General features: G+C 35.7%; 1 protein-coding gene and 2 long non-coding RNA genes across 5 annotated transcripts; 2 read left to right on the top strand and 1 right to left on the bottom strand.

Annotated features, from left to right (window-relative positions):
- The first annotated feature begins 16,772 nt into the window (after window positions 1-16,772).
- Window positions 16,773-111,189, top strand: LOC138700465 (glycine receptor subunit beta-type 4-like). 2 transcript variants are annotated; one of them, XM_069827078.1, is made up of 10 exons: window positions 16,773-16,960; window positions 50,810-50,874; window positions 57,648-57,712; window positions 75,246-75,448; window positions 81,173-81,255; window positions 91,868-91,999; window positions 97,152-97,280; window positions 97,416-97,510; window positions 102,050-102,154; window positions 110,930-111,189. In XM_069827078.1, the coding sequence occupies exons 1-10, from the start codon at window positions 16,881-16,883 to the stop codon at window positions 111,062-111,064; spliced, it is 1,092 nt and encodes a 363-aa protein (XP_069683179.1). In that variant the 5' UTR covers window positions 16,773-16,880; the 3' UTR covers window positions 111,065-111,189. The 2 variants fall into 2 exon arrangements, with proteins under 2 accessions (XP_069683179.1, XP_069683183.1); XM_069827082.1 differs by lacking the exons at window positions 16,773-16,960; window positions 50,810-50,874; window positions 57,648-57,712 and adding an exon at window positions 65,623-65,695.
- LOC138700454 (uncharacterized) lies at window positions 26,606-28,861 on the top strand. Of its 2 annotated transcripts, XR_011332350.1 has the most exons (4): window positions 26,606-26,979; window positions 27,832-28,022; window positions 28,230-28,288; window positions 28,437-28,861. It is a non-coding gene; the product is annotated as an uncharacterized lncRNA (long non-coding RNA). The 2 variants fall into 2 exon arrangements; XR_011332349.1 differs by having other exon boundaries at window positions 26,606-28,022.
- On the bottom strand, window positions 33,204-34,740 carry LOC138700446 (uncharacterized). The gene is made up of 2 exons (XR_011332348.1): window positions 34,316-34,740; window positions 33,204-33,559 (listed from the first exon to the last, which is right to left on the bottom strand). It is a non-coding gene; the product is annotated as an uncharacterized lncRNA (long non-coding RNA).
- Window positions 111,190-112,944: the final 1,755 nt, after the last annotated feature.

Genomic DNA, 112,944 nt, shown 5'->3' with positions numbered 1-112,944 from the left:
AAATATTATTTCTCTCCAATGAACACAGCTCCCTCTAGAGACATTTGAATGTCATTCTGCACAATGCTATTATACCAATCTAAAATACTTGATGCTTTGCATCTCAAATTGAAGATTTGTAGTTAAGTTCTTGTTCCAGAGAATGCCTTAATTTTAAGAATTTAATATCCATTAAGCCCATCTACAGGGCTTCTATTATATGTACTAAGTTGGCACAGTGTTTTGCTTCACAGCTGCAAGCAGCGCTCCCCCAGTATAAATATGCTGCGTTCTCTTGGGACAGTATACATTCGTTCACGAAGATGGTTAGACTGCTGACTCTAGAGGAACGCATTTTTATGTATAAAGTGCATTATAAATACGAATCAGGCCATCGTGTTCGTGTAGAATTTATTCAGATGTTCCCTGGTCAATGCAGAACTGCAATTCATAATATTGTGAACAGATATGAATCTACTGATTCAATGCAACAAAAAAAAAAACACACACACACACACACAAAATTGTAAAGTTCTAACAGAGGACAAATAATTAGACCAAATTGGTGCATATCTTGAATGGTCGCCAACAAAAACACTCCTAAAATTAGCACACATTGAAGTTTCAGTGTCTTCTGCACATAAAGCAACAAAATTGTTAAAACTAAAGCTTACAATTGTATAGTGTTCCTCGTTTACAACAAGGGGATCCAGTAGCACGAGTGCGTTATTGTGAGTGGTTTTTCCATCAGTGGCTGAAGATTTAGTCGACCCACAGCTCGGTTTTTTTTTTCAGATGAGGCATGATTCCACCTGACTGAACATGTAAACAATCAAAACACTAGCTATTAGTGTTCTGAAAATCCACATCGTGTACAAGAATGCCCTCTTCATGTTAGGAAAGTTGGAGTTTGGTATATTGTTAGCACAAGACAAATCGATCCGATTTTTTTATGACTAGAACACACTTTGTGTACTCTTCACTGTTCTTATATTGAGCATTTTAATTATTGTGAGGCTATTAATATCGTATATACCGGTAGAACAAATGAAATTATAAACATTAAAGTAGACGACCTTAATCATGTCAGTCAGAATGTGTTTTACTGATACAACATCTGTTTTTAGCCAAAGAAGGACATTTCCAGTATCTTCTATTAACAGGCCTGCACAAGGTTTGCGCTCTGTATAAGGGTGGACTGGAAGAAGGGGTGATCTCGTACAAAATATACACAAAAGGAAATACAGTACTAGTAAGAGTGTTTATGAAATGAATTCCCGTTCAGTGTTTGCAAAACTATCTTGCACTATTATTAATTAATAAAAAAATATTTATTTTACAGAAATAATAGAAATTCTATAGCTACTTAAATGTACAATATCATTTTGTTATATTTTTATTTATCAGTACATCAAAACGAGGTTTTATGCTGTTGGCAGCTGAAAGGAACAGTAGCCTACTGATCGTAATGAAACATCAGTTACAGATGTTCGATGCCTGCCTTTATAAAAGTTGATTATAGAAAACAGTTGCTCACAAATATAAATGTTGAGCCAAACATAGCAATCATTTTCACAGCCAGCCTGTGTAGTCGTGGATATTATTGCTAATGTTTAGTCTTGTAAAACTCGACCAAGCTAGTAGTATTATTTAAACGATCTTTAGCTCTTAGGTCACATTGAAGATTAGTAAGTTCGAGCTGTAAATCGTTAAGGGTGCTGTTTATAGACATTTCGCTAGCCCGCGCTACGAGCGTGCTGAAATAGCCCCGACTATCGACTGTTTACTTGTACAGGATTCATATCACATCGTATCGCTAACACTGGTTTATGAATACGAAAAACGTTAGTTCGCTGATCATCCACCGGAAGCCCGCGCTAAGAATGTCTATGAATACGGCGTTAAATGTTACGTTCCGTCTTTAGATTCCTCCATCCTGTACTGTAGCAGTAGGTAACCAACGTGAAACAGTTACTGAGAATAAGCCTACACACTGCACTCCACTAGATAACTGAGGGGTCGTTTCCCTCTCCTCTACCTATAGCAAGTCTAATGTCTTCTGACGTATCTTCCTCTCCGTTTCGGCGAGCGGTAAACACAGCTCGCGCGCGCTCGTTGAGCGCTGTTTGTGCAGGTATGTTCTATAACAGTGGTCGTCAACTCGATGCCCTGTGACGTCATCTCAGGCAGCTCTGAAGCCCGCTGCGCTCGTGTTTCGCTGCCGCGGGCAAAGCGGAGGCTTGCGATGGTGGCTGCTTTTTCGTGATAATAAATGTTTCTCATACTGATCAAATTAAACTTAAAGTAATGTGAATGCCTAATACTGGTATTTACATTTATGAAAGCAATTGGTTGATAAGTTAGGGACGAAATTAAAGCTGAATAAACTAAATACTATACTGCATTTTAATTTCTACTTTTTCTTTTCATTTTGTTAATGCATGACCATTAGTAAAAATATTTCCTGATCTTCTGTAATGCTAATTTTACGAGATTTTTTAGCCTCTTTATTGCGTACTCATTGCTCAATATTATGCACCATGATCTGAGCAGTGAACTCAGAAAATGTTGTAGATTGTAGTCAGATGAATTAGCTAGTTCTGTGGTGGGATTTACTTATTTTCATTAGAGAAAACAATGTTCGTATATGTATGTGGATCCGAACATGCACAGTCTGTCGAAAGCTGCTGATGAAGCCTGAGAAATCTGACTAATGGAAAATGTGAATAAAAATCACACAGACTTTTTCCTGCTTTTATACAGTAGTACATATATTATCTTCAGTTCATTATCACACTATCAGTCTGTCATTTCTAGCTGAAGCTAAGCAGGAGCACCATCTACATCCACAGTAGATGGATAGAGATAGAGATAGAGATAGGGAAAAATAACAACAGTACCGAGAAAATAACAGTTCCAAAGAAAGAAATATAGGTCAGAACACTCAGTTCCAAAATAACAGTAGGAGTTTCTGACAGAATCTTTCTCATAGGAACTGGCGTACTGTGTTACGTACCGTGCAACTATCTTGTCTGGAACACTCCAGATACTCTCTCAGAGACCATGACAGTTCCAGCCTAAATGTTCTCCTTGGGTGTACAGTAGTTCCTTCAGAATCGAGTATGTTGGAAGGAGAGCGACATTTTTTACTACAATAAATTTGCAGGGCGCGTTTCAATATTAAATAATCAATCTGATTGGCGAATCAACTTCAGTTACATTGTTTGCTATTAATATAGCAATAAGAATGAAAAGAAAGTCAAATTGTGAGATTGTGCCTATTATTATTATTATTATTATTATTATTATTACTATTACTATTACTATTACTATTTCAGTGTCACTTTTACTATATAAAATGAAAAAAAAAATACACAAATTTATATACCACTGTATTGGGTTATAAAATTTGTATATTGTAACATATCTGCCTTCTGATGGATACACTAGAAGGAATGGTGAACGGGAGAAGAGTTTGTGGCAGAAGAAGATATCAGATGGTAGATGGCATTAAGATATTATATGGATCGTATGCGGAGACTAAGAGGAAGGCAGAAAAAGAAAGACTGGAGAATGCTGGATTTGCAGTGAAATACCTGCCCTTGGGCAAAATACTATGAATGAATGACTACGGTAACAACAGTGTAAATGTAGCCCAACTAATCTCAATGTTTATTACAAATAAATTAAGAAGCTTCAATAGAGACTAATATCACGTAACTTAGTAGTAATATCCCTTATTTAACAGGAGGAATGATCAAATTATTGCGATGTTTTATGGTTTGTATAAATTACTGTTACACCTGACTGTAACAGCTGTCGTGGTTCGAATTGCATTATGGTCTAAGATTTTTGAAAACGGAACTAGTTCCGAAACAATATAAAATTTTGGTGATTATTACGTTATGTCAGACGCTTGCTGTTATTTCTGAACTGTTCTTTGAAACTAGTACTTTCTTGGAAACGAAACTCTTGGAAAAGTTCCCTACGCTAGGCTATGAAAATCTTGAAATCTGAAAATCTGACATCATACGTTCTACTCCTGAAACTGTGAATGAAATTCCTGACGACTGTTGAGACATAGTCTACTACTTCTATTCAACATTGCAGCTAGCTTCTGTCAAGAGCCGCTACTGAACGGGAGATAGGGTTGTATAATGCCGAGCTCGAGGTAATGCACGCTTGCGCTGCACGGAAGCAGTGCTTAGCGCCCATGCCCGTTTTCAGTCGAGATGACGATCACTGTTCTATAAGATATGATTTTATACACGCTTTAAGTAGCCGGGGTTAACATAAAAGTGCAGCTGGCTGCGACATGCCCAGCCACCAAGAAGCAAAACGTGCCAGCGGTGTAATAGAAGCCCTGTAGTAAATATATTATTATGTAACTATGATTATTACAAGTCTGAAATGTTGAGTGAACTCTAGCATTTAACTCATTGCATACTTGCTCATATGACACTGATTTGAAGACTGTAGAAAAGGAACCAAACATTGTGTATTTGCAGTATGCATTGTTAGCAATCTCTAGATTGTTAGTATGCATTGCAGGCGGAGGGAGCACATAAGCCACTAACGAGGATCCATTTTTCTACCTTCAGATTTGGACGTTGAGAAATGGATTATGAATTTTGCTTGGAACCTTCTCTTTAGGGACAGCTTCCTTTTACGTGTTCATCTGTGACACAAGACCCTCAACTTTACTTCCTGTCTTAAGTAAACCTCAATGTGTACCTTTAAAATTACATTTGTCAGTTGACTTGATTTAACTTGTGAACCCAGAATCTAATGGCACTGATATCGATATTCTAGTTATAATGCTCCATAAATCGAGCCAATTTTATTTGTATATATATATATATATACATGCTTTCAAAGTTTATTGTAGCCTATTTCATTAACGATTTTCGTATTGTTGCGTGACACTGCTGTTGGAGGGATACTGTGTTTGCTGCAACTTCCTACTGTTAAACATAAGCTCAAAATTTTAATGAAAACACAATTCAGAGTGATAAATAATATGATGATGATCGACAAAATTGTATTTTAAAGAAACAAAAAATTATCGAAGTAAAAGTTACCAGAAATAATTAGTTAGTTTACCAGTGTTTTCAATCATAGTGCAATGATCATGATTTATAAATTAGCATTTTGTACAGATTACCAAGTAATGAATGATACATCATTAAAGTCCATGTTCTAGTGTTTGAAATGTACTTACGCCTTTTATGGCAGTAATTTTAAAACTGTGGAGTATATCTCCAGGCACTGCAGGGTTGCTATTAAAATTGCATTCATGAAGGATTGCGGTAGATACAGAATTATCCGAATATAAGGTGATTAATAAGAATAGAAATTATATTAATTCGCTCTTTTATCATTTGCTGCTCAGTTTTTATAGAGAGTAAGCTAAGGATTAAATTTGCAAAGCAGTTAAAAATGTAACTAAATTCAAATTGGATATATAAATTAATTTAGATGGAAAATCGTCATTAAACATTATCATGGTGCTTTATATTATGTAGAAAATTTATTTATGGAAGTTTTAAGCAATGAAAAGGTTCGATATAGTGTGTCATATTGCAGATTTTGTAATGAAGAAAATAATTTTGTTATTGCGTGTGAGCATGAGGATATGATATGAAGATATAGGACTTTAACTAGTAGGTAATCTAATGTATTTTATGGACTTATTCACATCATTGAAGAGTTTGTCTACAGTAGTTTCTCCTGCACCAGCAACTGCATCTGCTGTCACTTCGCTGAGCTGCAACGTGGGTAAGTTCATAACAACAAGGATATCATACATGAATAATAAACTCTTCAGGATATTGTGAATGACTGAAGTGACACATTTACTTATTACACAAGTGTAGGAAACATTTACTTATTACACAAGTGTAGGAAACATGGATGCCTTCAGGGGGTCAGAGGAGGTCATTTGGCTCATCCTGTTTTTTTTTTTTTTTTTTTTTTTTTTTTCCCCCCACAGTGGGTTCCTGGGGAAAAGGGGAGACATAGAGATACAGAAGCATTATGCTTTTTCTGAGGTTGTTTTTGACGTTTCTCCGCGATATTGACAACAGCACGTGCTATTATATACAGGATGAACCGCATGTAATGGTATTAATTTTAAGTTTTTTTTTTTTAATATTTCAAACAAAAAAGTTTGATATAATTTTGCTCGTTTTTACTTCCTTTCGAGAAAAAAATTATTTTATATGAAACACTTCATAGCGTATTTTGTAAAAGCTATTGAATTAATTCCCGATATGCTCAGTTAATTTAGAGAGCAGGTATTATGATGATAAATGACTTAAAATTTGCAGAAATTTGATCCCAAATGTAACTTTTCGTTCTGCAAATGAATTTTAAAACTTTATGGACTCTGGCAACCCTGTCAAGGTTATTGCCTGCTGGAGAGATGCAGCCCGCGTAATGCGAGAGATGCATGAGAACGAGAAATGTAAACCTAACACACACACACACAAAATTGCTTTTAAGGGAAATTAATTTCTTGTATGTAAGTTTACAGGTTACTACTTTACAAATTAAAATGGGAGGGAACTGTTTCTATTTTTAATTATTAATTAGATTTGTGTAACATAAAATAAGCTTTTCTTATTGTCTGTGTTCACCGAATATTTAATTAAAATTACATGGAAGTGTTAAAAATAATATTTTTAATTTAGTTAGTTTAACGTAAAATAAGCGTATCTTAATTATATGTTTCCCTTTTAGAGTTTTAAATGTTTAAAATTTTGTTTTTATAACGTGACATAAGCATCATTATTGTTTGCGTCCTCTAGAATATTCACTTCAAATGGGAGAGTAGAAATATGTCTTAATTTTAATTTAGTTTGAAATGAGCGTATCTTATCTGTGTCTTCAGAACATTTAATTAAAATTAGGTTGTAGAGTTTATTTTAATTTTTTCAATATTTTATTTAACGTGAAATGAGCAGTGTTCATTCTCCGCTCTCTTAACACAGATTAAACACAAATTAAAAGTTATATAATGTGTCTTTTTTCTTAAGAGTTCAAAAACAATGTACGTGATAATGACCTTCAACTTCCTTGTTCGTAACAAGCCAGGTGAAAGGATTGTTCAGAGCAACACAGTCATATGTGCACTCTCTACTGATTACACAGCGTTGCACAATCTCGTAATTCATATACGGTATTTTAAAATGCACATTTTTCTGGACAGCTATTCAAAATACAGCAAATGGTATTTGAATTTTTTTTTTTGTTGGTCTCTACTAAAGGAATAATCCACCAGAATTAATGACATTACTTACGGTTCACTCTGTGTGAACTATATATATATATATATATATATATATATATATATGTCTTAATTTTAACATTGCTGTCCTCTTCCGATGTCCTTATAAAAAGTGTTTGTGAGTGTGTGTGTGTCTATATGTACAGTACATACATACACACACACACACACTCTTTATAAGGACATCGGAAGAGGACAGCAATGTGTGTGTGTGTATATATATATATATATATATATACATATATATATACATACAAACACACTTTTTATAAGGACATCGGAAGAGGACGGCAATGTTAGAATTAAGACATGAAAAACCAAACAAATGTATCTAAAAAGTCTGTAATTATGCAAATTTGATTTCATTACTTACCTATACAGTAGATGCCTTAGAAGGGAACAATTGAGGGGTTAGCTGGAAGAAGGGCGTAACTCAGAAAACATAGTTTTGAGATAATTAACAAAAATTATCTGTACCCTGCATCTCTTGCTGGAATATGACACTATTCATATATACTGTAGGGTAATACCACAGTCTACTATATACAGTCACGAAGCTTGAGTTTTGAGGGTGCTAGAAACAATAGACTGTGATGGTACTATTTTGCATTGCCTGTAATGAGGCGATATTAGCGATCCTGGTAGTGAGCAACTATCTAATGTTTGCATATTTACTACGTATTGAGCTTCTCGACTGTATATACTAGACTGTGATAATACGTTCTTTTCTGATTGCAATGAGTTCCATGGTTAATGTTCAAATATTGTACGAGAAAGAAAAATTCAATTTTTTTTAATTACGCCCTTCTTCCATAGAAAAGGGTTGAAAATACCGCAATACTGTTAACTTTTCTATATTTCTATAGTAAAGGCTAGATATAACGATCTAATAACCTAACATAAACAACATGCAGAATCTTGTGAGGCCTACTGAAGTGTTTGCCTCTCATATCTGTCATTACAGTATCGCCTAGTTTAACTAGGCCTATATTTTGTATAGTTATCACTCGTTTCTTAGATGTTTTAAACAATGACAGAATAAAGAACTTGCATAAAAATTCTTCTCAGTCATGATACTGTATACCCAAGAACATTCTCAGTGCTGAGGTTTTACAGTTGTTTGACGTTGCTTAATGGTCCTCCTCTCCAAATATCCCATAAGAAATGTATCCTGTTGGTTTTTGATTCCAGTTTCCCAACATCCTCAGTGGAAAATGGCTTGTTCCTCTGTAGACATCTCATATTTCTTCTGGCAGCAACTGGCTTAAATAGTTTGCTGCTGACTTGTCAGAAATATGGTCGTTCCTAAATGACTGACTGCTAGCCTGGATCTAACATTTTATAGCACTGCATACGCCTATATTATTAGTACCTTATATCCATTCTCCACTGACAAAAATAAATAGTAATATTGTATTTCTCTCACCATTTTTCCTGACCTACTTGTGTAAGGTTTGCCGTAATTTCGTCGTCGCTTGGTAGATTATTCTTTCATAGTTTGTTAAACCGTTTCCGTTTTCTACCTTTCCGTATGTAATTCATTTTCACTGATACTTTCAACATCAGAAATGTTATATTCGCTTCCAATAGGCGAAAGATAGGATAGATCAGAACATTCGTCAGACAACGCGAACACCCTTGCAGGTATCTTTGCCTGTCCTCGAACCACAGTAATGAGATGGAAGACGGACACAATTCAATAATACCTCTCTATTGCAATCTATTGGGAGTAGAGGCATAATATTGTGGTGGTTGGTAGAAATACCGCCAAAGAACGCATATAGCCATTTTACGGATAAACGCCGTAATTCGAATTTCACCCTTCTTCCAGCTAACCCCTCAATTGTGGCTTTTTAGTTGGTTATTTAACAACGTTTATCAACTACTCGGTTATTTAACGTCGATGAGATTGGTAATTGCTAGATGAGGCCGAGAATTTGTCATAGCTTACCTGATATTCGTCTTACAGTTGGGGAAAGCCTTGGAAGAAACTCAAGTAGGAATCGAACCCACGCCTGAGTGCAAGTTTGGATCGGCAGGCAAGCGCTTCAGCCGACTGAGCTACACCGATGGCTGACAATACTGTTAGAATTATAATACAGGAAGCCAACCTAAATTTAATTATATAAATGTCATTTTAGTTTTTTAAGTACCGTAAAACGAGGCTACTTCGCTGCAATATTTAACCATATTTAAAAGAAAACATAATAAATACAAAGTAAATAATTGTTTAAAAATTGAAGCTAACCTAAATTTAATAATATAAATGTCATTTTAGTTTTTTAAGTACCGTAAAACGAGGCTGCTTTGCTAGAATATTTAACCATATTTAAAAGAAAACATAATAAATACAAAGTAAATAATTGTTAAAAAATTTCACAAAGTGATCCATTGTTAAGTTTAGTCTACTACCTTAGGTACTAACTTTAATGACTTTCTTTCGATTTTGTAATTCAGAATTCTTTTACTGCCCTTTTAAAAAGTGGAGCAAAATAGCCCATACGGGAGGGTGACTTTGCTCCACTTTGAAAATCAGTGCTTTATAGAGCGAGAAATAACATGGAGCAAAGTCACATAATTTTCATTCATTGTAATAGTGATCTCAATAATATAAATTGCTAGTTTTAAGTGGACATTTTCAAGTTTGGGTATACATAAGATTCTACACAGGAGGTTAAGACTGAACACGATTCCACTATGTAACCTATATTTAGATATCGTAGTAATAGCGATGTATCTGATGATGTCGTAATAGGCGAAAACGTTCATATGTTCCTTTTATAATTAACATGTAGGCCTATTAGCAAATGTTAATATTTGTAATAATGATAAGTCATAAGATTGAAAAATTAAATTAAATATATTGTTTGTTCATAGTACTAAATGTATGATTGCTTCCCTTGTTCCGGAAGCCACGCTACGTCACTGACTACTACTTTTCTTAGGGTTTGAGTTAACTTAAGTGGCTTGACACATAGATGGCATTGAAAACATGCCAATAATGCCGCCATTGTTAACGACCATTTTATATTCAAGCACGAAAAATCATAATTTTCTATGAATCTCAAGGGGGGGGGGGATTACGTCAAGAAATAAATATTGTTTCAGAATAAGCCTAATTTAATTTCTAGATCAGGCTACGAACTATTCAACTCGTATGAATCAATGGCGATAATCTATGCAGGCTGGCCATATTGTTGGACAGTTCTGGAGGCGGTAATACAAAGTGTTTCATAAGTAACGAGTCTATCGAAAAATCAACTACGATATTTTGGATAATTTTTCGAAATGTTGTTCATCTTCACGAGAAAGAACCCTTCCCGGTGCCGTACAGTCGATTTGGAAACAAACATCCCCCCCCCCCGCAAAAGGAAGCTACTTATCCATGTGTAATGTGCATTTGATGCCAACTTAAAATGACCTGGAGCATGGCCTTCTATACGCCAAGGACTTAAAATAACATGGAGCATGACCTTCTATACGCCAACGATAATAGCACACGGCCTTGTCTATTCACATTGTTGTGATAGACTGGAATGATAAAATGTCACGCAGCCGCTTAACGTTATTGCAGAAGAGAAAAATTGCTACCTGGTTTGAACTTGGAAACAGTTTCGCTCAAATTAAGCTTTATTCCGTAGATGAAGTGTTTCGAGGCAGGTAGATCGGTCGCACAGGCCCAATTCGTTGGCTTGCACGATCTCCTGATTTGACTCCCATGGATTTCTTTTTCTGGAGATTCATCAAGGATGGTGTCTATGTGACTAAGCCGCGCACCATTCCTGAATTAGTGGAACGAATTGAACACGCCTGATACGCACACTAGAGTCCATGAAGAGTTGATATAGGCCTATCGCTTATATTTGTGCATTCAGCAGAACAGAAGACATTTTGAAAATTGTACACCATAATTTGTCAACAATTGAAACTGTTTTTACATTTATGTGTTTTAATAAAGGATTAAAACACTAACAATTCTTTCGTTTAATAGCTCTGGCGGCAAGGGGAGGGGGTGTTTGTTTCCAAATCGACTGTACGGCACCGGGAAGGGTTCTTTCTCATGAGGATGAACATAATTTAAAAATTATCCAAAATAGTTAATTTTTCGATAGACTCGTTACTTATGAAAGACCCTGTATACTGTATGAATCATAATGGCACTATAGTGGAATGAATTGGAGGAGAAACGGAAGTATATTCTAAGAAAACTTGTCCCAGAGCCGCTTTGTCCACCAAAAATTTCACTTGCACTGCCAGGAATCGAATCCGGATCACCTCAGTGAAACACCGTCATCTGATTAAACCATGGCTCTGCCTGATAATGTATATTACCACAAATATTCTTGTATTTCCATTTCAGCATTCTAGATCACTCATTTCGCACGTGACCAATACGTAAAATGGTTCTATGAGAAAAAGACTCAAGACCTTCCGGATACCAAAAGGAATCACACTACTCACAATCGTTTCTCAAGCTTTAAAATGCGTTTTCTTTAATTCGTATTTATTTCAAATAAAATATGTAATTTTTATAATAAGGACGAGTTCCATTAGTGTAAATTATTTGACCTCATTTTTTAGATGGAGAGTGGTGCCAATCACACCACCTCGTTCTAGGGCCGAGGTAATGAAAGCATGGATCTCTACCTCCATGCTCATATACTGTACATAAAGGGAATATATTTACCTACTTTTGTGTAGTAAGTAATAATGTATCGTTTTATTTTAATTAAAATTTTGTCCCACTACAATTTGGAATTTCTCGTTAGAGATTTTTTCCTTCTCCACTCTGTCCTAGAGTAGTGATCGACAGAATTTTTGTCACCACACTTCTCTAGCTGAAGAGGCGAATTGAAGCTGAAACAGAGAAAACGCAAAGCAACAAATAGAGTTTACACTCTTAAAATACAAGTTTGTGTTTTCACAGATCTTAGCCAAAGGTTTAATCCTTTGATTGCATTTGGTATTATCCTTTGCAATCTTTGGATTTTCCAAAGGCTTTGGCCTGTGATACACAAAATGGGACGATATTTTACCCAGTTTGCGAATCTCCGGTTTCGAACTATTCGGTTCTCATCAGCACGATGAAGAAGTCGTGGAACTGTAATCTTGTCAGAAACATTGCAAAAGCAAAGCAAAAACTTTTGTGATTATACATTAAAATCGCAATCTTTCAAAATTTGACATTGAACGTGCTTTTGTTCCGGTGTTAACACAGTTATACTAGTTCGATTAATTTAAATGTGTCTCAGTAAAACTTACAGCAGATTCCGTATAGGCCAGTTTCTATCTTATGTTTTTCCAATTCACTGCGGGCTAAAGCAAGGGGATGTACTATCACCTTTGCTTTTTAACTTTGCTCTGGAATATGCATTAGGAAAATTCAGGATAACAGAGAGGGTTTGGAATTGAACGGGTTACATCAACTTCTTGTCTATGCGGATGACGTGAATATGTTGGGAGAAAATCCACAAACGATTAGGGAAATACGGAAATTTCACTTGAAGCAAGTAAAGCGATAAGTTTGGAAGTGAACCCCGAAAAAAAATAAAGTATATGATTATGTCTCATGACCAGAATATTGTATGAAATGGAAATATAAAAATTGGAGATTTATCCTTCGAAGAGATGGAAAAATTCAAATATCTTGGAGCAACAGTAACAAATATAAATGACACTCGGGAGACGGGAGAAAATTAAACGCAGAATAAATGTGGGAAATGCCTGTTATTATTCGTTTGAGAAGTTTTGTCATCTAGTCTGCTGTTAAAAAATCTGAGAGTTAGAATTTATAAAACAGTTGTATTACCGGTTGTTCTGTATGGTTGTGAAACTTGGACTCTCACTTTGAGAGAGGAACAAAGATTAAGGGCATTTGAGAATAAAGTTCTTAGGAAAATATTTGGGGCTAAGAGGGATGAAGTTACAGGAGAATGGAGAAAGTTACACAACACAGAACTGCACGCATTGTATTCTTCACCTGACATAATTAGAAACATTAAATCCAGACATTTGAGATGAGCAGGGCATGTAGCACATATGGGCGAATTCAGAAATGCATATAGAGTGTTACTTGGGAGACCGGAGGGAAAAAGATCTTTGGGGAGACTGAGACGTAGATAGGAGAATAATATTAAAATGGATTTCAGGGAGGTGGGATATGATGATAGAGACTGGAGAAATCTTGCACAGGATAGGGACCTATGGCGGGCTTATGTGAGGGGGGCAATGAACCTCCGGGTTCCTTAAAAGCCATGAGTAAGTAAGTTAACAAAGTTATAACTAAGGTAATAATGTCATTTATACCACCCGATATGCAGTGATTTTAATAATAAAACTTATCTGCAATGCCCTAAGAAATGTAGCAATCACAATTTTGATTACAATCTCATAAGTTCCGTAAACAGTAGTCTAGTCTATTCTCTCTTATTGTTCATCGTCGTGCCAGCTATTCGTAGCGTTCTGAAGTGCGTGTTTTCTTTTTCTTTAACTGAAGATGATGATGTGAGCATGTTGTTATAACCATGATGGTGCACATTTTTATCGGGTGTTTACCAGTCGTATTTTCTCATAGGTAGAAAAAGGTACAAAGTACATTATTTTATCATGTTTAACAAGGCTCATCACTGTGGCAGTCTGGCTCTAACTCTGACGGTTCCGATTAGAGTCGCAAAGAGGAATACGTTGAATGTCCCTTCTCAGACGGGCACATATATTTAAAGATCAATTCGTTTTAATTGTCAAGTGATATGATACCGCAAATCAGTTCTTTACATTAGGCCATTTAGCAGAGCCACTAATGGCTCAGTTGCGCTGCGAACGCGCGTGTGAAGAGCTGCTTAATATACCAAATTTTTTGTAGATAATTGTTCAGTCTTCCAGTGAACATGGACGTAAAGGGAGATATTCTTTTGGCAACTTAGCTGATACGGAGAAAGAATAGACGTAAAAATAGAAGAAGAGTCTGGACCCATCCATTGGTTTTGGAAAGACAGAATCGAGGACTATTTCATACGTTATTTGATGATTTATATCACGAATATAAAAAGTCCCCCCTCCGAATGTTTAAGAAATCATTTCAAGAGCTTCTAGCAAGAATTACCAATGATATTCGAAAAAGAAAAAAAAAAACACACTGTGACACAATAGGCTATATACTGCCGTAGCGGTGTAAGGAATTGGTGGCCTAACATTCGTCCGTTAGCAGCGCCACGAACGCGCCACTAAAATACAGGCGTCGCTGTGACGCCGTGTTAAACCTGCAATTTAATTCTTGGTATCGCGACGAGGAGCGCCACTTTTAGTGGCAGGCACCAGCGGCGAAGCCAACCACGCTTTGATCGATAGGCCTATGTGCCAAAGTAGGGGGATCTTCTTTTCTGTAGACAAGTTCTGCGGTTGTAGTATTTAGGAGGTCCATGATCATTTTTCCAGGTTGGTTTACATTATTGTAGCCCCAAAGTTGGGAGTGGGCGTGAAAGTCACAAATTATGATAGTTTTAGGTTGTATATCAAACAAAGTTAGATGAAGGGGATTATTAGGCGGGTTATCGGCACTATACGTGTAGATTTTGAAATGTTGTTGATTTTTCCATACTTAAATTCTTGTTAGTTCTAGTTTGTCTTGCTTATCCATTTCTTTTATGATTTGAAAATTTGTCAAACCGTCTAGAGTCGACCGCTTTTTTTCGTACTTTTAACACTACTTCACAGACAATGCGATCTACTATTTCACTGAAAATGGTATGTTCTAGCGCACAACTCAGGGATTGTTTTCTGTTATTTTAATTTTATGAACTTTCACGGTCACTGAGGAAAATAAATTTTAAATGCCGGTCGACTCAACCCTGTACATGGTGTTAAGTTGACCACCATATTAGAAATACCTACATGTAAATGAATGTGTGCTCTCATTCCGGTCGATATCGATCTCCTTTTGAATGTTTTTGTTATTATTTACTTTATTATTTTTATTTTTAAAAGTTATTTGGGATAGGAAAACGCGAACTTTAATACAGTTATTTTAATCTGCATACATTAAATAGGTTAAGGCTCATAAATTTAATAGAAAATATTTAATTAATTAGCAGACATAAAATTACGTCAAACTACACACAACATTATCACATCATTAATGTACTAGGTGTAATTAATAAAATAGTCCTGAAATATACAGAAAATACAGTTTCCATCTCCTAATTAATATCATAACCCTGAAAATCAACACCAACACAGGAGCACTTAGTTTTCTTTCTACCTGAACATAGTCAATAAGACTCACATCCTCCACCTCAGTATATTTGAACTGGAATCCAGCACAATTCTAACAAAACGAAGTTCAAGTCCTTCTCCTGGAACCAGTTCCTCAATGCAACCGACATAAAATTTAATTGTATTTTTAGTTGGAAACTTCACTAAAAGCCGATCCCCTGGTTTAGGGTCATCGAAATTGTCATTATCATTGTTATCTTTCTCTTCAACCCACTCATCTGACGAATCTTTAGTGGAATGTCGTCCGTCTTCATCAGAATCACTGGACTCCTGGTATCCTCTCTGTTTTCTTTTCTTGGTGGTTTTCTTGGCTTCTCTTCTTCTTGTCTTTTTAGTTGAGACAGGACGAGAGATTTCTTCATTTGACTGAGATGTTCCGCCTTCAGTAGGCCTACTAATACTCGCAATACTTTTTCCTGGTTCAATTTCAATTTTCCTTTTCCTTTTCTTGGAAGCCAATTATTTTTCATATATCATGACCTGGAGCACTTTGATGACCGCTTCTCTCACAGTGCCGGTGAGTACTGAGATTCTGGAGACTCTGTCATACCAGATTATGGTAGTTCATTAAGGACTCTTTGTGGCTCGAATGGTTTAATTCCACAGGCCTTCATGGTCGACTCTGTACTGGAATACAACTTCAACTTCTGACATCTCTCAATAATACGGAAAAATATTTTTTGTTGTAATATGTTTTAAGCTTAAAATTCTGATTACAGAAATACAGTTATTTTGCATTGCATTACAGTTAAACAAGGCTAAATTGTTAAAAGTTAGACAGAGTACTTTTTTGTTACTATTTTTGCTATTGTCAACAATGAATTTTACATAATCAAGGACGCAAAATACGTTTGGCACTACCTTGCGAGATTGAAAGGGGAAGTGTTATCAGTCAGCTGGAAGCAAGCAGTGGTAGCTAGTGGGCAATTCTATTGGAACGTGCAATTAGAAAGTGTACACAGTGGTCGAATCTAGACCCCCAGGTCGACTCTAGACGGTTCCACGGAATTAATTTGTTGAAATGTAACATCACAAATGTTGCTTATGTAGCTAATTCAGTATTTGCGAAGTTTAAATCACTGTACCTCATATTGCGCCACATTTTTTCCACCCCTTGTAGCATACGTACACATAACCACATGTCCCTTAAACAGAGACGAATGCGACACTTCTTTTTTGCTCTATAGGTTTTGTCATGTGCTTCATATTGCTGTCTAGTATGAGAGTGTGTGAGAACAGCAGTTTTTGCTATTGTTAAGCAATTAACATGATGTCCATGAGCAATATTACCATCCTCTTCAGTAGTAGTCTATTTTGAATTCATGCAAAAACTTCCAGACATATGTTTAATGCAATTCTAGACAGTAGAGTGTCAAGCATGAAGTTGCAAGCAGTAGTGATATGTTTTCTTCTCGCAGAGAGGTAATGATATATTATATAAATAAGTACATTAATTGTAAATTATAGTTATTAACTTAGAACGGCCGGTAGCGGGCCCTGGCATCAATTATACCGGACTGTGTGATATTCTCCTGGAATTTCTCATTTCATTTTCTAAACATTTTACACGAATAAATATTTTATAGCGGAAATATTCTTAGGAGAATAATTTTCATGACTGTATCGAAAAGCACAGAACCAGGTCGTATCTATCTAAACTTACATGTATATCAATCAGATTTCTTCTTTGTTTTTCCACCACATATATTATTTGTGAAACTGCATTTTCTGCCATGGCTGTGCTTTTAAAACGAAACAGAGAAACCGCCTGCAACTTCCTGTCTTCGTTTGGCTATCACTTCAATTAATCACAGAATTAACAAGCTAACAAAGTCTCACTAGCCTCGCTATATCTTTAAAAATTCTTAGGTGTAATAAAAAATAAAAGAAACTAAACACAAAGGTTAACTTTATCAATAGCTTATAATTATTGCTGTGTTAATATGCTACATTTTAAAATTCATAACATTAACTAGTGTTGGAACTAGTGCTTAGAATTGAGATAGTCATTCATTTTTATACTCAAAATTACATACATTGCATGTAAAACATTCGTCGTATGTGTGTGTGATAAGTGTTTTGCCGACATATTGACATTCTTCTCCTGCTTCATCTACTCAGCTGACTTATGTGATGAGTTACAGCGCACAATAATTCTTTCCATCTACCTTTTCTTTTTCAAACAAACATAATTAAAATCAATTTAATAATACAATGTTCAATGTTATCTATTTTTTGTGTCAAATTTCTGGTGATGAGAAAGGGATAATATGTCGATGAAAATTAGCATAAATTAATTGATGATGTGGGATTGAAAAAACTACAACATGCTACAAAATTTTATTAGTCTAGTGATTGATAATGCATTAAATTATTTGTCAACATACTGTAACACACCGTTTTCATAGTGAACTGATACTCTTTAAGTCTTAAGATTATGCCATACTTAATTATTAATATTTTTGTTAATGACCACACTCCCTTTACAAAATTCGGTGTACGCCACTGGTGAGAATAGTTTCTCAAATCTGTACAAAGTACGTTTATCCCTTGTCGCAATTTCGCTACAGAGAGCTGCTTAAAACTAAGATCCGTTGATAAATCAGGTCTTCGCACGCCGCCGTATTTGAGCTATGTTGGGTTTGTTTCCGTTGCGCTATGGTTGAGTTATGGAAGGAATTTGGGTTTAATTTATATATTTCATAAAATTAGTTTCCAAAATGCATGGATGTGCTAACCCACATGAATTAAGTTGCCTATACTTTCGACACAAAAAATATAAGAATAGGAATAAAAGAGGCCAAAAGGGCAAAGTCTATATATATATAGTGATTAACTTCATTAATTGATCGGGTTGTTCTAAGGAATATATTAATAGCATTGGTTAGCAATGTTGTTAAGCAATATCAAGTAAATTAGATTATTTACATTAACAAAAATTAATTTAATCCAAAGAATGTGCCAGATGCTGAATTATTACGTTTTCAGAAAACTTATGAAAAATAACTTCAGAATATAATAATACAAACAATACCTTTTATTCAAGATGATGATAATAATAATAATAATAATAATAATAATAATAATAATAATAATATCTATTTGTCAGAAACCAGTGTACCAAGCCTGGATATTATATATGCCTATTCGCAAATAAAATAATCATACAAGCAGAAAACTATATTTAAAAAAAAATATTTCAAATAAAAAATGTTTCATGCCTTTTACTCTTAAAGTACCTAATGTACGATGAAAGAGTGATGGAACGGAGAAAAATTCTCTCCGGCGCCGGGATTTGAACCCGGGTTTTCAGCTCTACGTGCTGATGCTTTATCCACTAAGCCACGCCGGATACAACCCCGACGCCGGTTAGAATCGTCTCAGATTAAGCTCCATCTCTTGGGTTCCCTCTAGTGGCCGCCCTCTGCACTACGTCATAGATGTCTATGAACGCAGGACCGAAGTCCATACATGTGTTGAGGTGCACTCGAATAAGTGACTGGTTGGCCGGGATCCGACGGTATAGGCGCCGTCTTAAATCACAAAGTGATTTATTACGCATATCATATATATTTTGATGTACCGAGGTACATATGATATTTCCATGCAGATATTCTGCGTCATCATATGATGAAAGAGTGATGGAACGGAGAAAAATTCTCTCCTCAACACATGTATGGACTTCGGTCCTGCGTTCATAGACATCTATGACGTAGTGCAGAGGGCGGCCACTAGAGGGACCAAGAGATGGAGCTTAATCTGAGACGATTCTAACCGGCATCGGGGTTGTATCCAGCGTGGCTTAGTGGATAAAGCATCAGCACGTAGAGCTGAAAACCCGGGTTCAAATCCCGGCGCCGGAGAGAATTTTTCTCCGTTCCATCACTCTTTCATAATATGATGACGCAGAATATCTGCATGGAAATATCATATGTACCTCGGTACATCAAAATATATACCTAATGTACGCTTTTCGGTAGATTAAGTACAGAAATAGATTTACCCTGGACCGAAGAAAGAGTGCTTTCCCGCCTAGTACAATAAAATGGTGATACCATTGGGTTATGTGATGATTTCGTGTGAAAATGCCAGAAAAAATCATTGATTGGGTATGTATATAAAAAACGAAGATGTTTGAGTGTGTTTAAAGTGACATGCAACAATTTTGATGTTATTTTTAATGACGTAAGTAGGTTTTTCTTCTCCCGTTTGTTGTGCGTAGCGGGATTGAAGATTCATCATATTTTCGATTACAGTCTCTTAAAATTATACTGGATATGTTTGAAATACTTATCGAATCTCCAGTTCATTTTAAGTGATGTAGGCCTATTTTTAAAGTAGAAGAGATTGGTATATTGAGGCACCTGCCTCTACCCGAAATTTGCGTAAGTAACTGGAGCAAACCGTGGAAAACCCATGCAGGTTGCCCTGCCCGGAATTTGAACACGGGACCTTTTGAATAAAAGTCTCAAGGTACACTAAAGAATGGGTCACAAATTTTATAAGGCCAACCTGTTTTTTCTTTCATATTATATGAGATTTAGTTTGTAAAACAAGTAGGCCTATAAGCTGTTAGCTTCTTCGAATTTGGATATTAAAACTATCCCTTTATTAGTTTCGTGTTTAAATGACCATTTTTGACATTTTTGTGCGTTTTATGTCTGTCTATTTTAAATTAAAAGTCCCTACATCTTTTAGCTGTAATAGTTGCATTATATGAGACGTAGCCTAATATTTGAAATACGCTAAAGTTAGATAGCTTTCATACATTCTACATACAGGATTAGTTAAAAGTCCCGCACCACCTAAATAACTTTTGAAGCATGTGGTTCAGTGACATGAAACTTGGTGTGTGGGGATAACCATATACTAAGAACTCAATAATGGTATTACCGAGTTTTTTCTACTTCTGGTTTAACCGGAAGTAACTCCAACTCTCTTGTTTTAAATGGAACACCCAATATATATATATATATATATATATATATATATATATATATATATATATATAATTTCTTAATAGTGCTCATTCAGAGCTTTTCAAAAAGTACCCACACTTGATACTTCTGTACAAATTCAGTGTTGCTAAGTCAAGAAAACAGAAAAGTGTATCGAATATTAAAATAATAAAATACTCCTTCCTTAACAAAAACAAAGCTAGCTCAACTTCTAAATTCTGCGTTCAAACTGGTAGTCCTCAGCTGCTTGACAATGTGTCAGTCGATCATAGAAACCATTTAAGAAATGATTTAATCAGGCTTTAGGAATATCTTGCACCACTTCCATTATTCGATGCTCCAGATCTTCTAAGTTGTTGATATACTACTGACTTCAAATGGCCCAAAAAGAAGTCCAAAGGCAAAACATCTGGGGATCTAGCTGGCCACTCTATGTGACATCTCCTACCAATCCATCGTTGTGGAAAAACCTGGTCTAAATGCTCACGAACATTCTGTCCATAGTGAGCTGGAGTTCCATCTTGTTGGAAATAGACGGGGCTGGGCAAAATACTGACATCCAAGTATTTCAAATACAAATACAAAATACTTAAAAAAAATTGTATTTGAAATACAAATACAAAATACTTTTAAAACTTTAAGCAAAATACATTTGTATTTCAAATACTCAAAATACATTTGTATTTCAAATACTCGATACAATATGTAGGTCTAAAGCAGGCCTGCAGAACTCGCAAAGTAGGAGAACTATGGCGTCAGCTCACTCTACTTCTATTGGGGATGATCGACTTCCGCTCCGAGAATGAATGTTGATGCAGCCGAGCATAACTAGAACGCCGTGACCGCACAGGTAGAAAAGGTGGGTGGAGTAAAAGAGGGGAGGAAAACAGTCGCTCTCAAGAGCTACAGTTCTGCAGGCCTGGTCTAAAGAAATAAGAATATTGCTGAAAATCTAAAATATTATATTAACATTAAAAGTATTTTTATCTCGAAATTTTATATAAAAACTGTAACTGAACATACTTCTTTTCCCAGTCAGCAATGAAATTATGCTATATATGAATCATTACTGCTCCCTTTCAAAAAAACCAGTTTCTCAAGAAGTTTATCAGATAAGGATCCCCTTGCTGGTGAATGAATAAATCCTGCAAAACAGAACAGTCTTTCTACAGGCGCAGAGGAACACAAACTTGTAGTATACTTTATAAAGCTTGTTTCACTGTTGGGTAATTCTCTAGAGTGCATTGTCATTGCCATTGAAGAATTGTATGAGCTCATACTCCGCAGTAGATAAGTTCTTTTCTTTTTGCTTTTCAAAGTCTGTTGTACTTGAGTTGAAAACACAAAAATTGTTTTCATTGTCTGAACTGACCAAAGGTGTAGCAGAGAACTGCTCAGCTGATTTCACGCACATGTTCTGTATGCTCTTCTTATCATTTGGTGAGGCAGTGTCAGGTAGCCATCTCATCTTAAATGATGGGTGGAAGCAAGCTACCAAAATAGCTCAATTTGCTGCTGGGGTCAGATCAAACATCGCTTTAAATGTTGATGAAAGCAAACTCATTAGGATAGGAGTTACTTGGAATACATGGCGTAGATTGCTAAATAACAGAATATTTAATCTGTTTTTGAGGGAAATTAATGTGGACAAAGGTTGACCGTAATAGCAGGTCTTCTCGTTTTGCATTAAATCAAGGGCTACGACAATGGGTTTCAGAACTGCACAATATTCTTCAAGGTACTGAAACTCAACATCTTTGAAGGTTGGCAATCCCAGTTTTTCACATATACTGTTTATATCGTGTTTGAATTGCAATATTTGAGAGATTGAGTCATAAAGAGAATTCCATTGAGTTGGGCAAGGAAACTTTAATGAATATTTCAAGACATCTGATATAATTTCTGAGGATTTGGGTCTCCTAGACACATTCCATAATGCTGAACATTTAGCAAGTGTTGGGTGATGGATCCTTGATGCTGTTGGAGATTTCTTTATGGCATTAAGGAAATCAGTTGTGGCAAGAAAACTAAGTGTATGGCTAGCATATCTGAAATGGGCAGGCAAATAAGACAAAATTTCATTCTTCAAATCCAAATCCAAAACTTGAAGGACAAGAAGAAGAAAAGAGTATTTTAAGTATTTGTAATACAAAATACATCAATTTTATGTATTTAAATACAAAATACTTTCGAAAATACTTACAAATTACAAAATAAAAAAATATGAATTTATTTCAAAGAACCAATAATATGGCTACCAATCATACCAGCCCAAACATTAAGTTATTGCGTGTGGTTCTCCTTCATTCATTGTGGATTTACGTCTAACCAGTATCGGCAATTGTGTTTGTTGACAAATGCATTCAGGCAGAATGTGGCTTCATCTGAGAATACAATTTGTCTAAGAAAAGCCGGATTGTTGTTAATGCGCTCCATCGTTAATAAAATTCATAAAACTGCATTCTTCTGTCCTCGTCCTCTGAAAGTTCCTGCACAAGTTGCATTTTATAAGGATGTTGCTTAGCGCTTGTAAGGATTTTTATCTCGGAACTTTGGGTTATATTAGATTCTAACTCCAAATTTGTAGTAGGTACTTATGGATTTTCTTACATTCGGAGGAGAACGTCCAATGAAGTATTATCATCAGTTGCACTTTTCGGGCGACCTGATCTTGGTAAATCCTTTACACTTCAAGTTTCAGTGAATTTCATTGTCACTGTTATATGTGGAATTGGATTGCGATCCGGATGCATTCCATTAAATAAATTCGCCATACATTAGATCATTGTCTGTCTCCATAGCCAAAAATCATTAAAATTTGAATTCTTTCCCTTTCGCTCAACATCAGACAGAATTATTTAACCCACTAGAATGTTAGATTCAATTCCTTAAATAAGAAGTCTGTATCAATAAATATTTTTCCATAGATATAAAGAATGGACAATCAAATGACAGTAAGCAAAAGAAGCGTTTTGCCCATATTCCATGAATATAATCGAAGGACAGTCAAATCACAGTAAACAAAAGAAGCGTTTTGCTCGTATTATTCATCAGACCTACACTTTTCTGTTTTTTTTTTATTTAGCGACACTGAATTTGTACAGAAGTATCAAGTATGGGTACTTTTTAAAAAGGTCTTAATGAGCACTATTCAAAAATAAAAAATAAAAATATATTGGGTGTTCCATTTAAAATAAGAGAGTTGGAGTTACTTTCGGTTAAACCGGAAGTAGAAAAAACTCGGTAATACCATTATTGAGTTCTTAGAATATGGTTATCCCCACATACCAAGTTTCATGTCACTGAACCACATGCTTCAAAAGTTATTTAGGTGGTGCGGGACTTTTAACTGACCTTGTATATCACGTCATACAGACATTTGTTTAATAATGAAACATAAACAGCAATCGATGGCGCAAAGATGACGGATAAATACCAAAGAGTTTGTAATATATAACTAGAGACACCAACGGCGCTAGTTTCGAGTACAAAATTGAACCGCTGTTCGGCCGTCATTAAAGGGAGTTGATGCTTCGGCGGGAGTGCAAGCAGTTCATGCTTATTGAGGAGTACGGATAAATATAAGTACACTTGAAGGGAAATAATAAGAAAATGGTGAAATACTGCGCCGCAAATAATTGTTCGAACATAGCTACTATTGTAGGATGCCCAGGAAAGCATGCATATCTTAATATTTGGAAGAATGTTCCAAATGCAGTTCCTCCTTTGCTTGTGTTTACAGAATGTCGGAATATTTCTTGGATAAAGTTTTTCCAGAAACACATTAATCAGGTTTATAAGGTTGATTTCAACAATGTATGTAAGGGTTAGGTGCCATCACATTACAGTGGATTATAATAGCAGAGTGCATAAGAAAATCCGCAGACTATATCTGTCTAAAACTGTTTTGTTTCACAATAAATTAATTAATCATATAATTTCCGTTTTGTACAGCATGTACTTCTAGTTTCTGATTGTATTAAATGCAAAGAAATTAGTGAAAATATAGCTGATGGCCTAGCTAGGCCTATTATTACCACTACTACTAGGTCTACTATGACCACTACTACTAGGCCTACTATTACCACTACTACTAGTTCTATTATTACCACTCCAACTGACTAGGTCTCACTACTACTAGGCCTACTAATACCACCAAAACTAGGCCTACTATTACCACTACAACTAGGCCTACTATTACCACTACTACTAGGCCTACTATTACCACTACTACTAGGCCTACTATTACCACTACTATTAGTTCTATTATTACCACTCCCACTGACTAGGTCTCACTACTACTAGGCCTACTAATACCACCAAAACTAGGCCTACTATTACCACTACAACTAGGCCTATTATTACCACTACTACTAGGCCTACTATTACCACAAAAATTAAGCCTACTACTACCACTAATACTAGGCCTACTATTACCACTACTACTAGGCCTATTATTACCACTACTACTAGGTCTATTATTACCACTACTACTAAGCATATTATTATTACCACTACTACTAGGTCTACTATTACCACTACTACTAGGCCTACTATTATCACTACTACTAGTTCTATTATTACCACTCCCACTGACTAGGTGTCACTACTATTAGGCCTACTAATACCACCAAAACTAGGCCTACTATTACCACTACAACTAGGCCTATTATTACCACTACTACTAGGCCTACTATTACCACAAAAATTAAGCCTAATACTACCACTAATACTAGGCCTACTATTACCACTACTACTAGGCATATTATTACCACTACTACTAGGTCTACTACTACTAGTTCTATTATTACCACTACCACTGACTAGGTGTCACTACTATTAGGTCTACTAATACCACCAAAACTAGGCCTACTATTACCACTACAACTAGGCCTATTATTACCACTACTACTAGGCCTACTATTACCACAAAAATTAAGCCTAATACTACCACTAATACTAGGCCTACTATTACCACTACTACTAGGCCTATTATTACCACTACTACTAGGTCTACTATTACCACTACTACTAGGCCTACTATTGCCACTACTACTAGGCCTACTACTACTACCACCACTACTACAACACCTACTATTACCACTACTACTAGGCCTACTATTACCACTACTAATAGGCCTACTATTACCGTTACTACTACGCCTACTATTACCACTACTACTAGGCCTACTATTAACACTACTACTACGCCTACTAATACTACCAAAATTAGCTCTTCTATTACCATTACTACTAGGCCTATTACCACTACTACTAGGCCTACTATTACCACTACTACTAGGCCTACTAATACTACCAAAACTAGCCCTATTACCATTACTACTAGGTCTATTACCACTACTACAAGACCTATTATTACCACTACTACTAGGTCTATTATTACCACTACTACTAGGCCTATTATTACCATTACTACTAGGCCTACTATTACCACTACTACTAGGCCTACTATTACCACTACTCCTAGGCCTACTATTACCGCTACTAATTGTATTAAAAAGTCTGTACTGACCTCTAACTTGGTAGTCATCAACTACACAATGAATAGATTGTTTTATGATAACATTTATTCTCATTATATTTTAAATCAGTTTCCAGAATTTTTATGATCTCACATTTCACCACTAAATATTTTCTAAGCACCATATACCTTCCTCTTCCTTTGCATGAAAGGACAAATATAGATCATTTTAAATATTACAGTAAATATCCATTATTATGTCCTTAAAACAATAAAGTAATATTGAAAATTAATGTTGACATTGCCATTATTCAATATTTCACATACTTATCCAGAGCGTACAGTATATGGCGATTTAATTTATTTTTTAGAATATCACCAAAGATGAATCATTATAATACTTTAATAAATATAGCGCTCCTATGCCATTCATGTTTATTTCATCACGACTCATCCTTTGTAAAAGATGTTTAAAACGGTGTCTATCACCAGGCTACAACAATGTATTGTGGTACTGTTTTCGAATTTCGCGCCGCAAACACTCCCTTTAATGGCGGATGCTAGCCGATTCAATTTGTGACATTTTTCTTGCCTGCCACTCACGGGTATGTGTCTCTAGTAAGGGCCTGTACTACGATCGCCTGTTACAGCTCCAGATTCGTATACTCCAGTTTAGCAATCTGGAAGTTAAATATTTTGTTCTGTACTACCAGCGGATTTTAACTGCAGGATTGTTATCCGGAAGATATAGTAACATTTTTATTACGTTGGCAATGAAGTTACTGAAAATGTAGTGAAATTTATTGCGTTGGTATACCTTTCCCCGCGTATTTCATGTTTATGTTCCGTGTTTATATGGTACTATTTATTTTGAGGTTTTATTGTAAGCATTATTGTTATTATATTTTATTATAATGCTGAAGCTCCAGACAAGAAAATAACAGAGTGAAGAACAGAAACTTACACATACTGTATGAAGAAACTTTACATGGAAGCAAAAGGTAAGATTTTAAAGGTTATGTTTCTTTTCGAATAGTAATAATTCCTACAATATGATAATATTTTGGTTTTAATTAGTAGGCCTAAAGAGGACGGGTGCGGGTTCCAGCAAAAGTGCGTTTTTCTCCATAATCATTGTTTTATTCATGTGTAACTGCACAAGAAGTGTAGGTGGCAATTATTTTTGTATTGTAATTAATATTAAGTGTGCTTTCAGTTTGTTGTATAGCCTACATTATTAGTGAATAGGGCCTATTTCGGTAATTTTTTTAGAAATAATGTACTCACGGCTTCAAATCATGGGTCGAAGGCATAGTAACTCGTTTAAAAAGAAACGTTCACTGTTACTGATAATAATGAATGCTGTTTTTGGCCTGGGATTTCTAACCAACATTAGTACAGCAAGGTACACTGTTCCTAGCAAATTACCAATATTTCAGTATGTTAGGCCTACGTATTTTACTGTTAGTAAATGGGCGGATATTTTGTATTAGGCCTATAATACCATTCGATCACAGATAGGGCCTAACATTATTTTTTAAAAGAACAGCATGAGGTGGAGAGACGTTTCCACTAAAATGCAATATCTGTTGCTGCTACCAGTTCGACTATAATCACTCACTGTAATGCACATTCAACACCTCGTAAAATAACACAGAAACAGAAGATATTCAGTTTTTTCCAAAGTTTCTATGTACAGTATAGTCATGTTTGATATTGTACTGACAATCGTCCATTAAAAGCTCTTGCTTATTTAAGTATAGAAACTTAGATAAGGGAAAAAGAGAATTACAGTATATCTTCTAATGTTGTAGGTTGCATATGGAATTAACCTAGTTTTACTTCCTTTTTAGTAATATAGAATGAAGCATGGGAAGAATATAGTAACATCAGCACAAATACAAGGACCTGAAAACAGCTGAGAAGCAAATTTGAATTCTTGGAAAAGAACACAAAGAAAATTGCTGCTGCAGAGAGACAATGCAGGCTACAAACAATTGGAGCCCCTCCAACTGAAGCAAAACCAAATCCAAACTTAGCCAAGGTAAGTGATTTAATTCTCCTATCAATTGAGTGATTTCTCAGTGATTTTTATTAATATTCAATGCATAAGTTCACTTATATGTTAATTTATACAATTATTACATAATAAGCAGAGGAAATTGTATAACACAAGTTTGAATTCTTTTTATTTATTTATTTATTTATTCATTCATTCACTCATTTATTTATTTACTTACTTTTGTTACAGCCGAAGTAGTAACTAAACCAAGTTCCACTGATACCAGTGCAGCTAATAACACGAATGAGGTTAGTGTGTAAGGAATTAAGAGTCAGAAGAAGAGATGATGAGCTTTAGAGATAAAAGAAAATATTAGATTCTTGAAAGTTGTTATACAAATTTAATTTAATGTCGGTATTACTTTATAATACTATTATTTCTATTATTACCATTCAGGTTCACAGTGCAATTCTCTAGTTTTTGAAGTGAAACTGGACATCCCAACAATATCTCCAGGTAATTTGATTTATACTACAAAACATTCTTTCACATTCTACGTATGATCCTTTTCCAATCTGAAATAGCTGTAACATGTAAACACATTTTCAGCCAACATGTTGAAAATAAAACTAACACACATACTATATGAAATCTGCAGCAAGCAGTAGATAAATTAGATGCAAAAGTTAAAATATAAATTGTACATAATGATGAAATGGTCACAAGAAATGGATGTCATAAAAACTAAACATCATTGTATTATAATATTATGTGGGATTTGAGTGGGAATTTGAAATTTATAAATGTAGGCCTAAAAATAGAAAGTACACTAAACTGAAGAATTTATTTTGAGATTTCTCTGTAATGGGTTTGTAATTAGATTAGGCCACATTATGTTAAGTTGTATTTCAATTTTACCGTGAGGATTCTCATTTTGAAACTTGTGAATGATTTTTTGTGTACAGAAAAACTGAAAAATATCTTTTCATAAGGTAAAACAGAAACTGACTACACTCTATTTACAATAGAACTATTTGCTTGGTTTTCTCTCTCTCTCTTTTTTATTGCAGCTTCACTTTCTTATTGTTAAAAATGAGTTTGGATTAATAGCACGTTAGAAAATACAATACTGTTACAGCTGCTGACTTTGAAGTGTCCACACATTTATGATAAAACATCATCTTTCTCCAGAATTAAATATCTTATGAATTAATTCCACTCTTAAAATATTACAGAATCAGCTGGTGCAGCAGGTGAAGGTCTTCCACTGTACGGGTATTTACACAGTGTAATGAAAGTAAGTTTTAAGTGAAATTACTGGTTTATTCAGTGTAGGTAGTGTAGGCTAAACTCAGAAAGATCTGAATATAAGCATATATCCCTCTCTTAAATATTTCAGCTGATAATGGGATAATAGCTGATCGAGTTACACCCCAAGGATGCTTAAAAAAAAAAAAGAAAGAAAGAAAAAGCAAGCCCCTGAGGAATGCATTAGCCACATTGAAAAATCTTTCTCCATCTGTGAACTGTAAGTTTAATGTTGACTTACTTTTACTTGAGATGTTAGAAATTCATGAACTTCAGTACTATTACAGTGATTTCTTTAAAAAATACATTAGTTGAAAGTTGGAATCTAACATTATAACATAGAATGATTTGAAATAAAAGTAAGTCATATCCTCATGTTTGCAAAGAGATGGGGTTTGGAATATCAAAAGTAAGATTTGGAGTTTTTACATTACTTTTTCCTCCTCTTTAATGAATGGTCTATCTACAAAGACATCTTCAATTAGTGGCAGAAAGTAAATGCTACAATAATCACCCATTCTTTATGTTTTAACAAAAAATATGTTTAATTTTGTTGACCAGATTTGTTTGACCTGGATGACTGGGAGATTACTTCTTCTCATCCTTCTAATGGAGTGATAATCTCTTGCAGCTGTTCTTGATCTCTGTGGTCTCTGGCCTCTGCTTTATCTGCTAGTCTTCAGGATTAGGTTCGAGTCAGGTGATAATTATTAACTAATCTAAGGTTTCTGGTTGGGTTCGGGTCTGGTTCAGATCAGGCCGAGATGGGCCGGGCCTAAGAATTATGGCCCGTGCAGATCTCTAACAAATGGGGCTTATAGCTGAAGTTGGCTCTGCCACAGTTTTCCAAGTTTTGTGTATTTGCATATGTATTTGTGTTGTGTTTAATTACAGTTACTATGTACTCTTATGTATTAGCCTGTATATTATTAATTTGTAAATATGACATGTACCATAGCATATATAATGAGACAGTGGATGTAATACATGATTATGCTTATTGTGTCTCCTGAAAAATGTCGTGTTTTGTTCACACAAAATAAATAAATAAATTTTAAATTTAATTGCAGCTATAGTGCATCTCTCTTGTTTTCAGTACACATTCACAGAGTACCTGAATACAATTGAAGCGTCAGCTGGAACAACGTTGTAAGTTACAAAATTTTCATTCGGTGTGTTTCCGTGTAATAATGTTGTATGTCATGTTACCTTGCTATACTCCTTGGCTTGCAACTGTCCATCAATGCAGTACGTGAAATTTGTCCACTCAAAAGTTTGCTACCCTCATAAGAACAAAGTTGTACGCATATACACATTTTTGCAGCTCCTGTAAATTTTACCAAATATAATTTATAACGTTGTTCCAGCCGACGCTTCAATTAATGTGCCTCTTGAAAAATGTTGTTTTACCATATTTTGCTTATGTAAAATAAATTTGAATTGCAGATACAGTGCATTTTTATTGTTTTAAATAGCCTACAGTGTACCTGGTCATAATTTTTAAAATGTATTTATCAAACCTTTGTGTTTGAATCATCTTAGCCTGTTAAGACATCACTGTGAGGGATCCAAGCAATAAAATATATATAAAAAGTAACGATATGAATATGTTTGCATACATGAATCACTAGGCCTAGCGTGAATGAAACAGCTCCCTTGCAAAACATAAATGCCAATTCCAAAACTTTCAGGAAATGAAGAAAAACTGTCACGTCTAAAATTTAATAAACTGTTACAGTTTGTTAAATAATAATACTGTATATAGCAAGCATATCTTAAGTCTGATTAATGAAATATGTTAGGCCTACTCCTACTGGTGAGCGATATATGCAAGGAAGGAGAAGGGAACTTGGCACCCTACCACATTATCTCCTGACAGTTGTCTCATGAGCAGACATCGGATTCTAGGGCAAATGCCTATTTTGTTTCTTTAGGAGAAAAGTAAAAATAATTATTAATATTTGTGTTTCATGGAAATTGAAAGGTATTCAAAGAGTTTTATAGTGCCCTAAAATGTCCTAAAACGGTTATTAGAGCCTAATTTGTTAATATTCGCCTAAAAATGCCTAACTCACTGTAAAGTTTCGCATTTTACTCTTACTTTTTATAATTTATACATGCATTCACTGCGAAATTTAAGGCATTTAAAAAGTGGAAAGTTTGCTTCACACCGGCCATGAAACCATTGATAAAGGAAACAAAATGTTTTGAATCTCACGACACTCGCAATAGATTTCACCGAATTTAACATGTTTGGAGGCATAAATGCCGACAAAGAACCAACCTTAGTTTTGAAGCAGGCAACAATCACAACATGTGCTGCTACCGATTCAGAGATATTCTATATTATAAAAATGACTGTTTTCGGTCTGAAACCGATTAGCTGTACTGCCCTTCAGAGTGTCATAAAATCACAATTTTTGGAGAAAGAGTGTTTTTGAAATACTTATGAAAAGTCGTAAAACTGCGAATTAATAGGGTAAACCATTACAAAATATTTAAAAGAAAGGCCCTCCTAGTGTTAACACTACCAGGAAATGCAACAATAAGTGGAACTTTGTATTTTTGTCCAATTGAATCTCAATAACAACGGTTCATTTGAATGCTCGTTAACAGTTGCTCTTTCCCTCACCTTATTTGTGTTGAGAAGTTTTGAGCGGTAGGACGTTTTCCTGTGAAGTTTAACGCGATAATGCCGAAAAATATAAGTGCAAAATCTACATTGATCCGGCAATGGCTAACAGAATATTCAGAATTCACTTATGATGGAAAAATAATATTCTGCAAGATTTGTAGTAAACAGGTATGTAACAATAGTTGAAATATATAAATTCTATTAATTTTAATGAGTAGGCCTATAATATTTATACATTGACTGAGCTATCCTGAGGTATAATTCTTTTTAAGACCACTACACTTTAACCTTTTGAATTCTCCAGTCAAACGTATGTACTCATAATATTCAGATCTTCCTTACAACTTTGATAGCAATTGCCGGGATGATATTCTTATATTCTAATTGCTTAGCTGGCAGCTTTTCACGCTACTAATTTAGCTTCTTCTGCATGAAAGCGTGTGTGAAAGCAGTGAAAGATTGTCTGAATGACTCACGAGTGAAAAACGATATTGCCTACATAACATCAAACTTTTCTTTCATACCTGCAAGCATTGAACAATTAGAAAGTGAAAAACAATCTCTTTGTAGCCAAATAGCAATAGTAAAGGAAGCTCAAGTGAACATACATTCTGCTTTGGGCGAAACTGGGAAAAAAGTTAAAAATAAGAATGTAGGATTTTCATTGTTGGAAAAGGTATCAAGAGTGATATCGGGGGAAAGTGTAAATGTTCCAGTAAGTATTGATGTTTCTATTGTACCTAATTTAAAATTTGCGCCTCTCACATCAGTTTCGGTTGAAATAAGTTTTTCTGCTTTCAAAATGATTCTCAGTGACAAAAGGCAAAGGTTAACTGTGGAGTATTTAGAAAAAATTCTGGTGGTGTACTGTGCAGATAATTATAATAAAGTCTGAGCATGGAACTGAATTTCAATAACTTAAAATGAGTAATCTTGATATCAATAATCATTATTTCATTAGTTTCAATATATTAAATTTGTGCAGCTCTGTTTATAAATATAATATAGTATCCTTTTTTAATGTTTAAACATACTTTTTTGTGCGTATTTTAGTGTATAACTAAAAATTTCAGTGAAAGAAATAAGTATGATACCTTGATGTGCCTAAAATGCCTATTTTCATTAAAATAGAGCCTAATTTTACAAATTTTGAGCTTATTTTAGGCGCCTAAAACTGCAATTTTTAGTGCCTAAAAATCCGATGTCTACTCATGAGTGATGCCTTATTGGTATTCCAATCTATCTTCGGAGAGTTGACTAAACAACTAGCAGACACAAAATGAAACAGTTCTAGGAAAACTTTAATCAAGACCTATAATATATACATAAAACCTGTATTAAAATACTATTCAGAAGTATTCGTAACAGCATCAAAAAGAGACAGAATCCCTTAGGGGGGGGGGGGAATAAGCCTTGCACTTAATTACTGGAGCAAATAAAACTACTCCCAATGAAGCATTAAAAGTCATCACTTCAATTAAACCAAGCAGCAAATGCAGCACTAGCTCGATTGACAACAGTTCCTGCTGTAACTTCGTGGACCCCACAAAAATCTCCTACTGTTGTCAATGTTCTCCCAGTGGCATAGAATCTCAATACCAGTAGTAGTTGGTCCATTGGAGGTAAGGCATTATTTCTGGAAAAATGTATAAACAATGAGATTTGGTTACAACTTTACCGGTAAATCTTTACAATAGCGTTACCAAAAGAAGGCAAGGACTCCCTACAGGATAGCCTGGAAGAGAGAGGTTTGGATGTAGTTTTGACATTTTTTTTTAGACAATTGTAAATATATGCAAATCATACTAACCTGTCACTAACTCGATCTTACGAAAACTTGTCTTTTCCCTTTAATTAGTAAGAAAACACAGTAATGAAATGAATGTGTTGCCCTTCCCTGCCGCCTACCCTTCTATCTCGATAGAACGATCCCGCCTACCCGTACCTCTCCACCGCACTCCACTTTCACAGCAACTTTCCACCTTTATTTGGGAAATTGGTGTCGGCACTCAATTTTTCTTTCGTTTATGGTACATATGACTTGACTAGAACCGAAATATGTGAATACAGTTGTATCTTAATGTGGTAACGCAATTGTGAAGAAATGGTAGTTTACCATATAAAGGATTTTGATATATTATATACTGTTATTATTTTTTATATAAAAGTATTTTGAAACTGTTATTATTGTAGGTTGCCATATATTATTATATCAATCACCTTCATACCTTGTAAGTGCAACAGAACACCTGTATGAAGCAACATTCTAACCTCACTTCTACTGTATTACAGGTTACTGTACTTCAAAGTAATTATTATAGTGCTATTATATACAAAATATTGATGTAATACCTACCGAAATAGTGTAGCTTATTATTAACTGTGTACTTACGAGCTGTGTCTTGTTTCAGTTGATAATTGATTTCATGTAGTAGGTTTCGTTATTCGAAACTGTCTAAAAAATTTCTCGTCATCCCATTCTTCAAAATTATTTGGACGGGGCCTAATTCGTTTTGCTGTTCTGATATAACGAAGCATCTGCTCCAGAACTTATCATCAGAATCAGTATCAAAATTAAATTGATCCTTCAAATCACCAGCTGTACAACGTGCAGCCATCTTGATTTCAACACCGAGTTCCAACCTCCGGATAACGCCAATCTGCTACTCTGCCTCCCGGATTGCTAATCTGGAAGTTTAGCCTCCAGATTGCACATAACCAAAAGTCGTAGTACGCAATTACAACCCAACTTCCGGATAAATATGCCATCTGCCGGATAAGTTTAAACTAGAACTTTATCCGAGAGTCGTAGTACAGGCCCTAAGTATTACAAACTCTTTGATAAATACTTATACATTGGTGGAATGGGATAAGAGGACCTGACTAACAGCTGTTCGACAGCGACCTCTAGAACCTTGCTTAAAACGAAACAATGGCGACATCTCGACCACGCACTGGCAGTATCGTTTGTTTCTACGTTTAGGTTACTTTTTCTCGCGTTTAATTTGGAGAGCACTCCAGTCGGAAAAATTCAAATAGTCTCTGAAATCTGGGACTTACCTCATGGAAAAAAGTGTTCATACCTTTCGCCTGTGGATTTAGGTTTGTACAGACTTACCTCCAGGTAAGTCTTTGCGTGCATGGGACCCTTTAAAGTGTAGGCCTACATATTTGCAAATTCATTCCTAAGTAAATATAGTGAAAAGCTAGAATGTTTTAGAGTTACCAATGAATTATTTTAAAACGAATGAGGGAAAGGCATATTGTACACAAATTGTTTTCTCACTATTTGCGATCCGACTGAAACCTTTGACATTAAACAATTATCGATAACCATTTAAACTAGGATATATTTAGTCTTAACATAATGCTATGGAACGCGTTTCGGATGCAGCAATTTCGAAGCAAAGGAGCCAAAAAAATGTTGCCCATTTTGAGTGACAGTAGCCCTATACATACATGACGTCGATCTACAGATCTGTTACGACAAGGTCCCGATGAGTGAAGTAAGGAACCAGCTAGCGGTCATATCCAAAGGAAAATGGGAAAGTGAATGGTCAGCTACCTCCAAAGGTACTCTAACCAAGGCGTTCTTCCCTAGTGTCCAAGATAGATTGAAATTGAAGATAGAAGTAACTCCTAACTTGACGACTCTGTTGACCGGACATGGAAGACTCAACGCATATTTTCATCGATTTAAAATCAAGAATAGTGCGACATGTGTTTGTGGGGATGGGGATCAGACAGTGGATCATATTATTTATGACTGTACGAAATTAGGAAAGGAAAGAGAAACACTAATCCAGTCTATACATAAATGTGATGGGAAGTGACCTGTGGACAAGACAAAATTAGTGAAAAGTTATGTAAAATATTTTATAAAGTTTGCAAATAGTATAGACTTTGAACAACTACAGTAGGCTTGCTAATATATAAGGATAAGTTATTTGGGAAGATAAAGAGGTTAAAAGTCAGAATTAAGTGATAAGGGTCCAAAATAGGTTACTTATATTCTGTAAATAAGCTAGAATATTAGAGGATATAATTTATCTGAAAATAGGCTCATCAAAAAGATAGTAAATATGTAAATACTGTAAATATTTCAATGCTAGAATATATAAATAGATTCTTGTACTTCATAGGTTAGGAATATGAAAATAAGTTAGATTAAGAAGTACCAATATTATCTTGGCAGTTACACATAGTAGATGAACTACACTAATCCATATTTAATCTAGAACGGCAACATAATAATATATAATGTAAATGGATTATGTACTTGAAGGTAAACCTAGGCACGTAGTATTACTTCTCATTTGTAATGGAACATGCTGCTCAAAAAAAGGTACATACATACATACATACATACATACATACATACATACATACATACATACATACATACATATATACATTCATACATACATACACAACGACTTAAGGTTATATTGAGATATGTATAGCATTTACCAATCAATGCGTTATTTTGACAGAAAATTGAATGGCTGATATATAGACCACTGTCTTAAAGTTGACAATATATTGAGAGATTAAAAGAATTTATTGACTTTAATTTTTAATTTTGGTAGGTACCTATTATTATTGTTATATACCCAGTACTATATGTATGAGTACTTGCAATGCAAAGAATTGGTCAGTTGAAAGGTTTTGTCATAATAATGTGTAATGGAAATAAATTATCTCAATGCAACCTTCGAAGGATGATCCTTCTATCCGCACTCCTGCGAGAGAGACATATAAGTCATCCTCACTCCTGCGAGAGAGACATATAAGTCATCCTCACTCCTGCGAGAGAGACATATAAGTCATCCTTACTCCTGCGAGAGAGACATATGTCATCCTCACTCCTGCGAGAGAGACATATAAGTCATCCTCACTCCTGCGAGAGAGACATATAAGTCATCCTCACTCCTGCGAGAGAGTCATATGAGTCAGATGGTCAGCAAGTTGCATTTACACCGCGCAAGACAGTCCAAAATCAACTCAAGGCAAGGCTGCACATGAAATCTCTATTGGAGGGATATAACCTCTGCTTCCTGCCGTGAATCGAATCCAGGTCACATCTAATAAATTGTCATGTTGATAAATAAGTTTTCGGTTTTGTTTTATCTGTCTACATTATTCCGGAATGATTTGATGCGGGACATGGTACGACCTACTGCTATTTTTATACAAGAAAACAGATGTTTTCTGAATCAAGGCCTGTGCGTGAAGTCATCATGCATTCTTCTACTTATAATATCACATTTCAAGAACCAACTGCTTTGATGTTTTTTTTTTCATAATTGATGTATAAGAGTATTAACAAATAAACGAATAATTTTTACCTTATCTGGTTATTGTATAATGGAATTTGAATTGCGAATAGTTTTGAATTCTTTTCTTGAGACTGATAATATAGATGCGTTCTCTCCTCAAAGTTTATGCTGAAATTATGTAAAATAAATAAGTCTACCGACTTAATTTATAAATTGTACTGTTTAAAGTACAGTAGATATTGTATATTTGGTATACTTTGTCCTTCAAGGCAACCCCTATTTTAGGGGAAGTTTGTAATAAAAATATGTAATTTATTCTAACAATTTTGCATAAAATAGCTATGTGTGTACTGTAATAATTTCTGAAACGTTATACTTTCGAAAATCGGCATTAAAAAGTGACATGAATGTTAAATATCAACTTTGCTAATTTTGTTCATTCACTTGCAGTTATACACCATTGTACTTTATTAATTTCTCCGAAACACAAAACGAATAGCTTTTTTTTATTTATTTCTTCATCTCACACAGATGACCAAATTAAAAAAAAAATCATTACAATTTATTTTGAGTTTCCCTCCATGTTGTGTTTTCCAGTAAGCATCTATACAATTTTTATTGAAATTATTTTATTTCATATTTTTCATTTTCGAATAAATTGACATGTAGGTAGTGAATATGAACTTAGTCTGTAAAATAGTTAGCTGTTCATACACACGAAAAACACTTTTAGTATCAAGGGGTAAAAACTGATACTATATTTCCAAAGTCTCGAAATTTGTATTTTGTAACATTACAATGCTTGTTGTAATGATAAAATAAAAAAGTTTACACATAATTGACTCTGTCTATGTAAGATTAACAGATCTGCAACCACAACAGTTTCATATGTTGATACTGAAGTGACCAAATACATAAGAATTTATGGACAGAGAAGGAAGTGAAAGCGAAAAATGTTCTTTAGGGGTAGGCCTACTATTCATAGACATTTCGCAGCACGCGCTACGAGCGTACTAAGCTAGCCCCGGCTATCCACTGGTTACTAGTACAGATTTCAAATCATATCCTATCGCTAACACTGGTTTATGAATACGAAAAATGCTGATCATCCACCGGAAGCCCGCGCTAAAAATGTCGTTGAATACGGCCCCTAGGTGTTTACAGTTAATGCATGTTATCAGCACTTAAATAGCCACTAAGCTCATGTTTCGCACTGTCATCACATTTATCGTCTTATGGTGTGAAAGGTTATGTTTAAAATGTAATAATTGTTATTAATGATTACTATCAGTGGCATCATGATAGTCTCCGCAGTCTCGTAACGCGGTGTAGCAACCTCATAAATTTCCGTTTGTTGTTATTATACTAGTTATAACGACAAAGTGTTGTGATGCCGTAAAAAATATATTTCGAATTTTTCCTACAAATATAGGTTCAGTGTCTCTGATAACGAAAAGGTCGTATACTTGCCGTCTGTCTGTCCGTCTGTGTTACATCAATATTTCTCCTAACCTAGTGGACGCATTTTGTTCCTATTCAGCATCTACGAGCAATTGATCTGGCTCCATTGATTCAGATGAAAAGGTTTTAAATATTAAGGATTACCTTCTCTGTCGAAATTGTATTTGATCAAGTAAATATTATCCGAACTTTCACTACTTGTATTGATAAATTAACATCTACTTAAACCAGATCAAAAGTTGAACATCATGAACCAGTATATTTGCCCATGGATTGTTTGTTCACATCAAAGTACTCCATCGAACAAAATTAAGAAAAAGTTTTTACATGAAATTGATAAAATTATTCGTACGAGTGTCAAGGAGATCAAAGATTTACCACATGACTGTCCGACCTATAGACCTATGCTAATTACTACGAAGCAACTTCGTGACTTTGGAATAGTTAAAGTTGAATGGGAAGCCCATCTGCATCACTACAACATTGCTAATCGTCTTCTCAAAATAAACGATGAACACCATTATTGTAGAAATTTCGAAAGTGAAAAACGAGAAGCTCTTCACAGCTTAAGAGATGAATTGCAGCGGAGATCATTTGAACAGTGGAGTGGTGTCGTCGCGCACTAGAAGGAAGAGTGGAACTTAGGCCTAGACGGAAGATCCGAAATGTAACTCTTGGATCAGTGACAGAAAGGCATTATCCTCCTCGGAGTGGACTAATGCCATCAAGATATTCAATAACGTATCAGCAGTACGATCAGTTCCTGGTCGTTCCTTGACAGACCAGCCGGGATGCTAGGAAGTCGAAACGCTTAGTCATGTGTTGGGCTACTGTCCAAAAGGGAAATTATTATGGAACATACATCACCAAAGAGTTCAAAGTTTTATTTCAACCAGTCTTCATAAGGCACAGGGAGAAGTGTACGAAGAGGTTTTGTAGGATTTCCATGTCTGTATTTATGTTATTGTATGTATGGTTAACATTAGTTATGTGTTCGGCATATGTAGACGTATTGTGTCCTCTGGTTATTGGTTTAATGTGTTCTTTGTAGCGTGTTTGGAATGATCTGCATGTCTGTCCAATGTAGAACTTGTCGTAACTATTACATGTGTGTTTGTATATGCCTGTGTGGTTGTATTTATTTGTTTGTATTGTTTGTGTGTTGAGGAGTCTTTGTAGTGTGTTTTCTGTTCTGCATGCTATGTTGTATTTCTGCTTTCTGAATCCAGTAGGCTCTGATGATGTATGTACCGAAACAGCTGTAAGCCCACGTGCTTAAATATATAACACTAGTAAGTTGCCCATTTATCAATCTTCTGTAATAAAGTGTTAAAAGTAGTGTACGCAAGACTCCAGATGGAATAACTATACATTTGGAATAATGCATAGATTTTAAATTATAGGTTTTCGTTGTGATTTTGTTCAGAAGAAAAATTTGGCGTTTTCCGTCAAAAAGAAGACCCTTTGCCTTTCATGCAGTACGTGCAATGTTGTATCTCTCACTTAAATGATGAATACATCTACTGTAGATGGACTTCTTATCGTCATTGCTCCTGATGTTTTTTAAACGTATTGTCATACCTAAAATGAAACTCCGTTGATTGTGTCGCTCGATTGCCACTATGTCTGCTCTTCTTGTTGACCTACTTTCTATTAAAAAATGAACCTCTTCGTACACTTCTCCCTGTGCCTTATGAAGACTGGTTGAAATAAAACTTTGAACTCTTTGGTGATGTATGTTCCACAATAATTTCCCTTTTGGACAGTTGTGGTCTTGACAGTGGTGAATATCGTAGTGGTCGTGGTCGTCGTCGCGGTCGTGGCGGTGGTGGTGCTGTGGACGTGTTGGTGTTGGTCATGCTCATGGCGTTAGTCGTCGTCTTGGAGATTGTCGTGATGGTGGTGGACGTGGTGGTGGTGGTGGTCATCGTTGTAGTGGTGGTGGTGTTTGTGCTGGAATTGTTCGTCGTGGTCTTCTTCGTCGTCATCATATTGATCGTGGTGTGGAATGTGGTGTTCGTCGTGATCGTGGTAGTTGAGTTGGTCTTCGTGGTCGTCATCATCTTCCTGTTCGTCATGTTGGTCGAGTTGGTGGTTGTGGTCGTGGTCATGGTGGTGATCGTGGTGTTAGTGTTGGTTGTGGTCTTTTCCGTCGTGGTGGTGTTGGTCTTAGTGGTGGTCTCTGTGGTGATGGTGATGGTCGTGGTGGTGGTATACGTGGATTTGGTCGTCGTCTTGATCGTTATCGTTGTCTTTGTCGTGGTGGTTGAGGTGGTGGTGGTGGTAGTCGTGTTGGTCGTTGTGTTTGTCTTCATGGTGTTGTTGGTATTAGTTGTGTTGGTGGTGGTCGTCGTGGTTGTGATGCCGGTGATGGTATTGGTCATGTTGGTGTTGGTCGTGATCGTTGTCGTGTTGGTCGTGGTGGTGGTAGCCGTCCAGGTTGTGGTGGTGGTCGTCGTCGTGGTCGTGGTAGTGGTCGATGTGCTGGTCCTTGAGGTTATGGTGGTGGTGATGGTCGTGGTCGTGGGTGCTTGTCGTTGTGGTCGTGACGGTATTGGTGGCCGTCGTGATCTTTGTTGTCGTGGTCTTATTCGTCGCCGTCGTGTTGGTCGTGGTCGTGGTGGAGGTAGTCGTTCAGTTCGTAGTCGTGATGTGTGTCGTGGTGTTGTTTGTGTTGTTGATGGTAATGGTGGTCATGGTGGTGATGAAGTTTGTTATGGTAGTCGTGGAAGTAGTAGCGTTGGTCGCGATGGTGGTCGTCCTAGTGGTCGTGGTGATGGTGATCGTGGTATTGGTTCTGGTTGTGGTTGTGTTACAGGTGGTTGTCGTCGTGGTGTTGGTCGTGGTGATCGTGTTCGTGGTCGCTTTGGTAGTGGTGGTGGTGCTGGTAGTAGTGGTGGTAGTCGTGTTGATCGTGTTGGTTGTCTTCGTAATGGTGCTGGTTGTGATATTAGTTGTATTGGTGCTTGTGCTGGTGTTGGTGGTAGTGGTCGTCTTCGTCGTCGTCGTATTGATCGTTGTGTGGGATGTGGTGTTGGTCGTCGTGATCGTGATAGTTGTGTTGGTCTTTCTGGTCGTCATCCACGTCGTGTTCATCATGTTGGTCGAGTTGGTGGTTGTGGTCGTGGAGGTTGTGGTCATGGTGGTGGTCGTGGTCATGGTGGTGGTCGTGGTCATGGTGGTGGTCGCGGTCTTCGTCATCGTGGTGGTGTTGGTCTTGTTGGTCGTCTTTATGGTGATGGTTTTGGCCGTAGTGGTGGCATACGTGGATTTGGTCGTCGTCTTGTTCGTCGTCGTCGTTTTCGTGGTGGTTGTGGTGTTGGTGGTAGTTATTTTGGTCGTGGTGGTTGTCTTCGTGGTGGTGAAATTAGTTGTATTGGTGGTTTTGTCGTCGTGGTGGCGGTGTTGATGTTGGTTGTGTTGGTGTTTGTCGAGGTCTTGATGGTGGTGGTCGTGGTCGTGTTGGGTGGTGGTCGTTGTGGTGGTGGTGTTGGTCGTGGCGTTGGTCGTGTTTTTAGCTGTGATGGTGATGGTGTTCGTCGTGATAACGTCGTCGTCGTGTTGGTCGTGGTTGTGGCCGTTGTGTTGTTCCTGGTGGTCGTGTTGTTGTTGATGGTCGTGGTCGTGGTGCTTGTCGTGGTGGTCGTTGTCGTGGTAGTGGTCGTGATGGTGATGGTGGCCGTCGTCTTGGTGGTGTTGGTCGTAGTCGTGTTTGTCGTCTTGGTCGCCTTCGTCGTCGTCGTGGTGATAGTGGTGGTGGTGTTGGTCGTCAAAATGATCGTCGTTGTGGTCGTAGTCGTCGTGATGTTTGTCGCGGTGTTGTTGGTTGTGGTGGTCGTGATGGTATTGGTTGTTGTTGTGGTAGTCGTGAAAGTAGTGCAGTTGGTCGTAATGGTGTTCGTCGTAGTGGTCGAGGCAGTGGTGGTCGTAGTAGTGGTGCTGGTCGTGGTGGTGGCATTGACGGTCGTTGTCGTGATGTTTGTGGTTGTGATTGTGTTCATGGTCGTGGTGGTGGTGGTAGTGGTGGTCGTAGTGGTGTTGGTCATTGTCATTGTCGTCTTCGCCATTGTCGTGGTGGACGTGATGGTGTTTGTATTGGACGTCGTGATGGTTGTGATCGTCGTCGTAGATTTGGTCGTGGTCGGCGTTGTCGTGGTGGTGGTCGTGTTGATCGTGGTTTTGATCGTGGTAGATATCGTCGTGGTCGTGGTCGTCGTCGCGGTCGTCGTGGTAGTGTTGGTCGATGTGGTTGTGGATGAGGTCTTGGTGATGGTGGTATTGGTCGTCGTCGTTGTGATCATGGTCATGTTGGTTGTCGTTGTTGTCGTGGTGGTGGTGGTGGTGGTGGTGGTGATAGTGGTCATGGTGATGGTGTTGGCAGTGGTCGTCGTCGTGGTAGTGTACGCACTCTGAGAGTTTACACGGGTCCGCCGCACCGCGGCGCTGTTACTGCTATGAGCCTGACTCGGAAGGAGTTCAAAGTACTTGTTATGTTGAATGTAATCCTTTTTAAAAGCAAATTTCTTCCATTTAACCCGGCTATTCGTAACTTGAGAAATACCTTTAGAGTCTCTTATTCACAATTAATAGTCTTCTATCAGGTAATACTATCATGAACATTCGTAACAGAAAGTACAATGGGATCTGAAACGTTGTAAAAGCAATATTATAAGTTCAGCATTTAAATAATCTTTTCGTAACAAGCTGCGAATTCAGGGACAGAAAACCCTACAAAATATTAGTAAATAAAGAGTTGAATGATATTTTACGTGCCTATAAATGAATTAAGTTACTCACCATGATTACGCCTGCTACCTTTGAGAGTTTGCGAGATGACTTGGCGGATTTACGAGCTTGTAATTATCTTCGAATTTCCTTTGTCCTGAAGAAGAACCGGCACTTTAAATAGTGGTAGACTAATTTAGTAATAATATCCATTATATGTTCTCTGCATCAACCTGTTTCCGAAGACTGGATCGAAAGAGCGTCAATGGTGTCAAGATAGAAGATGTGATCCTACATTGCACTTTCTGAGCTAATCTTTTCTTTAATTTTCAATTCTGTTTGAAGAAGTACGTCATATACAGCTTGGGAGGGATGGGTTAAAAAACTGACGTTCCTACCGGATTGGTAGTCTTCGATTTGGGTGAGAGCTGCACAATGTTTAGACCTATTACATTCCTGTCAAAGGGCACAGAGGGTACACGCAATAAAATTAGAGGAATGATTTACGACATAACCGGCCACATAATACACCAAACATCTGTCAATCAACGCAGGAGGAGTGGTATCCACCAACTCGAATACAGCATTTTTCCAGTCTTGACCATGCATTTTTTCATGAATAACATTTTTTTTCTTTTATACAAGTTTCTACAAACTTCTTAATTGTCTTGTCGCGTAATTTCACATTTCGCGCTAATGTTTCGCATTTGATTCACAAACGATGTGAGTAGTTCATGAGAATTTCCAGCAATACCCTGCGAGGTTACTACTAAGCACTGCTATAGCAGACGCAAATGTGTTGGTTGTAGTTGTGAGAAACTGAAGAAAATCAGTAAGGAATTTGTGATCAGAAAAGTCTTTATGAAGAGCCTTAGCAGAAATGTGTGAATATAATGCGCCGACAATACAGTTTAAATGCCTTGTAAATACTTCAGTGCCCTCACTGCCTTCGAAACCCGATGATCCTATTTCCCGATAAGATTTGAGGCCTTTGTCGACATTGTTGCTGAAGAGTTGGAAAGCGAGTCTGGAATCCATCCTCTAAAAGGACGAAGGATCTAAATTCGGCTTGGGAAAAACCCTAAGACCGGCACATCCAGATAAATCTTCCTTAAAAAGTCTCCTATAAAAACTGAAATTGATGTTTTTCTCTTTGCAAGAGAGTTCAATTTTATCATGGAAATAATTATTTCTTATGCATTTCAGTATGTGCACAATATCTGAGAATGCCTCTATCTTTCTAAGACTTCCAGGCCTTTCTATTTGTTTGACTGCCATCATAAGTGAAACCGACTACTCTCGCCCCAACTGCTTCTAATTGTAGTATAACTTGTATAAGAATTTAGCGAGAATATCACCTGGAGTGGCGTTTCTGCTAGCGTAAATAGCAATTGGTTGAATCTTGCATAAATGGCATAAACATCAATACTAATGCATGATTTGCTAATTGATTTTTTTGGACATCAGTCGTGAGATCTCCGAAATCAACAAATACGCCCATTTTAAGGGAATAATTATTAAATTGAATGTCTTCTCTGAGTTTGTCCTCATCGAATATTACCGCTCCGCAACGTTTATTTTCATATATTTAATCATTTCGGTAAATTAGGGAAAATGTGAGATAGAGCTCCTGGTTGTAATTTTCAACACACTCGCGGTATTGCTGTCTTATGACTTTTTATATTAAAACAGCCTGATTGGTTATTTACCGAAAGCTGCCTATTTTTCCGCGAAATTGCTCTGACCCATTTCCCAAACTTATTTTTTTTTTCTTTGGGAGATGAAAAGAAATGCCTTGTTACACTATTTCTACTGTATTCCGATCTAAAACCCGGAACAAAACAGTACGGCATTTTTGTAATTATTTAAACCACCACACTATATTCTTTTGTCACTGGTTACTTCAAAACACAACAAATTGAAGACAACTACATAACTCTCAACAACAATGCATATTAACAACTCTTAGAAACTTTCATCATTAAACGCGCGAGAAATATATTTTCGAGGTGTCTGACTTCAGACAACAGATGGACCCTAGCGATCGAAGCGCCACTAGTTGTCAGGTCCGCCACCGACAATGAGAAAGCATAGAAGTGCGTACACTATTTCTTCTATTCGTCCTGATTAGATTAACGTATATAAGATTGTAATTTTGTATTGTCGTGATCATTAAGACTTAAACTCAGAACTTTGTAAACTCTATTAATTTATTTCAACGTTATTCAGACTAAAGGCTGGTCCACAATAAATCGGGAACGGAAACGACAACGAGAACGAGAACGGAAACATTGTTAACATAAATGTATTTACAAAATACATATGTAAATATGAGCATTCACAATTAACGAGAAGCTTATCCGAGCCCGGGAACGGGAACGTAAAAATTAATTATGAATGCTCAAAATTAAATATAGTTATTTTAACCATTTCCGTTCTCGTTCTCGTTTCCGCTCCCAGTTTATTGTGGACCAGCCTTAAGAATTGAACCCGTTCTCTTCTGAACAATACACATAATACTTGGCGTCTGAGCTACTGAGACGAAACGAAAGCTTAAATTTCTGCGCGGTGTGTCGATCTAGTCATGAAGGTTCAAATGTCGATTTAACTACGCGATTTATGTAAATATTTGCGTAATTTTAGACAATCATTTAAAATGGAACCAACACATTAATTACCTTTTGTAATAAATTACGTAAAATAATATATTATTTTGTTTTATGAGGAATTACTTGTCAATAAGTTTATTACGCACAATATAATTAACTTTATTTCAATCGGTAATTATGTATGGAATTATGGGATGGGGTAGCTTATTTAAATCTAATTTTAATCCACAGGAGAAAATAATTAAAATATTTCTTCATAAACATATTGATTTTCAGTCTTAAAATTGTTTTTAGACTTTAATGTTCTTAAAATAAGACAAATTTATTACATTATATTAATAAAATTCATACATAAAAATCGAAATAATTTTGAATTGTATTCTCATAGTTATTAAACAAAAGATATGACTTCTTTAAGATTGTTTGAACCAAAATGCAACACTGCTACAGTATTTAATATACAGGGTGTTTAAAAAATACGGGGCATAATTTCAGGTATGTATTTCCCACATGTAGACAATCAAAATAGTTCATTACAACATGTGTCCGGAAATGCTTTATTTCCGAGTTATGGCCTTCACAATATTGAAATTCACCGGAACGTTTTTCTTTCCGCAGGTCGTTGCCGTCAAAGGAGGAGGGCACTCTGACAGTTCATTCCGAGGCGAAGGTTACATTCAGTGTTGTGTAGGCGTTAGACTGTGCGACATGTAGTCAAATCAAGAGCTGGCAGAGATACACTTCATGTACGGTAAGGCGGACGGCAATGCTGAGCTGGCTCGTCGTTCGTACCAGGAGAGGTACCCACAGCGACAATGTCCAGATCGGAAGACATTTGTACGTCTCCATTACCGTCTGTGCGAGTATGGAAAATTTAACTCTCCTGGTTTGGGAAGGGAACTACCAAGATCTACAACTCCAGAAGTACAGGAGGAGATTCTGGAGGCTGTGAACATGACTCCTTCTATCAGCACACGAAGGGTAGCGTTGAAAGTCAATGTTCCTCATACGACTGTCTGGAGACTGTTGAAAGAGTATCAATTGTATCCTTATCATTTGCAACGTGTACAGGCCTGTCACCAGCAGATTACCGTGCATGAACTGAATGAACTGTCAGAGTGCCCTCTTAATGCCTCCTTTGACGGCAACGACCTACGGAAAGAAAAACGTTCCGGTGAATTTCAATGTTGTGAAGGCCATAACTCGGAAATGAAGCATTTCCGGACACATGTTGTAATGAACTATTTTGATTGTCTACATGTGGGAAATACATACCTGAAATTATGCCCCGTATTTTTTAAACACCCTGTGTAGTAGTAACTTAGGCCCAAGAATATATAACAAATTTATATTTAAATATACTACTCTTGTCAATTCTAATAGTTCTAATATTACATTTGAAAAGTTATGTATGGATTTTATAAAAATTGAAAACTTGTAAATTTAAATTTATATTGCGTAGTAGACATAAGACAAATTGTTATTATATACTTATTTAATTTCAATTCTGGAATCCGCCCCTGAGCACGAGTTCTACTCTTTCAGAGGCGAGCTAAAGTCTTTCTGTTTATATTATATTTTATGTTACAATTATTAGCAAAATAAATAAATAAATAAATTGATCTATTATTTACGTCATATTACCATAATTTTTGCACTTTTTGAAGTGAATTTCGGAACGAGCTAGCAACAAACCAAATAGCCTGAATTTAAGTAATACAAATTTTCGTTATCTTGTGTATCAGTGCTCTGGTCTCCGATCATGCGCAGTGTCTTACATCTGAGAGTTACGAATATTCTGTCGTCTCATTCTTTTTTGGGGGAACTGTACATTAGTGTGGAAGCTTGCATTTATTATTCGATTTTACACTGTTTAAATAAAAATACATATTTGTTTCTAACATTTAAAAGTGCCATGATTATGAAGAATGGGTTATTTTTACTTTAGTCCGTTATTTAACGATGATACATCAACTACTACATTATTTAGGGTCGATGGAATTGGTAATAACGAGGTGATATTTGGCGAAATGAGGCCTATGATTCGCTATCTGATTACCTGACATTCGTCTTACAATCGGAAAGAGCTAATCAGGTAATCAACCCAAGCGAGAATCGAACTCACGCCCGAGCGTAGCTTCGTCTCAGCAGGCAAACTCGCCTATCGCCTGAGCTACGCCGGCGGCCTGTGTGGTATTAATAAAAATATTGTTCCGCTAGAAATTCATTATTCCCAATATTTTACTGTATTATATTTTATTAATCGAACACTTGTACAGCAGTTTTTTCTGTTTGTTCCGAAAGCACCGTAGCCTGAAGGTTTACTGTGCTTGTCGGTGAACAGAATGATAGCGAGATGGTATTTGGCGAGATCCGAAGTTTCGCGCAAAGTTTCAAGATAGTCTCTGAGCCTTGTGATGTTAGAAATGGGATCCGTCAAGGGGAAGCTTTAATACAATGTTTGAAAAGGTTACTTCTATAAGAGGTGACCATTAACGTACGGGGAAACATTTTCTGTAATCCAGTTGAAATAGTTTAATAATATTGAGGCATTGATGACATTATTACGGCAACAGGCAGCTATTAGGCTAACTAAAGTTTGTACAAGGAGTTGATCTTAGATGTTAACTAGAATAAAATTAAATTCATGGCAGTAACAAAATTAATTGTACAACTTATCCTTGCCACTTAAAATCAATAACTATATAGAAGATTAATAAATGGGCAATTTACTAGTGTTATAGGCGAGAGTTGCCTAGTCTGCACCATTTACATATTTTATTTTTTCTAATTTTAACAGACAAATGTTGAATTATTTCAATAGCGACATCTTAATTCCTAGTATGTTGGGAGGATTTTCCTAAAAAGAAAAGTTTACTTCAAGTTAACATAAAGTCATTACGTTCAATTTTCTAAATGTCTGCAATGAGTAGAAATTAGGCAACTGGTTTCCTAAATTGTACCATTGGGTTCCTAAATTGTACCACATACATCAGGCCATCTAAGTTCTGTACAGTATTAATAGTAGGCCCTAAGTGTTTTTACTCACTAACTGAACTATCCAATCGGACGTATTTATTATGCAATGTATACTATACTGTCTACAGCACATTAACATACAAATTTAGAGTGTATTTAAATTTTAAAAATAATCAAATTATGGACATTTAAACAAATTATTGAAAATGTTGGTCTTCATTTCGATACAGGCTTTAGTTCTTTTGTGCATATTATCAAAAACGTTTTCAAATAGGCCTATATCTTCTGAAATGATTGTATGGTTTCTTGAATGTAATTATTTAATTCTTCTATTGTTGTAGGATGTTTAGCAAATACAACTGTTTCACAGTAACCCCAAAGAAAAATACAAAACACTCAAACCAGGCGACATGGGGGAGCCATAATCCTACGCCTGTTGAAATGATTCTGTGCCTACTCTATAACAGAGTACCTTTCTTGCTGTCAATTCAATCTTCACTTCTGCCCGATCCGCATAGATAAATTTACTCTGATATGCTCTCTACTGACCATCCATGTGGTTATGTAGGAGGTCTTAGGAAGGGGGGAAATCAAGTGACAATTACTTACTTAACCAGGCCCTTTTATTTAAATTATTTTAAATAATTGTATAATATTAAGTAGAAGTCCAATTCCTAACACCAAATGTTTTCAGAAAATAGCTAAGACAGCCCAGTCACTAGTCTTTACAGAGGAGCCAGCGGGTGGGGGAAACCGGGATGCGACGTAACTGTGCGAAAATATGACGCAATGCTCTTTCTTCACTGAAAAATGCGATCATATTTCTGGAACATACTATATACTCACTCACTATGTACTGATTACTATGACCGTAAGACGACTTTGCGGCTTTGGTTGTGTGTTGAAGTCTGCTACTAGAAGGAATGGGAGTGAAGTACATTCAAAAAGCCAGGTACAATAAAAATTGAAGTAAAAATAAAATGATGTCCCTGTAGATTTTCTCCATTGATCAAATAAGTTCCGGCTGGACTATGACCCTGATGTTTACTCAGTCTCTTACAAAAATGAATATCAGGCTTATTTCGTTGGGGATAAAGGCGGCGGGCACGTAGGACTGACATCCATACAGTTACTAATACCGATTGGCTATAAAAGTTGAAGCCTTAACCTCCCGCTATCCTTTAGCCTTCATGACTTGTAATAGGGGTAAATTTATCTGTACTAATTAAACTATAGCTGACCTGTAATAATTTGACAAAATTGAGGAAATTAAACATGACATTTGTTACGCTTCTGGATGTAGTTATGAGACTTTTTTCATACGTTATCAAAATAAAAGGGCGAAGTAAGTTGGCGGCAGGAGTTGGAGACTCTGAAATCCCTATGATGAAGAACCTGGAAATATGAACATATGAACTCACATTTCCAACCAAAAATGACTAGTTTAACGTTAACAATTTGAACTGAAATAGACCTACCATTTTCTTAAGAGATAAGAAATTTTACTATTCGATTGTGAGAACTAAAAGATTCTAGTTTGTTTCTATATTTGATCGTTTACTATGTAATCTCACAAAATTAAAAATAATATATTCGTTAATAATAATGCCATGAAGCTGTATCACTCGTTTTAAATGTACAGTTATGATTGTTACATTTTTTTATATTGCGCATTTAAGTATATTAGGCTTCTATCTACAGACTTCGAAGGTTTTATTTCACATATCTCACAATACGACACTACATAAAAATCCTGGCTGGTCTTATAAGCAACATGTAGCTACTCTGCATACAAATCCAAGTTGTATACAAGATTCAACTTTTTTTTTCTAGTGTTCACTGCCTGCATATTAACCAGAGGCCAACAGAAATGGATCGTCCCGTGTTATCAGAATCAAGTAAGTAAATGTTCATTACTAAAAATTAGGCCAACGATAATAATCTGCCCCTTCTTCAAGAATTAGGTGTTATTAGGTGTTTTGTATGCCCCAACTTCACGAGACTACCGAAAATTAAAATGATTAAGAGAGAGAGAGTTCGACCAGTAATTCACTATTCGTGCTATGATCATTTTTATGGGGATTAGACCTTCTAACGGATGGTCATTCCAATTATTGACTACATATTACAGATAGGTACTTGAGGTTGAAAATATTTAGTTCTTTGCTTACATTGGAATTTATCTTGTGATCAAATGAAATTATTCAGCACGAAATCTTAAAAATCTCAACTCGAATCGATTTTTCTTTTATCACTCTTATTTGAGGTCCAGTTGTCACATTTATGTTAGTATAATTACTGCCACTAGTTTATGTAGCGGGAAAGGAACTGGCCACCCTACTCCATTACCTCCTGGCCTAGTTGCCTCATAAGTAGTGCCTTCTTGGTATCACTTGTGAGGCTCAGACCTATTTTCGGACAGTTGACTAAACAACAACAACTACTTTATGCAGTTTCAGACAAATGCCTAGCATTGCCTACAGTATATCCATAAATTTCTTATGCTACCACACATTCTCTGAAATTTATGTTGGTAGTAAGATATACAGTATATAAAATATCTGAATCATTGAAATTAGTCACTTGTTCAAAGTATCTTGTAACTTCGCATTATTCCACATCGAAATGATTACTTCATTTGAGAGCCATACCTTTATTTTACTATAAAATACGGAGTATTCATTACATTAACCTAATCAGTATTAAAGTACAAAATTTTGGTTACAGCATGGAACATGGATGGAAGAACTTGTATTTATTGTTGTGATAGATTTATTATACACATTTAAATTACCGTATGATCAATTTTGTGGTTTTGTATATTGTGTTTCATCTACAAATGTATTAGTAAGTCACAGGATATGCATGTACATATACTTCTGTCCAAGTTACCCACAGACACTACATTCAACAGCTGTTCTGTTTTTCGATGCAATATGCCAAGGATGCAGAAAGACAACGCGAGGCGCGCTCTTGCGCTTCTAATACACAAGCAGTACCTACGTTACAACGAGTTAAGGGTGAAGACTATCAGAGTGACTGTCAGCAATAACAGAATAGTCAGTGGCGTTCTTCACAATATGAGTTCACGTATCCGACCAAAGTTTAATAATGAATGGCAAGAGAAGTATTTTTTTTTTTTTGTTTCTGAAAATGAAAGTGCACGTTGTGTGTATATGTGTATGTATGTATGTATGTATGTATGTATGTATGTATGTATGTATGTATGTATGTATGTATGTATGTATTTATGTATGTATCGGGTGATTATAATTAAACTTTCCCTACTTAACCGTCTCTATGTGAAAAACGAGAGATCGCACGAACATGAAACGTAATGTTAACATTGCCAAGGACATGAGGAAGAGAAATAATGAATAAGCAATTCGTTTGAAACACTTTTAATTTGTTGTTATAGGCCTATCATACACTATGCCTAGTTTTTGTGGACATGGCGCCCTTCTGACTACAAAGTGTGCTCGAAATAGTACCCGTCAGTGTTCAGGACAGTTTGAAAGCGTAGGATAGCATGCTGCACGGCTGCACAAGCATCTCCATGGATATGCCCGATACGTCTCTTGAAACGCCTCTCTTCAGATCTGCATATGTGCGAACATTCCCTTGATAAACTCTGTGTTTCAGATAGCCCCACAACCAGAAATCACAGGGATTGAGATCGAGTGATCGGAGCGGTTAAGAATTTGAAAACGATCGGCTAACAATTCGATCGTCAAACAATTGTGTTGCGAAGAAGTTGTTGAACTGGACGAGCGATGTGTGCTGAAGCCCCATCTTGCATGAAAACACTTATTTCCAACGCTGTCTCTCCTGCAGGGCGGGTATCACTTGCTGGCCAAGCACATCGCAGTAACGTTGGCCAGTCACGCTGCATATTTTTAGACCTTGCGCCAAACTCTTCAAAGAACAATGGTACTGGCCGTGAAGCCACACCACATAGTGACAAGTTCACTATGTAGAGGAACTTCAAGCACACTGATTGGGTCGGCCTGGGTAGCGTAGTCAGTATAGCGCTGGCCTTCTCTGTTCGAGGTTGCAGGTTCGATCCCGGCCCAGGTCAATGGCATTTAAGTGTGTTTAAATGTGACAGGCTCATGCCAGTAGATTTACTGTCATGTAAAATAACTCTTGCGGGACAAAATTTCAGCACACCGGCGACATTGATATAACCTCGGCAGTTGCGAGCGTCGTTAAATAAACCATATTTAATTTTTCATATTGATTGAAGGCGAAGATTCCAACATTCGACAATTCTGTGTGTTCACCGCATCCGTTAGACAGAAATGTGCTTCGTCGCTCCACAGGATGTTCCAAGGCCAGGACTCGTCATCTTGCAAGGAAGCGAAGAGAGAAGTCAACACGTTGTGCGTCCTGTTGTGTCAGCTGCTGTGAGACGTGAATCCTTTACGGATATCATTTCAGAATGGTTCGTAGCACCTTCGTAACAGTGGACCACGGAATGTTCAGCTGCCGTGACACAGCTCGCGCACTGCTTGACGATAGGCGGTTGCGCGCAGCATTGTCCGCCACAACAACAGGGATTTCTTGAATCATCTCTTCCCGGAGCCGGATGAAAGGAATGCAGACAGGCCCTCTTTCCACACCAGCTTTGCGGAACACGATGAAGAAGTTCGAAAAAACTGGAGAGCTCTGTGTCGCTCCGGGAAGAGGCCGGCGACCGGTTATTCCACAGGTTGAAGAATTCTCTTGGTTCATCACTACTTTTCTTATTTGTCTTGTTAGAGAGATTTGTAACTGGAATGGGAAGCAAATCGCTATTGTAAATTATTTTGGCAGTAAATTGTATAAAACAGCAGTCACGTCTTTTGACGCGGCATGTCCAACTGGACTCTCATGAGGTTCATCCTGAGCAGATTCATTTGAATTTGGATCACCTAAGGGTAATCCAAAGCGTTGTTATTTGAACTTGGAACCTTTTAATGTTAATCTTGTGTATTTTAATTTGAACTTGGATGCTCATAAGGTTCATTCTGTATATTTTTATTTCCAGTTGGAAACTCATATTCACCTAAACCCTTTACTCAAGTGATCGTCTCATTAAAACAAAGAAATAGTCCTCAAATATAACTATGCTAGTGAGATAAATACCAGTGTTTTCATCTATTTTGGACTATTGCAATAGTTTCTACGTTACCACTTATTCTGGGTGTTTTTCAACCACTTGGTAATCTTTTCATCATAATATAGTTTCATTTAATCCATAGAAAGAAAAACTCAGGAATTGCATTCTTTGGGTGAAGTGGGAGCAAACATTATGTTTATACCATTATCTTAGGCAGATGTGAAGGCTTCCATACGTTTGTGGTCTGTATGATCATTAATTAGCTATCAGCAAGATTTTATGCCCCTTGGTGGACATTACAAAATTATTAAAATGTCTGAGCCACTTAACATAGATCATGTATATATCGCTTCTCATCTACTCACTTCCTTAGGTACCGATAATATCCAGTGTTCAAGGTACGCTACTAGATATTCATTTTTCCAATTCTTTCTAAAAAAATCAAAGTTGTTGAAACAAAATGCCATCTTGTACTCATTCAGTATCAAAACGTTTTACACGTTCAACAATTTTACGTCATTTCACTATCAAAAGTTAGCTTAAAGTTACCAATACTTTTGGAGAAAAAAAAAAAAAAACCTGTAAGCTTCTTTTAAGATTTTAAACTCTTCTTCGTAGAGTAGCTTATGCAACACCATACAATTTTGAAGCAGCAACGAGCCAACCCATTTCACCATTACTTACTGCATAGTAATCTTTTCCCAAGATTGACGATTAGTCTTGGGGACATAGGCACGTCCTCACCATCTGAAAATAGGCATAACTGCCTGAATAGACTCGCACACCCATTAAAAAGTAAACATATTTAGATAATTAGTCTAAACATCATCCTTAATGATAATATTAATTATATCGAGTAAAATAATAGAGTAGGTCCATATTGTTCTACCCAAACCGTTTGTATGTCATTTTACGCCAGGATTTCCTAACTTAAGGAAAATGTTTGAAATTACTATTCATAAGATTTATGAATTCAGTGTTAGTTATATCTATTGCACAAATCAAATTCACATTACCGCACAAGTCACAACCACTTTAAAACAATATTAGCCTAAAGTAACAAAAGTATAGGCACTCGTAGATACTTGTACATTGAACAAAATTAAATATTGTATTAAATAAAAGTTTGGACTATACTTGCTACTTGCAAAATTCCAGTAAAATTATCAGTTGTAAATATTGTAAAAATATTAGTAATAAAAGATTAAATGAAAGGCGAACACAAAGTTAGTTACTCCTCCGAAAACCAATTCGGAAAATGATTTCGGAAAACGGCTTAAGCGCACATTATCGGAGTGGGTGTAGCCTATCCTAATTCCGTAAAGTCGTCAGCATATGCCACTTTTGATCTACTCTTACCTCTCGTAGCCCTTACTGTTTACCCTGATACTCTTATCTATGTTTGTTATGCATTATGTTGATTTTTGACAGTTTAATGGCCGGTTTCACCAAGCTTCTTTAAATCAGCACAAATTACTTATCAACAAACGGATCGTTTAATTTTAACGAGATCTTTAAAAGTTGACTGTTTCACCAAGCCTCGGTTCTTTAAAATTAACCCTAGCCCTATGAATAACAAGATTGTGATTAAGTTGTAAATTTAAATTTATAATTAACTTTTTAAATTTACGATTCGAGTTTGTAATATAATATAAAACAATATATAGACTCACCACTATGTAGCACGACGAGTTGCAAATGTGTTTCTCCTCACTGCACTTCCTAATTCTAAAATTCGCTCACAAAATGTTAATAATTGTATATTTACAAATACTTAACCTATTCAGACATTGTGAAGTTGAAATAAATGAATACCGATTAGCCTATTGCAATAAAGAAAGTGGATGTTATTCTGAGATTTCCCGATAAATCCACGAGCGAAGCATGACCTCACATCGTGAATGAAGTCATGCAATTTCTTATTCAATTCAACATAACCTGTGTACTACAGCCTCCTTATAGTCCCTATCTCGCTGTCTGTATTTTTTATTCCCATCACTAAAGGCAAAGCTCCGGGGCATTAGATTTGAGAACTCTGAAGTAGTGGTCAAGAAATGTGAGGCGATTCTCAAGGACCTGCATCATGTATTCAAGGACTGGAAGAAACGCTGTAACAAGTGTATTCAAGTAGAAGGGGACTATTCTGAAAAAGATAATGAAAACATTGAAGTACAATATTAAACAATTTAAAAAAAATCAGTCTGTCTTTCTTGATCATCTCTCGTATTTAACGGAGCGGGAAATATCATTCTCGTCTGATAAAACCGGCAATGAAAGAACAAAAATGGTGGCCGATTATACCTATACTCCGTCCGTAAATTCTGTAGAGTAAACTTGCGCATGACATCACTCAAGAGAGGGTGCAGCCTGTTCTCTTTCCTTCCCTAAGCTAGCTAGCGAGAGAGAGAGAGAGAGAGAGAGAGAGTGCACGCCATTCCTTTCGCACATTGACCAGCTAGCTATGGCGCCAGTTGCGCTGAAGTATTGTTTTGTGACTGGCACTCTACAGATTCCACGGACGGTGTATAGGTGCATATACGAGTAATATAGGGAACCGTACAACCCAAAGAAAAACCCCAACTGCGACCTCGTCCGCAACAAGTTTCACTATGGTCTTACCACTCAGTCACCTCAGGAGTAACAATCCTACATGTTATTGATTTAGTTATGCAACAGTGCAAAACGAAAAAAAGAATGGCGAGAATGTTACCTTTAACCCTAGGACAATCCATATACATTAGATTACTACACATCCAGTTAGTACTGATTTTTTGACATCTCAATACCTACTACTTTTATACAGAGTGGAAGTGAAATATCACTGCAGATTGAAAGGGACGATAGTTACACTTAAATGAACAGAAAACCTATAATACGTTTTGTGATTAAATGTAATTAGAAAATTAAGTTGGAAGTTTTTAGCAATCCGGCAACATCTCTTCTTGTAAGAGATCAACGAACTCAGGCTGTCTAACTGCTTCCATCTGCCTCTCTGGCCACAGTGTTGCAATCTTGTCGCATTGTTCAGTAGCTTCAAATCACGTGATTTATAAATTAAGTTTACACAAAAACCGTCCATGCTATTGAAATATGCCAAAGGGATGAATGATTCTTTATTTGATTTTCTATAGAAATGAATAAAAATGACGATCCTACTCGCAACATTTGCCGAATAAGAGGGTGTTAAACATTTGAAAAAGAAACTTTTTTTCTGAGAAAATATGAACTTGCCATCAATATGGCATTATACTTTTTTGTTAGGTACAACATGAGATATTTGCTCTGAAAACCTACAGGGTTATTTCGCTTCCACTCTGTATACCAATAGTCCACTTATTTGTCTGTGCCAGTAGTGCTGTTATTCTAACAACACTCGATGCGTGCATTCGGGTCCTACTTATTGCGTGTGGTCTTGTTCGACCCGAAAATATGTTTTGCAGCATAATTTGGGAATGTATTGTGGACAGTTATTTTGTAGTATATTTTTAAAATAAGTTAGAAGTAGTTACAGGAAATAAATACATCAAGAATGAAGTTTCCAACTTAAAATACATTATTTATTATTTACAGGATCTACAAGCGTCAATGTGTCACTCACACTATCAAAAATGTCTGTGGTTTGTTTACGTTCGATGGTAAGTTATTCTCTTCTCTTCATGTCGTACTTCCTCTTGCACCTGCTCTTGTCTTTCCTCTTTCTTTTCTCCTTACCTTTTCTATTTTGTTTCTCTTTCTCTATATGTTTCCCTTCCTTTTTCATTTTCCATCATCTCCTTGCTCTCGTTCTTACTGTTCCTATTTTCTTCTTTCTCTCTATATTTCTGCTCCTGCTTGTCCTCATTCTCTATCTCTTTCTCCATCTTTATGTGTATTCTCTTTCTTTTATAATGCTTCCTTTCTTATTCTTCTTCTACTTCTTTCCATACCACTGTTTCTATTCTTCTTCTTTAGTTATTTCTTTCTTTTTCTTTTTCTGGGTATGTTAGTCTTCACATATAGTGTATATTTGTTCAATTTTCCTACTCCTTTCTTTTTCCCCTCCTATTTATCTTCTTTCTTTTTTCATTCATTTTGTATTTCTCACATTTCCTACTTTTTTCTCCCCATATCTGCATCTGTCGCTTATCTTCCTCTTTCGCTTTCGCTATTTCTTTCCTGCTCTACATTGCTCTTCTCCTGCTTTTCCTGTCACTCTTGCTTTTCTATCTTCCTCTTCCTCACTTACTCAACCATCACGTTGTTTTCCTTCATCTTCTTCATCTTTCTTCTCTTTCCTTTCACTGTTCTTTTGCTTCTTTGCTCCGCATTCTCTTCCTTACCCTCCTCAATTCCTTTTGTTTTATATCTTGATTACACAACTTTCAACACTAATACATCGCTTTATATATACAGGGTGAGTTTTAAGTTCACCGACAAACTTCAGGGGGTGATTCCTGACTGAAAATGCAGCACAAAAGTTCATATCACTTTGTGTGCGGAAATGCATAGTTTCCACGGTAGATAGCACTGACGACATTCTCTCATAACTGGCAATGTGCGTTTTGTGTGTTGCAGATAGTGTGTTTAAGCAACGTAGAAGCATAATGATCCGGTATTCATTCCAGGAACAAGCCGAGATGGTGTTCGTGTATGGCCAATCAGGTGGAAACGGTTGAGAGGCAGCACCACCCACATCACACCACATTTGGAGCCATTTTTCGGCGTTTGTGTGCGCATGAGTCCTCTGAGACAGACGAACGTGCAGGGCGGCCGCAGACTGTGTGTACACCATATGTGGAGGAACATGTTCTCTATGATTTTGAGAACAACTCTGGTACAAGCTCCAGGCAAGTGGCCCGCCAACACGGTGTAAGCCAAAGGACGGTTATGGTGCTGTATGTCAGGGTACGTGACCATTGTGCGTCTACGTTGCTTAAATTACACTATCTGCAACACACAAAACGACGAGACGATAAAAGTCACCCTCGGCTCCCTTTATTGCGCATGCGCTATTCGGTGAAGAAATTCCGCTTCCGGTGTGACGCTGAGCCCTGTTGTAAGCATAAAAATGTTTTATTTACCGCAGTAATTGTGAATTGGATTTCTTTTACTTTCATTCGAGATTGATGGATTAGTTTTCAAACTTCTGTAATAATGCCTGTGGTATGCAAACATTGCAGTACCATATTTAGTAAACAGTCGAATTTAAACAGACATTTAAGACATGTACATAAAATAGAGCACGTGAACATGATATCGTATCAGTAATATTATATCTTTCTCTTGTAAAATTTCCAGTTTTGGAATTACAAGGTTTTGATCGCCACCCGACGATGAGCCATTAGTCTCACTGTCATTAATATAACCCAATTTATCATTGTATTCCCGTTCACTGCACTTTCAGTGGGGACAATTTTCTTTATTAAGCATTTATCCATTATCAGTAGTTATATAGCCGTTGCTAATCAATTAACGAGCACACACCTACGACGACGATCATAACAAAAAAAAATCAACCTAAAAACGAGTGTTGATAATGGTTAGTTTTAAATTTTGGGTAATTAAGTAGTAATCATCAGCCAGGCCATCTTCCCGTAATAGAGATCCAGGATAGATACATTACCAAGTATATACATATATTTTAATAATTGTGTAGAAACAAACCATCGACAGGTCATATCGGCCAGGCCATCATCTTACTACAACAGAGATCCAGGGTGTAAAGTGGATACTGGATGACAAGTTAATCATATACAAACGAAATTTAATAAAAGAAAATACATATGATAACGAAGGTGCCCTGGACCTCTATTGCGAGAATATGGAGGCCTGGCCGATTATTACTACATAATGACCATACACTGTTAATTAACTGTTAGCTCTGTGTTATTTCAGCTTGGTAAGACTTAGGACCATTACTGTTCGATCCCAATAGTTCATAGATTTGAACTGAACTACAAAAATGTGATTCATGGATAGAGAAGTGGAGTCACTCTGTTGCATGTGTGAAGATTCACCGATCTCAAATTCAGGAAAGATAGCGGCATTGTGAATTGCTTTACTAACATGTTCGACAGCTGACCTCCTCTATCAGTGATTTAGATGGATAAAAACATCTAGGGCCTACAGGAACTCATAAAGTTAGTGGTATGTTTCCTAATTTACCATGATATTTAAAATGCTATTGTTCTAAGGGTGTCCCGATTTGTTCTTTTGGATGGTTCCTTGTCCATTTTGTCACTCAACTGTGGAATAATAAATAATAATGAATATAGGTCTATACCGGTAATAATAAAAAATATATATATATCTTCTTTTTTCCGAGATGTTCCAGTCGAACCAAACCACTACTCTCTATAGAGTTCAAATAATAATCTTTGGCCTATAACCTATTTCATCTTTCAAACAAATTAATTCAATTTTTGACTAAACTAGTGCTGAAGTAGTTCCCCGCTTATATACATGTTGCATATACGTATCTGTGACAGGTTAGATTTGGTTAGTTTAGGGTTTTGTTACGCCATGCATATATTTGTCTATGATGCATATACGATCAGCTGTATCTACATAAAAAGAAACCCTTATAAATTCAACAATTTTCACTTCCGAAATCACCAGAACTACTTCAGCGCTAGTTTCGCCGCTTTATTTACATAGGAATATCTCTTCGAATTGTTAACAAGGTTGAGATCACTCTTAATTTTACTGGATGTGATGCCCCTGGTTTTATAAATTTGGACACAAAGTGTCTTGCAGCCCCTCTGAAGTTGGCACCTACGTTTGGTGATATTTATTTGCATATCACGAGATTCGTAAGTTGGTTTACAGTTGAAATATCCAGAACTACCTCAGCGCTAGTTCTTGCCGCCCCTCTGAAGTTGTAGATGGAATATTGTGTTAGCCAAGTTTAATATCAATACTACCACCAGAAATTAACTCTTAATACATATAGCCTATCAAGACTTATGAGGAAATATTCTGGAATACAATTATACGAAAATAACGTTTGACTTGGATAACAGGAGCTGGAGTAATAATTGTGAAATCTATCAATGCACTATTATTATAATTACGTAACTTGTATCACCGAAATGTAAATAATATATGATCGAGACGAAGGTGAATCTAGAAATCTATCAATGCACTATTATTATAATTACGTAACTTGTATCACCGAATGTAAATAATATATGATCGAGACGAAGGTGAATCTAGAATGCGGTGAATAAAACAATTTTTATGTTTACAACGAGCAAGGCTTTTTAACTCTCTACAGGTTGCCTCAAAAAGGAGCTTGGTGACGAGGGTTATTGAGGGGAGCGGGGATCGTCAATGACGTCACACGTTTCCCGCGTATAGCGGCATTTAAATGTGTTCTAAGTGATCTTTAGGAATTGCTTAATAGCATAAATGTTTTCACCTTATAAATATTGAATAATTGCTTAAAGTCCTGCGTTATAAATGACTTAAACTAATGTTAAATTAATTACGGCTCGTTTGGAAACATTAAACTTACGTTCCCGCGCGATTTTAATTTATAGTATTTCAATCTAATACCATTATTATTTTATCGCTGTTATGTTATGGAAAAATTAGTAAATTAATTATTTTTAAATTTCAATAATTTTGTACACCATGTATTTAATAAAATATGTATAACAATAATACCGATAATGATATATAGTATTGTTCCCTCCTAATGTCCTAGTCCATTTTCAGCCATGCCAGGCCAAAGATGTGCTGTTGCTATCTGCAAAAGCTTTTACCACAAACGCAAAGGTGAAAATGTTTCTTTTTTTTGTATACCTAAAAGAGAAGACATCAGGAAACAATGGATAATAGCGTGCAAAAGGCAAGATAAATTTAACCCTGATACCAGCAGAATATGCTCACTACATTTTAAAGAAGATTTTGAATTGGATTTCAGGGCTTCTTTACTTGGTATTCAAGTAAAAAGACCAAGGACTTTAAAACCAACTGGTAAGGCTAATAATTTAATTACATTTAAAATTTGTGTAAAGAAATTAAAAACAAATATATCAAGTATTATGTCTGTTGTGAAGAAAGTTATCTATAACTTGTGTTCTCCCTTTACTACTTATGAATTTTGAATATTCCTGTTTATTATAAAGTCCCGTTTGTCAAGCTCTGCCTATAAATTATCACATGACTGATTTTTTATACTCTTATTATGATAGACATTGTTATTATTATTATTAATTATAATTATTAATTCTGTGTTACTTTCAGCTGTTCCAACATTAAATTTAACACCAGAACAGTCTCAGAAGACAGTATCACCTCGAAATATAAGAATGGAGAAGAGAAATCTAAAAACTATTGTTCACAATATGTTAGAAGAGGATGCTGAAATTAATGAAGTGGGTGAGTCAGTACCAGAACCTGAGCCACAGAATGAAGAAGCGAGGTATGAAATTCTACTTAAAAATTATAACACAGTTCTAGAGGAAAATAAGAAACTCAAAGAGCAATGTTTACAAAGTAGATATGAAGTTGAAGGATATAAAAAACAGATTAGCCAATTGGAAAAAAAAAAAATTAAAAAAATATCTGATGAAATGGATGAGAAGAAAGTTCTTGCATTAAATCACAAAATTCAGGAAGTACTGTCAGGGGTTTTTAGTAAAAATCAAATAGACATAATCATGAACAAAAAAAAAAAAAAAAACATGTGAAATGGTCACCTGATGACATTTCTAATGCTTTCACTATTAGATACCTTTGTAAAAGGTGTTACATATACCTTAGAGAAAAAATGAATATTCCCTTACCTGGAATTTCATCGCTTCAAAGGTGGGCTTCAAATCTGTCACTGCGACAAGGTGTTTTGCCTGATGTCATACAAATAATGGATGTTGCAGGACAGAATATGAATAATTTTGAAAAAACAACAGTTCTATCCTATGACGAAATGAAAATAGCCAGTACTCTCGAATATGACCAGAAAGAGGATGAAGTTGTGGGACCTCATTCTTATCTCCAGATTGTAATGGCTAGAGGACTTTTTGCGAAATGGAAGCAGGCAATATATATTGGCTTTGATTGCAAAATCACTCAGGTCATACTGGATGATATTATCATTAAATTAAATAATATTGGCTATAAAGTAGTTGCCTGTGTTAGTGACTGTGGTGGAGGGAATATGGGTCTCTGGAGGGAGCTGTCAATATCAATTCAGAATACAATCTACAAGCATCCCGTCTCACAGGAACCCATCTACTTTTTTGCTGATGCCCCCCATCTTTTAAAGTTGATTCGTAACTGGTTGCTAGACAACGGATTTACTTTGGAAAGTGGAGAACAAATCAGTAGTGTTCCTGTGGAAGAATTGATCAAAAGTACTGCCACAGAAATAACTTCATGCCACAAATTAAGTGCCAGCCATGTGAAATGTGAAAAAACTAAAAGGCAAAATGTTCTGTTAGCTGCACAGTTACTCTCTCACACTACAGCCACTGCTTTGAAACATTACAAACCTGGACCTGACAAAAAGTTAGCTGAAGTAACAGGAGCCTTCATAGAACTGGTAAATGAATGGTATGACATATTTAATTCTTATACCCCTAACCATTCAGTTCCAACTAAAATGCCCTATGGAAAATATCTAGAGCAGCAAAATATAATTTTAAATAAAATGGAAACAGTCATGACCACCTCACTCTGCACTGGAAAAAATAGTTTACAGGCCTTTCAGAAAGCTGTAATTGTTTCCATTAAATCCCTTCGCCTCTTGTTTCAAGATATGGTTGAAAAGCACAACATCAAATACATTTTAACACACAGACTAAACCAAGATCTGGTAGGAAATTTCTTTTCTCAAATCCGGACTCGAGGTGGACTACATGATCATCCTTCTCCATTGGACTGTATATACAGAATAAGAATGATTATCTTAGGTAAGAACCCTGGAGTTATTCAGAGGCAAACAAATACAACTGATGCTGACCAGGATGAATTTATAGTAGCGAAAGCTCTAAACAAAGCTCAAATAACCATACCTGAATCAAGCTGTCTGCCTGCTGAACTACACATTAAAGATCTTGAAAATGAACAAATTTCCCATGCTGAAATTGTACAACAAAGTGAAGAGGATGGTTTGAAATATATTGCAGGTTACATGGCCAAGAAGTTTAAAGATAAATATCCGTATCTGGGAAACTTCACGCACAAAATTCACACAGAACATAACTACACAGTTCCATCCTGGGTTAGACATCTTTCATACGGAGGCCTTACTTCACCTTCTGAAACCTGGCTACAAGAATTCAAAAATATTGTGTCCTCATTCACATTATTCCATAAAGACAATGTTCAACGGGGGAAAAATGTTTTAAAAAGGACCACAGACTTCGTAGCTTCAAGTGTAGGCCTACAACATATCCCTTCAGAGGTACTTGAAGCAGCTGTGAAAACTATATTTTTCGTGAGGATAAAGTATCTAAATTCCAAAACTGAAGCACACAAGAGGAAGAGGTTAGGAGTGCAGGATAATGCAGAAGCGAGACAGATGAATAAAAAGTACAAGAAAATAATTAATTAACAAGTAAGTAATTCACTTGTATGCCATTTTAATGTATTATTATTTTTAAGTACTATGGTGGTTAAACAAGCATTTTTGTACGACAGAGTAGAAGAAACCGTTTGAAAAATTAATGTTCATATTATATTACAACATTATAAATTGAAGATCACTTTCTTGAATTTCATGATATCACTGAATTTCAGGTTGGCAAAAATATACTAAAAAGGACAGCTGAATATATTCCTATAGGCCTGCATCAAAGATATTCCTACGGATATTTTCGAAGCCACAGTGAAAACTAGACAGAGCAAACATACGTATGCACTCGTAAGTATTTTATAACTACGTATAAATATCACACGTTATAATTTGCACTACTTTAAATTTAATTTCAGGGTTTCCTGAACTATCACACGAGCTGATCACTACATACATCGTATTTGTGTTATGCCTATAGGTTATGTTGTCTTTAAACTAAAAAAATAAATTTCCGCAGCTTCATAATAAAATTGCACACGCTCACACGCAATATAGGCAGAACATGGTTATGCCATTACATCATGGTGAAACCAACGTAAAACTCTGACTCGTGAATTAAATGAGGTAAAACAAGAATAAAATTGGGAAAACACGAAAACGTCCTGCAGATACAGATGTTGGCCATTACCACTATCAATTCAAAAATAAACAGTGAACAACACAAATTCATAATATGTAAGTATTTTCTATATATTATATATGTATTTTAACGTTTCACGGGTGATATTTTGCATTGTTTTCAATTTATTTCAACATTTCTCGGCACAACACAATATTATCAAATGATAGTCGCCATGTGCCAGGAATCGTCATACGTCACACGGGGACTGCGTTCTGATTGGTCAATATATACTGATGCAACCTGGGTAAAGTTAAAAAGCCTTGTACAACGAGGCCCAGCATCACACCGGAAGCGGAAATACTACACCGATGGCGCATGCGCAAAAAGAGAGCCGAGGGTGACTTTTATCGTCTCGTCACAAAACGCACACTGCAAATTATGAGAGAATGTCATCAATGCCATCTACCGTGGAAACTATGCATTTCCGGACACAAGGTGATATGAACGTTTGTGCTCCATTTTCAGTCAGAAATCACTCCCTGAAATTTGTCGGTGGACTTAAAACGCACCATGTATATATTATATGTATATACTGTAGAATAATTAATTGGGATGCTTTATTATTAGTAGTGTATATACAGAATGAACCGTAAGTAATGTTCTTAATTTTAGGGGATTATTTTTTGAGCAAAAAACTTTAATACAATTTTGTTCCTTTTTGATTCCTTTTCGAGATAAAAATTGTTGTATATGAAACATTCCATAGCGTGTTTTGGGAAAGCCATTGATTCTCTTTTTGTAGTCCTCTTATTTGTTCTGCTCCTGCTACTTTTGCTGTTGATCAACCGTCGTAGGATGAGGCAAAAAAGAAGACGGCAATGAGTGTTGAGAATGAAAGTGAGAAAAGGAGAGTAGGCCTACTGTATTGAAGTGACGGTTACTACTAGAGAACGAAATTGATACATCAAAACATTGCCTAGACACGACTACAGGTTTAAGGAACACAGGATATAGGATGACGTCAGTAGTTTATTTTATTGTTGTCTTTCAAGTTCTTATGCAAAATGAAGGACGTCAAGTGAAGGCATCTCTGTTCATTCGTATACTATTGCCCTTGTGCACCATTCTCGATTAAAATTTGACCATGGTTAAGTCGGCACTTGACCATCTTCAACGCCAATTTGCGGAGTATCAATCTCGATCAAAGTTAAACAAGCGAGTTGATGATCAAATTTGATCACGGGTGTGGGACCGATTATCTTGAATTGAACATGGTCAAGTCGAGAAAACCAAAACGGCGGCACGATTTGACGTACTTGATGGAATTGAAGATGAAATTATGTATCTTGAACACGCAAATTACTGCGGAAATAACAGAATTGGTGTTATTGTAGAAAGAGTAAGTTTGTAGATGAATAATAAAAATGTTCTTTTTTCTCAAAATAGACTAATGTTTTATATATGTTTCTGCTTTGGAAGATCGGGACTTACTTGAGGACAAAATATTATTTAGGCCTAATTGTCCAATTTTGTTAACATAATAATAAAGCAGTTATTCTATGCCGGTAATAATATAGCAAAACTAAATGACCATTTTGTAGAATGCGAGATTATCACTTATTATCTATAGATTTGCCGTTTAAAACTATTAGGACCTACATGGCGTTTTGGAGAATTAGGCTATTTACGATTGAATTAAAAGAAATTACACGGATATCTTCCTTTCCCCTGTTACTCCAAAATTCCAACCTTGTGAACACAAAATAAATGGATAAATTTCAGAACAAGGCAGTAGCGGCCCGCGGTTATAAAGGTTGGCAGTTCTGCATGAAAAATAGTGTATTTAGCAAACGCATGCTGTTTATTGCATTTAAATCGGATAACGCGTGTAATTACAGTCCCTTCTCGAAGTTGTACTCCAACAATCCGTGCGCCCTGCCCACCCCGTGCGCTACACCTCTCCCACCTGGCACAACTAGTCACCTAGTGGAGATATGCCCCTCATGTTGATGCCTGAATGAACAACCATCAGGAACTTTTTATCGTTCGAACGCTTTTAACTCCTACCGAATTTCTTTACGTCAACTTTTCTAGCCTACACCCGTACCGGCAGACGGAATTATAAAACAGAGAGCTGGGAGTTCCTACAGATTTGCAATAAAGTATCGTAACTTGACCAGTTTGTGAACATGTTTGTTGCATTATTAAATTTAATTCCTTGGCAAGAAATATGTTGTGGAACACAATACAAATTCTCCGTGTTTCCCACTCATTACGTTAGCCCCGCCATTAACCAGCACAATTAATTCATGTGGTTCAATTATGACTGAACTTCCGTTAAGCCTAAATTCCATTAAGCTAGTTTGCACCAAACGTCATGTCTGAAAGCGTCATGTCTTGGTGGCAGTGAAGAGAAATTTCCAATAATTTTATTGCTATCCAGCAATTAATTTTGAATTGTTTTCGTAGTTCCTTTCAATTGTGACGAGCCCTATAAATGATCTTTGGAAGTTTAATCTAAATGTGAAGTAAAATCAGTCAAACCCCGAAATATACCGCGGTTTGTTGAATCTCCTGATTCAGCAAGTCCTCGAATCGCTAATTCAAATGCGGCACAGAATTTCACACAGTTAATTATTTTAGATAGACCATATCTCTTTTTAGAAACATTTCCTTCTTGTTTCTGAATGTTAATCCAATACGCTGAATCAAGCTGTGTTAGAATATTTTAATATCGTTAACAGTGACAAATCTGTTTGACTTGAAATGAGTTTTCGAATTTTCATGCTCTTATAGTTTTTTAAGTCAAATTAACTAAATCCTTCACTCCGGTGTTTGTCCATGTATTTTCTCCTCTAAACAGAATACACGGGTGGGGGAGAAAGCGTTTTCATGATCGCAGCAAAAAACCAATTGTTTCCATAACACATTTCGGTATTAAAATGACTAGTAGACTACATGATTTCTTGGACTTTTTCCAGAAATTTCCAAATTTAAATTTGGTGTAGGATGTCCTAATTTCTTAAGTTAACGTGCAATTTCTCTTTTAATTTCGAAAAGGCTTGGTCGATTAGATTTTCATTTCATTCATTTTTAATATAAAATATTTTCTTAGACACACTGACTAATCATCACACCACCCACAGTACTATAATACACTGGAACTGTAATGATATACAGTAGTCTAGAAACCTGTGTTCTAACGCAGGTCATAAAGAGATGATGGTGTTGACGGTTCTTTTGTATACTCGAACAGATCTGCTTCGGTTGCAGCTCTAATGCAGTCTTATGGGACGGTGAAGAAAACCAGTTTTCTGCTGCCGACAACCCTACGTTGAGCTTCAGGAACTGCCGAGCACAGATCCGAAAAGTACACTACAGATAAAATTCTCCAGCAGTTCAAGGCTCCTACAGACAGTAAAATCTCGAATCGAAGGAGAATGAAATGGAAAAATAAATGAAACACTGAACTAGATTACATAAAAACACATTTTCCATTTTTAATTTTACAGGTACATTTAAATGGCGGTTCTGCAGCTCTGCAGTTCTTATTGTAGAGCCGCCACTGGAACAAGGATACTTTCCTTTCCCTCTTACTCCAAAATTCCAACCTTGTGCACACAAAATAAATTGGCATGATGGTGCGTATTCGACATACACAGACGAATTGCTTTTTTTTTTTTTTTTTTTTTTTTTTTTTTTTTTTTTTTTAAATAATTGTTAGCGAGGTATCCATATACTGAAATTTTCCCAAATAAATTCTTGGCACTGAAATGTGTCTTTTCGTAAGCAAGATGATGAGCATTCGACAAACACATACAAATCTGCTCTTTTTAGTAGCCTATTTCAAGATAATTGTCAGTGAGGTATCCGTATACTGAAATTTTCCCAATTATTATCAATAATATGAAATAGCCACAGTATAAATTACGTTACAAATTATGTGGAATTATTTAACACGTATAACTCATACGAATTGTGAGGTTAAATCCAACCAGGTAGCCTGCTTTTCTCTTAGAGAACTTCCATCAGTACTTTTATTCTGTAATATGGATGCATAATTGCTGACGAGTTCTAAAGGAATTCCCACTTCGAACTGTGAGAAGTTCGGTGCTCTTTTCTTTTTTTCTTCCATGATTATTGAAACTTGTTATTTGAAAACTGCGAGGATGTTTGAAAGCAGTCCGACAAACAAAAACAAGCGATAATTGACAGAGTGCGTTCGTTCGCTGTTTTATACGCGGTAACCTAGCGCTCAGATGATTCTTCTCAAGCGAGCGTACCGTCAGCTGACGGTACTGAGTTGATCGAGGGAAAATGTCGGTGCACCGCATCTGTAACTTGATCATTGTCAAGAATTAACCATGTTTCCGTGATTGCTGATAAACGGGCTAGATGATCGAGAATGGTGGACACGGCCGTATATAAAGCCCGGTTCAGACGGTACGTGTTTCTGTGATGGATTCCAAGGTGGCTGCGCGGATGGGTCGCCTGCGTGGTCACTCACCGTTAATAATGCGCTCTGGTGGCTCCGTGGATGGCTAGCTTGCTGGATTTCGAGGGTAGGTTCCTTGCTATTTTTCCTGCGTGCTTCTGTGCTGGTTCAGTGTTACCAAAATAGTTGTTCTCCAACTAAATCTTTTTTATTTATGTATTTCTTAATTTCTAAGGATAGAATAATCAAATATAGAACTTTAGTTGTTTTGAACTTCTTTTTTAATTGCTTTGTTGTAACATCTACTATTGTTAATGTAGAATTTTAGTTGTTTTCCACTTATGGTTAGTTTCTTATTTATCACGAGTGTTATCTAGATTGTTCTGGGACCTTGGGAGCGAGAAAACAACAGTGTGGGTCAACCTCGGGAAAGTTGCAGAAGCTACTATTTTAAGGGGAGAGGACGGAATTTTTTATGAAAAATTGCTAAATTTTCAAAAAAAAAATCTTTAAAATACTCTGTGATATGTGTGGATCGCCATTTTTAAACTTCCTGCATTATGGATTTTTAAATCACTCGCCCACTTTTATTGTTGTTTCCGGTAAATTAAATTTTCAAAAAATTGTTTTTTTTTTTCTTTAAAATACCCTATGATATGTGTGGAATACATTGCATAACATTTTGTGGGTATTTGTGCCCTTATCGGATGTTGAGAGGTCATTTTTAAACTTCCTGCGCTATGGATTTTTAAATCACACGCTCGCGTTTATTGGTTTCCAGTAACTTCATTTTTTTTTTGCTACATTGCCAGACAAAATGAATATAATTTCTGAACTATTAAAGATACATGCATGATATTTAGAACACACATTCCTTAGACTATTAGGAAACTTTTCTCTGTAACAGAATTTTGTTAATTGATTTCATTTAAAAAATACGTGCGTTTGTTTGCAAGAAAGGAAATCATAAAATTGTTATTAAATTTTAATTGTTTATTTTACCAACATAGGGACTAATATCAAAATTCTGTTACAGACAGTTTGTAGAACATACTTTTGCAAATACATTGCAAAAACTGTTTGAATCTATCTTTGAAAACGGTTTAGATATATCGGTTTTAGTACAATCCTGCATTGGGTATATATATATTTTTTTTTCAAATTTGGGCCCCCAAATCATTTTTTTTTTCAAAATATTTTTAATTGGTTGAGTTGCCACAGCTATGAGCTCTCTACATACAAAAAATTAATAATTTACACCAAATAGGAAAAAAAGTTTTGAAAAATACCATCCTCTCCCCTTAAGAGAGCAAGTCGAAAATTTTGATTATGAATTCCCACGGTTGGACCAAAGACTAAGTTAGAACTTTAATTGAGGCTTACAGAGAAGAAACATGTTTATATGCTATACAAACAGCATTGTTAAGACATCTTGGCCCGTATTTCTACGTAGTAACCATTTTCGACTCCACATTCTACTCTTTTTAATTTGATCCGTCTCCTCAGCGTTCAAAGCTAGCAAAACAGCAAAGGCTGCTAAACGTCTTCTTCGGACAGCTTCACATCAAAGAGTTTGTAATACTTACATATTACAAACTCTTTGCTTCACATACAGCTTCCATATTTGATGTTTACAAATCGTACCGCGCCAGCATCTCCAACTTCCAAACTGGGATCCAGCCAAAGAGATTTTGTAATACTTCAAACTCTTTGGATCCAGCATGCAAGGCAGCTCGCTCCGTGTGAACGAAAACCATCACCGCAGCCACCACGGAACCCAGCACCGTAGCCACCACGGCACCCAGCCTGCTAGCCACCTTGGAATCCATCACAGAAACACGCACCGTCTGAACCAGGCTTAACAGACCTGCACAAGGTTTGCGCTCTCCGAGCCGGCTCACAGCTCATGAGCGGAATGCAGATATTAGCTGCGCTCTGTATAAGGATGGGCTGGAAGAAGGGGTGATCTCGTACAAAATATACACAAAATGAAATACAGTACTAGTAAGAGTGTTTATGAAATGAATTCCCGTTCAGTGTTTGCAAAACTATCTTGCACTATTAGTCTATTAATTAATAAAGAAATATTTATTTTACAGAAATAATAGAAATTCTATAGCTACTTAAATGTACAATATCATCTTGTTATATTTTTATTTATCAGTAACCTACATCAAAACGGGGTTTTATGCTGTTGGCAGCTGAAAGGAACAGTAGCCTACTGATCGTAATGAAACATCAGTTACAGATGTTCGATATCTGCCTTTATTAAAGTTGATTATAGAAAACAGTTGCTCACAAATATAAATGTTAAGCCAAACATAGCAATTATTTTCATAGCCAGCCTGTGTAGTAGTGGATATTATTGCTAATGTTTAGTCTTGTCAAACTCAACCAGGCTAGTAGTATTATTCAAACGATCTTTAGCCCTTAGGTCACATTGAAGATCAATAGGTTCGAGCTGTAAATCGTTAAATGTTACATGTTATGTTCCGTCTTTTAGATTCCTACATACTGTACTGTAGCAGTAGGTAAGCAACGTGAAACAGTTACTGAGAATAGGCCTACACACTCCACTTCACTAGATAACTGAGTGGTCGTTTCCTCTCCTCTACCTATAGCAAGTGTATGTCATTCTGACGTATCTTCCTTTCCGTTTCGGCGAGCGGTAAACACAGCTCTCCCGCTCCGAAGGAGCGCGCGCGCTCGTTGAGCGCTGTTTGTGCAGGTATGCTATATAACGTCTTTGGTTCATTCGAAGTTTAATGGGTGCGGGTTTTGTATTGTTTACTCCATTATAACTTAATAGTTATTTTGGCACAGCACGCGTATTTTCTGTTTAAAAGTAAACCTTTCGTCAGGAGTTCAGTTGTGATTTAGCAAAGGTACTGTGAAGATGTATTAAAATCTGCAACTTTGCCTGTGCTTATAAAAGAGTTCGGAGTTGACTATTTTTCAGTCAAGGACGATATATAGTACGGTGTAACATATATAAATTAGACATAATTTAATAAGCGTCATGATTTACAAAAAACATTGTGACTCTAGAAGACACTTCGAACATCTGGAATTGTTTAGTGATTTGATTTCGGATCATTTCACTTTTTATTATGACTTGTGTCTGATGCTGATATGTACTAATATTCCGTTTCATAAATTTGAGAATCCACATTTTAAACACTTCATTGAAAAGTAGGCCTATATGTATAGAAAATTCATGACTCCAACAACCATGCGTACACAATATTTACCCTTGTGTTATGAAATTACTTTAAATTCTATACGATCAGCTGTTGGTAACAATAAAAGTGTTAAACTAAAACTGAAGAGTAATCTTGAAAATAATCCTGTTTATTCGAAATTCTGTGAAGTGCAATATGAACTAAATAATGAACAGGCGCAATATTATAATAAATAAAAAATATTTCAAATTCACAACAATAATATCGTGTGGGGTTTGCAGTGAGAGACTTGCCCTTAGGCAGAACACTATGAATGAATGAACATTTTCTTGTTGGAATGACAATCGAAACAGGTTTATATTTGACAGGATACTAATGTACACAGTTGTACAGTGCAACAAAATTAGTGACACTTAAAGTACACCATTATTATTTAGAATGTATCACCATTTTCTACAAAGAAGAGAATGAAGTAAGTCGTTTTCGTAAAAGTGTGTTATACCCCACTTGTTTTAGTCACCTGATTATGCCGAGAAATGTTTACCGAGAAATGTTTTGATTCAAGAGCAGCAGTGCTCTGTAGAAGTCCTTGTACTACTCTGAGTTGATGTAAACAACACGACTTGTACAGAGACATCATTTTGTTTTTACTAACATTTCCAATATTAACCTGACTATACCTTTGGATTAACGATTGAGAACTGGAAACACTGCTTGCTACCCCTTTCCACAACCGAAGTTTGACGACAATAGTGTAAAATACAATACAAATAACTTTACTAAGTATAGGAGGAAAGAAAAGTGATGCATCCATTTACGTAAACTAGGAAATGTTAGTTAGAAATGTTTAGTTTGATCATTTTCGTCGGGTTTTTATTTAATCAAAATACAATAGGCCTACAGTATTAACAGTTACCGTAGTGTTTTTATTTACTAACTGAACTATCCAATCAGACGTATTTATTATGCAATGTATAGTATACTGTCTACACATATTAGCATATTTACAGTGCATTTAAATTTTAAAAATAATCAAAATATGGATATTTAAACTAATTATTGAAAATAGTGGTCGTTCATTTCGATAAAGGCTGTGCGAAAATATGATTCAATAGTGAATGAATGCTCTTTCTTCACTGAAAAACGCAATCATATTTCTGGAACATATTACACTCACTCACTCTGTACTGTTTACTATGACCATAAGACGACTTTAACTGCATTTGCGACTTTGGTTGTGTGTGGAAGTTTGCTATTAGAAGGAGTGCGAGTGAAATACATTCAAAAACACAGGTACAATAAAAATTTAAGTAAAACTAAAATGATGTTCCTATATAATACGCGACGTAGTTAATTACATAGGTTAGGTGTCTAAACGTCCATCCCTAATTATTACAGTATGAGACGACAGGGGAAAGGTAAAAAATATGAAACGTGCGTATATAGAATCATCATCAGGAAAAAATCCGAAGGACGTGCAGTGTATCAAGATAGTGGAAATAAACTAGGACTAAGATAATAAAATGCCAAACTACTTTATATTTCTAGATGCTTCAGTAACAAGAAAAACTCCAACAATATAAATCTCGCAAATCTCATAATAATCAATTTTAAATTCATTCATTTGTATTAAGGAAGGGAAAGGTTCTAACATTATAATTAATAGCAATATGCTTCATATTTATTGAACAGCTGTCTTAAAATCTAGTTACACCAGTATTTAAATAAAAAACAACATCCAACTTCATAATTAAAGGTCTTTAATACAACCACATTCAAGTTCAAGTACCTACTCCTCTCAAATTCAGAGAAGTCTCAATGCACAAGTACTATCCTCACCACTCAGGCAATAATTAATATCTTGGGTAATCTCACAAGATAACTTCTTATAACTGCAAATATTTATAATTTTCCGATGCGCTCATTTCAGGGCCTGGATCTAAAAGTCACGGCAATGTAGGAAAATAGGTAATTTAGAATTTTGATTTAATTACCCCCCCCCCAACCAAATATATTAAGCCAAATTTTCCGTAGTTTAATGTGCACCCAATGCTCTGGAAAACCAGTACCTTACATGGCAGGCGGTGGAGAAGGGAAAGACCTCCGTTCCGACCGCTGTTCTGAGCTCCGAGTAGCAACTACCTTCTCCATTCTCCAACTTACCCACCTGGGCTAGGCCAAGATCACGCATGCGCGTAAAATCGAACAACCGATCAGATGGTCATATCGAAAAATTAAGTTGTTAAATACGCATCCTGTCGGACTTACAAAGAAATAAAACACTCACACATACCGTTACAAATGTCTCCCATTTCTTTCTATCGTAATCTTCCTTATTCTTCTTTCCCCTCTCTGTTTCACTCACTTCTATTTTAAATCTTCTGTTTTTTTTTTTTTTCTGAAACTTATTACTCAATTCTAAATGCAGGAAGTTGAATATGATCTGACATTACATCATCGATGGATTGACCATCGTCTATCTCCAGATAGCAACACAAGAAAGATGGCTGTTGCTGGTGCAATTTGGACACCAAAGCTAACATTCACTCAAGGAATTGTTTTAAGAGATCCTGACGACGCTACACAGTTCTGGCGTGGTTTCCTTGACGGAAAAGTACTGTACAGTGAAAGGTTGGTATGACTCAAATTTATGCTTACGATATCACAATACTTTAATGAATTGTAATGTTTGTTAATAATGAAAAACATAAAATACTTTGTATGACTTGAGGCTTTCCCGGCGTTTGATGTAGAATAACTCTTTTCGGGGCTGAGAACCCGAGAAGAGTTATTCTATAAAATACTTTACAATTTTTTAATTTACAGTTACATCATTGCACTGTTAAGGGGTTAGATACAGCTCATAGCAGTAAATTTTTTGGAAATATTCAACATTTGTTTCCTCCATTACTGTATCTTATACAATAATGAAAATTGGTATGTGTAAAACACTATCCTTCTGCTATATGAAAGAAAATATTTTTACGATTAAAAAAAAAAAATATATATATATATATATATATATATATATATATTTTTTTTTTTTTTTCAAAATTCAAAAGGGTGGCAGTTCATTGTGCAGTGATGAAGCATTTCCCTCATAACTCATGTTCTCTCTCTTTTTTATTTTATTGTTGAAGCTCATGCTTACAATATCATGCTCTTTCAATTACATTTCTAATAAAAAATATTTTTTTTATTTTGTGTTAGAAGAAAATACTGATATTTGACCATTTTTAAATGAATTTATTTTTTATCAGACAAGCTATCAAAGGTAGAGAAGTGATCTTGCATCATGTTGTAGATATGACATGCATAAAAAAATTTAATCCCAGAATGTTGGATACGTTTTGAATTATGTGGGAAATGCTTCATCACTGCACAGTGAACTGAATTTTGAAAAAAAAAAAAATGTAAATAATTTTTTAATCGTAAAAATATTTTTTTCAAACAGCAGAAGGACAGTGTTTTACACATACTAATTTTAATTATTTATTAAATACAGTAATGGAGGGAAAAATGTTGAATATTTCCAAAATTTTACTGCTGTAAGCTGTACCTAAGCCCTTAAAAGAAGGTGCTGCTGAATGATTGAAGTGACTCCGACAGAAAGTAATAGATAAATACACAAACAGGAAAATGAATAAAGTTTAAAGCTGTTTGACAAATTTGTAACTTCTGTCCATGCAATCAATGCAATCTGGAGCTCAAGTAAAATGGAATAAATAGCTCTTTTACAAACAATTAAGCCGTTATATTACATTTCAATAAGTTATATGATTTATATAAAACGTATAATATTGATTTACGCAGGGGCGCACCAGGAATATGGTTGGAGGGGGGGGGCTATTTACAATCATGTCATAGAACAACATTAAAGCTGTGTAGCCAGACGACAGGCCATATGATGATTTTCTTTTTGTGCGACAATTTCACCCAACAAACGATATACCATTATGGTATTAAAAATCCTCCTTTAAATACGATAATTTCCAGTCATTTTTTTCAGGTTATAAATAATAGTTTGTTTACATATTTTGTGTTATCGCTAATCACATTGTCTATGACACGAGCTCCATGAGCTTCATTAAAATTTAACTTAAGAAACAAATTGATAAGGGCATTGACTGCTTGCGTTTACATTAAAAATGACGAGTAATTGTTATAGAGCAATGATTCGAAACTGAGCAAATGGTTCCTTTGCAACGTGGTGCAGATGTGACTTATTAACTCTGGTAATTGTTGTAATCTTCAACTCATGTCGAATCAGGTACCTACTTCTTGTAAGCGGTGACAAGGAATAATTAAAACACATATACGCCCAAAAATAGCCTAACAATATTTCGAGTAACCCAGAAATTCGCGAATAATCCACTGTAAAAATCAGTAGCCAAATAAAATTGAGAGTACCCTAAATTCGCTACTTTTCGTATAATATGTTAATCTTGAACCAACACGATTCTCTTGTTGCAATGAAGACGAGCTCCACCATCCATATGTATGGTATTATTATTATTATTATTATTATTATTATTATTATTATTATTATTATTATTATTATTATATTTACTTATGGCTTTCAAGGAACCCGGAAGTTCATTGCCGCCCTCATATAAGTCTTTAACAAAACCCTACACGAAGAAGTCAGGATGGGTTAGATCTGGGGAGTTTGGGGACCAAGCCAAAAGATAGCTGCTTCTCGTACTGGGTTTCGCCTGCGACCTTCTGCATGTTTTTTTTTTTCTTAACACAGAACCTATTTCTATAAATGTTCGATACCACAACATTATGGAATCGTATTTAGGTACATTACGCACACCATACTCACGTCGAAATTCCCTTTGAACTCTTTTAACACTCTCAAATTTAGCATACCAAAGAACACATTGTGCCCGCTGTTAATTTGTAGTAGCCATTTTAATCATCTACGATTTTCATTTGTCCTTTCAGATTATGCATTGTTAATTGTTATATATGGAAACTCCCATCTTTTAATCATAATAATAATTATAACCAGCAAGAAATTTTTCCTACTATCATAATAGCTTTATAGTAATAAATTAATATTATCCATACCCAAACGGATCAGACTGTACTTTATTCAACATAAGGTTAAGATTCTAATTCAAATTTCGTGTACCCGTACTTAATATTACTATAGTCATTGAGTAGGTGGACTGGGCAGATATTGTCGCTATGGTGCACTAGAGCGGATATATGGCACCGCGGTATGGTGCCGTATCAGTTATTCTCTCGTCCCAGCACGAGGCAGTTGTGTGCCGACAGTGTAAGCAGAACTACGGTCTCTGTTGTGAAGGTGATTTGAATTCGCACGTCGGAACTCGAAAAAGTCGCACTTGAGCAACGGGCAGACATCAAGTTCTGCCAAAAATCAGGTAGATTCACTAGAAAAACGTTTCAGATGAAGAAGCAATGACGACGCCTAAGGGTACGTACACGTTGGAGCGACGATAAACGATAAAAGAAGCAGCGATGCTATATCAGAGAGAATTGAAGCATGCATTGTTATTGAGGTGTGCATATTGGAGTAACGATAAAAGCGAAGATACACGATAAAAGCGACGAAAAAGCAAAGTTCCATTTTCTTCGCTCTTGTCGTTTATATGATCTCTGATTAAGATAATATTAATCTGTATAAATACCGGTGATTATCAATATATCCGAATATTAATCGATTTATTATTTCGGCTTATTAAATTAATTATTGTAGGTATTGACAAATTGATCAGTTGTGTATTTATTCGTCCTATGTTATGTGATCACAAGAACCAATCACAACACAACGAATTTATACTATCTTCGGGATGAGAAACGGGTTTAATTTTGTACGTATTTAAATTATATTAACCTTGAACTTGGCAGCTGATACTTTCTATATATCTTCTCTCATTAAGTGGATGCATAGAATATCTTCTACTGATAAATCAAAATGTTCGCTTCCCGCGTTCTCGTTGCTCCGATATGAACACTTGATTCTCTGATAATACCAAAGCGTCGCTAGATCATTTCTCTTATCGTTTATCGTTGCTCCAACGTGTACGTACCCTAAGGCCGCAGTGTTGTGTTTAAGTGGCACCAACGTTTTTCACATGGGAGAGACAGCTTGGAGAATGACGAGCGTACTGGTCGGGCACAAACGATCCGAACTGAACGCAAGATCGAAAAAGTTGCAATGTTGGTGCTGTGTCAACCGTTTCCAATCGGTAGACGATCTCACAGCACCAGCAGGTACCAGCCATGGTACGTGCCACAAGATTCTGTCTGATGACGAACATGTCGCGTGTTACCCGAACACAGTGTGCCACGCGTCCTGACGCAAGACCAACGTGATGATCGCATGACGATTTGCGGTGACCTGATCGATGGTGCTGACGATGATCTGAAGTTTCTCAATCGGATCATAACAGAAGACGAAACATGGTGTTTTCTTTACGATCCGCAACTGAAGCGACAATCAGCCACCTGGAAATCGGGATTATTGCAACGATGGAAAAAAAGCGCGACAAGACAGGTCAAAAGGCAAGGTGATGCTTGAACTGTTCTTTGACTCATTGGGAATTGTTCACATGAAACTCATACCAGACGGAGTAACTGTAAGCATGGCCCGCTATAAGGAGATCTTTCGCCGTCTACGCGATTCAATTCCTCGTAAGCGTTCTGAGTTTTGGTAAGAAGAATTGGCTGTTGCTACACCACAACGCACCTGCACATCGCTCTGTGCTTGTTCAAGAGGAACTTTTAAGGCAACAGGTCATCGTTGCGCCACATTCTCCGTATTCACCTGATCTCGCACTATGCGATTTCTACTTTTTTCCCAGTTTGAAAGCAAAGTTACGTGGGCGTAGATTTCATTCGGCCGAGGAGATCATAACTGCCACAAGAGAAGCCGTACGGGATTTTCCTGCCAATATCTTTCAGGAATGCTTCCAGCAGCAAGTATACCAACATTGGCAGACGTGCATAGCGGCCAACGGCGACTATTTTGAGGTACGGCAGTGAACGCCGTGGCAACTGGTAGGTACGACACCTGGATTCTGCTTTTCGCCTAGGCTCCAGTCCACAAAATTAATGACTCTACTATGTATTATCACTATTACCAGTAGACTACTTACATTTTTGTATTCTAAATTCCGTGCTAAACGACATCTGATTTCTAGAGATACCTAGTTTTCGCAAAATAGGAATTGGCGAAAAAATTTTGTTTAAAGCTCATTTAGACCAAAATGTCGTAAGTTTGTACTCGCGAGATAACGCGAAAATGTTGCTTCTTTCACGAACTTATTCGAAATTAGTGTTTTTCAAGAGAAAATCTGATTTTATTTGTTTACGAAATTTTAATTTAAAGTTCCCAAGAACATATTTATTGGAAGTCACATAAATATGTACGCGAATTAATACAATAATCTTCGGTTAAGCTGAGTTCCCTGCCCGTTGTACTTCTGACAGACATGGCAGTAATTAGAGTTAACTGAATTTACGGTAGGTGGATGGGTGGATGGATCGATGGATGTTTGATTGATTGATTGATTGACTGTAGTGAGAGAAGAATTATCAATTAAATGGTAAGCCTACACGATGGTTCCAAGAGCTCTTGAAACTCCTGCATGGCTCAATGTCGTCTGCCTTTGCCTTCCACCCACAAAGAGTGAGAAACAACTCGAATATTCATTAAACCGAACACTGAGACACTCCGCGGGTGTTACAGTCCAGGAGGTGTGTTTTAAGTTCATATTTCTTTACAGTATTTAAAAAATGGAGCAGACAAACAGAAGGTGTTTCACACTATATATCTAAAAGGTTATCATTCACTATTATTTAAGTGTGTAGGTAGGTAGGCAGGTAGGTAGGTAGATTGAGTGTCTACTAACCATTTCAAACAGGTAAATACATACATGGAGGCTTTAATAGTTACATTTACGATTACTGCGTGTAAGTGTCCTGAAGGGGAGAGGCAGCGTGCCATACTTTTAAGCACACATTGAAACCGGAAATAAATAAAAATAATTAACTGACAGAATAGGTAATTTTTATTCTAAAAGACAAAATAGATGCTAAGCATTATTTCAGTATGTTTTGAGTACTATTAAATCCTTCGTTTAAGTCTACTTTTGTATAAGTCATCTAGTATTGTTTTTCACTTTCTCCTGAAGGGACAAAATAGGCATTTGCCCTAAATTACTAGGTCTAGTCATAATTATTGGAAATTTCGTCACATTCATAGGTAGTTCAAATATAAAATATATATTTTGGAGTACAATTATCGATAACTACGCATCTTTGTTCCAAAGGATGTCTTAGTTTACTTTTTAATGCTCTTTTAAATATTGTTTTCAGATTGACTCTTAGAACAGAATGCAGTCAGGAATTGGAGTTCTTCCCATTTGATACTCAAACGTGCTATCTTAAAATAGGAACATGTAAGTATTGAATATCACAGGGATCACTTGCAATAAATTTTCTCTGGACACTGGGGATGTTTACGATGAGACAGTGACATTTAAGAATTAAACTAAACTACAGTTTGCAAGCCACTGAGTAATTGAGTAATTGCTATTTTCATTGCAATACGAGGATGAAAATTATATTTTTTTCTGTTTTGCATCTACGTAAGATGTAACCAGGTCCATATTTATTATTTATTTATTATTTTGCTAATAGTTGTAACATAAAATATATAATATATACAGAAAAACTTTAGCTCGCCCCTGAAAGAGTAGAACTCGTGCTCAGGGGCGGATTCCTGAATTGAAATTAATAATTATACAATACAATTTGTCTTATGTCTATTATGCAATTGTAGTATATAAATTTAGTAAACTAAACTAGTATTTGAAAATTACTTCATCCAAAATTAACGGAATGCTGCGATCCCTTGTTACGTGTAGCTACTTTAGTTTTCAGTATTTAGGAAGAATGTAGTCTACGATATCTGCTCATAAATCGGCTTTTAATGAGGGGAAAATAAAACAACACATGCAAAAGGGAGATATTAAAGAAAAAAATAATAAAATAAACCAGGAAACAATTCGACTTCTGAAGGAAACATAGTTTACTGCCCTGATATTTTATTCTCATTTTAGAAGGTTTCGTATAATTTTTCTCTTGAACATACATTTTCTACTCTTTTCATTGAAACTCTGTCTCATACGTTTACGATTAGCATAACTTTGATGGTTTTAATTGCGAGGCTACAAGATTAAGTATTAGGCCTACTGGAGTTTTTAACGTGCATCTAGCAAGCGAAATACTTGACTCACGGCTCATGCGACTGTTGTTTCGTAAAGTGAGGCAAAACAAACTGTGAACCACTTTAACAATTACACTAATATTTACTATTTAAATTATTTACACTATGTACAGCTGTCAAAAGAAAAAGTGACCGCTCTATAGATACTAACTTCCCTTGGGATATCTCCGCTACAATTCGGAGACAGGCGATGTTACATGTTGTTGGACCATGGATGCCTGCTATACACAGTTATAATTAAAGTATTCTACGTGTTACACTTGGAGCGTAATGGTAGCATTCCGAGCTGGTATTCGTGAGGTCGTACATTCGAACACCACCCAGTACTTTTTATGTTTTATTGTTTTTAAGATAGAAAGAAAATATAATCGCTGCTGTCTCTTTTATGACTGTTTTAGTAGGCCTAATTAACATCAGGTTCATGAATGCATTATGCCATGACTTTATTATTTATTATGACATTATGGCTGCAAATGGCAAGAAATAATGAAAGAAAAAATTTATACTCAATAAAAATATCTTTCGTAGCATAAACAAAACAAGTATATTAGAATCTGCCTTAGAAAATTCAAACAACTAAAAGTTAAACAACCAAACCGAAAGCCACGATTCAATATTTAGTCCATCTTCCTCCAATCTCGATCACATTTTGCAGTCGAGTGGACATGTCCTGGTCGAGCTTCCACAAGTCATCAGGACGTCTTGGAGGGGTACTGGGCCAATTTTTGGGGTCTATGCATTTCGTAACCGGAAATTTCGTCATCATTATAGTTTGTCACCTATTTTTCGTCATTAGTTTTTTGGCAATCAAATAAATTTTGTCATTATGTTTTTGTCACTGAAGATATTTCGTCATCATATACATTTTGTCATTTTTTTCCGATACTGAGGGGATTTCGTCACCAAAATAATAATTGTATGTATTTGTAAAACAGATGATGTAGCTTCCGCTGAAGTTCCAGCTTCAGCTTTCATTGCTTCTACACATTCCGCAGCTCCAATTCTAGATTCTACTCCAATTTTCTGAGTGGTTCGAATGCTCTGTAGGTTCTTTTATAATGTTTTCTTATCTGAGGAAATAGTCATCAGTGAATTACAAGTGTCGCGCTGATTGCTTCTCCGTGCAATCTCGGTCTTCGTAACTTTGTGCTTTGTATACATACAGTACGTATGTTCATTATACAGTAATTTAACTTATCTCTTGCTCTATTTCTTTTTACGAATCGAAATAATTCCGCCATACCTTAAATTGAACTCTGCAACTTGAAGATTTCGAATAAAAAAAAATCAATGCATCCTTGGGAACGAAATGAATAATATGAAGACAATGAATCCTGTCACTTAGATTTCGAAGATTACTTGAAGATTACGTATCATTTTATATAGGTATCATCAAGGGAAGCGACACAAAGTGGGGGAAAAATTGTGGTGGCGAATAGTGAGAAAATTAAATTGGTGACAAAATATGGTGGTAACAAAAGTAATTTGGTGACAAAATATGGTGGTGTCAAAAATGAATCGGTGACAAAATGTTGCAGTGGCAAAATGTATTACGGTATGTGACGATATCACTGTGACGAAGAATCTGTGACGAAAATTCTGGATCTCCAATTTTTCCGCATATTATTATGCTTCTTTACTCAGTTGGAAGAACGTCTGAATTCAGATGTCAACGTCTTAGGCTCAAATCCTCGTCGTTCCTTTTCATTTTATTGCGTTGCAGATAATATAATGTAATAATATAAGAAGAAGAAACTAACACTAGTATTATTCAACTATATTTTTCCAAGTCTAACATTAAATTTGTTATTTATATCGCTTAAGAACATAAAGAAGATATGGTACACCTGGACTTTCTGTTTTCATCGAACGAACCAACACAGTGGCTCTGTGGCATTCAATAGAATCTGTGGTTTCGTTTATGGAAACCTAGGCTTTCGCAATTTGTAATTCATTTATAATGTATCGTATTTTGTGCAGTAGTCATAGATCTGTTTAATACTTTCCGCAAAGTTGACTCATTTAGAATATGTCTAAGTGTAGGCCTATACTTTTTCTAGAAATGGGAGCAGTTTGGCCTTAATGCGTTGAGCGGAATATTAGCGGAATTAAATGCATCACACATTTCTTCATAAAATGAATGCATAGTTCCATCACTAAATTCCTCTTTATTAACTTCTTGATGTTTATTTGTGTTAACATACGTTTAACACTGAACGCTATATCACCTGGTACTTGACGATAACAAAGTTTATGGAATAGCATGTAATTTTGAATTATAAATACATTGTCAACATACTCTGAAATCAACTGTCTCAACTTAACAGCACCACTTGCTTTAACCTTCGACATTGTGTAATATACCTTGAGGTAAGCTAACTCGTCCGGTGACAACAGAGCGCACGGTGAAATTTTCTTGAGACAACTGTATCCTCCAGCTGACGTTTACTATCATTTTCCATAACTATGGTCCTGGAACACAACTATGGTCCACGCATGATACAACTATTTAAAGAACATTGTAGAAGTAACATAGATAGTTTAGATAGCTGCAGTGACTTGACTTCAAACTATAGTACAACAAAATTATAGATAAACGAGGTACTATGTTATGGAGTACACAATTTGAATGGACCATAGTTGTGTTCCAGGACCATAGTTATGGGAAATGCCAGTACTGAGGCCGGAAGCACAGTGCGGGTCGGATACCATGCATGCACACTGCGTGCAGAACTAGTAAATATTGAACTGTGTATATCTCGGTTTTAGCTTCAAAAGAGCTCGAAATTCCAGTCCCTGGACTTATAATCTATTTGTTTTAGGCACCTAACTATACCGAGCAATGTTTTGATTCAAGCATAGCAGTGCTCTGTAAAAGTCCCTGTATTACCCTGTGTTGATGTAAACAACACGAATTGTATAACACGCGACGTAGTTAACTTCATAGGTTCGATTCCGAACTTCCAACTCTAATTAGGCCTATATCAGGCAGTACATCTCACTTGACGATGTGTCAGAAGAAGAACATTTGTTTCATTCAATTCTGATCAGTGAACTATAGTTAGCGAATACAATGGAAGGGGAAAAGCAACTGGCCACCCTACCTCATTATCTCGTGATGCTTTGTTGGTGTCACTTATGAGGTTCCAACCAGTCTTTGGATTGCTGACTAAACATACACACAATTAAAATTTAAGTTATGTTTTTTTTAACGACTCTCGCAAATGCAGAGGTTATATCAGCGTCACCGGTGTGCCGGAATTTTGTCCCGCAGGAGTTCTTTTAGGCCTACATGCCAATAAATCTACTGACATGAGCCTGTCGCATTTAAACACACTTAAATGCCATCGACCTGGGCCGGATCGAACCCGCAACCTTGAGCACAGAAGGCTAGCGCTACACACAATGAAAGAGACTATATTTGTAGCAGGCGCAGAAGTGTCGAATTGTAATTATAAAAAGTCAACTCAACGGAAAGAGAGGCGATAAAAACTGACTCAGTACCTTTCAACTATCACATTATATTGGATTGAAAGGCCTTAATAGAGACCTACTCTTGAGAAGTCCATTACGGAGCCATTATTAAGCACTATTTTAAACAACTACTTTTTCGTGAAATTCATTTTCATGTTGGAAGGACTTTAAGGATGGGATCCAGCTCACCCTGTCTGTTAATGCTACGGATAAGTATTGTTGGTGCATCTGCTATTATTGCTGGTGGTGACATTCAACCTACAACTAAGTAGTGACCAAACAAGTGATAACAAAAATGTCGAAGCGGACAAATATGAAGATTCCTCCAGAATTAATGGTCACAGCTCTCCATTCACACAAGGATATTAGGATCCTACTAACAAAAATCGACAATATTTATTTGATATAATTGACATTTTGCTGTACTTAGCTAAGCAAAGTACAGATTTCAGAAAACATAACGAATTCTTATTTTTTTCATTGTGTATGTATTAGTGTGTACTGTTCACCGCTGTGGTGTAACGGTTAGCATATCTGATTGTGAAACGAGCGGGTCCAGTTTCAAATCTCGATTACGACAAGTTACCTGATTGGGGTTTTATCCGAGGGTTTATCTCAATAAATGAAGCAGAAATGCTGGGTAATTTTCTGTATTGACCCTCGGACTAATTTCGCTATAATTTATTCAATAATGTCATTGTCATTATTAACATAGCCTGGGTTAAGTTCACTTATTCGTACAAGAGCGCGACGAATATCGTTCACATAATAGGAGCGTAAACACAATAAGCCTGGAGCTGCGGTGCAAAGCCTTCGAGTCCCTCCTCTGTAAAAAAAAAGTATTTATTTGTCTTTTTATGTCTGTGAGCGTATTCGTATGCTCATGATAAGAGTATGTATTTATGAATTAGCTTATTTTATACTCCTATTGTGCCTCCTTAAGGAAATCGTTCTATATTCGCCTATAGTGAAGAGATAATGAAGTTGAGTTGGGAGAAGTCTCAATACATTGACGGCACAAAATTTGAATATTTCTGTGGCTCCAAGGCAAACTGTGACATCATTTTTTGTAGTTTTTCAGGCGCGAATATTTAAATTTTGAAGAATCGTAAAATCAAAGGAACTACGTTTCATAACAACAGGTTAGAGATAAAAATAATAGAGATGTGCTTGTCATCTTTTGCCACAATAAAGATACCGTCATAATGCACAAAATATCACAAAATCTCATTTTAGCCAAAAACTTACATATCACCTTTTGCACTGGAACCACAGAGTTCTTAGTTTCATGATGAAAAATATAACAAAAAGGTGCAGAAAAAATCATTGCCTTCCATTACCTTTGTACAGAAGACACGACAGTTTTCCTAATCGTTGAAACTTTGCTAAAAATAAGTTTCATATACAAATAAAAACTCGATTCATTCAAAATTAATATCTGCCTTGGTAGCATAGTTGGTATGCTGGACTTATGTGCTCAAGGTTGCAGGTTCGATCCCGGCCCAGGTCGATGGCATTTACTGCCCGTGTCTCATGTCCTGAACCGAGAGCTCCCTAGTGCTTATAACCACGCCTCTTAGGTCTGCTTGGACCGGAACGGCAGTTGCAGTGTGTGGCACGGCAGCATATTACATGTGCTGAAAACATTATCCTATGCCATTGCAGGGGTCTTTACTGTTTATAATACTGGATACTCTAATCGTGGTTACCAGTATCACTATTATCTCTGATGGCGATGGCGATATAAGTACACACTAGGTCACTCTTCGTTCAGTCTGGACAATTATTGCTGAATTGCCATAGAGCAGCATTTCTCAAAGTATGTTCCGGGATTCCGTGAGCCCTATATGATTTTAAATTTTATTTTATACTTTTTTACTTGGTTATTTAACGACATTGTATCAACTACTAGGTTATTTTGCATCGATGGGATTGATGGTAGCGAAATGGTATTTGGCGAGATGAGGTCGGGGATTCGCCAAAGATTACATGACATTCGCCTTACCGTTGGAGAAAACCTCGGGAAAAAATCGAACCAGGTAATCAGCCCAAGAGGTAATCGAACCCGCGCCCGAGCGCAACTCTGGATCGATAGGCAAGCGCCTTAGCCGACTGGGCTGCACCGGTGGCTATTTTATACTTAGTGGATACTATAAAAATATATCAATGTTACGAAAATGTGAATCAATAATAACATGAAACAACTGATGATGATGATGATGATGATGATAATGATAATAATAATAATAATAATAATAATAATAATAATATTCCAAGAATATGAGTAATAATAATATTACAATAATATGCGTAATAACAATATGTTTAGGCCTAATAAACGTCTAAAACGGAAAATACCCATAATACTTACCACTTTCATCACTGCATTCTCTGCGTATGTGTCCACAAAAACAAAATACCGAAAAGACAAAATGCAGAAGTATAGCATAAATGAGACTACAACTTTCCGCCATAAAACCAGATTGCAGGCTTAAAAAACAAATACATTCGTCCCACTGAACAGAATTATTGAGATACTAGCTCTCACTTGTCTGTTAACTATTAAATACTAATAAAATATTACAAGGATTCCGCAATTACACTTTAGATTAAAAGGGGTTTCGCGGTGGAAAAACGTTTGAGAAACACTGCCACAGAGGAAAGAGTTTACGAATGTGTACACGTGACAACCGTAATCGCGATTAGGTCGATAATCTCGAGTAGAGACTGTAGTCTACCACTGGTATTAGTGTTTAGTTACAGGAATTGATGAGAAGGACATAATTTGTTTTGTGAGGGGGCAGCCTATACATTCGCTTGTCCATGGCTGATCTTGCTACATAGCTGACGAAAGGAATTCTGAAAAGGCCGATGTGCTGAACGTAGGGTAGTAGGCACATGCGGTACCTAGGACCTCCCACTCACCCCCTCTGCGTCTCTCCCCGCAAAGAAACAGCTCAGGAAGTGAGGCACTGGCAGTAAGTGTGTTTAAATGCGACAGGCTCATGTCAAGTAGATTTACTGGCATGTAAAAGAACTCCTGAGGAACAAAATTCCGGCACACCGGCGACTCTGATATAACCTCTGCCATTGCGAGCGTCGTTAAATAAACCATTTTTTTTTTTCAAAATTAATAGGGTTTATTTATGTAAAATGATAATAAAAATCTAAATATAGCCGCTATTTTGTTCCTCAAACATTTATAACCTCCCTTCCAGCTCATCCATTCATAAAATTTTACCTAGCCGTAGGCCTACTGGTTTACGTTTCTGCTACAGAGGACTACAGGTTAAGAAAAAGCATTGGTTTTATGGGCCTTACCTAGTACACTGCAGAAGCTCTGTGGTAGGTAGGCGTTTCTATGGCAACTGGTCATTTGACGAAATAGCCCCATATGCTCAAAGCATTTTTCTTAACCTGGGATTCTCTGTAAAATCAATTAACACCAATAATCTTGTCTGTTTCCATAAGCTAGAAAACAATTTCAGCTGTTGAGTAGTTCATCTCACAATATACAGACCTATATTTGCACTGTATGCTTCATATTAGGAATTTTCATTTTTTTATGGACTCCCTCTAAAATTAGTTACTTAGATGTTTAGAATGTTTACTTACTTACTGTACTTACTTACTTACTTACTTACTTACTTACTTACTTACTGGCTTTTATTAGAATGTTTAGAATGTTTTATTTTCGCTGGTATAAGGCCTTCTCTTCCACTCAACCAGCCTTAATCAATACAATAGTTACATACATATTTATATTATGAATATTTACAATACACTTAAAAGATAGGCTACTCCAGTAATATTCTTCAGTTAAGTTTTAACGACTAGTGTTCTACAGATCTGATCTGCTGATCTACAGATGTGGCAGTTTTTATCTGCCACAGATCGATCATCTTTTCAAGTTTTGCAACACATTTCGGCAATAAAAAAGATTATTATGGATCTCGCACCTCACACAAATATATGCAAGGTGTTAAATAATTCTCTATTACATTTTTTATATAAGATGATTTGGCACAAAAACAGCCTAATAATACTCTAACCCTTTTCAATCGTAAAAGAAGTCTACTTCGTAGGACGAGCGGACTGTACCAATTGATTATACTCTCTGCACAGGTTATTCTTAAAAGGTTCATTAACAACAGCCTTAAGCCAGTCAGCCACCAACTACTCAGTCATCCAGCCCTTGTACTTGAAATATAACACAGGGGAAAATAGTTCTTTAGGAAGGGTATAACACAGAACATAATGACTGTTACTTAATGGGGACCATACTCTGTCCTTAGCGAGCAAATTGAAAAAACCATGTAGGCCTACGCAATTGCTGGCCTAGCAGATAATTACAGCATGCGAGTTAGAACGGCATTTTGTTGATTGATTACCAGTTGAAGAAGAATCCAGTTCAGAAGACCAAGTTTTTTCATTACATAATATTTACAAAGTGTAGGTCGTATATCTATTATAGTGACATTGAGACAGCCTGTGTTTTAATTGTTCCATATACAGAGTCCAGAAATCCTCTTACCCCCATTTACTCTGTATTTGTTGTTGTAGGTGATATTAATTCTCTAAACAATTACCGATGAGTTCAATTACTGGAGATATTCGAACCAATTCTCGCATGTGGAAAGGTTATGTTCTCAGACGAATGCGGCATTTACAGTAGTGAAAAAGATAGGAACTTTTATTTCTGGAATGCAATTTCTGCTACACATTTCACTGATCCATATTTTTAAGACACTGTGACTCATGACACATCTGAATCAGAATACTCATCTATCCATGTTAGAACGTTTGGAACTTTTTGTCGATTTTGGTGCCAACAGGATGGGACACCAACGCATTTCGCAATAACTGTAAGAGAATAACTCAATTATATGTTCAGAGACAGCTAGATTGGAAGAGATCGCCAAATTTACCTGCACCTCTGAAATGGCCCTCTCGAAGTCCCGATCTGAAATCCTGTGATAATGCGTTACCACCAAACAAAAAGTTGCCTACAATCGTTACCAGTATCAGACAATTAAGAAACTTAAATAAGCTGTTTGTAATGCATTTCTTCCATCGGTGTTCACTGAAATTGATAGAAAATAAGACTAATTATTTACTACAGTTTGTCACTGTATCCACAGAAGTTGATTTAAATGACACTATTTATTTGTACTACAGTTTGTCACTGTTTCCACTGAAGTTAATTTAAAATGACACTATTCACTATTGCCTTTTGTGGTAAATACCCAATACCAAGCAAAATTTGTTTAAATAACACAATTTTGGAAAGAGTTAATGAGTTTAATTATTTAGGATATAAAATTTCTTTCTTTTGAAAATTTGGATTTATCACAGAAAATTGTAAAATTCAACAAATCAATGGGCATCATTAATAGAGTTTTAAAACCTTCATTACAACAAAAATCAACTCGTACTCGTCTTTATCAAATAATAGCTCGACCAGTCCTATGTTATGGGAGTAAAGCGTGGACTATAAGGACAAAAGATGAAAGCAGACTAACAGCTTGCGAGGTGAGATTCATGTGCCGAACAGCTGGCTACACTAAATGGGATCAAAAGAAAAATGAAGATATCCTTCAAGAACTTAATGTGTCATCAATACTGGACTATATCTCCCGATATCAGTTAAACTGGAAGGAACATGGTCAAGAATGGTTTTATCCAGGATCCCCAAGGCAATAATGAAGTATCGTTCAAATGGGAAACGGTCACTTGGTCGACTCATGAAAAGATGGCAAGAAAGTGCTTTTTCAGGCCGTAACAGTTCTTTTGGGACTAGTACTTGACAGGATGATGATGATGATGATGATGATGATGATGATGATGATGATGATGATGATGATGACTATTCACTATTCACACCGGCGACGCTGATTAACCTCTGCAGTTGCGAGCATCGTTAAATAAACCATAATTAAAATTTTTAAAAATAATATGGTAAGATTAATAATTTTTCACCAACCATTTCGAGAAACAAATCTGTAGAAAGAAAAGAAATAACCCACACAAAAATAGCTTGATCTGTAACATTTTGTAATATACATTACTGAAACAATGAAACGAAACAAGTGAAAGCAATTATCGTGATGTTAAGTCCAATTCATTTGTGAATTAAATTAATTTTTTATTTTTCTGAAAATCTTATTTGTAATGAATTTTCAGACATTTTAAAAGTGCTATGACTTTTGAATGCCATGTAGCCTATTTAATTAATAACACAGAAAAATTAAACTGCAGTTGTATGATATTATACTAATAATTATTGCATTCCTTCTTTATCCTTTCAGATCGGTTTCCAATTGAAGAAGTCCAGCTACGATGGGAATCTGTACCCATGAACATATCTCCAGATGTAAATATGGCCCAATTTCACATTGCTGATGTTGCATGGTATTCAGAAACTGAACTTCGACCTACTGGTGAGAAATGTTAAGTAATAATGTCAGAATTTAATGTTGCTTACTTCATTTATGAGCCTTTTCTAATAATATAAATTATTATTATTATTGTTATTATTATTATTATTATTATTATTATTATTATTATTATTATTATTATTATTATTATTTTTATATAACTAATTAAAAGTCAAAAGATGCTCTGAAATTGTTATTCCTTTATTAACATACGTACTTATTCAACTTCAATCTGAAACATGGCAAATGTCCTTACTTACTGGCTTTTAAGGAACCCGGAGGTTCATTGTCGCCTTCACATAAGCCCGCCATTGGTCCCTATCCTGAGCAAGATTAATCCAGTCTCTATCATCATATACCACCTCCCTCAGATCCATTTTAATATTATCCTCCCATCTATGTATCGGCCTCCCCAAAGGTCTTTTTCCTTCCAACCTCCCAACCAACACTCTACATTCATTTCTGGATTCACCCATACGTGCTACTTGTCCTGTCCATCTCAAACGTCTGGATTTAATGCTCCTAGTTACGTCAAGTGAAGAATACAATGCGTGCAGTTCTGTGCTGTGTAACTTTCTCCATTCTCCTGTAACTTCATCCCTCTTAGCCACAAATATTTTCCTAAGCACCTTATTCTCAACACCCTTAACCTATGTTCATCTCTCAAAGTGAGAGTCCAAGTTTCACAACCATAAAGAACAACCGGTAATATAACTGTTTTATAAATTCTAACTTTCAGATTTTTTTACAGCAGACTGGATGATAAAAGCTCCTCAACCGAATAATAACAGGCATTTCCCATATTTATTCTGTGTTTAATTTCCTCCCGAGCATCATTTATATTTGTTACTGTTGCTCCCAGGTATTTGAATTTTTCCACCTTTTCAAAGGAAAATTTCCAATTTTTATTTTTCCATTTCGTACAATATTTTCATCATGAGACATAATCATATACTTTGTCTTTTCGGGATTTACTTCCAAACCTATCTCTTTACTTACTTCAAGTAAAATTCCCGTATTTTCCTTAATCGTTGTGGATTTTCTCCTAACAAATTCATGTCAGCCGCATAGACAAGCAGCTGATGTAACCCATTCAATTCTAAACCCTCTCTGTTATCCTGGACTTTTCTAATGCATACTCTAGAGCAAAGTTAGTGCATCTCCTTGTTTTACCCCACAGTAAATTGGAAACACATCTGACAGAAACTGACCTATATGGACTCTGCTGTACGTTTCACTGAGACACATTTTAATTAATCGAACTAGTTTCATGGGAATACCAAATTCAATAAGAATATCATATAAAACTTCTCTCTTAAGCGAGTCATATGCTTTTTTGAAATCTATGAATAGCTGATGCACTGTATTCTTATACTCCCATTTTTTCTCCATTATCTGTCGAATACAAAATATATGATTGGTAGTTAATCTATTATGCCTAAAACCACACTGCTGATCCCCAATAATTTCATTTACATATGGAGTTCATCTTCTCAAAGAATATTGGACAAAATTTTGTACGACGTCAACAAAAGTGATATTCCTCGAAAATTACTACAGTTAGTCTTATCCCCCTTCTTAAAGATAGGTACGATTATGGATTCCTTCCATTGTTCTGGTACAATTTCCTTTTCCCAAATAGCAAGTACAAGCTTATAAATTTCGTTAGGGCAAATGTTCTACATTACGAAAACAAACAGCAATTATCCCTGTATTTAAAAGCGGCAAGAAAATTATGTTAGAAACTATAGACCAATTTCTATTCTAAATAACTTCTAAAAAATTTTGGAACTATTATTCACAAGCACATTTCCTTTTATGTGAAAAACAAACCCAGTCCAACACAGTATGGATTCACTAAATCTAAATCGATAGTAACTAATCTGGTTTCATACCTGAATCAAATTATACCCTTAATTGAAAAGTAGGGATAAACTGACTCAATATATTTTTATTTCAGCAAAGCTTTCGACGTAGTAGTTCCACATATCTTGCTTCATAATTTGGGAAGCATCGGTCTTCCTACAAGTTATGCAAACTGTCTGACAGACAATCCTGTGTAGGTGATACTACATCATCATCGTTGGTTCCAGCCTGCAAACCAACACGAAAAATAGCAAGGAACCTACCCTCGAAATCCAGCAAGCTAGCCATCAAAGCAGCCACCAGAGCGCATTACTTCCAGCAAGTAAGCACGCAGGGTAGTCATCAGCGCAGCCATCTTGGAATCCATCACAGAAACAAGCACAGTCTGAACTGGGCTTAAGAGACTAATGAAGTACTTTGTGTGGAGTGTGGCATTGCATGGGGACAGAAACATGGACATTATGGCGAAGTGAAGAGAAGCGACTATACTTGTTTTTTTGAAAGATGGGACATGACAGTTAAGCGGCCGAGCTTGGAACTACAGTGCTATGTTGCCAATATGGACTACCATACTGACAGCTAATGGAAGCTAGCAATTGACGTTAACATGACTGACGTTAAAACATTCATTGACAATTGACGTGAAGTTAAGAAAACAATACAAAAATCGACAGAGAATCAAACACGAAACGTATCAATGTTAACACTGTGTGCACAATAAATGCCGCCAAGAGAGCTATTAAGCACTCGCCATGTAGGAACTGTAAGTTTGGCATTCAACCGTTGTTACCATAGCAACAGGCCTACCACGCTATGTGACATTCAGTTGTTTTTCCGATCGCAACGCTCCTGTCATGTCCCATTTAAAAAAAAAAAAACAAGTATAGAAGCATTTGAAATGTGGATATGGAGAAGAATGGAGCATGTGAAATGGACAGACAGAATAAGAAAAGAAGCTATGTTGGAAAGAGTGGGTGAAGAAAAAATTATGCTGAAACTGATCAGGAAGAGAAAAAGGAATTGACTGGGTCACTGGCTGAGAAGAAACTGTGTATTGAAGGATGCACTGGAATGAATAGTGAACGGGAGAAGAGTTCGGGACAGAAGAAGATATCAAATGATAGACGGAATTAAGATTATATGGATCACCTGCGGAGACTAAGAGGAAGACAGAAAACAGGAAAAACTGGAGAATGCTAAGTTTTCAGTCATAGACCTGCCCATGGGCAGAACATTATGAATGAATGAATGAATGAATTTGCAGAAATAGACATCTCCAGTGTTTTAGTTGTAAAAGAATATTATCAGAACTACTTAAATTGCAGAATAATTGGTTATATTAACTACGTGCAAACAAGACAACATGAGATGTACCAGTAATATAGAGTGTAGGGCTTACTCCTCAGTAGACTTATTTCTGGTTTTGAAATAGTACCTTGTATGCATTCATGGAAAATGTTGCTGTAAGTATGTGAGTTTATTGCAGTGTTATTTTTAAGCTACGTATGCAACAGTCTTTAAGCAGGACACATTTAGACGGAAAAAATGTTGTGTTACTTTGGTGCGAGAAACGAGTTAGTTACTTGCAGACATTCAGTTGTTTAGGGTCATTATGTTGAGAATACGGCATATTTTAGAATAACGACTATTTATGTACAATACATATGGTACGTGTGTGTGTGTGTGTGTGTGTGTGTGTGTGTGTTTGTGGAAATTGAGGCAATGAGACAAGAAGGAGAATGTTTCACAGGAAATTTCCTGATATTGCTATACCCAACAGGACCACAATACACAGGGCTGCGATTAAAACAAAAAGTAACCACTCTACTTAGACAAACAAATGGAAATAGTTACAGCTTGTGTTACCAGAGATGAAATTGGAAATCTATCTCCCGAACACTCATCATGAGATTTTACAATCCCGTTCTATAAAGATAAATATAGCCTATCCCACATTGATGTAATAGGTCTGATGGTGGGAGCACGAGGTACTATACCCTCCTTCTTTGCCAACAAATGTAAAAACCTGGGCCTAGCACACAGCATTGTGAAGGAAATAGTCATTAGTGCCCTCAAAGGATCAGTTCAGATATTGAGAAATCATTTGTATGGGAGTGATAATGGAAATTTCAAGTTATCTTAACCGATGGCTGTTGATTGGTTTAGATATCAATGCCAATCAATCCGTACTATTATTTTTCTCGCGGTATATGGCATTCAAATCATTCTAACCTATCTGATGATATTCCCCTCCCCCCCTTTCTTAACTGTGAATGAGCACAAACGCTTCTTAGGTGTAAATTTTTCTGACATTTTGCATATTCGATCCCCTAACCGTTTAAAATGTATATCATTTTACCTTTTAAGTGTGTTTCCAAATTATATGTAATACGCTTTGTCAAATCTGGCAACCTTTTCATAAGGGAAGCTAAATTTATTATTATTATTATTGGGGAATAAACTAAAATGAAGAAAAACTGAAGCCAATGTTAGCAAAGCAATTTGTTTCATATGCCTCTAAGGGCTCCTTGGTATAAATTTTTACTTTTAAAGAAGATAAGTTACGAGTACACACTTGCAGAGAATATTCCGACCAACTGCTATGAATATAATATTGGTAGCACAAAAAGCTTTAAGGCTGAGGTGCGTCTACAGAAATGACGGGCCTAATGTATTTAAAAAAAATTGCTATGAATTGGATGGGCACTGTTGTTAATTTGTTAATAAAAATCCAACCTTGTCTCCTTTCTTACCAAATTATGTCACCACAGTTCTTGGGAGGAGTGATAGTTGTCGCTGCTACATGGCTTGCTTGAAGGCAGCTGCATAGCTCCAAAATAACATTAACTTTATCTACAACTCCAGTCAGTCATCCTCTCCAAAGAAAAATGTCTAAATTCAACAATGAATGGGACTTCCTGGTAATGTACTAGGGTTAGCATGAAGCACGATCATTGTTTAAGATATAGTGGGGACAGGTGCAATCACCTGCGGTTATTAATAATAATAATAATAATAATAATAATAATAATAATAATAATAATAATAATAATAACAATAATAATAATAATAACAACAATAATAGCGCAATACAGTTTAGAACCAAAAAGGAAGATCACAAGCACAATCACTTGGAAAGCAAACATCTGTACTGCCCTAATAAAAATCAAACTTGGTTTCTCTAAATCTGCAGTTAGAAATCGTACTATTTGATCTATAGCAGAGAACATGTACTGTATAAGTGGCAATATCTAAATTCTGTCATTTTAGGAGATGGTCTCATTTGCAGGAAACTTCTCTGTTTTGGTGGTGCAATTGGTTCTGTTCCGTTTTCCACAACATTATATAGTCACAGGCCTAATCCCTGCGGTTGTCATGGTTGCTGTGTCATATCTTGTGTTCTGGATGCGTACTTCAGGTATGGTATAATAAAATGCATGTGAATCTTTATAATCAATAGCAGTCCTTAATACGAATTGAATATCGCAAAAAAATTCCTTATTACTGCTAGTTTATTAGAGCACATGGTGATTATTGCTTTCTATCTATATAGATCTGGTTAGCAGATTGTTGCTGTGCTGTAGTACAATGGTCGTCCTCAGTGTAAGTTACATGGCTTGCAATGTGCCACCTACTCCATATCTAAAGGTATGTATAATTATTAATTTCCAAGCATAACTCAAAAGTCTCTGCAGAAAGCATATTGCATTACTTGCATGGCCCTTGATTTCTGGATTTATTGAGCAAAATGAAAACAATCCTACCATGCTATCAGCTTGTAGATTCAGTAGAATGCGATGTGCATGGCGGAAACCAGCAGAGGGGTGGGCTTTGTGGTGCTATACTTGTTTTTTTTTTAAAGATGGGACATGACAGTTATGTGGCCGAGCTTGGAACTACAGTGCCATGTTGCCAATATGAACTACCACGCTTGCAACTGATGGAAGCTAGCAATTGTCGTTAAGATGGATGACGTTAAAACATTCATTGACAATTGATGGGAAGGTAAGAAAACAATACAAAAATCGACAGAGGATCAAAGACGAAACGTACCAATGTTAACATTGTGTGCACAATAAATGTCGCCAAGAGAGCTATTAAGCACTCGCCACGTGGGAATTGTAAGTTTGGAAACTCAACCGTTGTTACCATAGCAACAGGCCTACCATGCTATGTGACATTCAGTTGTTTTTTCGATCGCAATGCTCCTGTCATGTCCCATCTTTAAAAAAAAGAGTATAGTGCCAATTCACTGTTAACTTATGCCACCATTCTGTCCCTGTCCATCACACCACACACACATGTTGAAAGTACAGCTATAACTTTTTGAGAACCATGCAACCCAATTTACTCATTCCATTAACTGCTTTTTTTTTTAATTGGTTTATTTTACGACGCTCTATCAACTGTGATGGCATCTAGCATCTGAATGGAATGAAGATGATAAGGCCAGTGAAATGAGACCAGGATCCAGCATCAAAAATTACCCAGCATTTACTATTTATGGAAAAAATCTCAACCAAGTAACTTGTCCCAACCAGGATTTGAACCCGGACTTGTCGTTTCACGATCAGACATGCTAACCATTACACCACAGCGGTGGACTAATTATTGTTAAATTTAGTTCACAACTTTCCCTTCAGCAGCATTATTACTTCACAGTTTCTTTTATTTCGAGTATAAACAGATAATGTCCAGGTTTTAATGATAAATCTTCATTAAATTTCAACTTCAATTTGTTTATATTTGTTTCACGTCTAGGTCATGTGCAAATGGGAAATAAATTGTTGGTACTAGAAAATTATTTAATATTGTGAATATTGTATTGCCCCGAATCTAGACAAGGAATATATTAAGACCCCAAGTTTTCAGATGTTCTATATAGAACAAAAAAACAATTTAAATATAATACGACCCACACTTTGAAAAAAAATAATAGAATGAAGAAAAGAACCATACGAATTCACAGCTATTTTCAAGGTTTCGGCTTCAGTCTTCAACAACATCCTCTGCTGGTTATCATTTAGGGCCGTATGCATAGACATTTTTAGCGCGGGCTTCCGGTGGATGATCAGCATTTTTTGTATTCATAAACCAGTGTAAGCGATATGATATGATTTGAATTCTGTACAAGTAACCAGTGGATAGCTGGGGCTAGCTTAGTAAGCAAGTATCGCATGCTGCGAAATGTCTATGAATAGCACCCTTAAAGTCTTTATCATCATCATCATCATCATCATCATCATCTTCTTCTTTTTCCTTATTCTATCACCTTCTGAGCTAGAACTGGATTCTTCTTCAAGCTGGTAATGCTCCAACAAAATGCCATTTTCACTGCCAACCATGCTATTAGAAATATAACATAGCACTGATTAAAACCCCTCACAAATTGACTCATTGTTAATCTTATTAAATGTTTAATTAACCACCGAGCCAGCAACTGTACACTTAATTCTTTCAGTTTGCCTGTTGGTGTTAGAGCATGAGCCCTTGTAACCAATTAGTTATTATACTCTCTGCGTAAGTTATTGCTTAAAGATTTATAAACAACAATGTCGAGCACTTGAAATTGAAATGTCATCCTCCTCTAGAATAATGACTAAATAAGGGTTAATTTCTCCTACCTACGGGGAAGAATATTCCCCAGTGATGGGGCAGTAATTAATGAAGTTGAGACCTGGTTTGCCTCCAAATCTACAGGCTTCTATGCAGATGGTATTAAAGGACTGTTCCACAGATATGATAAGTGTGTAATCATAGGAGATGGATATGTAGAGAAGGAAGAGACAGTGAACTAAATTTCAGACCCTTAGTACATCTAGATCATGGTGAGGGTAAGAATTTTTTGAACATCCCTCATAACATTCCTCTCTTCCCATAGGCGGAAAGAGAACCGTTTCCTTGGGAGGGGGGCAAAGCAAAACCATAGAATCCCCATATAACAGGGTTATGGGGGACATCATTTACCTCCTTCCCCCATTATAGCTTGACCGTGGTATAGAATGTCGGAATGTGATCATTTAATAAAGGTATTTTCGGGGGGCATGTTTCTTACAGTGTTACATCCATATCCGCGATGTTTCGAATCGAGTTGTATAGGACTTGAACTGTAGGTCTACTACAAATTATAATAGGGCATAACTTAAAACAATCCCCTCTTTTTCTCTCTCTACAGAAACACATGCATACATCAATAAAACTATGTAACAGTGCTACAGAAACTTTTTTATATGAAGTTTACTTTCCTGTTGTTGTTTCAATGTCTTGCATCTAGCAATGAAGCCATTAGCATTCGTGCTATTTAATCTCGTCTTTTAGTTTACACATTATACCGCGATCACTTTTCTTTTTTCTGCATTGTTGTGCAGTATGTAATTCATATTTCTCCAAGTGGCGGTCTCAACACCTGCAGACTTCTAACACATGAGTAATGGCTGTTACAAAAGAAACATTACAGTGCTTCCGTTCCTCAAATGAGGTATAGAAATTTTTATACATTAAGAAATTTAAAATAAATAGACCTATTATAGACACATACTCTGAAGACATTAATTCATCAATTTAAGCACAGAAACTTAATCCTAAACAAAAGCAAAAAAGATCTTTTGAATTCAATATTTTCTAACGTTAATATAAAAAAAAAAGAGTTCAGACAAATGCCCTTCCATAACTCTGCCTCTGTCTCTTCCTGAACAAAGCACCTGGTCGTCTTCTTCACACAAACTTAAACCAGTCAGCCACCAACTCGTAGTCAACTAGCCTTTCTCCTGTGATACAAATATAACACCAGGAGTAATTACTATTTAGAAAGGGTTTTCCGGTTTAGAATTTATTGTACGGGATGATTCAGAACTTATGTTACAGAAGAATACAGTAGATAGAGGGTACTAAAATAAACATTTTTCATTAAGCAATGGATGTCCTATCTCGCACCGGCATGGCGCTACACTTGTTTAATTGTTATGGCTGGTAGGCAATCACGCTTGACAACTTGTGCATTACAGATGAGCTTCGAACTGACACCCCCTTTCTTGTAAACAATACTTACTGGCATCATCGAAGCATTGACTGCTGCATCTGTTCAAATATGCCAGGTGTAGTATGTATGGTGTTACAGGCATTGACAATCCATGGAAGAAGATCATCGACATGGTCTACAGGTGTGACACATACTAAGGTCTTCAGATGTCCCCATAAGAAGTCAAGTGAATTAAGATTGGTGATGTTGCTGGCAATGGGACCAGACCTTGATAACCAATCTGTCACCAAATGTTGCCATCAGCTGTTGCCTTGCTGCAAGACTGAAGTGCGCATACTGCAAGTGGTACTCCTTCCAATAAAATGGACAGAATGTTCTAAAAAAAAAAAGCCTCTGTAATTTTCTGCCCTTAAGCGATTTGTCATGACATGTGGACTGAGTAGTGTGTCGTTAATGATGCCACGCCACACATTAACAGTAAATTGCACAAGATGAGAACTGACAGCAATGGAATGTGGATTTATCTGCTCCCAAATGTGCTGGTTGTGTGTGTTAAAAATATCATCTTCATCAGTGAACAACACACAACTTGCGAACTGCACTTTTGTGCAAAAACCAAATGCATGTTGGCTAGTTCTCTTAGGTCCCAACGCTCTATTTTATTAATGTTGACTCTTTGATGACTAAGCTTTCAATAAATGTACCTAAAAACAATAGACAATGATGAATAAATGCACATAGCAACAACAACAATCACAATGTGGCAAACAGCCACAACACTAAACCAAGTGCAGCACCGTACTGGTATGAGAAGGACACACATTGATTAATGAAAAATGTTTGTTTTAGTACCCTCTATCTACCAAACCCTCGGAAAAAACCTCAACCAGGTAACTTGTCCCCAAACAGATTTAAACTGGAGCCTGCTCATTTCATTGTCAGACGTCTTAAAATTATTCTGACTACATCTGGAGGCAACAGTAGTCAACCAACAGTATCTTCTGATAGATCCTGTTGTCTCAGCTAAGGACTTATAACTTGTAAGTGTACCTTCACTTTTATTTATAAATATTACAAGACGAGAAAATAAAAGCAGTACAGTGTGCACGCGCATGCACGCACGCACACACACACACACAAATACACTGTAGACACTTTCAATGCAATTTATGCAGTTTATGAGACAATTATATTTAATTAAATTTCAGGCATTTGACATATGGTTTGGCGTATGTGCAGCCTTCATCTTGGTGACCATGATCGAAAGCGTTGCAGTGGAGTCAATTGCACGTCCCACAACAAAGGATATTAAAGTAAGGAATGCCGTTTTAAATTATATAAGAACAAAACTGGAGATGTTATGATAAAATAGCTTTATACATGTTAAATTCACGGTTTCACAATGAGCATTCGAGAAAAAAAAATAACTTTGTCATTCGTAAAGTGATAATGTTTTAGAGAATAAATTTCAATTTAATAGGTGTCGTACTTATTGCAACGCTAAGATTATTTGAATATTCTGGAATGAAGCTAAAGTTAATTGTCTTCAAGAAAGTTCAGAGCCTTTCTGAAAATGGCAATACTCGAAGAATAGACGTGATAGCCTTCAACGATGATCATACAGGTTACCGGTATATAATCAATCCAACGTTTCGGTTTGAACCCTCCAAGAACCAGCCTGAGGAAGTTCAGGCCCAAAAGTGGCATATACATGAGCCAACTATTCCTTTCTATCTTCACCACACTGAAGTCATCGGTTTGATGGTTGGAGTTAGGGGAATCATCCCTCCGTTTGCTTGCAAATTTCTGTAAAAGAATTCACCTTTCCAATGATTTGTTTAAGAACATTTCTCTGATTCTTAAAGGATCAATCACTCTCCTAAGGAATTACCTCAGATGATAACTTTGTTTATTGTAATATTATCATGCATCTTTGTATCTTTTAAAAATGATACTTTTGTAATAGTACCAATTGTATCATCTTATTATGTTACCTTTGTTATTTATTCTACCTTTCTAGACGATACCTTTATAAACTATAATCTTATTGTGTATCTTTGTTATTTGTTCTATCGTTTTGGTAGTATTCCTCTGGAGAACTTAAGAATTTTCAATTCTAATAATTTATTAATTGTACATTAAAATTCTCTAGTACCGGTATACCGGTACTTTGTCTCTTAGACAGTCTCTAAACTAGAGGAAGTGTTTTAAATAAAATAATAATAACAATGATAATTGACATCATATACCGTAAATCTTGCATGTTGATAGGTTAAATATCATTAATGCACAAAAGCCTATTAGAGAAGATTCAGTCATCCATGACTTCTTTTTAGGACGAAAAGTTTGCGATCTTCACATCTCAAAAGAGTGTAAATACCCTAATGATAACACGTATGTCACAGAAGTAGCTATTTTTATTAATAGTATAATCAGTGGAAGTGTCAAATTATTAAAAATACTGAAACTGATTTACATAATATTTTGATAGTTAAGATTATCATTATTATAATATTATCATTATTATAATATTGTTATTGTTATTATTATTATTATTATTATTATTATTATTATTATTATTATTATTATTATTATTATTACTATTATTTTTAGCCTGTTGGAAAATTAAATGATGAAGAAAATATTGAACATATGGAATTCCATAAAAAAACACTATCAAAGATATAGTTGAAGAACAACTAAGGGAACAAAATTTACAGACAGACATAAGATTATTTGGGGCCAAATTAAAGAAGTGCCTAATTTCTCACGCCTTCTATTCTGTAGGTGAATTCATGACATTCAATAACACTTCATGAAATTGATACTAAAACTTTGTGTTGTACTAGAAGACTATATTGTAAATCTCGTCTATATATATTTCATCTAGACTGTGACTATAAATTAAGATTTTATAATAGTATTAAGTTTTTTGACTTGTTCCATATTCTAACTGTAAGCATGTATGAATACCATGGAATGTTAATAAATACAATACAATACAATACAATACAAAGGATGGTTCACAAAAGAATGCAAGTAAGCTGTACAGGCCAGAAAAACATGCAAAGAAAATATTTTTGTTATACCATTAAGTACGAGAAAAATTCGTACCGGCACCGGGAATCGAACCCAGGACCTCTCAGCTGTGCGCGCTGAGTGCTCTCTAACCAACTGAGCTATGCCGGGACGCGATTCACGACGCCGGCCGAACTCCTCTCGTAGTATCGTGTTACGGCCTTACTGCCTGCATTTAAGACGATACACGTCATATATATATACAGGAGTGCATATTAAATGACTTTATGGCCATATTCAACAACAGTTTCTTTAAACAAACTGACTAGTCATACTAGTCGAGCAATATGTAATGAGGTGGGCGAGACCCCATTCATATTCGATAAATATATGCAAAGAAAAGTTATTAAACTTAGATGTACCAGAAAACAGAGAAGAATATAATCAGACAAATAGACACACAAACAAAATATTGAGAGTGTAAAAAGAAAGTACACTTAATGGCAAAAAGAATTGGCCGCCGACATTTTCTAAGTTCCAGAGACATAACATTGCACATGCTCATGTCGTCAAAGCCGTAGTTCACCAGGTAACACATAATTAAACCATTTAAATTTGCTCTATTTTGTTTAAGAATCTAGAATATGTTATAAAATCGAATGGAGGGTTGATTCTAGATACATCAGGATCTCTGAAGAGTGAAATAATAATAAAATTGATAAATACAAAATCAACCGAAGTGAATATGAACAGGAAAACCACGTATTATGCCGAAATGATATTAAAAGTCTCAGTACAGCGTCGTTACGACATTGGTCTATTGAACAAGTTAATAGTAGTAGCTCAAGGTTCGAATTCTAAGAAATTATTAGATCATTTTCTTGTAATGTAACAAAATTACTGTTATGATATTTTTAATATCAAATCTAGTATAAGTGATCATAATTTATCTCAATATTAATATCAACAGCGTTAACATTTAGTTTTAAATTACGGTATATGAAAATGATATAATAATTCAAGAAAAATCTATAGGCTACAAAGCATTGAATGATTTTTTTTAAATATTGTATTTAGTCCTGAAGGTGATATGTTATGATAAACTGTTAATTATTGACATGATGGTGTAAATAAATCATCTACCTACTTGTAATTTTTTTACCAAATAAGTTTTTAATAAGATATGAGGACTCTAGAAATAGAATATACCAAATGCAATTTTTCACAATTTGAATTAAAAGTTGTTTCGTAAAGGTGGAAACAAACACTACCAAATGATGCAGCTATGATTTTATTTCTTAACCATTTGCATGCAATATTGACAGTGGAAAAAGTGATCTGGTTACAAAATGTACCATACTGGTATGCATTGAAAATCTCTCCTAATGTACCATTCACATTATGCAACATTTACACATTACAAGTTTGGATTTATCATGTCAATCTTTAGTTTAGTAGGTTTCTGAGCTAGCTAGTGATTGCGTCAATCCTTCAAAATGTGAAATGAATGCTGTTGTGACGGAGAACTAGGCATTCTGAACCATGATATGGGTCAGATGTAATTCTTTTTTCAGTTCAACCAAAATTCCAAGTTATTTTGACTGCTTGTTCTAAGTAATCTGTTAGAGAGATATATTGTTCAGAGCTTTTGTTCTTCATGCAATGTTCTATACAACAAAATCGAATAAATTTATTGTCACCTCATAAAAAATGTTAAAACATTGTTATGAAACAAATTGAAATAACCGAACGAGTTGGCTCAGATGGTAGCATTTGAGACTCATATTCGGGAGGTCCTGGGTTCAAATGCTGTGACCAGCCAATCTGACTAGGATTTTCTCATGATTTCCCTCAGTCAGAAAGGCAAATGCCGCCTCAGTCACCAATATCATAAACATTAATACAAATCTAAAATCAGTTACAACACAAGCTATCTACAACACACAATAGAAACAGGAACTCAACGGCCTACTGGTGTACCCACAGATTCTAACATGGGATATGACCACAGATGTTAAAAAAAAAAAATCAAATAATCCCAAAACGTTTCGGAAATATGTACATGAAATATTAACAAACTCAAACAACTTTAGAAGCGATATTATATGCCAAAGAGCTATATTTTGTAACACTGTTAATTCTTTCATTATTGTTACTTATTGTTCACATTGTTGAATGGATTGTAATTTTGCTGACAAGTTATTAAAAAAAATAAATAACTACACAGCTAACATGTCTGTTGAAGAACTGGCTATTAATGGAGTAATTTTACAATCAAACGAAATTCATGAAGCATTTAATAATAATTTTGTAAATATTAACACAACATTTTTTTTTTATTTATGGAGTATGCCCCAACAAGTATAACTCATATGTAGGGGCTGTACAAGAATACATACATATGTTGTACAATGTAACTGAAAAAATCATGAAACTACAGTCTGTAAAAAACGAACAATATATCAAGAATTAATGAATGAAAGAAAGCAAAATAAGAACAAATAGTAAGATAACATAAAGTTTTGGGCAGAAAGAAGAAAAAGTTTGAAACCATGAAATAAATAAATCAACTGAGAATTAAAATAAATAATCTTTCCAAAAACGTATTTTTAAACAATTCTTAAAACACCGGCAATTTGGTAAAAGTCTATATTCTAAAGGAAGTTTGTTAAAAGTTGTTGTTAAAAAATGGTTGTCCTTTCGTTCCATAAGTTATCGGTACTGAGCTATGCTGAAGAAAAAATATATTGTCTTTTTGTCTTGTTAAATAAGTATGTATATATCTTTATTAAAATGAAATATAATATCACTATGTATTAAATTGTTAATAACTTTGTACATGAAAATAGCAGCACCTAATTTGATAATTGATTCAACTGGTAGAACGAAAGAAAATTGATATAGATATTTAACTGGAGTCAAATAATGAAAACCCAATAAATTTCTTAAAACTCTATTTTGAATAATTTGTAAAGGTCTCAACGCAGTTTTCTTATTATGTCCCCAAATAAATGACATATACAGTACATTAAATGAGAATGGATAAAAGCATAATATACATTCAAGAGACAAGATATAGGCAAAGATCTTTTAAGCCTTTTCAAAATACCAGACATTGGAGCAATTTTCTCACAGACAGCCAAAATATGCTTATCCCATGTTAAATGTTCATCAACAATCAAACCTAAAAATTTAATTGATGCAACTTTTTGTATTACAGAATCATTAAACTTTAATTAATTCGGAATAATATAATAAAATGAAGGTTTAGTGAAAATCGTATACACAGTTTTTTCAAATTCAAAGAAAGCCTATTTGCGCTTAACCAGTTTTCAAGAGTAATAATGTCTGCCTCATACTTTTCAAACAGTTCTTCAATGGAATCAGTAATATAAAATACACTAGTGACATCTGCAAAAAGAGTGGCAATTCCATGTAAATGAAGAAATTTTGTCATTTAAAACATGATTGGAAAGATAAGTCTATTATTATTGAACATGATACTGTAATAAAAAAATTCATTATTTCTATATCCAGTGACAACACAAGAGGTTGAAGAACATATATATTATAGTTTGAGAATTTCCTAACAATGTAAGCTAGCTAGAGTAGTGCCTGTTTTTAAAGGAGGAGTCAAAACAGATTCACCTAATTATAGATCTATTTCAGTACTGCCTGTTCATTTAAAGCTTTGGAAAAATCTATGAAAGTAAGATTATTTTTTTTTTAGAAACTCGTAACATCTTTTATTTTCATAAATTTCAATATGGATCTCGAAAATTCTCCTCAACAGTTGATGCAGCAGTTGATATATAACTAAAATTCAGGAATGTTTGGACAATAATAGTTTTGCTGTAGAACTTTTCACTGACATTAAGAAAGCTTTTGAGAAATTAAGCATACGGTGCCTTACCAAGTACTTTTAAATAAGATGGAAAAAAATTGGATAAGTGGTATGGAAGTTATTTAACAGATCGTAAACAGTATGTTTCTGTGAATTTAGTGATAATCATTTCATTAAAATGTGGTGTGCCTCAACGTTCGATACTAGATCTTCTCCTTTTCCTTATCTGTGTACACAATATACAATATTTACAACTTAGTGGCAATGTAAAAGTATGTTTGCTGATGATACCAATATTTTCTATTTTGATGATTCTGTTAATAAATTGTTAACAAATATGAAAGCCGATATAATTAATCTCAAGAATTGGTTGGACTTAAATAAATTAACATCTCAATTAACGTATATTTCACAAATGCAGCTATAAACTACTGTAGATATTAGGACAAATTTTTATTTTAAGTATACCATTAAAACAAATTGGCCATATAAAGTATTTAGAACTAATTCCTGATAAATATTTAAATTGGAATCAACGTATTTTGAGTATATCTAATAGAATAGCACCTACAGGTGGTATTCTTCGTAGGTTGAGGTATGTTTTCACTTTCATATATCAAGTCTTTATAATATTTCTCTTTATTTCAATCCCATTTAATGTATATGGCTTTTATTTGGGGTTATGCTTCTAAAACAAGCATACATGCTTCAGAAATATTTAAAAAAATAGCAATTAGAAATTTATTAGTTTCAAATTTTATAATTTCTACCTCGATTTTATATGAACAATCTAATATTCTTCCTCTAGAATTATCTGTAAAATTAAGTGCTGGAATTTATATGCATATAATAAACTACCGACCTTTAGGAAATAAATCTGTGGGGCGTCCACTGAATTGATGGAAACAGGCCACTAGGCCTAATATATGATAGGAAGAAGAAAAAGGAGAAGAATTATAATTATGTATAATGAATAATAAAACCCTTCCATAATCTTGTTATAAAATGTGCTCTAAATATATATTTACATAAATAGACAAAAACATAACATTTATATGTCATTCAGAATCTGTTACTTTTGGAATAAAATGTCTTAAACATTATTTATTTAAAATTTCTAATGAATTACCACACGAACTCAAAGTTGAAAAAGAACTTATAACATTTAAAAATAATTAAAAATACCGGCACTGATTTGGAAAAAATTATTTAATTTTATTCTTCTTAAATATATGTGTATTATTTTGTAAATTTATATAGGCCTATTATCAATGCTCAAAATTTAAATTATATATTATGTAAAATGTGATTTATACTGATTTTTTATATCCGTAAGTTCAATTAATTGTAATCTTATGTATTATATTAATATACCCCAATCCCTGTTAGCATTAATGTGCATATGTATAAGTCTGTACTAATCCTTAATATGAGCTTTACTTTTGGGGATCTTTCTTTTCAAGAATAAAAAAAAAAATATCTGAGTGCAAGAAAGGTAAGGCAGAAATACAAACAAGTAAACAAAATAAGTACACAAACAAATAAATCGATAAATAAATAACTGAGTGAGTAAATAAAAAATTAAATAAGTACCCGTACCAGTAAATAAGTAAATAAATAAATACACAAACAACACAAAGAACCATCAATATCAACATGAATATAAAATGCAAAAGTAAAGCTGGGGTCCTGTGTCATACATACATATAGCAAGTAAATTAAATCTTGTCTCATACATAACGAAAATGTTGTTGTTGTCAAATGGCAATTAAAAGTTGATTTGCATCATTCTTTCTCTACCTTCTAAATAAAGTACTTCAATGTTTGTTGTTCTTCCTATTATCGTAGTCAGTCTGTCCCAGAGGAGAAGGTGCTGTTTGTTCAGAATTCCATTTTTGTTACATATTGGGCAGTTTGTTATGTTGTCAAGTTCAATTTGTTGAGATGTTCAATGAAACAGTCATGTCCTGTAAACAATCGGAAATATGCTACTGCTTGTCTTGAAAGTTTTGTTACAATGCGTCTTTCTTGATTGACTTTTTCATACAATTTGACTTTCAGTTCTTTAGCGTTTTTGTTTATTTACAGTCTTCTGTAATGGTCCTTTATTAATCGTCATTTTGTTGGGGTTTCTATGCTAAAAGCAGGCTTTGCTCTAACTCTGATAGCTTTTTCTAGCTAATTTATCTGCTTCTTTATTGCCGAGCAGATCCATATGCGATGGTACAAGTATCTTGATTTGATGTTTTCATACAGTTTCCTTATATCTTGAGGGTTTTCTGATGTTTTGTTGTTATTGGATAAGCCTTCTAATGCTGCTCTGAAGGCTGATAAAATTATGTTTTTCATTAAATATATGTGGCCTGTATAAAACATTAAATAGAGCTGTTTTTATTGCTATTAGTTCTCAATCGAAATTGTTTGCATATTGTCCCAAGGATGTATATTGCGAAAATTCTGTGCTAAATATTCCAAAATCAGCCTCCTTGTTGTTTGTACATGAATCATCAGTATATATCATATACCATGCATTATTTGGGTATTTTTCTTCTATAGTTGCCATGCTTGTAGCCTTCAACACTTCTGGTGGGTCACTTGATTTTGAGATTAGTTTCTGGAGGTCTAGTTTTTTGTTAATGTCTTGAAATTCGAAGGGGTGTGATAAAATGTTTATGTATTTTGTGTTTATTTGTGAAAGTCTACTGGCCTTTTTTCCCCTTCAACAATATCAAGTCTGTCAGTCACCACCACCTATCATCCTGATTTCACTACACACGTCCCCATTCCAGAAATGAAATTTTCCACATTAACAGATTAAAAAATTCATCAAAGTCTTGGTTGACTATAACTAGTGGTGATAGAAATCAATCAATTTAAAATCTGACGAAACGAAGTACAAAGAGATATTTTATTAAAAATGAACTGTAGCTCAAACAGAACATGGTGAAGCTTCACCTTGATGGCGAAACCAGTTCTACAGGCGGTTAGGAGTGGAGAGGGTAACGCTTGTTCAGTCTCGCTTGCATCTCATCCTTGTAACATTTGCCGGTAACTGACTCCACACCACACTACTCTCTCTCCCTCCAAGCTTCATCAAGTTCTGCAAGAGCTATATCAAATGGAAATATGGTATGTAAGATATATATGATGAGGCTTTGTGTAGAAGATTTGGAGGATTCAAAATTCACTTGTACATCTGCTTCTGAAATGTTTCTATGTGTTTCAGCTCACAAACTGCAGATATGAAGCGATTCAGAGAGGTGAGTGGCTTGCACTGTGGGCAGATCGAGCTTCCAGAGTTTTGTTACCAATGAGCCTTCTTACGTTTACTGCAGTTTACTATGGCACATACATTGCCTAATTGTGTACACATTACTGACAGCTACTGTACATGGAAAATATGTTTTCTATCCCGTATGTCTTGATAATGTAGTAGTAATTCAAGTTTGTAATATCATAAAGGAAATACAGTCCTATGATATCAAACCAGTAAACTTATCATTTTATAAGACTTCCTTTATTCTCCATAAGGTATATAACAGCATCCTTAAAAAGGGTTTGATTTCTTAAACAAATTTCCCCTGAACATAACACTAATAAAAGCAACTGTACTGCATTCTCACAATATGGCTTGACCAGATACCAACAAAGAAAACATCATTCATACAGATCTACTCATTGTCAAAACAACATGTAGCAGAAAATGGATTGCATGGTCGTGTTAGCAAGTTGTATCTTGTGAAGTGCTGGCTAAGCAAAGGTCAGGAATCCAGAAAGATACTGCTACATGGGTGTGAAATGTTTTCGTCTGTTCTACCAATGTCGTGATTTAGGTTTAAATCTCTTTACACAAATAAAAGTGTTTTTCCTGTCTAATGCCAACCGTTTGGCAACAAAGTCATTAGATTTCTTGCTTTCCAATACTTCTCTCCAGTGGTACTGATCGTTGATAGGACGACATAGCACAGTGGGACATATAGCGGTTCTAGCTACAACAAATTTTGATACATATAAGTCTATGAAACTGCCTAGATTTGACATGGCATGTTTGATTAAAGTACTGGTGATTATAAAATATTATAGTTGTTACGTATCTACCCACATTATCTAATACGAAATTTATAAGAAAAAAAATACAAATGCATGTACCTTCTATACATAAAGAGATTCATACGTCTATATACAAAGATTTTTTTTCTACATAAATATTAAAATGATTAAATATAAAATGAAACTAAAGTACAGTAACTTTATATAACTCACATTATTAGAAATATTGAGTATCTGACATGTTTTCGGAAGCATCAGATTCACTAGTATGCATCTCAGCCTCGTCTTGTGGTTAGAGTTGTGCACTGGAATGCTGGACTGGATCTTTCAACAGACTGAGAGCTGCAGGAGGAAAATGCTATTTTCTTGCACTATATGACATTTATTTGCGATATTACTGGATCAGGTGTTCCCCTTACTGCTATCAGAGGATCACTTGCCATTTTAAAATACTACCTGTGCTTTGTTTCCTAAGAAGGAAGAACTTCTGTTTGAACATCTAATCTGTTTGTTTACTATGTTTAGGCCTATTACATGTATGCTATTATCCTTCCTGTCCTTAATTTTCCCTTTTTTGTTCGTTCCCTACATTTCTCTTTTGTGATATGTTTTGTTTTCACTGTGTGTTAGTTATGCTTTGTCCAATGAGGCAGTCCCATTATTGGAAAAGCTGAAAGAGTGTCTTTCATATTATCATGTGTAGCACATCTTACAAGTTTCTCTTGCACAAACACTTTCTAGCATGATCTAGCCTACATCTCTGCACATCTTTATGTCTGACTTCTTGAGAATTCTCTAACAACATTCCTATAGGGAGGATAGAGGATTCAATAATTTTTCCTTCATGAATAAGGACTTTATGTATGATAGATGGTATATAATACCATTGATACAGATCTACATATAGGTGTTGTGTATCAAGAGTGTAATTTATTTGAAAATGCCTCTATGTCTAACTAGTATCACATGAAATAATGCCAACAACTGCAAAAATCGATGACTAGTGTTGCTGTCATTGAATCTTCCAGAGCTACTGGATTTAGGTTTATCAATAAGAAGACCTAAGTCAAAATGAAATCTTGAACTCCTTTTCTGGCTTAAAATCACCCTTTATCTTTAGCGCTAACCTGCTATTTTTTTTAGCATGTAGGCTTTTACGGGCGGCATCAATGGAGGTATTGCTACCAGACG

The sequence above is a fragment of the Periplaneta americana genome, chromosome 1, assembly GCF_040183065.1.
Source record: "Periplaneta americana isolate PAMFEO1 chromosome 1, P.americana_PAMFEO1_priV1, whole genome shotgun sequence".
NCBI lineage: Eukaryota > Metazoa > Arthropoda > Insecta > Blattodea > Blattidae > Periplaneta > Periplaneta americana.
Note: the sequence above shows the minus strand (reverse complement) of the source record. Positions and strands in the feature narration are given on the sequence as shown.

Coding starts and splice junctions, on each gene's coding strand:
- LOC138700465 (XM_069827078.1), top strand. CDS start 16,881: ATGTTTAATGCAATTCTAGACAGTAGAGTGTCAAGCATGAAGTTGCAA. Junction 16,961..50,809: donor TGTTTTCTTCTCGCAGAGAG/GTAATGATATAT, acceptor TTTTTTTTCTAG/TGTTCACTGCCTGCATATTA. Junction 50,875..57,647: donor TCCCGTGTTATCAGAATCAA/GTAAGTAAATGT, acceptor TATTATTTACAG/GATCTACAAGCGTCAATGTG.